General features: G+C 45.9%; 1 protein-coding gene across 1 annotated transcript; it reads right to left on the reverse strand.

Annotated features, from left to right (window-relative positions):
* Positions 1–16,709: 16,709 nt before the first annotated feature.
* HNRNPU (heterogeneous nuclear ribonucleoprotein U) lies at positions 16,710–60,033 on the reverse strand. Its single transcript, XM_086927345.1, has 14 exons — positions 59,185–60,033; positions 58,612–58,723; positions 58,452–58,525; positions 54,986–55,125; positions 54,069–54,168; positions 53,517–53,629; positions 52,958–53,221; positions 22,753–22,872; positions 22,433–22,561; positions 22,012–22,180; positions 21,395–21,679; positions 20,645–20,859; positions 17,456–17,530; positions 16,710–17,076 (listed from the first exon to the last, which is right to left on the reverse strand). Exons 1-14 carry the CDS (start codon positions 59,681–59,683, stop codon positions 17,023–17,025), a joined length of 2,349 nt encoding a protein of 782 aa, XP_086783471.1. The 5' UTR covers positions 59,684–60,033; the 3' UTR covers positions 16,710–17,022.
* Positions 60,034–144,179: the final 84,146 nt, after the last annotated feature.

The following is a 144,179-nucleotide window of genomic DNA, read 5'->3' on the forward strand; positions in this document are numbered from 1 at the left end:
GATCCCCTCGACGTCGATGATGTCTTGTCTCTAGACGGCGATCGGCGGTAACGCCTCGACGGCGAGCGCCGACGCCGGGCCCGCCGACGCCGAAGCTCGACGTCGACGAAGACAACGTCCCTGGGGTCGACGGCGGCCGATGCAAGTCCCTCGACGTCGACGGGCAACGTTTTCTCAACCCAGAGCCCTGGGGAGACGGGGAGCCGGCCTTGGACTTCCCTCTCGACGTCGAGGTGGGTGCCACAGACCCAGACGGAGAATGGGGACGTGTGCTGGACTTCCTGCCCCTGGGGAGCCCCCCAGAGGCCTCAGCATGGGCAGATGAAGCCCCTCCAGACCCACCTTGAGCCTTCAACCTTCTTTCTCCGAGTCCCTGAAGCCTGATTTTCATTCTGTCTTTCAGGGTCCTGCCAGAGAAGCCTTGGCAGATCTCACACTCCTCAGGGATGTGGGAAGAGGGAAGGCAGAGGATACAGACCTCATGGGGGTCTGACTTGGCCTTCTTCCTGGAGCACTCCGGGCATTTGTCAAATAATGCTGGCATTATGGACAACAAAAGGGGTGCAAAAAACCAAGAAGAAAGTCAGCAAAGTACTTTAAAGTACACAAAATCGAATTCTGTGAAAAAACACCAACAAACCCCTTGAAAAGGGAGAGCTCAATGCTCCAGGGTCCTGCTTGCAGGAGCCGGAAAAAAGAACTGAAAGTAAGAGAGACCTGCAGGGCATTCTGGGATACTGTGAAGTTCTGGAAAGTTCTCTTAAAGGAACAGTATCCTATTCTGAGCCACATAATGGCAGCCTATGGGGCTTGTCTGTCCATGTCTTCCTCTCTATCTTCCAGAGGGGTTTGTGCTGAAGGCAAGGGAAATCTGGACAGGCGTTTGCTGTTTTGTGGATTTTATGGTGGAATTTCTAGCTGAAGTACTGGACAGTGTAGCCTGTTGTAGGCTGCATTATATGTCTTTAAATTCGCTCTTAAGTGTCTGTGCAATTCTTCATTTTTTCGACACTTTAAGAGATTATTTTTGATTGCTCCAGGGTCCACGCACATGGGCGGGACTATTCACTAGATTATGACTATACACAGAGATCCCCCTACTACAGAATTTCTTTGTATTAACCCCTTGTGTGCTCATTACGAGACCAGGCTGTCATGAGTCACAGTTAAGCTGTGCTCATGATGACCTGATCTAGTTATAACGGAACAGCACGGCACCGCTCCGCCCACGCGCGGTTAATTCCCTGCCAGTGCGGGAGAACTAATCAGTGGACGGTGTTGTGACGAGACCAGGCCTTCATGAGCACAGCTCCACCGTGACTCATGACAACCTGGTCTTGTCACGAGCAGCACACTCACTTCCCGCGCACCGTGGGAGAATTAGCGCCGCAGGCAAGGGGTTAATAAAGGATCTGCCTCGGTAATGGTGGTTTGGAATTGCACGAAGGCATATGTCAGAGGAATAACATTACAGTTTGCTGTGAAGAACAGTGCTGCACACTATCAGACAAAGCAGTGGCGGGCAGAATGCCTGGAACTTGAGAACCTTCATGCTGTGGCAATTCTAACTCTTGGCTCAAGGGGACAGGAGGTTTATCATACTTTGATATAACCCGCATTGGCATAGCCAATAGGTCTCGCTTTTGGGACCTTATAAGTATTTAGTTATACAGCACAATATCCTTGGTGCAATATCATCAACAGTTGCATGGCTAAACACTTATAAGGTCCCAAAGGTGAGACCTATTGGCTATGGAAAAGCTTGCATTAAAATGGACCAGTACAGTATTTAAAATGTAGAAAGTGGAGTGATGGATCATCTGGTCCGTCAAACCGTGAGCAATTCCAGTTTGAAAAGGGATCGACTTTACATAAGTGGAACTAGTATGTTCAGAACTGTCACAAAAACACACTGAAAAGGCAGTAAGACATTTATCTGTTGCACCACCTGACTATACACAAAAGGTTTTTTAGTGGATAGGACCACAAACGCTGCCCACCTCACTAGTCCACTGCCACAGGACTAAACAATTATGAACAAATCAAAGAGCACACAGAGAGGCAGCAATAAAGATACATGTACAATGCTTAAATACACCCAAAGAGACACATGTCCTTTTGATATGAAGAGTCCTTATTTTTATTATCATTGTATCCAGTTGATAAAGAAATGTGCAGAACGACAGCCAATGTTCTTAATAAATGAAGACCAAGGAAATATCCAACGTGTTTCGCCCGTAGGCTTCTTCAGGGCTAACCTTCAAGGTGATTGGTGTCCACTTGAGTAACTAATCAAGAGCGTATCCGCTAATACTGGAGACGATAAGAATAAAGCGTGAGATCACAGGGAAGAAGCTTCCAATTTTATTGTGCCCCAATGATACTTCAGCGAGAAAGGATAATACCTTTCTAAATTCCCATTAATGTTGCGCCATTTCACAAGTATATCAGCATATTGTTCAATTGGTACTATGATATGTACCATTCCCGCAAGTCCAATTTGGCTTAGAACATCCCCGTGTGGTCCGTAGTCTCACAACGTCAGTAACCTTGATACAAAGTTCAGTACTGTGTAGACCTACCACAGGCAATGGATATTTCACATTAGGGGGGGGGAATCAGAAGTCAGGTAACACATCTCTGTTATGGCCGTCAGAGATTTGGGCCCTTGCTGTAGAAGACACTGCCACTGTACCCACACCGTGATTGCACTGAAAAGCAAACATTGGCAAAGCCAATAGGTCTTGCCTATGCCAGATTTATTGGCTTTGTCAGTGTTTTTAGCCATGGTGTACATGGTTGAAAGTAAGAAGAAAAAAAAGTGCTATGGCGTGGCCAGCGTTGGCCTATTATAGCACTTTCTTTTTACTTGCAGCTACGCTGCTATACAACATGGCTAAAAAAAATTGACAAACTGAGTAGAGTTTTGAGTAGAGCTTGCGTAGGAGAACTATTGGCTTTGTCAGTGCGTGTTAATTTTTGTGCCCATCCCTCTTTTCTGTTACATTCCAACTCTGGTGATGACTTGTAGCAACATCTCCGGAGTTCATCAAGCACTCCTTATAAATTGTAGAACAAACAATTGTCATAGTTTTGAGTCTGACGCATTACTATACTTAATAAGAACATCAATATGCTTTCATTTAATCACCTTGAAATTTTATGAGAAAAGTAATTGTAACTTTGCATAAACACAGGTACGCACTCCTCCAGACTTCTCGGCATTTGATTCATCAGCGAGATTATGCAGTACCGAAACGAACCTACTACTGTGTGCTGATATAACCGATTTAAAAGAAAACTTTTATCAGCTAATTGCTATCAGCTCCCAGCAGCCATCGCTAGAGATGGGAACGTGTATGCAAGGAAACCAGTTGCAGCCTTTGAAATTTCACATTAAGTGAGACGCACGGATTGCAAGCAAGAGCCTTTTGGCAATCTAAGCGACAGGCAGCCAGAACATAATATAAATATATAAATTCGCACTAAGGAAGGAATTTACAGCAGTTGAGTTGAGCAGCATCCTGGGAAAAAGAGTTAGACACGTAGCTGCCCCCTGCAGCGTGAGTTGAAGGATTAGAGGAGAACTCAATGGTCCAGCAGCCCCGATGAGGGTCAGTCTGGCGACCCATCCACCAGTTTATGCATACCCAGAGGAACTCCCCTATCTCGTTCGGGACAGGCACTGGCCACAAGAAACAGAGTAGAATGAAAGTCGCAGGCTCCAGTCCAGCTGCGTAACTTTATTGTATGAACACAACCTTAGTAATGAGAGAGGTGTGAGGTACAACATTAAATGCAAGCCTGAGACTGAATTTGGAAGGCAGTGCGTAACACACCAGGATGCACAAGGAATATAGTTAGGATATGGGAAACGATTAGCAGAAGATAATCTTTAGCTTTTTCTGTATTTCAGATGATCGATACACCCAGGAGAACGAGTAACAACCTGTGCGTGCTATTACAAAGCCAGCCCTCATTCAGGTGGTTTCATGGTGTGTTTGGTGCTGCAGATTTTTTAATTAAAGCCTTTTGCAGACTTAGAAGAATTTTTTTGAAAACGTAGTTTATTGGGTTTTATACAAACATCATACATGTTACATTCAATCCTTCAGTTGCATGCAACAGACCTACCATCTCTGTGTTGCATACGCCAGGACGATAGGAATGCATGGAAGAATGAATGTTGAATGATAGAATATTAGATAGATTAATTTGGAAATTTGTGAGTATGATTTGTTACTGGGTAGGCCCCAAAGTAGAATGAATTTCTCTTATTTTTATCCCTTCTTGCACCAATGTATGTCGTTTGATGTTCTAAAAAATATTTTGTGGATTTAAAATGTTATCTATTTTTGTACGATCTTTTTTACATCAATTTGAAGAGTATACAAAAAAATATATATATTTGCTAAATACTTGCTTTTGAGTATAATTGGATTGACTAATTTTTTTTATGTGCATTGCTAAACTCCTAGGCTAATCACCCCATATATATTGGGATCCTATTGTTAGGACCACCACATCATTAGGCGGGGTTACGTTCCTTGTTCTATTTTTCAACTGGCTCAGGCGAGACCTAAAAACGCCTAAAGCTTAATAGGGGCCTGAATGAGCAAGTAGGTGCTAGTTACCAGATGAATAGAATATATATTACTATGAATACGGTGACAAGGTTGGCCGTATTTTAGCTCATCAAATCCCTGACAAAAGGGCACAGAATTGCATTGAGCGTATAAGGGGCGATGATGTGTTTTTATGGATCCTCTTGATATAGTGGAACTATTTTGCCTGTTTTATCAAGAACTATACAGTCAGCCTTCTGGCTTTAATGCTGACCAATTGATTGAAGAAGCTATTAATGATCTTGCGGTAGGGAAGGCTCCAAGGGACAATGCGATACCACCCGAATTCTAGAAGGTGTTTAAAGCTATTCTAATACCGGAATTCAGTTATTTATGTAGCCTCTGGCTTCCTGGGGCTCGACAAACTTTGTAGAAGCTTTATAAAAAATCCTAGGGCTAAGGTTATTGTTGGGGACACAGCTTCTTCACATCTTTATATGCAGAGGCACACGTCAGGGATGCCCATCCTCCCCCATACTAGTTGCTTTATACATTGAACCTTATATCAGACACCTTCTAGGTAACCATAGTATACAACCAATAAAGTTGAAAGTGGAGCTAAAACTCAAGGCATACATTGACGACATTGCAATATTCACTACCAATCCGTTGGCATCACTACAGAGTATTGTGTTAACAACAAGGACCCCCTGATACGGATCAATATCCTGGGACAGGGTAAACAATATATGTGAAGTAACACTCCCAGGCATATACTTAAAGCAATTACACAATAGATTAAACAAACAAACTAGTTCAGAAAATATACATTTTTAATTTGGTTAAAAAAGAATAATAAAAATCAGTGCATTGATCAGAATTGATAAAATGACAATATAATGATACATGTGTATTCACAAAAGAGTTAAAAAGGTTAGATGGCATCCGGTCGACCGGATGGGAGTGTTACTTCACATATATCACTACAGAGTATATCATGGGAAGCAGAATCATTGCGCTCCTTCTCCGGATACAAGCTTAATCTATCTACAACACAAATTATATTAAACTTTCAAGCACCTTTTCAGTCGCCAAGACGACCAATTATTTAAGAATTTGTCTCAGTGGACTCATGGAAGAGATTATCCCACTTCACTATGAGCTACTGCTGAAACATTTAGCTGGGTAATGATGAGCCTGGCATCAATTACCTCTTAACATCTTGGTGCAGTGTAACATCATCAAGAGTAATCTATTACCAAAATGTTTATATCTATTTCGCACTATGCCTTTTCATGCCCAACACTTTTGTTAATAAGGCTCAAAGGCATAATCAGTAGTTTAATCTGGGGACGCAGGCAAGGTGTGCTATAAAGTTTCTTAAACTACAGTATAGGCAAGGGTACTTAAACCTACCGGACTTTAAATTATACTTTTGAGCTGCGTTCGCCGGTAGGGTACGGAGGCTTTTGACAAGAATTGGGGCTGGCATAACTATTCTTGAATATCAACTAGGACTTGCCCCAGACATCAGATACACACTCGACCGAAGGACAGACCTTAACTACTTCAAAAGTTTTTGGTTCAAGGATGTAGTTCTAAGTTGGTGGGAGATAAGCCTTAGGTACTCGCTTCCTATTCTACACGTGCATACTCCCTAATGTTTAAATCCTTTATTCCAATATATCTTCCATGATTCATTCATAAAGGCGTGGTTGCAAAAGGGGTTAAATAAGCTTGGTCAACTGTATGATTCGAAATTTTAACTCATCTATACTCTTTTATCTAATACAGTTAATCAGAAATAACTTTTGGATGCCTTGCATGATAGCCTGAGCACAGCTTCAAAGTGGACTCAATTCCTGACAATCGAAGTATCTGTCAGATTCAGGCTCTAGAGATAATAGATCAAGGAGTGGTATCAGTCAACCTCAAGTTAGATCATAAAAATAGTTTTAAATTGCTGTATTACACACCCAGTCGTATTTTTAAATGGACAAACTCAAGTTATGGATAAAGTATTCTGTCCGAAGTGTCATCTTCTAGCTGCTGATCTTACTCATATGCTTGTCGAGTGGCCTAAGATCACAATTTAATGGGATGAAGTGATTTGAACATGAACAGTTCGGCTTGGGTGAGATCTGACTAGAAGGAACATTTTTTTAAAATATGCTCTTGGGGTATAAAGGTCAGGAGAGACATCTTAGCGCCCTACTTACAATTAGAATTGTGTGTGCCAGATTATGCATCCTTCATGCTTGGATTGATTCGTATCCACCAGAGGTAAGCAACTGGTGGGCATCTCTACGATAAATACAGGAGTGTGAACAAGCGGTGCTTAAAGTTAGGGTCTGGCATTCAGAAATTGAGAATATCTGGACTCTATTCTAGTGACATGATGAAGTCCTGCTGTAATTCTAATTAGTACTGTCAAGGGCTCTATTCATTTAATAGTTATTCAGTTCACAATTTCAGTCAACTTTTCTCCTTTTCCTCCTTGGAAATGTGTCGTTTTCCTCTTCGATCATCATTTATGTATTCTGAATCAGACTGCTGTGTTGAGACAATAGGATATTCAGGGAAGCAGAGTCTGGACAACCCTAGGAAAAAATCCCATAAGATGGAGTAGTTTCTGTCCTGTAACTCTAGTTCTGTAGTAGGGGTATCTCCGTTATAGTCATAATCTACTGAATAGTCCCGCCCATGTGCGTGGACCCCGGAGCAATCAAAAATAATCTCTTAAGGTGTCGAAAAAATGCAGAACTGCACAGACACTTGAGAGAATTTAAAGACAGATAATGCAGCCTATAAAACAGGCTACACTGTCGAGTACTTCAACTAGAAATTCCACCAAAAATCCACAAACAGCAAAGCCTGTCCAGATTTCCCTTGCCTCAGCAGCAAAAACCCTCTGGAATGATAGAGAGGAAGACATGGACAGACAAGCCCCATAGGCTGCCATTATGTGGCTCAGAACAGGATACTGTTCCTTTAACCCTTTCCATGCTCATGACGAGCTGAGCTTGTCATGATGCACGGTTGAGCTGTGCTGATGACGAGCTGAGCTCGTCATGAAACACTGACATCCTGCATTCTTCAGCACAGGAGGGGAAAACACCTAGCAGCGAAGGTGTTAGAGAACTTTCCAGAACTTCACAGTATCCCAGAATGCACTGCAGGTCCCTTTTACTTTCAGTTCTTTTTGAAGGCGTAACACACCAGACCTGTAGCATTCCTTACATGAATATCTCTCTCCACCGGGGAGGAGGGCGGGCGCTTATGACTATAACAGAGATACCCCTACTACAGACCTGGAGTTACAGGACAGAAACTACTCCTTCTGTAGTAGGGGATCTCTGTGTATAGTCATAATCTAGTGAATAGAATGGCAAGCCCATCCCCACACCAAAGCGGCGGTGGAGAAACGAGAAATAACACCACTATTGTGCGAACAGATTTCGCAGCGAAGCCTGCCCAACCTGAGCGTCTGCCCTGGCATCAGTGTCCAGGCAGTAATGCTTAGCAAAGGTATGGACCGACTTCCAAGTGGAAAAACACAGAATCGCCCCCGAATCACGTTTTCACGGGGAAAGCGTGACTGACAGCCAATCTCTTCCAATGGCTAGCCTCCATTTATGGAGCTAGCCAATGGAAGACAGACGCAGGACCAAAGCCCCATATGTAGGATCATAAGATTTCGAAAACCTAAAAAGAGCAAGGTACATCTCAAAAGACCACATTTATGCAATCTTGAATATGAATCCCCCAACCAGAGGGAGCCAAGGATGTTCTTGGGAATAAATGCCTACTTACTGTTGTCAGTGAATTTCAAACTTTTGCCCGACTGATATCACTGCGAGTTAACCTTAAAGACTTCAATGATCCTGTGGCATTTCATGACAAATGTATGATGGCCTTCCATGAATTAAAGAGAAAATGTGTGTAACTGACCTGCCTGGTTCTATGTGTGGATGACACAATAGATTCAGGTTATTTTTTCATATGTTCTGTTGCAGTGCTCCTTGACAAAGGACTTGGTTAGTCCGAAATGCATCGGAGCCGTCCTAATGTGGATTAAATAGTTCATTTGATGATCATGTTTGAAAAGAAAATCACGAAATGAAAATTTTCCAATAAACTTCAGAACTTCATTTTTGAAACTTTATTGAAACCTTTTTGGAATCTATTGTGTCATCCACACATAGAACCTGAATAAGTGTGCCCACCACAGGGATGCGCCTACACTCCAGTAGCGCACTCAACTCTATTGATATCCATAGACACACCGGAACAGTTGCGTCACCTGTAGGAGCACCTTGAACTCCACCTCAACCACACCATCCCTGAAATTTACATTACAACTCTAGTAGTGCCTATTTCTTTTTCATTGTAACTGACCTGCCCTCAGAATGTCAAATTTTGAGTTTTTCCCCTTTTCTGCCATAAGAGATGGGGCATACTGTTTGTACTCAAAATCCTGAATGGGTTATGAGAACTGTTGCATATTTTTCTGCTGGGTGGATCTAGTAACACTAGTTCTTCTAGGTTGTCCGAAGGGATTAGCAGCACATTGCACTGCAACTGAACAAAGTAAAGGGATCGCGATTGGACATACGCTCACCGTTTGCTCCACATTCTGTCAAGATTTTGTTGACCAGCACCAGACCTCAGCACGACAGACAGGTGTCTCATGAGATGAGCAAATCAAAATTGTCAACTGAAAACACATTAATCAGGTGTAATTTTCTAAATCCACAAACGTTGCTACCAGTTTCAGACTGCAATGAAGACCAAAGCAATGACGATTGAGCCAGAACATGACTCGATTGCAGTTTATGCACCAAGACAAAGAAATTACTCTTGAAATGGATCTGACTTAGTGGATAGTATTTGTGGAACCATTGTGTAATACTGGCCTATTCCATTTGTGACATTATTGAAGAAGCATATCTGCCTAACAAATTCAGCAGTCAACTGCATTGACAAGCATGTTTTCTTGCAAACGAAATGAATGTAACAATTTACACAGAATGACAACATCAATTTGTAGTGGTACATTATTTAAGGGAGAAGTGGTCACAAAGGGGCTTTATGAAATTTTCTAGTACTTCCTTCAGGAATAGTTCTTGTATTCTTGATTTGTTTAAAGTAACAAAACAACCAAGAGATTGCAGGGGTCATGTGCGCATCCCAGAAGGCTATGCCAATGCATGGCTACTTAATCCGCAACAAAGTACCCATTGCCATTTAATTACCAGAGTGCAGGTACAGGCTGGCTATTGCTCTAGGATGCACTACGCCACAGCTACCATTTAATCACGTGTCAGGATGCAGTGCCTGAGCTGCAGTCCTAGGACACACAATCAGTGCTGCCTTCCAGTGGCATGCAACAAAGTCATTGTTCTAGAAACGCTGCTGCTGTACATGTGTGAACTCTAAAATACATTCCACTATCTAATGGTTGGGTCCGGAATTAGTCTTTTTTTCTCTTTCTTTCATGGCCCAGGTAGGCGTCAACATCCCACCATTTGGTGTCTTTCGTGACATTGGCGCACTACCTGCAGAAGCTCCCACCTTTGGTTGCAAGCTTCGGATTCTTTTTCCTGTTCTTGTGTTATTATTTATCCTCTCATTTCTGGTCTTGTCCATCTTTTAATCCCCTTCCTTATCTTTCTGGCAGAGGCGAGTGGGTTCACTAGTGAATCCAGAAAGTCTTCAAGCTGCAAAACTGCACTGACAGGTAAGAAACTATACGTTTTGCAGCATGCATCTTTCTGGATTCACTATGCCGTGCATAGACTTTGCAGCGGTTTGTCCTCATTGTGGTGGCCGGGTGGAAGATGAGCACTGGTTTCTGAAAATGAGCTGTAAGATGTTCTGTACTCCCTTGGTGTGCCTATTAGGAATATATAAATTGAAATTGGCCAAGCGATGCAAACTACTCGCAGTAGCACTTTTACTTGCAAAACGCCCAGTGGCCACTAAATGGGGTAGCAGACGCCCACCTAGATTCAAGGATTGGATCAATGATCTCCTGTACTGTAAAGAAACACTAAGTACTTATGAAGGCCTACCGCAAGCCTCTAGGCCCAAAGACTTTTGGCAACCATTAGTAGAATATCTGCGGCAAGGTGATGCAGGCTCTTGATCGTAACAAGGGGAAAGAGAAATAGATCTGCGACTGTAAATGATATCTCGTATACATTGTGTTAGACTTAAAACCATGTCTATTAAACATTGGTCGCTGTAGAACACCAAGACCTAAAGATTTAACTAGGAGACGAAAGAATCTTGTCACGAGTACTCTGTAATGGTACGTGGTCACTGTGTATAACGTTTTTTGTTATGTTATTTGGTAGATGTGGAGGGTGAGGAACTGGGAACTACTTAGGCTTCTCGTCAATATGTAATGTTTCATTTTCTGTATGCTGCTTGGTGGTGAAAAATAAAATTATTTTAAAAAAGTCCCACTAGCGCTTCCTTGTTCTTTGGAATATCCACACAGTATTGCTTCGTGAACGTGTGCACTGAAGACCATGTTGCAGCTTGGCAAATGTCTTGAACTGTTGGGTTCACTTGAAACGCAATTGTTGCCTTTCTTCTTCGTTGAGGGAGCATGAGCTGCTCTGTGCTGGGTGGGGGGGGGGATTAGGTATTTGGATTGGTTGGCTTATGCAGCACTCTGTGCTTGGTTGGGGGGGGGGGGGGACACTAGGTATTTGGATTGGTTGGCTGAAGTGGAACTGGGACACCGCCTTTTGCATGAAGTGTGGGTCTGTTCATTACAATCCTATTATTGTGTATCTGCAGGTAGGGCTCTTGCAGTGTTCGCACCAGCAACTCCCTCTCCGTAATGGGATAGCCACTAAGAAGGCAGTCTTTTGATTGAGCGGGTGCAGTGAGTGTAACCTTGTGCATGGTCTTGAATGGTTAATCAATTGTGTCAGTACTACGTCGAGGTTTGATGCTGGCATTCTGTTTGGCAGTTCGATCCTTTTGGCCCCTTCTAGAAATCTTTAAGACTTGGAGGTGAAGCTCTTTCCAGTTTCTCTTCTAGTATAAGCTACAATCGCTGCTAAGTGTACTCTTAGGGATGTGTAGCTTAGTTTGCTTTGCAGCATAAGTGTTCAGTATTTTAGCACTGTTGACACCCTTGTGACTCCTTTTCAAACTCTCCCCAATGCACCATTCTGAGGTTACATAGCATTTCCTTGTGGTAGGCCTTCTTGCCTCCCTGAGCACTGCCATTGTGCTCACCGGTAGCCTGAGATGTTCAAACTCTAGGTCCTCCGGAGCCAAACCACCAGGCTTTCTCTGGCACCGTTCCATTCTGCATGGTTAAGGGAGCCCTTTTGGGGAATTTGTGAGCTGGTGCCTGCACCATCTCCACAACTTGCGATAACAACTGCTCGGCCCACTGAGGTACTATTAGGATCAGAGACATGTTGCAGAGTACTCTGCATCAGTGGTGGGGGTCCATACAGCTGCTTCGAAAAAGCTTTCAGGGCTAGGAACACTGTCTTTAGTTCCAGGCAGATAGTTGTGCTTGACCACATCGTGTGAACATTGCTGCTGTATCCATTCCTGGAATGGCCACATGTGTAGTCGAATATTTTGTACTAGGTGACTGCAAGACACCATCAATCCCATCAGCTTGCTCACTGTCTTAACTTGCCCCTTGCGGTAATGAAGTGTTTCCTTCAGTATTGCCAAAGTTCTCTTCCTGCTGGAGAAACACTTTGGCCTGTATGGTGTCGATTTCTGTCCCTAAGAATATCTTGGCTTGCACTGTTGATATCTCCCAATGAATAATGAAGCCCAGCTCAGTCAGTATTGCAATGACCTGCTTGATGTGTAGTTTGCATTGATCATACAAGCTTGCCTTTACAAGCCAGTCATCGAGATAGGGGTATCTTCTGCCTTCGCAGGTGGGCTGCGACAGCGGCTAAGCATTTTGTAAACAGCCTTGGTGCGGATTTCAGGCCAAATGCCAGTACTGTGAACTGGTAGTGGCTTTGGTTGATCACAAAGCCTAGTAGGTGCTGGTTTGTGGATGATGGGTATGTGCAAGTATGTGTCCTTTAAATCTATAGTAACCATGAAGTCTCCTTGCTGTATGTATGTCATTACCTCTTGTAGGGAGGTTCTTGAATTTGAGTCCTCATGAATTTGTTCAAGAACCTCAGATCTAGGATAGATCTTAGTGTTTCGTCCACCTTTGGCACCAGTAAGTAGAGTAAACCCCCTTGTTACTTTGGTTTTGCAGTACCACTTCTATTGCTTCCTTGCTGAGCAATTCCTGTGCCTCTAGCTACAAAAGCTCCTTTGCAGAGTGTGCCTTTCTTCTTTTTTTTATTTGGAGGTGGTCTTTCTAACTATTCAGTATCCATATTGTATGACGTTTAGGATCCATTTTTCTGATCTGACCATCCTCCATTCCTGGATGAAGTCTCTTATTCTGACCCCTACCGATGTTGAGAGTTCGAGGTACCGTTTGTCGTTGAACGTTTGGCTGGAATTTTTTTTTGTTTTTTCCACCCACCCTGAAGTGTGGCTAGGGTGGGGACCGGATACATGGTGGAGTCACTTGGTTGAGGGTAGTTGTCCTCCCTTCTGTGTCTGCCTATGTCTCTACCTACACCCTTAAAAGGACTGTCCCCGGATTGGTACTGCCAGTTCTGCAGCTGCTGGCCTGGGTTCTTCCCTTGGTAGCCTTGCTGGAACGTAAGGCCTCTCTTCCCTGGTCCTGCACACTAGGGAGCATGGGCAGGAATTGGCTCTTGGTCTGTTGAGGCAGTAGTTTCCAGGAGGCAACATGTCTTGGGCTTCTCCTCCTCCATAAGTCTGTGCAGCTTTCTGCAAGACCATGTTGTATATCCCAAGGTCTAGAGGTGAAGGCCTCAAAGGGTGTCTACGCCTTCTTCCGGCATCGAGATCTTGCCATTCCACATCTTGTGCCTCAGACGACATCTAGCCCCGGTAGGATTGCAGAGCTTAGTCGCCCTCCCCCTCCCTGAAATAGTAGTCCTCTTCTCCCAGTTAAACTGGTTCGGGTGTTTTTGGTGGTTTTGCATCCCTTTCGACGTCAGGAAAGTGTATCGACTCATCTTCTCGGCCAAGTCCTTCTGCTATAGGATGCTCCCCATTTCAGGCTCGAGCCTCCTCTTCTTACTCTGCATCCCGCCGGCATGTTAGTCATTGAGGGCTGGAGCGCCTCTCTTAGAGGAAGTAGACGGCCTTTCTTTCCTCAGCGCCGAGGTGTCCCTTGAGGGCAACCTTTAACATCTGAGGTTTTTCACCGATTGGGAGTAAGGATCCACTCAGCTGACTGTCCCTTGAGGCGGTTGCTTTTGTCGAATGTTTTGGCGGAAGAGCTCCTTTTGAGGACTAAGCTTCCTCTACAAGTGTCACTCTGGGCTTTTGCCTCAATTTCGAGTGTTGCTTGGATGTTTATGGGTCAACAACTCCTTTCCTTTGAGGTTTTCTTATGGACCTAGACGACAGTGCAGTCCTCCGGTCCTTCAGAGATGTTGTCCTCTTCTCCACTGTAGAGGTCCAGATCTCGTAGAGATGGAGGTGGCCCCAGCATGTGGTGGTTTGCCCTGCTCTGCCTCTATCTTACTCTGAGGGTCTTGGGTGTAAACGCTGAGCACAATTTGCAGTCCTCACTTCTGTGGTAGAGCAGCAGGCAGAGGTTGCAGACTGGATGCTGGTCCTTCTGGGTGTACATGGTGGCAACTGGTGCAAAACTTGGAACAAGGTTTTGTCCATTCCCACGCTCAGAGAGCCCCCTGCGAGTGCATTCTCCGTCCAACGTCTGAGTTGTTTGTAAAACTTTTCCCTCGTCTCTCAGGGTACCGGACCTGTAGTCCAGTGTAGTTGAAAACTTGATTCGAACATCTTCGATTTTGCGTGAATTACTCTTCCAAAACTCTGGCACTCCTCTGCAACAATCCAGACCTAACGGCAGAAAAAAGAATCTGAAGATGCGACCAAAGGTGTGAGCTTCCGCCAGAAGCACGCAGACATCACGAAAAATCTGACTCATCAGGTGAATTGACAACAGCATAAGAAAAACCGTGCCAGCTAAGAGAGGAGATTGCATTCTGGTGAAAGAGCATCTCCAATAGAGTTGTTGTGGAACGTTTCAAGTGACCATATCAAGCTGTGCCAGTATTGTACTGTGAATTAAAGCAGCTCACTCAAGAAGAGTGAAAATAACTGATGAAGAGGTGCAGCATGTATCCAGAGAGATCAAGAAAACATTGCAACCGGTGAAGTTGCTTATGATCTTGGTGAAAGTACAAGTTATCAATTGCAATGAGGATCAGAGTAAATAACTTTTGCAAAGTCACGAGCACCTGCAAGTAGAACTAGTCTGATCCAACTAATAGAAAGCTCTAGCTGGAAATTCGACCCACAAGAACCCACACAGGTGACATCGGTGGGGTGACAGGAGTTGCAGATGCTCGGCAAAGTGCTAGTTTATCTGTGATTGAAGACAACTGCAGTAGTGCTAAGAAAGATATAAGAGTCATGCCTCATTAGGAGGTGGTAGATAAAACAAAAAAAATCAGAAGACCCAAAGCAGCTGAAATTATTTCAGACAATAAGGATAGTGAATTATGTTGCTCAAAGACTAAAAAGAAAGAATCCAGATCAGAAAGTTAACTTAACCTGAATGGGTTTCTTACTGAACCTATTGTGGATTCCTTTATAAGAACCACCTAGAAATCTTTTTATTTGAAAGTTTTTACAAGAAAGAATTCAGTTGACACAAGAGTTAACTCTAAGAACCGAAACTGTTAAAATAAAGGGAAGTTGATGTTTTAAAAAAAAATTGCGTAATAAAAAAAGGTTCTCTTTAAGACAATTTGGAGCCCTGAAATTTTGATCTTGTTCAATAGAAATGGCAACTCGCATACCTACTCACCCATACAATCACTCACACCCCACAAAACCTCTTCTGTACCCATTCATACACTAAATCACTCCACTCACCATACAGCCACTCTCCAATACAGATTAAAACCTGGTTTAAAAAAAGTAATAAATAAAAAGCGTGCCGTTTGGAATTCAAATGAACCAAGAAAAATTACTAATTCAGAACCAAAAGAAACCACTGCTCATCGAACGTACTAAATATGTATGTACTGCAGATTGATGTGCACTTCGTACATATTTTAAGGGGAGAAGTAGAATACTTTTGAGTGAAATAGATTGGCTTGCTGTTTTTGCGCCAGCTTCTGGAGCAGATGCCACCTGATTTGTACCAAGACCGTACAAATTAGTAATAAATCTGTTTGGTTACAGGACTTGCTCCACTAGAGTATCAGCTATTGAGAGAAGTGTCAAGCTCTGCTGGACAATAAACAAGCCCAACCACAGCAGGACAGAGCAAGACTAGGCTGTACAACTTTAAGCAATTATTTCGACCCTTCACACTCAAACTATGATTGTTACTTCCATTTGGGTTTTTCCATGCAACAGTAACTTTTGGAAAATGGTGAAAATTCCAAAATGGTGTGATAAAATTATTTTATTGGGAATGCCTAAACTGCTTGTTAAATAGTAGGCATGTACTGCAACATTAAAGAACCAACATGATTTTTTTAAAAAAAAACCTCGATAAATGGGTCACATTTTCATTATTACAACCAGGGTGTCAAGCTACAAGCACACAAGGTATACAACCATTTTGGGGATAAATACACAACTATGGTTTTAGATCCCATTAGACAACTCAATTTACAACAACTGTCATTTAATAAGAAACAGGCAGGCAGCCTTTTCTTTTCAGAATCAATAGCATACAAATTGAAAGAAAAAAAAATCCTTCACAAGTTAGAACTGCCACAGTGCACACACATCGCAACCAAGTATATTTAGAGTGCCTCAACATACACACCACCCTCACTATTAGCCTGCATTAGTGTTTAGACAGAGCCACTTTATTCTCTAAGCTTGCCATGTACTAAAGAGGGGATGGTGTGTATTACTAGTATAGTTCATTTACATTTTTAAAAGGGCCACTACACAATCGCCTACAATCTGGTGACTAGCATACTGTAATTTGCAACAGTAGCTCCCGCTGTTCGTTCTCAATAGATGGGAGTGCTAAATCTCTTAATAAATGACACCAGATACAAAGCAACATTTTTTTTACTTGTGGTAAAAAAATTACATTTTATACAGATAAAATGTAGAACCCTGAAATACTGACACATTCTCTTCCGTGCACAACGCTGAGTTTCTCTTACAAGTTACTTTAAAACAGCAATTAAAAAAATGTACAAAAAAAAATTTAAACTCTGAAGCATCTAAAAAAAAAAAAAATACACGAATAGGAACCCGCAGGCACTTCCTCATGGAATGTTCTTTAAAAAGGACTACTAAAGAAAAGTCGTTTTCTTGTGAAGGATTGTGACATAGGAATCAGTTCATTTTATTTGGGCATTTAGTAATATCCTTGGTGGTATTGCTGACTCCATGGCTTCTGACCCCAGAAATTCTGTATGGAAGAAAAAAAAATAATCAATACTCCGCTTTCTTTTGTAACCCAATAACCAGAACATGCACAAGTTTCTAATGGAAGTGTTGTCACTTCTACATTTTGACCTAAAGCCATTGAAGGGCAAAATTAAATATTAATTGAGAAACGTAACCAGCGATTAATACAGATGTTGCCTGGTGGAGAAGAATCCCTAGAGTGTAAAACTTTAGACCTGAAGCTGCATATAGTTAGATAAAGTATTTGGTGTGACATATGTATCATGCATTTACTGTACTATGCACCCGTAAACAAGCATTTTCAGTGAAACCAATATACTAGCACTATGTCGTGATAAATTAGCTATGATTTACAATAAAAACATATATACACAACTTACACCCTGCTGCTGCCACTGATTGTAACCCTGAGATGGATTTTTGTAACCACGGTTATTTCCTCTTCCTCTGTAGTTCTGAAATGAATAAAAATGTATCTGTGAATGTCAGCTGTACGAGTTACATAATTGATATTTTAACCCCCATGGCCTCAAACATGCTTACTACTAAACACATTCTTATATACCTACTCCAGTACTTTATGTTCAAGCTTTTGAAAACTGTCAGGTGATTCATAACAATTAAGCCTTCTCATGCAGAAACTGGTCCTTGTAATCTTTAGTAAAATATTACACAACCACTTCCACTAGACAGGTATATATAATAATAATGACATTTTAAATTAGAAACTACTGAAGCCCCCAAAAATGATAGCAATTAAAGTAGGACCTTTTTAACTTCAGAGTTGGGGGGTGCCAGAGCTGCAACGTGCGTCTTCAACTGGTTTTCAGACAATCTACCAGTGGTCATCCCAGACTTTAGATCACAGGATACCGGATTCTTATGACTGAAGGTGTATGTAGTTATCACCTACATGGGCAGCCCTATTACCCATATTCCTGAATCAGAGGCAAGGTAAAGACTAGAATCCTAACAAGAGTTCTAGTATATTCCATATAACAAACCACAAAAAATAATAATTGAATAGATGAAATAATCCCAAACAAATATACAAGACTTAGCTAGTGATACCCCTACACAAATTCAAGAAGATACAAAATGTAATAGGACAATAATATAAAAACAGAAGACAATGGCTCTCTAAGTTAAACAAACCCTAAAGACAAACAGTGTAAACAAACAGAGGCTGAGGAAAAGGATTACACAAACTATTAAACAAAACAAGAATAGCAAAGATGGAGTCCTCTTAAATCAAGGCTACATGTAGGAGTCGATGGCGTTTCGACCACATTAAACTGGAGTGGTCATCATCAGGACAAACAATATTTAATAACAAAGCGTCCAATTCAATACATTTTTCTATCTCCTAATCACGAGGAGTCCAAGATAAACATAGTAATAGACTCCAAAAGGAAAGTGGTCCATGAACAATTGCACAATGTAAGAGTAATATATCAATATACACTCGAACATAAAAGAGGAATCCAATCACTCGCCCAAATGGGCTGATTAATGCATAAACCGTCCCTTTAAAAAAGACAGCCGTAACTGCTTAGAACTATGAGCAAGCTATTACGACGTGAAACCAGAAGTGGAGTATGTAGACATGGAAGGAAACGATGAAGGTCACCATTTATGCTAGAGGGACTCAGTAGTTGACGCAATAGAGGAGATGTTTGTTGCAAGAACAAAATATATACAAATACATTTATGGGGTGGGTAAGGCGGCTTCATTCCGCCCACAGAATCAGCAGAATTTCATTTCAGCGTTGGTGCTACATTACAGCACGAACTGCATATTTTCTGCACATTGGCAGAACACCACATAATCATGCAGTTATAATGAAACACTACGGAATATACATATCTGTAAAGATCTATACACATCTACACCTATATCTCAATACTATAACACAAGCTTCTCCAAGTAGCTAAGAGCTACATGTAGCTGAATCAGATGCCCATAATAAGTAACTCTCCTGTAAGCAGCTCCGCCTACTAAAACAGACATTGGTTGTTTGAATTAATATATTTATACCAAAATTGAGATGCTTGATACACATTTTAGTATTTCAAGTAATCATGAGCTGGTGATTAGAGAGGCTTTCTACTTAAACTAACTTGGCGCCAGAGATTCCCCATTGACAAAGCAATTTTCCACTCTGCAAGGGAACCATGCCTGATGTACTGAGGAGACTACTGCTGGTAATCTAGCATATGGTGGGTACTAATTTAATATTGCAACTCTACAAATTAGTATTGCAGGATTTTCACTTAAAACTAGCACTCACTACAGAAAAGGTTGGGGAATGCTACTCTAATGAATAAACGTAAATGAGATTATATAGTTCAGGAGTTCAAATATTTTCGTTTTGTAATAGTAAAATTCTTGCAGAAGTGACTAATGTGTCACAACGAGAAAAAAGCGAACATGTAAAGCGATGACCCAGACCTACGCCAAGTTAAGCACAACCACCACCAGAAACTACTCAACCAGCTGCATGTCCGACGTTGCCAACTGGATGGGAAAGAACTGCCTCAAATGCAACATGGACAAAAACAGATCCCAATCCAGAACTCCCCGTGGGATGATTCTTGGTGACTACCCTACCAGAGTACCAGCCCTCAATAACTATCACTGGATTAACCACCAGCCTTAAATTCTGGAGTAGCTTGCTACTCGCTACAAAATACATTTAAAATACTAATACATACTTTAGTACATTAAGACAATTTGTACCTCAAAACCAGAGAACACTAGCTTTGCAGACCAATTTATACCTCAAAGCCGACTAACACTGGCTTTCCATTCAGAAGATTCTAAAGTAGGAGTAGCTATTCAAGCCTGGTTCAAAGTTCCTTAGCCACTCAGCCCTTTTTCAGTTAAAAAAAGCTGCAGAAATAACTGGCACCTACAGTCCAAATAACAAACTATGGGCATGGTGCAGGAGTCTACAGCAAATTCCACCATACTCCTAATACACATAGTAAAAATTAGAGGTCAAGGGTTACATACTGAATGCAAGTGATAGGAGATTCTAAACCAATAAAGCAAGCATGATCTACCACATTACTGAAAATTGTAAAACGCGGTACTGCCACCACTAGTAAAGCAGTGGACTCAAAGGCTTAATAAGCATTGTTGGTTTCCCAGCATTTAATGGTACCAAATTTAAATGCAGTTTACCCATTATGGGTATGGCACTATACAATTAACCAAAGTTCGGGAAAACAACAATCTATTGGAGGCCTTTGAACTAGGCATGGGAACGAAGCCTTACTGGCCACTGTTGTAATGTAGTAATTTTAACTAGGAGTGGCTTATGAGGCCGATCTATCAAGACGTGCAAGAGAAGCAAATATTTCTATCCCCGTTCCATCATCCATAAATTTATTGTAACATACCCCGTGCATTACCTAGCGACGAATGAGGCAATGATGGTCAGGTATATATTAAGTATAGTTCAGTCAGACAAATGTTTGTGCAGTCTTCAACCTCTAGTTTAAGAAACTTTGTGGACTGTAAACTGTAACGGGGCAGGACAATTTCAATTTTTTTAGTCCATTACCTGGTTGTAGTTCCCTCTGCTGGGCATTCCTCCGCCTCCTCGGTTGTAGTTTCCTCGACCAGAATATCCTCCACCACCTCCACCTCCACCACCTCGGCTAGGGTACACAGGTCCACGAGGGTAGGGATACCCAATAGATCCGCCGCCCCCACCACCACCACCTCGCTGTGGCAGATTTCCTCGCCGGTTATATCCGCCACCACGGTTACCTGGGACTGATTAATATGGCATTAGGTCAGCATTGCAGAAAGGTTACCAGTATCAATTTAAAACAACCGATCTAGCTATTAATGACAGTGTGTGCAAATTAAATTGTTCCATGAATTGCCAAAACAGTAACCCGCTAAAGAATGCATCAATTGCCAGGTATGGGAAAGTATGCACGTAGAACCCACCCCCAATCAATCCCGATCTGTATCTTCACCGATTTTAGGGTACGCACGAAAACAAACCGTAATCTGCTGTTTAACAGCTGCATCTCAAACACAGATTAAGTATACCCCTGGCTTCCAACATAAGGATCTTTACCTCTGCGCTCCCACATATCTGTTAACATGCTTTTTCTGTTGTGTTTTCTAACTTTGCTCTCAACACACCCCGAACAGAAACAGTTAGACCTTTGAGTACATCTTCTGATAAAAAATTACAAGTAGAAGACTAGGTCTCAAATGGATTACTTATATACATCCAATACTTTAGTGGGAGTATGTTTTACAACTATAAAATCACACTAACTGTTAAAGTACTTACCACCTCCTCTAAAGTTGCCGCGCATATTATACATTCCTCCACCACCTCGTCCTCTATGGCCTTGACCGCCATGACTAGGTCCACCTCCACCTCTGTTGAACGGAGATTTGCCGCCTTTGTTCTTGTTAGTTTTCTTGTTGCCAGTGTTTTGCTTTTTCTCTGGTGGGAGAGACTTCTTGCTTTCTTCTTTATATTCCTCCAAGAGTTTCTGTGCATCTTCCTTTGGCAATTCAACATATATTACTTCATCAAAGCAATCGCCAACTTCAGGAAGAGTGAAATTCCCTAATTGAATGAAGGACGGTAATATGGTTAGCTTATTAGAATCTCTCCACCACCCCAGTGCCTATAGAAGTCAAATTACTAGCTATGGCATTGCTACCTTTCTAGCAAGTACAAATAACCCAAGAGGTAAGACTTCCTTTTAGGCACGAATATAAACCATTGAAACTGCTTAGTGGGACTGCCACATGCGTGCTTACAACAGCTGAAATCGCTGGATCCCAATTCCATCACTGCTCTACCCAATGGCGAAGTTTCTGGTGGCACTTTACACTTCAGTGTATGAGCCAGGTTTAGCAGAATAATGGTTTGTACTTTAGTACAATTATGCACACCTTTCATTTTAAGAACGGCATGTTCAGGAAGATCTTTCCCCTCCACCTCTGCCTTCTTCTGTGTTCTCTGCTTATATTCTTCATCTGTTGGGCATACAACAACTGCTTTGCGTTTGAAGCCTGCAAAGAGGCACATTTTTCTCCTTTGAGCAGCTGCTGACACATTTGTCTGGGGAGGAAAAGAAAGCTTACTGCTTAGCCAGTGACAACAACTTAACACAACTTGTAAGATTTTCATAAACCTAACGTGGCCTTAGCTTACAGACCACATTAAGGCTATTCCCGTAGGGATATACCAGTTACTATTTATGTGTCAAACGCAACTTGCGTATGCTTAAAACCTCAAATTGCTTATTCTGGCTATAAAAGTACAATTAAAAATGTAATGTTTGCATTAAACATGTAAATTTTCAGAAAATACCTGGTCTAGTATGAAGTTCCGCTTCTTACGAGCTGCAATCTCTATAAATTTGCCAAGGCACTGCGGGGCCCTTTGCAGCAATGTATTGAGTTTTCCGGTGCCAGACATTTGTTTTTTGAATCCAGAAACCTGTAAAATTGCATTTTTTTGAAATACACATTATACAGGGTTACAAAAGCATCTGGTCAACACATTTACATAAGCAGCAGAAGCTCGTCCGAAGCCATTACAGACTGGTGGCAGAGTTCCAAGCGGGATGTATACGCATTAGCTCAGTAAGCAGAAAAGGACATAATTCATATTAGTGTTTGAAGCCTTACCATCATTTTATCCATTATAGTATTTGTTCCAAGGATGTTGTATTTTCCCAGATTCTCTGTCACATGCTTCGAGACCCATGTACTTTTTCCCGCTCCAGGTAATCCAACAAGCATAATCACCTATCAGAAGCAAACAGTACAATTTCACACAAGGAAACTTAAACGCTCCTTTAGACTTGCAGAGGATATTTTTTATGCACAATACTTTAGGTTTCGATGCCCCTTGGTCTGCAGTCTAGACGATATTCGGACCAACTACAATATACAGTGAAGAATCACTTTCCAGCCAATGCGGGCCAGGGTGATGTACTCGCCGCAAACCACAATTTAGGAGATCTTGGAAGGAAAGCCCAGTGGTATTTTAGGATTTAGTTGGCTGGGGGAGGCATAATCAATGAGGAGTAAGAACCAGACCTCGCCGGGGATCCACACCTTGCTTCAACACCCTATGGCATTTTTTTCAATGTATATTGATGCATGGTATGCCTCTTCTGAGGCCTTCCTATGCATCCCCACCCGGCATAATGATTAGACCGATTAATAACCGTTGCCCCGTTTTGTTTAAGCAAATTTTACTCTAAGGTTATTTTCTTAAGATGGCACCAAGGGTACCACCCCCCCCAATCCAAAGTGCAGGCATACAACCATTAACCTCTCGTAACTGGATGGGTTTAAAGAGTTAAAAACTCAACTTCTTGTAAAAGAACTAATCTCGAAGTTCAACATGAGTTTGGAACTTCAAATCAGTGGCAGGTCTCTCCACATGTCGGCCCATCAATCACCCGTGCTCTGGGGTGAGCGCTTCACAGCAGGGTGCATGTTCCAGTAAAAAAAAAAAAAAAAATTTGATTTTGCCACAATCCTCCCCCTCTTGTAATAAGTAGCCCTTTATTTTTTATTAAAAAGTAGTAAAAAGAAAACCTGAAATATGTTAATGTATTGAGACGTCGGAAATGGTTTGGCAGCATTACACTATTATAGAAATGGGGTCACCAGTATGTAAGAGTGGAACATCTAAAAGAAAGTATCTCAGGAGATGCTTTGGTAAGGATTTTTTCACTTAGGTACAGCCTTGTGTGTCATGCAGGCGATTTTCAGATGTATTCTGGCTTCAAAAGGTAGCCAGTTCAGAGATTTCAAGTCAGGGGAGATATGCGAGTTTTTTTGACCCAATGATGAGTCTCGCTGCAGCGTTTAGAGAAGCTCTTAGGGGTGCAGTAGTAGTTAGAGGGAGACCGCAGAGAGCGGTGCTGCCGTAGTCTATTCGAGGAATGACTAGTGCTTGTACTGCAGTTTGGAAGTCTTTGGCCTGGAGGAAGGGATTAAGTCTCCTCAAGGTATTGATTCGGTAGTTCGCTCCCTTAGTTGCCTTGCTGACATGTTGCTGCATGTTGAGATTGGTGTCGAGTGTTATGCCTAAAGATTTTGCTGAGTCCACGATGGTGGGTTGGACATTGAGTGCAGTTAGGTGTTAAAGCCAAAGTTATGTGGTAGCGATCTTCGCTGGAGGTGAGATCAGAAGGAACTCTGTTTTCAGAGCATTGAGTTTGAGATGATTATCGGCAAGCCAGGATTGGGTGCTTCTAATCGTTGAGTTCAGGAGTAAAATGTCTTTGGGGGATTGCAATTGGAGATATGGTTGGGTGTCATCGGTGTAGGAAGGTACATCCTGACTATGGTTGCCCCCAACTTTTTGCCCTGTGTTTTAGCTGGTTTTGGACATAGTCGACCTGGGACCCTGCCAATCAGGACCCCAGGCCTACTGCTCTCTCTTTAAAATGGATTCCATGTACCCTAGGTACATTTCCAATTGGTACTGGGCCACCCTATCAGACCCTGTAACTCAGGGCATAGGTGTACCCAGGGCTGCCAGGGGCTGCAGCATGTATTATGCCACCCCTGGCTGGCCTCCTAAATTTGACACAACTGGCTGCATGACAGCTGGGGCAAAGTCGTGTAATCACCCTTTGCTGTAGGTGTAGTATACCTATACCTAACCCTAAAATGGACACACAGATTCCTATCAGTCACTCCTATGGCAGGCCTTGACAATCCTGAAGGCAGAGTGCTTGGAATCGTGTGAGATGGTGCTCTGGCATGAGCTGAGCCTGTCTGCAGCTTGCGGAATCAAGTCCTAATAGCTGTTCCATGATATCGCATACCATATACTCTTAAGTGCATTATAATCCTCGCGGTTAAATGCTATCTTTGGTATTGCTTTATCAAAACATGTCGAGTAAGGTGTCATACGAATTGGAATACTAACCCCTCGCCAATTCTGGCGACGGGGTTAGCATTCCACCCTTCTAGAGGGACACGACATGTATGTAACTGTGAACCCCGGTTAAAGTTAACTGAAGCCTCAGCTCCACAAAATGGATGCTGCCACCACAGACACGAGTCTGACCCCCTACAGCTGGGAGTCCTTCCAGCGAGGGGAGCCTGGACAAAGGGTTTCCTGTCAGGGGCGGTGCTAGCACCGTCCCAGACATGGTTTTGTGTATCCTGGGTAGGCAGGGCTTTACAGGAAGGTGACTGCTGAGTGGCACCCCGGTGCTCACTACGCATAGGCCGGTCTGAACCAGTTCCAGGGGCACACCAGCCCCTGGCCTGGGGAAGTCCGGCATGGCTGAGGGGTGTAACCACCCCCCACCTAGTCCCACCCATAGGCAGGACCTAGTCACCGGGTCAGCCCCCTTTTTTAGTATAAAGATGGGAGCGGGCCCCCTGTTAAAATTAGATCATCTTTGGAATCAAGATACCACTTTCTTCGAAAGGACTTCACGATTTCTTCTTCAAGATTCTCCCTTGTGGCTAAGGAGTAGTCACCCTGCATCCGCAGGCACCATCCTAAAGAACACTGCGGCCCGCTGCAAGTCCTTCATCACGAATCCGACGACCCAGCACGACGAGACCCGGCTTCCCTGGCACCTCTGACCTCTACTCACCTCTACAGCCAAGCTGAGAACCGTGAGTGCGACGAGACCTCAAGGGACCGACGATCGCCAAGACTGCACGACATCTTTATTGCAAGCCCACCGAGTCTTCCACTGGTGAGTGCTTTGGGGTCCGAGAAGCCCCAACCCTGCGCAGCTCCAGCACCCAAGATCAGCCTCCCTGCATCTCCACGATCGGCGTGGGGCCCTTCTGCTGTTTGCTGTGCACCGCGTTGTTTGGCTACTAGCCGGCTGGCTTGTGGCCTTCTGAACGACGCCCGACGACAACTCTTCTGCTGGTCTGGTTGCTCCAGGCTGGCCCTTGCTTCCTTCTTCAAGAGAGGCACCCCGGACCCTCCTGGTCCACTCCAGACGCCATTTTAGGTCCACCGCGTGGGCTTGAATTTGCCAAGGCTTTGTTGCCCAATCCGGGGTCCAGCGACGCCGACAGCTTCTATCTTCGTGGGACAGCTCGATCCTCCATCCTGGTCGCCGACAACGCCTCCTGGTCCGTGAGATCTTCGAGTCAAGCGTCACCCACTCACCTTGTCGAGGTGGCTACCATCCGGTGCCCTCCTGGTGCCCACTGACTACTGGCTAGTAGTCTCGAACTTGGTCCCCTCTGCTTTCAGGTGTCATCTATCTTCAAGATCCAGGCTTGGATCCGACTGAACTTTCTTCACTGGTCACCGGCCAGCATCTTTTCTTCCGGCTCCTGGTCCGTCTACGAGGATTCCCGACGTCTTTTCAGACCTATGCAGCTGCAGCCCCTGGGCTAGGTAACTTCGGCATTTCGGTGCCCCAGCATAGCCTCACTATCCAAGGGTCAGAATCTACTTTCGTTTTCTCCCTACCAGGTCGGGTTCGCCCGAGAACACTAACTTTCTAATTCCTAGCTACCATAGACTTTTGTCCCGCATCTCGCGTGAGAGTGCACACACTGCACCCGAGTCCCCTAGGCCTCCTAGAAGTAATCTAACGATTCCCTAGTCAAGTCCTAGCGATTCCAAAAGCTATTAGTACTGTACTTACCTGCTAGGAATTTCGCATTCCACTTTCAGAGTATATGGTTTTCCGTGCCCCTCGGGCATTGGTATATACTGTGCTAACTTAAGTATTTTTGTAAGAGTTTTGGTTTGTGCTTAGTACCCTGTCCTCATAAAGAGTACAGGGCTGTTGTGATCTTTAAATAAATAACTGTTTATTTTCATAACACTTGTGTGGTGTCCTTTCACTTGGTATTCAAGGGGTATATGTGTGGTAAACAGCTGGCTTAACGCGCCCTCTCGAGTCTTTAGCCTTAGACTGCTCGTATCCACGCTACTAGGATAGCTGGTCTATAAGGTTGACTTACAACCAATCATCAATAAGGGTTGCTGGACTGATACATAGTGTTCACTAGAATAGTGAGCACTGCATATCAGGCCACCTTCTCACATTGGTGAGCAGCGGTTGGGATTTGAGCTTGCTGTTGTTTTACCACACGTATCCTAAGAATATCTTGTTGAAAGATCACATAAGTACTGTTAGGTACACATAACTAAAGCTTAGAATACTCTGAGTTCTACTGAACCAGCTGTTGTAGCTCCTCAAGGCTTAGCACACCTTGGCTGCAACTCTTAGCAAGGGATCAGTAGGTAAACACATAGTGTAGGTAGGTGCATCACTTACACCACACTAGAAGCAGCATGTCAGACAAAGGAGGAAACTCTGAGTATCCCCTTGTGTCAGTGGACCCTCCACAGGTCCCTTCTAAATATGCTGCTCTTAGCTTCCATGAGATGAGACAAGTGTGTACTCTCAGGAAACTAAAACAGGGGTCTAACCCCACCACTTCCTTTCTGATTGGTCTCCTAGAGGCTTATGATGCCAGTAGGGCTGGTAACCCAGACCCTTCTAATCCAGATGGAAGTTTGCCCTCCTTACAGGGTCCCTTTGATATCCATCCCCTCCTTGAGGCAGATGTTGCTGAGGATGAGGATGAGTTATCAGGGGATGAGGCAGATAAGGGACAGGTAGAAGTCAGCAGACTAAGCAGGTCCAACTTAAGCAGACATGAGCTTGGTACTGGGGGACCCCTGGGCCCACTCTCAGGTCAGCTTAACATTGGGAATGGACGAGTTAGGTCTCTATCAAGAGGCTCTAGCAGATCCTTTCGAACCAATGGCTCTCTCAACTCTTCTCACAGAGGAATGTCTTCCCCTAAGAGGAGAGTGTATGAAGCTGAAGAAAGGGCAGTCAAACTAAGGATTGAAAGGGAAGAACTTGCCCTGGCCAAAGAGAGACTTGCCTTTGCTAGAGAGCAACAATTGAGTGGGACAGTTCCCACTGGTGGCAGCAATAAACCTAGCAATAGGGAAAGGAGTTTTGATACAAAGCACCTGAATAAGATAGTGCCCCCCTTTAAAGAAGGGGATGACATCCACAAATGGATTACTGCTTTGGAGAGAGCCTGCACTGTGCAGGGTGTTCCCCAAAGTCAGTGGGCAGCTATCTTGTGGCTCTCCTTTGATGGTAAAGGTAGAGATAAGCTCCTCACCACAAGGGTGGAGGATGCTAACAATTACCAAGTCTTGAAGAATGTACTGGTTGATGGGTTTGGTTTAACCACTGAACAATACAGGATGCTGTTCAGAGACACCCAGAAAACTCAGTCTCAAGATTGGACTGACTTTGTTGATTGTGCCACTAAGGCTTTTGAAGGCTGGCTACTGGGTAGTAAGGTTACTGATTTTAAAGGATTGTATAATCTAATTATGAGGGAGCAAATCTTAAATAATTGTCAGAACCAGCTATTACATCAGCACCTGGTAGACTCTGAGTTGACCTCTCCACAGGAATTGGGTAAGAGGGCAGACAAATGGGTCAGAACCAGGGTTAGGCCTAAAAACCAGGGTGGTGACCAGAAAAAGGAATCAACCAAGCCTCAAGAGAAGGGTGGGGATAAATCCACAGAGAAGACTTCCCAAGGGCCCCAAAACTCCAACAAGGGTGGTGGGTCCCAGAACACTCCTTCTGAACAAAAGAAACCTTATTGCCATACCTGTAAACAGGTGGGCCATTACAAAAGTGATGCCAGTTGCCCTAAAAATGGTAATAAGGGAAATACACCCCCAGGTAATACTCCTAAACCTCCTGTTACCACTAGTGGTAATCCCCCAGGTGGTGGGAGTGCCCCCAAGAATGTGGTGGGCATTACTCTGGGCCAACAGGAGGACTATGGCTTAGCCAGGTTCCCTGACCACACTCTTGTCTGTGAGACTGGCATGGGGTTTGCCAACTTCACTACTGGACCCCACGTTTTGGGCAAGTATAGACAAGAAGTTTTAGTGAATGGTCAGAAAGTTGAGGCATTCAGAGACACAGGGGCCAGCCTCACCATGGTGAGTGACCATCTGGTCCCCTCTGCTCAACTGACCCCTGGTTTTACTTATCAGGTGACAGACATTCATGGAATGAAAAGAAGGCATCCCATGGCAGTAGTCAAGCTCAGCTGGGGTAATGTCACAGGGCCCATGAGAGTGGCAGTGACAGATAACCTACCTGTAGATTGCTTACTGGGGAATGACCTGGAACTCTCAGCATGGGCTGAGGTGGAACAAGAAACTCATTCCAGAATGATAGGCCTATCCAGACAGGTTAGTGGGGCAGTAATAGCTACAGCCCCAGTCCAAGCACCATTCCTCCCTGAAAAGGTTGGAAGGGCAGTGGTAGCCACTGCCCAGGCTCAGACAGACTTTTCAGAACAGGATAGGAGGGCTGTGACAGTCACAGCCCAAACACAGACTGAGTGCCCTCCTGAAAAGGTTGGCAAGGTTGAAATGGTCTCAGCCTCTACTCAGACAGATAGTGAGGTTGTGAAGCCTGAAACAATGGATCACTCCACTCAAACAGAGAGCATTGAGGAGGAAGAAGAGTCTTCCCCCTCCCAGACACTAGGTGAGAGCCAGCCTCCTCAGGGAACTGACTCTACCCCTGTTGAAGGAACTGCCCCAGAGGTAGTCAGGCCTAGCCTGGCAGAACCCCTGATGGCAGTGGACCCTTCCCAGGTGGGACCCAGTCTGGAGCAGGTAACCTGCACCTCTCTACCCTGCCTCAGTCAGCCCAGGGCTGAAGAGACCAGGGAGGCCAGTGGTGGACCCCAAAGGGCCCCCTGTCCAAAAGAACCCCCTAATCAGCAGATTAGGATCACTGAAGCTGGTAAACCTAGCCAAGTGAAAATAGAACAGACTCCTGAGGGATCCCCCTTAAAAGTAGTTAGGGAACTCCCACAGCTGGACACTGTTGGGCACAGCCAAACATGGGGCCTAAAAACCCCAGACCTGACCTGTCCCTCCAGTAAGCCAAACAGAGGGACTCAGCCTCCAGCTTTAGGTAGCCAGAGGCTGACCCTGAGAGCTCAGTGCATCTCAGCTAAAGAAAGAAAGGCACACATGATGAATGGTGATTGGAGGAAGTTGAGCCCAAAGGTAGAGGAGCCTCACTTCAGTACTCCATCCCAGCATCAGCCTTCTTCTTTCCCAAGACACACCAGAGACAGAGATTCCCTATGGTGGAGACCCTCAGATACCCTTAGGGTGAGGGGTTGCCTAGTGGACCATGACACAGGGGGAAACCAAGCCAGAGCTGGTCCTTCCTTATATGGCCACTTAGGTAATAGAGGCTTACCTGGACAAGGATAGCCTTATCTCCTTTCGTTTGGGGGGGGGTTGTGTAGGAAGGTACATCCTGACTATGGTTGCCCCCAACTTTTTGCCCTGTGTTTTAGCTGGTTTTGGACATAGTCGACCTGGGACCCTGCCAATCAGGACCCCAGGCCTACTGCTCTCTCTTTAAAATGGATTCCATGTACCCTAGGTACATTTCCAATTGGTACTGGGCCACCCTATCAGACCCTGTAACTCAGGGCATAGGTGTACCCAGGGCTGCCAGGGGCTGCAGCATGTATTATGCCACCCCTGGCTGGCCTCCTAAATTTGACACAACTGGCTGCATGACAGCTGGGGCAAAGTCGTGTAATCACCCTTTGCTGTAGGTGTAGTATACCTATACCTAACCCTAAAATGGACACACAGATTCCTATCAGTCACTCCTATGGCAGGCCTTGACAATCCTGAAGGCAGAGTGCTTGGAATCGTGTGAGATGGTGCTCTGGCATGAGCTGAGCCTGTCTGCAGCTTGCGGAATCAAGTCCTAATAGCTGTTCCATGATATCGCATACCATATACTCTTAAGTGCATTATAATCCTCGCGGTTAAATGCTATCTTTGGTATTGCTTTATCAAAACATGTCGAGTAAGGTGTCATACGAATTGGAATACTAACCCCTCGCCAATTCTGGCGACGGGGTTAGCATTCCACCCTTCTAGAGGGACACGACATGTATGTAACTGTGAACCCCGGTTAAAGTTAACTGAAGCCTCAGCTCCACAAAATGGATGCTGCCACCACAGACACGAGTCTGACCCCCTACAGCTGGGAGTCCTTCCAGCGAGGGGAGCCTGGACAAAGGGTTTCCTGTCAGGGGCGGTGCTAGCACCGTCCCAGACATGGTTTTGTGTATCCTGGGTAGGCAGGGCTTTACAGGAAGGTGACTGCTGAGTGGCACCCCGGTGCTCACTACGCATAGGCCGGTCTGAACCAGTTCCAGGGGCACACCAGCCCCTGGCCTGGGGAAGTCCGGCATGGCTGAGGGGTGTAACCACCCCCCACCTAGTCCCACCCATAGGCAGGACCTAGTCACCGGGTCAGCCCCCTTTTTTAGTATAAAGATGGGAGCGGGCCCCCTGTTAAAATTAGATCATCTTTGGAATCAAGATACCACTTTCTTCGAAAGGACTTCACGATTTCTTCTTCAAGATTCTCCCTTGTGGCTAAGGAGTAGTCACCCTGCATCCGCAGGCACCATCCTAAAGAACACTGCGGCCCGCTGCAAGTCCTTCATCACGAATCCGACGACCCAGCACGACGAGACCCGGCTTCCCTGGCACCTCTGACCTCTACTCACCTCTACAGCCAAGCTGAGAACCGTGAGTGCGACGAGACCTCAAGGGACCGACGATCGCCAAGACTGCACGACATCTTTATTGCAAGCCCACCGAGTCTTCCACTGGTGAGTGCTTTGGGGTCCGAGAAGCCCCAACCCTGCGCAGCTCCAGCACCCAAGATCAGCCTCCCTGCATCTCCACGATCGGCGTGGGGCCCTTCTGCTGTTTGCTGTGCACCGCGTTGTTTGGCTACTAGCCGGCTGGCTTGTGGCCTTCTGAACGACGCCCGACGACAACTCTTCTGCTGGTCTGGTTGCTCCAGGCTGGCCCTTGCTTCCTTCTTCAAGAGAGGCACCCCGGACCCTCCTGGTCCACTCCAGACGCCATTTTAGGTCCACCGCGTGGGCTTGAATTTGCCAAGGCTTTGTTGCCCAATCCGGGGTCCAGCGACGCCGACAGCTTCTATCTTCGTGGGACAGCTCGATCCTCCATCCTGGTCGCCGACAACGCCTCCTGGTCCGTGAGATCTTCGAGTCAAGCGTCACCCACTCACCTTGTCGAGGTGGCTACCATCCGGTGCCCTCCTGGTGCCCACTGACTACTGGCTAGTAGTCTCGAACTTGGTCCCCTCTGCTTTCAGGTGTCATCTATCTTCAAGATCCAGGCTTGGATCCGACTGAACTTTCTTCACTGGTCACCGGCCAGCATCTTTTCTTCCGGCTCCTGGTCCGTCTACGAGGATTCCCGACGTCTTTTCAGACCTATGCAGCTGCAGCCCCTGGGCTAGGTAACTTCGGCATTTCGGTGCCCCAGCATAGCCTCACTATCCAAGGGTCAGAATCTACTTTCGTTTTCTCCCTACCAGGTCGGGTTCGCCCGAGAACACTAACTTTCTAATTCCTAGCTACCATAGACTTTTGTCCCGCATCTCGCGTGAGAGTGCACACACTGCACCCGAGTCCCCTAGGCCTCCTAGAAGTAATCTAACGATTCCCTAGTCAAGTCCTAGCGATTCCAAAAGCTATTAGTACTGTACTTACCTGCTAGGAATTTCGCATTCCACTTTCAGAGTATATGGTTTTCCGTGCCCCTCGGGCATTGGTATATACTGTGCTAACTTAAGTATTTTTGTAAGAGTTTTGGTTTGTGCTTAGTACCCTGTCCTCATAAAGAGTACAGGGCTGTTGTGATCTTTAAATAAATAACTGTTTATTTTCATAACACTTGTGTGGTGTCCTTTCACTTGGTATTCAAGGGGTATATGTGTGGTAAACAGCTGGCTTAACGCGCCCTCTCGAGTCTTTAGCCTTAGACTGCTCGTATCCACGCTACTAGGATAGCTGGTCTATAAGGTTGACTTACAACCAATCATCAATAAGGGTTGCTGGACTGATACATAGTGTTCACTAGAATAGTGAGCACTGCATATCAGGCCACCTTCTCACAATCGGCATACATGTGAAAGTACATTGGATGCTTGTAGCAAGGTGGTGAGAGGTTCCATAACTAGGTTGAACAGAGTTGGGGATAGAGAGGATCCTTGGGGGGACGCCTAACGATACCAGAATAGGCGAGGACATCAGGTTGTTGCTCTTGAATTTCTGCGACCGGTTGTGAAGGAAAGAAGTGAACCACTTGAGAACAGTCCCAGATAGACCCATTCTTGTGTTTAAAAGTCTGAGTAAATTCTCATGTTTGACGGTGTCGAATGCTGAAGAGAGATCTAGAAGGATGAGGCAGGTATCATTTTGATCTAGGATTTGAAGGGCGTCGTCTATTATGTATCATAGCAGTTTCTGTACTGTGTCCTGCTCGGAAGCCTGATGAGGGTTGAGGAGATCAAACTGATCAATGTTTTTAGTCAATTGTAGTTGTACGCATTTTTCCAGGAGTTTAGCAAGAGTGGGAATATTGGTAATGGGCCGATAATTGTTTAGATCAGATTGGTCGTCTGTAGGTTTCTTTAGTAAAGGTGTGACTTGTCCAACTTTGAGCAAGTCAGGGATGGTTCCTTGTTTCAGTGAGCTGCTAATTTTAGTCCAGAGTGGAAGGAGCAGGGGGTGAAGTCTTTGACAGCGTTAGCAGGGAGGGGGTCCGTGAGGTGATTGGAAGGTTTCACGGTGCTGATCATTTTGCCAATTTCCTCTGCAGAGTATGTGTCAAAGGATGACCATGTAGCATTGTTTTTTGGATCATTGGGTGCTATGCAGTGTGGTTTGGAGTAAAGACTTGCGTCAATGAGGAGATCATTCTTTATGGGTTATTATTGCGCCGAGCGTCCTACTGCATCCTCTATGCGGTCTTCCAGCATATGGACTGTCAATCAGATCTTGGGGCGCTATGGTGTGGTGTGGTTTTGCACCACAGGGTGGATCTCCTGGAGGATCTGGTTTTGCAAGGCGAACGACTCCGCTAACTGGCGGTGATCAGCATGAAGGGTAAAGTCCGACCTGACTTTGTCGATCCTTGACTAAGGATTCCTTTGTTTGCTCCAGGCTGGTGCCAATCCGTTCCACCGCTGCCAGCAGTTTCCATTTTGGCTGCAAGAGTTGCCGCTTGGGGCTCCATGTTTCCACTCAGCGAAGGTCCCAAACTGTCAGCCCTCGACTGCCCATTTTGTGCTTTGTCCTGCAGCCTGCCCATGACTAGTTGCTGCGCCGTTGGCATCCGCAGGCGGTCGTTTATTCGGGCGAGCTTGATCAGCTGCAAGCCGCCAGAGCCCAGGCCCGTCCTAGTCTTCCGTGCCAAGATGGAGGTCTGTTGTGGCTGTCCTGCGGCAGCGCTGTCAGCAAAGGGGAACCCCCTCCTGGATGATCGCCGTCTGTCAGGAAGCCAACCGTGCCGTATTGCCCACCGGCTCTGGGGCTTGTTTAGCCTGCAGCGCACCTACCCTGTACAGCACCAGGGTATGACTCGGTCTTCTACGCCATGTGCCGTGCTGTCACTCGCGCCTCTCCCTCAAACACAACTCTACTCCACCAGGCGCTGTCTGCCAGCAGCTCCGCTGTGGGTGAGGCGCAGCACACCTATGACTCTCCTGGCCATAAGGCTCCCCCTACGTTCAGTGCAACTCCAGGGGCACACCGCCTCAGTCTCAGCCAAAATGGCTCAGCTCCCAAATCCCAAAGTGCTATTGACGTCAAGGAAAGACGTCGGTCTTTAAGTAGCTGCACCGATATGTATTATCTGGTCGATCCCTTCGATTATTTGTATTATTTGTGTTGTTGATTTACGTCGGTCTATGCTTTCACTTTTTGTACCACTTGCATTATTATTATTATTGACGTAACTGTTCTACTGTGCTTCCTCCTATGCCTACCCCACTTATTACCTACAATTACGCCATATCTTATTGCCGGTTATGTATGCTCTGTAAAGCGCTCTGATATCTGCAAAGATCTGGTTCGCGCTATATAAAAACGTAAGAAAAAATAAATAAAAAACAAAACAATGTCCGCGTGGTGGGTCTCCCGGAGGGCAGAAACCCAGAGCAGTACGTCTAGACATGGTTGCATGACCTTATGCCCCGGGGGATGCTATTGCCGCAGTTTGTCGTTGAGAGCGTGCATAGTGCCAGCGCAGAAGCCCAAGCCAGGAGCTAGAGACCATTCCCTTTCAAACTCCTTAACTATCGGGACAGACACGGTACTCCGCAAAACCAGGCGACCTCACTGTGGGAAATGGTCAGGTGATGTTCTTCCCAGACTACACAGCAGCAGTTCAGAGACCGAGGAGAACCTACATGGCAGTGAAGTGTCAACTGGGGGAGCTGCCTTACTCCCCGTTGTTCCAGTCTCGCCTCAGGGTTGTCTAGAAGGAGTGACTCCCTTCTTAGATGCCCCATTGGACGTTTGGGACTGGCTAGAGGAAACCAGGCAGTGGAAATGCCCAAGACCCTCCGGTCCGGAGGATGGTGGCTTGCAGGAGAGGAGATAAGACGGAGGGGTGCCAGTCAGGACGCAGGGCCAGGCACAGTTGCACCCAGCCCGGAGAAGATAAGACTGGAACGTCAGGAAGCTCTGGAGGCAGCGGCAACCCATGGGACAGCGAGTAGTCATGGGCGCATGGAGACTCACGGACGCAGTGACCCAGGAACCAGTGATCACCCCCTGCTCTCTGATGACCTGAGTATGCCAGTAGTGACACCCCAGACGGCTGACCAGATCATGTGATTTAACAGTGCTGAGTTGTACCTCTCCACGACTTACAAGCATGTGTATATTGTGCACTGTTCTTCCTTCCTCCTATCAACATACTGCCCTCCTTATATGTCCACATACATGCTATTGAAATGGGCTAGTGGCGCTTTGGTCATCCAATGTAATTCATGTGCATGACTGAGATGCCATGCTAGTCAGGGGCTAGGATGCGTGCGCAGGGATTGCCGTCGCCGGTTTATATCGCTGTGTCCCACACCGCTCCTGCATGATTGACCAAGCTATGACTCACACCTCTTGCGAGTACGGGAGGCTCCAGACAGGGGCGCTGAGCAGACTAAATGCTGACATAACACACCCTACTAGCCACTCCACTTGACTAGCGCTCTACCATAAATGTTCCACTCGAAGTTGGGGCTAATCCCCGAAAGGGCATACGTCCAATTAGTTGTATTGTTTTTGGTTACTACTATGTTTAAAGATACAGCACGCCGACACGATCGCCTTGAACCACGTCTCCGGCCCACCCAAAGTGACCCCATTGTTTTGCGCTGCGATGACTTACCCAGCCACATGAAGCACACTAATTTAGTGACCTGGAACATACGTTGCATGCACACCATTGAAACGCTACTGTCTTTTCCTACCTGCAGAGGCACGCTGTGGGGAACACCATTCTGCAAGAGATCCTCATGACCCAGACAGATTGACAAACTCCGTAGGCGCTGGAAGGGGCGCATTTATGGCACAATCTTCTCGGCACATGCGCACGGATCCCTGATCTGGGTGAGGGGGGCATCCCACTTATGTGAAGAAACAGGTGGATTCGTTATTCCTAGTGCTGGGGAAACTGAATGGTCAGGAAGTATTACTAGGATCACTATATGCCCCAAATGTAGATCACCAATCCTTCCTAGCGCAGATGACCCAGGTCCTCCACCCATATGTTGGACTACCTTGGCGGGGATTTTAACATGGTATTATACGTGCACCTGGACAGGTCATTTCCTCTCCCCTCCCTGCTGCAGCAGTAGCGCCCAATGCGCAGGTGTTCAGGGACTGGCTTTCACACTAGGCATTGCGGGACCTGTGGCGCACACTACACCCAGAAGACACTCTACTCTTATTACACAGTCCACAACGTGCATGTCCGGTTGAATAGGATAGTCTGTTCCCAATCCCTGCTCCCACTCATTGCACCGAGTACTTGGGGAGAGCACACTCCGATCATAATCCCCTGTGGATTCTGATCAGTTGGGAGGCACAACACCCACCTATCCCTATGTGGCGATTACAGCCTACTGCGCTAGAGGATTTAGAGTTTTGCTTGTCTCTGGGGACCTCCATCCTCACGCATTTGAGGTCAGAGGGGACAGCAAGCAATGCCATGGTAAAATGGGATGCACACAAAGTGGCTGTCTGGGGGCCACATGGAAAATACGCAAGACACTTTCTGCCTCCCTGACACGCTTGGAGGCTGAGCTTCTGCACTACGAGCGGGGAAGGGGGGGGGAAACGACGACACACCGACACAAGCTGGGAGATCAACACGCGGAGCTCCTGGAGAAGTTGGGGGAAGCAATCCAGTCCATGGCATCTGGGAAGACCCTGGGGATCACACGCGGAGCTCCTGGAGAAGTTGGGGAAGCAATCCAGTCCATGGCATCTGGGAAGACCCTGGGGCCAGATGGCCTGCCCACCGAATATTATAAAGCGTATAGGGAAATTCGGACGCCTTTGCTGCACAAATTATACACCACGGCAGCGGATCAATCACCGGCACCCTCTATGCTAGAGACGTTCCTGGTTTCCTTGCCTAAGCCAGACAGAGAATCCACGGCCCTGGGTTCATATAGGCCTCTGGCGATGCTCAAGATGTACTATAGGGTCCTTGCTAAGGTGCTAGAGAAAGACTGGCGCAGGCGGTCCTTCACTTAATCCACACAGATCAGAACGGGTTTGTCCCAGCAAAATCCAAGTCATTGAACCTCCGGAGATACTTTAGGGTGGCAGCTGAGGCCGCGCGGTAGTGGCCCAGGGCAGGATGCCTCATGCTAGATCTAGAGAAGATGTCTTATTGCCTAGAATGTGGCCCCATCGGCAGGGTTAGTAGATACTGGCCCCATCGGCAGGGTTAGTAGATACGGGCTAGACGTGAGAGATTCCTACACATCGATGGCTTACTATACAGGAATCCTGGTGCGATCGGGCCCTTACATTTCAGAATCTGTGGCAGGCAGAGGCACCCGGCAGGGGTCCCCCCTGTCCCAGCTACTGTTCGCGCTAGCGAACGAGCCCCTGGCTGTAGCTATACGCGAGGCCCTTGCGATGGTATCGGCGCAGTTGTAGGCCAGATGGGGTGATGTAGCTACGGAGCCCCGGCAACATTTAAAAATGCAGTACATCCAGGTCATGGGGAGGGGCAGACATCTGGGCCGCTGCTCCACTACAGGAGCACGTGGCAATTAGTTTGGATCCCCTTAGGAGGAAAGTGGGAGCTGGACCGGGGGCGGCCACTAACATAAGGGATGGAAAAAGGTGCTCAGCATGCGAGGTGCTCACCAGCAACATGCAAATTCACCAGATTCAGCTCTTCATTGTTCATAGGGCTTACCTCACACCAGAGTTGATCAACAAGTACTTCTGGCGTGCAGTTGCACTCTGCCCCAGGTGCCATGAGCAGGGGGTGGGATTCATACACGTTTGAGCTGCCCAGGGCTAGGGACCTATTGGCGAACAGTTGGCAAGCGGTTATGGAACTGCCCTGATCAAACCATACCCTTTGACTGGCCAGAGTACATACTACACCACTTCAAGAGATTCCCCCAAAGATAAGGCGACATCCCACTTTCCAGATCTGGTGGTGGCAAAGCGCCTCCTCACAAGGAGTTGGAAGGCGCATGACCCGCCATGGGCATGGAACTCCTCATTTTAGGCCTGGGCCAGACAGAGTGGACCGCCATATGCAGAGCGGAAACAATGGGGCTCAGGAAGGAACCCATAGCTGCACACTGGGTGCGAATGCTTGCTACATTACAACAGACAGGGAGGCACGAGCGATGTGGGGGGTGGAAATCAAACATGTGGGCTAGTGCATGCCACAAGCTGTTCTCCCGCCGAGATAGTCCAATATGTTCAACTCCTGCTCCTCTGAGACAAAGATAGACACCAGTGTAGACATAGTTGAGAAGCACACGCAAGGGTGGGCGGGGCAGAGGGTCTGGGCAGGGGAAGTGGGGGGGGGGGGAAGAGTCTTTGCGAGGTTTCTGCTGCCAAAGTGTGATAGATCCATCTCCATCTCTAAAAATAAAATTCATTCTGTTTGCAAGCTCAAGATGAAAGGTCAGCCCTGAACTGCACACACCATTGAGTGGCCAGCGGATGGTGTAGGAGTCTGCACCCAGGCAGACAAGCTATAGCTCAGACTATTTCAGACGAACATCTTATGTATTCAGTTCAAAGCAGGTATACTTGTAACATAATGTGTCATGTGCTAATGTACTTACGAAAGTTGTGTAAGTGCCATCAAATTTCTTTGAGTGACGTTTGTAATGTAATGAGCGACTCTTGAACAAAAAAACATTTGAACAAAAAACATTTGAAAAAAAAAATAACACATTTGAACAAACCCCCCCCCCCCCCCCCCCCCTCCCCCAAAAAGTGGGGATAGAGCGAGGAGAGTTCCGGCCAATCAAATTCCTGACAGGCAAAAGCCACTACTGAATCTATCAAAGGCATCAATAAGGTTTACTTACTCTCAACATCAAGCCATTATGGAGCTATTTAGTCTGGTTTGATGGAATATATCCGGAGCTTTAGGCTATCCTGTGCAATGGAGGGCCAGGTATCTGTGCTCCAAACAGCTCTTAATATAGATTGATTGGAGGACACCCTTACCGCCTGGCCTTCGGGCAAAGCAGCAGGCGATGATGATATCATACGGTGTTCAAGGAAATAAGACCAGAGCTATTCAGGGTGAATAAATGTTTAGTGGGTCCCTGCATCTTTGAGTATAACAAATATTGAAGTCTTTCTCAAGAAAGGAAAGCTGCCAGAGGTTAAGGGCTCATTTCGACCAATTTCTCGGATTAGTGCCGACACCAAGGTATTCACCAAAATCTGGACCCCCCAACTCTACTTCAATCGCAGCATTTCATAGGGCAGAAGGAATATGCGACATACCAGTATGCATCTGTTCTTAGCATGTAGGGATGCTGACATTCATATCTGTGCATAGATCGCCACCTAGTGTTGTGTCTAGATGATTGCACATTGTTGTCCTGGAATAGTCTAAGTATCACGAGATAGGTGGCTCCTCCCCTGGACTACAGTGCGCATGGGCATCCTCTCCATCCCTAGATTGTTTTTCGCCATTGTGGCAGAGATGGAGTGTAATACTGAAAGTGATGACCATGCCTGAAAATGATTCTGAGTGCTACAGCTGCGACAGGCACCGGGGAGGAGGGCGGGCGATATGAATGTCAGCAGCCCTACATGCCAAGAACAGATGCATACTGGTAAGTAGCATATTCCGTTCGAGGCATGTGAGCTGCTGAATTCATATCTGTGCATAGAATAAATAGCAGTTACCTCCTTAGCAGCGGTTGCCCATGCCAGCTGCAGCAGTCGAGAACAGCCTGTCCTACAGCAGCTTGCTGTTTGGAGTGTACATCTACGCAGTAGTGTTTGGTAAATGTATGTATGGTGGACCACGTGGCTGCTCTACATATATCCTCTAGAGGAATGTTACCTAGGAAACCCATGGATGCCCCTAGCTTGCGTGTGGAATGCGCTCTTGGGGGAACTGTTAGTGCGTTTAGCCTTTTGATAACAGATTTGTATGCATTTAACAATCCATCTGGCTATACCCGATTTGGAAATAGGGTTGCCTTTGTGTTGTGGAGAGAAGGCAACAAATAGTTGTTTAGTCTTTCTAAAGTCTTTTGTCCTATCGATGTAATACAGGAGAGCTCTTTTGACATCTATGGTGTGCAGTGCTCGGTCTGCCACTGAATCTGGGTTTGGAAAGAAAACTGGCAGTTCTATGGTTTGATTAATGTGGAACTGCGAGATGACCGTAGGCATGAATTTGGGGTTGGTGCGCAGCACTACCCTATTATCATGAATTTGTAGGAAGGGCTCTTGAATTGTCAGGGCTTGAAGCTCACTGACTCTTCGTAGCGATGTGATGGCTATCAGAAAAGCCACTTTCCATGTAAGAAACTATCTCACAAAAATGAAGAGGCTCAAAGGGTGGCCCCATGAGCCTGGTGAGAACGATGTTTAGATTCCAGACAGGCGAAGGAGGGTGTCTGGGAGGGATCACTGGCAGGCACTTTGAAGAGGGAAAGATGCTGCCTGTTTTGAAGATAAGCTGCCATGGCGGCCAAATGTATCCTAATGGAACTATACGCTAGATTGCATCGATATAGATGCAGCAAGTAACATGATGTTAAGTGTTTCCATTTGGCCGCATAGCACGCCCTAGTTGTAGGTCGCCTTGCCTCTTTGATGAGGTTCGTACAATCAGGGGGCAAGTTGAGGTAGCCAAACTCTATGACCTCAGGAGCCAAATTGCAAGGCTCAACTGTTGCGGATCTGGGTGCTGAATGTCTCCATGGCTCTGAGTGAGGAGACTGGGCGTGAGGCGCAGCCACTGAAAGTTCCAGGAACTTGGCCTGCCGTGCCCACATTGGAGCAGCCAGGATGAGAGTCATGGAGTGCTGCCGCAGTTTGCGCGCCACCAGCGTATGAATAGGGCTGGGGGAAAAGCGTACGCAAATCTGCCTGACCAGTTCATCCATATCGCATTGCCTTGAGACTGCGGGTGTGGGAACCTGGCGGCAAAGTTTTGGCATTTTGCGTTCTCTTTTGTGGCGAAGAGGTCGATCTCTGGATGACCCCACTGCTGGAAATATGGTTGGAGCACTGAGGGGTGACTCTCCCACTCGTGCATCTGATGACTGTGCCTGCTGAGCAGGTCCGCCATCTGGTTGTCCTTGCCTGGGAGATGTTTCGCCATGAGGAAAATGTTCCTTTGGATGGCCCACTTCCACATGCTCTGGGCTAGGTGAGATAGCTGCGGGAGTGTGTGCCTCCCTGTTTCTGGATGTAATACATGGCAGTCATGTTGTCCGTCCGGATCAACACGACCTTGTTGCACGGGTGCAACTTGAACTCTTTCAGTGCCATGAAGATTGATATGCATCTTTTGCTGCTGTGCAGTCCATAGTCCTTGCACAGTATAATGGAGGACATGCGCCCCCCCAGCCCTGGAGAGATGCGTCCGTCGTCAGCACTACTTGTGGGACAGGCTCGTGGAACGGTCGTCCCCTGCACATGTGTGTTCCACCAATGCAGAGAGTTGTATCCACGACCGGTCACCAACACTATGTCTTTTAGATGCCCATGAGCCTGGTTCCACTGTCGTGCTAAGTATTCTTGAAGGGGAAGCATGTGTAGCCTTGCGTGCGGGACTATGAATATGCAGGACGCCATCATACCGATCAGCTGCATGAATACTTGCGCTGGGAGCGATTGTTGGGGCCTGAATTTCTGAATTAGCAGCTGCATGCTGTCGACTCTGTCAGAGTTCAGCTGCGCTGTTGCCGTTAGAGTGTTTATTGTTGCCCCTAGGTACTGCTGCACATGAGCGGGCTGAAGGTGCGAGTTTTGGTAGAGAACCCTAGACTGTGTAGGAGGTGAATTGTGTGTGACATGTGGCTGGCACACTGCTGGGCTGACTTTGCTTGAACAAGCCAGTCGTCCAGGTAGGGATAGACATGGATGTGCTGTCTCCGAAGGTGCGCAGCCACAGTTGCTAAGCACTTGGTGAACACTCGGGGCAGTGGTGACCCCGAAAGTAAGGACCTTGAATTGGTAATGCTGATTGTTGATGGTGAATCTGAGGTATTTCCTGTGACTCGGTGAATGGGAATGTGGAAATATGCATCCTTGAGGTCCAGGGTTGCTAGGAAGTCGCCCTGACTGAGCAATGGTAGGACCTGCTGTAAAGTTAACAAATGAAAGTGTTCTGACAGTATGTGTTGGTTGGTTGGGGGGTCTGAGGTCTAGAATGGGCAGCAGGCAACAGTCCTTTTTTGGGATTAAGAAGTACAGAGAGTTCACCCCTGTACCTTGCTCTTTTGCAGGCACGAGTTAGATTGCTGCTTTTTGCAGCATGGAGATTACTTCTTGCTGCAATAAGTGCATGTGCTCTGCGGACATAGGACGGTGCCTTGGGGGTAGGTTGGGGAGAGTGGAGGTTAGTTCTAGACAATAGCCGTATTGGATAAGTTGTCTCACCCACCTGTCTGTGGTAATGCCTTCCCAGACTGGCAGGAACTGCTGGAGTCTTCCCCCGACAAGTGTTAAATGGTGGGGGTGGTGTAGTGACAAGGCGTCACTTTGTTGGGAGCGGAGGATCTGAAAGTTATTTCCACGTCCTCTGCCCTTGGCACTGTTCTCACGATATCCACCCATTATTTTTTGTATAGGTGGTTTGCGTGCTCCCTTTGCTGTACTGGGCTTGCTGTAAAGCTGGTCCTCTAGATGCTCCCCTATTACCGGAGCGACGAAAGGAACTGCCCCGAAAGTGCTGTGACTGCAGAGCCCCCATGGATTTTGCAGTCTGTGTCCTTTATAATTTGAGGGTTGTGTCTACCTCGAGACCAAAAAGGAAGTCCGGGTTAACTGGCTGGTTGAGCAAAGTTGTTTGAATCTCTGGTTTAAACCCAGAGATGCGGAGCCAGGCGTGACGTCTCAACATAACACTAGTGTTAATGGCCCTAGCTGCCGTGTCTGCCGCATCCAGTGCACATTTGATGGATGCATTAGAAATCAACTTCCCTCCTGTATGATTATTTCTGCTCCCTCTTTGTAAACAGGCAGGTGTTGCAACAGCTGTTCTAATGTGTCGTAGTGAGCCCTATCGTATCTAGCCAATAGGGCCTGTGTATTTGAAATCCTCCAAATATTAGCAGCCTGTGCTGCCACCCCTTTGTGGGTTCTTTGAAAATGTCCGCAGCATGCTTGAGGACTCCTTTCAGCATAGGCAATGTCATTGCAGATTTTTCAGAGGTGGAGAAAGTATCAAATAAGAAATCTTCCTCCACAGGTTCTGCGTGCATTTCCACGTCATGGTTGAGGGCTGCCCTTTCTATTACAGCGTTAAACGCCGCCGTGTCTTCAGTAGGCGAGGTTTTGACATTGTAAGACTGAATGTCTGGTGCAGCTTGTGGATCATCAGGGTCTGCAGCATCAGTCCATTGCTGAGGTTCCTCCTGATCAGTGTCAGTATGTTAAGTGAACGCTGTTTGACCGTATTCATCACCCACGTCCTCCTCGCTTTGCGCTGGAGAATATGCCACTTGTGAATAGCTCTCAACATGTTCAAAAAGAACTGGTGAGGTGGAGGAGTCCTTCCGTTTAAGAGGGATTTTGTACGCCTCCAAGGGATGTTCGGGTGCGATTTTCCGTTTGTGGATGGTGAGCCTGCCAGATTCAGAGTCGATGAAGAGTTGACTGGTTGTCATAAGAGGGCTCTTGGAACATTACCCCCTCAGGAGTGGACTTCGAAGGCGCGGACAGTCTTAAGGATGTGTCTGTGCCTTTGTGCTGCTAGAGATGCTTGGGTAGAGCCGTTGGCGGCAGACCGTATTTAATTGGAGGGTGACCTGTGGATGAGCTGACCTTTTTAAAGCTTGCCGTAGTGTTACGATCCGAGCTGCTTCGGTGGCTCACTAGCATGCTTGCGTCGACTCGAGCTCACGGTGCGTAGCATGTACGGCCTTGGGCATTGATGCAATCTGCTTTTTCGGGTCGGGTTTGTTCTTCGACTCGAGAGCTTTGCCCAGTAGCGGTTTGAATGCTGAAATCTTCGACTCAGCCTTTTTGGCCTGGAGACCTTTGGTGTTGTCGCCATGCTTGGGCGTCGACGCCGACTGAGTCGAGGTGACGTGCTCGACTGTAGAGCCTTGCTTTGGTGCCCTGATCTGCGAGGCGGCGCCCCCTTTCGACAGTCTTTGACTTGACTGGCGTGGACGTGTTTGATGGCATTGATCCGATGACCACTTAGTAGTTTCGGTTCTGTAGGTTTCGATTTTGAAAGATCGACCAATGGCTCAGTTGAAGCATTCTTAGCCGGGCCTGGACGCGGGGCTATAGAATGTTGAGTAAGATCTTGGCTAAGGCCTTCCGGCGATGCCTCGACCTGAGCAGTAGGGAGCGTATAATCAGTATTAGGCCCGCTACTGCGGTTATGTTATGTTAACATTTATACAGCGCACAGCTGCCCCAGCAAAGGGGCGTCCTGGCGCTTGGACAGATACTACAACATAACATGCAGGAAGAGAGAAAAAGGAGGGACGACTACCCAAGTACAGGAAACAAGAAAGTTTTAATAGCACGCCTGAAGGCGGACAGATTATTCAAAGCTTGAATGTGCACTGGGAGTGAGTTCCACAACCCCGCGGCAAGCACTCGGTAGGAGCGGCCACCCATTCTGCTGAGTTTAAAGCGGGGACAGACCGCAAGATGAAGAGCCTCCGATCTCAAAGACCTCGAAGGAATGTAGGGATGAGCAGGTTGGCAAGTGCAGGCGGCGAGGAGAGCTTCATGATTTTAAAGGCCAGACAGAGCGATTCAAACTTAATCCTTTGTCTGAACGGCAGCCAGTGAAGGGCAGAAATAGTGCTGGAAACAGAGCAATGCCTGGGAAGACCAATAATGGCCCGCGCCGCAGCATTCTGTACCCTTTGTAGCCTAGATGCCTCAGCCTGGTTTACCCCCAACATCGGCGCACTACCGTAGTCCAGCCGAGATAGAACCGAGGCTTGGACCACTAGCTGCCGGGTGGAAGGGTCAAAGAACTGGAGGACCGGTCTTAAGCCTCGCAGGGTGCCGTAGCAGGTGGCTGCAACCTTCTTCGTATGGCCAGTGAAGGTGAGCGCTGGATCCAGCCAGACCCCCAAGTTCTTTACTTCGGAAGCTGGGATGGGAGTGATGCCCAATTCTGGAGGCCACCACTGATTGGGCCAGGCTCATCACTGGAGTCGTCATAGACGGCCCGATGGCCTTTGCGTCTTCCCCTACCTCGACGACATCTTCATGGGCCTAGTCCTCATAGTCTTCGTCCACATCGAAGTTGGAGTCATGCTCAGACGCTGGGTCCGACTGCTTGTCAGGATCTTAGTCGGCGCCTTCTTCGTCACCGGCCTAAGATGTTTTCCGGCTCGGGCGCGGACTTCTGCGCTGGCGGTCTTGCTGCGCGTCGAACTCGAAGCGTCTTCGACCGGAACTTTGAGCAGGCCATACAGCTGGCCTGGTCATGGTCCGGGATAAACATTTATTGCACACTGGGTGCACATCAATGTGAGGGTATTTTGAGTTGCAGACGGGGCATCGTTTAAATTGACTTCGGTCCGTCGTCGTAGTTTGGGCCTCTGGTTTCGAAACTCAAAAGTGGCCTTCGACGTCCTGTTCGAAGAACTGGAGAAAGTAGGCACCGAACGAGATACCGACGCCCCGAAGGCCTTTGAAAAGAGTTAACAAGTTTCCGAACTGGAGTCTAGAAAGTACATCCGAACCCAATGGCGGAAAAAAACAATCTGGGGATGGAGAGGATACTTATGCGCATTGTAGTCCAGGGGAGGAGCCACCTATCTGGTGATACTTCGAAGACTCTTCCAGGACAACAATGTGCATTCATCCGGACCCAACACTAGGCGGCGATCTATGCACAGATATGAATTCAGCAGCCCACATGCCTCAAACAAATCTAATACTAGAATAGGTACAATACTATTGGACGCAGGGCAGGTGTTTTAATGCAGAGCATTGGAGTGTGCGGGCCATGCTAGGGGCTTTTGGTATCAGGGGAATCTGTTCTCACCAGAAGCATACAAAGAGGCGGCAAGATGGCGGCCGGTCACTCGGCTGTGTGAGCTGGCGCTGGGAGCTCGCCTGGCTAATTCCACCCATGCATGTGACCGCTATGATGGAATGAGAAGAAGGCAGCGTAAAGATTAAGTATATCCAAGGTTATATTTTGGCAATTGACCCAGCTACGGGGAGAATCAATCACAATACCTCTGCTTGATTGTTCCCAGCTTGTCTCGGCCTGTGTATATGGCGCAATGGCCCAAAGATCGGCCTGTGTATATGGCGCAATGGCCCAAAGATTCAGAAGACCTGCGCTGTTCCCAGCTTGGCTCGGCCTGTGTATATGGCGCAAAGGCCCAAAGATCGGCCTGTGTATATGGCGCAATGGCCCAAAGATTCAGAAGACCTGCGCTGTTACTGCACACAGAGGGCGAGCCCCGGGAAAGCCCTCAGCAGGGGAAAAGATCTGCAAGCTGCCCACAGAGCAGAGGAGATTGTCGCAGGAGCTTCGGGTCACATTCAGGCGGCCTCCCTCAACCTGCAAGCGGGGAAATCAAAGAAGTCTGAAACTTCAGTGAGCGGGGGTCCCGGTAAGCAGGAGCAGGCGGGGAAAGCGACAAGTCGTAACAAGCTCAACATGGAAAGTTTCTCTGTTCCTGCCCCCAAGCGGAATGGGTCCCCTCATGCTGAGCAGGCTGGAGGTGGTGTATCGGTCCAGATGGCGATCCGCCCAAGTAGTAATGTGTTACCTGGAGACATTCCAGAGATCGCTTCCAAAGAGATAAATTAATTTCATACCACAGCACCTCTCCTGACCAATGGAATTATGGGAGATGGGGGCCAGTTAAGTCAACAGAATCTGAAGTGCTCAGTAAGGACATTGGTATGGCAAGCGCAGAAGATATTTAGTTAACAGGTCCTTGCTGACGGCAGTGGATCGAGTAAAGAGACTGAAGGGGAAGATAAATTCTATTCTATGTCGGATCATACAGGGTCCTCAGAGGATGGAGATCCTAATAAAGGACGGACAATGATACCAGACCATCATGGCACATCGGGAAGAGAACCGTCAGGAGAGTTCGGACACAGGGGGAGTGTTGCAAGATGCAGAACTCAATCCAGAGAGTGGCCAAAACATGCTCCGATATAGCCTCTAGAATTGTGGAGGCCATTTCCGCCTTGAAGGACGACCTGGCAATACAGAAGGGTGTTGCAGATATGGTCAAGCACAAAAGGATGACATGATCTGGAAGTTAACAGACCTGGTAAACAGAGCCAAGAGGAACAATAAGAATCTTAGGAATTCCGGAAGGCAGTGAGGGGTCTGATGTTAGTTTGTTGTGGAACTTCTCTGAAGCATTTCCGGACTTAAAACAGTAGGATTGGCAGCGGAGGTCCAACGAGCACATAGCTTCCCTTTCAAGCCGAAGTCTGGTTCAGCCATGGACAAGCCCCGGGCTATATTGATCTGCCTAAATAACTATCTAGCGAGGGAGTTTACGACCTTGCAAGACCAGATAGGAAGAGTAGGGAAAGATTGTTGTGAGTTTGTCAGACCAGACTTTGTCAGGCAACAGTTGAGCAGAGGTGGCAGCTCCGCCATATCATAGCAGCATTTCAAGCGAAAGGGGTGCAAGCTTTTTCTATCAAACTCCATCTAGGTTCATTTTGTATGTTTGTGGCTAGTCATCACAGGGGTCACTATTTTTTCCCCAGGTATAGATGTGGGGGGAGGGGTTGTTTTTCATTAGGTTGCACTATTTCGATCCTCCCCCATTGGTTTTCTTTGGCTATAATCGAAGAAAGTATCCAGGGGAGAGCGGTGGGTAGCCAGCTCGTCTAACCATCACAAGGACCTAGGTCCTGATGCCTCGTAAGGGGGTGTAGGTGATGGGGAAGTTAGAGGGTATGAATAAAAATGGTGGTGCTTTCATAGCAGTATTTAGTGTGGTCAAGACCAAGACTTCTGTTATGTTTAAATGGTGCAGGGTAGGCTGCGTATAGTTACATGGAATATCTGTCGCCTAAATAATGGCAAGAAGCGGGCGCTCTTATCTAAAGTTTTAGAAACCATGCAACCTGATATTTTAGGTCTACAAGACATGTGCCATGGGAAAGCAGGAGTGTCTGAAATTGTTAGGGTTTGATCTAGTAGCGTGCACAAAACAGTCTTCAATGATCAGAGGTGTGGCCTTACTGCTACAGCACAGGGTTTTCAAGAGAGCAAAAGTGGATGGATCTGGAAGATGGTGTTAAGTCGAAATTCTGATTAATAGACCGGTCTCGATTTGCTCAATCTACGGATCAAATTTAGATGACCGGGAAATTCTGAAATGTCGAACTAGCATTGTGGCCGCACCCAATGATGGTTTGTGGGGACATGAATATTCATTTGCCAGGCAACTTTAATCTTTTAGGCAAAAGTATCATGGGAGGAAGCCAAGGGTCTTTCAGGCCCTTCAGTATTTAGTCTCCGAGCACGAACTCAATGTCTGGCATAGGCACAAAAAAAAAAAAAAAAGCGGAGGATGGGTATACGTATTACTCCACCCCTCACAATAAAATGGTTCAGCTGGTAGGGGAGGCTTCGGTCGAAGTTCCCCCGAGAACTTGATCAGACCATAATGCAGTGATTGTGGAGTATCCATGGGGGAGGTTGGTTAGAGCCCCTAAACCGTGTGGACTTTTGAAAGATAACTTTTTGGATCAGTCATCGCGGGATCATATGACTGATAGTGGAATTTCAGTTTTAATTTAAAGACTGCGTCAGATAGTACAGTGTGGGATACATTTAAAGCCGCGTGGAGAGACCAAGAGCTTCGCAGCCTATTGGTGTAAGACCATTCAGGAGCAGATTAAAGGCCATGTAGAGCAGTTATGGGTCGTAGAGCTGACGCAGATCATCAAGGACGGACATAATACGGATCAAAGTCAGATGGTGGCTATGGTGAAATCTAAGCCATTTGAATTTTTTGGGAAGGACTTGGCTGCAAAAAACTCAATATTGTGCGATGACTTACTAGTGTTTTGGATCAGCATGGCCAGGTTCAGGACACTCAGGAGGGGGTTATGGATGTTTTTGGAAGTTTTATACTCTGCTCTATAAGGAAGAGAGGTTATGACATCTAGGGAGTCTCCGGTCAAAGGATTCTTGCAGTGTATAGATACCTCCAAAGTTACAACAGACCAGAATGAAGTTCTCTCAGCCCCAATTGTATGGGAAGAGGTTGAATTGGCCATAAAATCTTTGGCTAACAGGAAGGCCGCTGGTCCGGATGCTATTCTGCTAGAATTGTATAGGGCCTTCGCCCAAGAAATTAGACCAGATATCCTAACAGTTTTAGGGACGCCTAGAAGGGTATTATGAATCGTGGAGGCAGACAACCATTGTGCTCTTTAAAAGGAAAGATAAGCCCAAGCTAAATCGGTCATCTTATCAGCTGCTCTCACTAACACAGATAGTAAAATATATTTGAAAATCTTAGCCTCTAGGCTCGCCGAAGTTATTACCCCATTAGCGTCTATACAGCAACACGGTTTCATCCCCGGAAGGGACACGGCTGATCATGTAAGGCGGGTCATTGCCCTGCTGGATTGGGCGCAGGCCAGTCTGCCCATGGGTAGCCGGTATTGGTCGCTGAGAAGATGTTCGATAGGGTCTCCTGTTGGTTTCTGTGGTCAGTGCTTCGCTGGAAGGGATTTAGCACAGAATTTATACGGGCACTGCAAGCATTGTATATCTCCCCAGTGGCAACAAATCGTATTTCATGGCAGGAACCTGGGCTATTCAACATGGTAGGGGCACTAGACACGGCTGTCAGTGTTCACTGTTGCCCATGGCTCTGTACATCAATGCCCGATCGGGATCGCCACGGAGGGGTTCAAGTAGCTTGGAATTTTTATCTCAAGGGGAGATGCGATCCGGTATGAGAAGAATCTTACCAACCCTCCAGAGATTCAAACAAGACACCGCCGTTTGGAAACCGCTCCTGCTGTCCCTACTGGGGCGGGCGGCTTTATTTAAGACGATGGCGCTTCCACGGTTTTTGTATGCACTCCAGAACTACCCTGACTTAGCTCCCCCTAACTTCCACTGGGGTCGTACGACGGGGGTATAGCACTCCCAGACTTCCGAAATTACTACTGGGCAGCATACCTCATGGCCATTAATCATGGCATTTACAGTGGTGGAGACTATTCCGGGAAGTGGGTGGCAATATGGTCAAAATGGAACGAATACCGTGGGAACTTGTGTGAACACCCCCCCCCCCCCGGAGATCCCCCTCCCTTGGCGAACCTCTAATGCCGTAATAATCTATGTACCACTACCACCTTATATTAGGATGTATAGGAAAGTATACTTGTATAGAAGTCTGAATGCAACACTGCAGGGATGTGGAATTACCCAGGACATTGTTTGGGGTCAACCCCCTGCAGCACAACCCCTTTGGCTGCCAGTTTGCAGTACCACATTATGGATCAGGGAAGGGCACTGTTTCCAGTTAAGGTAATATGTTTTTCCATATATCAATGCTGTTCAAACGTGTATTTATGGTTCATTAATGGAAAGCCTTAATTATTAGAGTGAGCGCTCCAAGTAAATGTTGTAAGCTCTGACTGCACGGACGGTAGTTCCAGTAAAAAAAGTGAACACGTTATCAAAGTCTAGCAATATAAGGCTCTGTATAATGCTCCCAGAATGCTCTTTGATTTGATGCAAATATGTGCTTGAAAGCAAAACTGATGCTTTGCTTTCAAAACAAAATGTTCATTAAAAAAATTTAAGTAGAAAAAAACATTTTGCTTAACTACTGTAAAATTCCAGGTACCATTTCTTTGCAGCGTCATTTAGTAACATATGACACATGCTAGTACTCCCCAAAATATTCCAAATGGAAAATCAGTGACACCAGTGTAAATAAGATTATGGGAAACAAGCATTGGCAAAGCCAGTAGGTCTGAACTTGGTCAGCTTTTTAGTTGTGTGACTTGTTTTGGCATGGTTTATACCATGGTGGGAGCTGCAAGATCCTCACCATTGTAACAAACATTGGCAAAAGCAAATGTTTTTGGTCTCAAAAAGCACACACTGCCACAGAAGTTAATGGCACTGAACAAAATGACTGAGTGTGCTGATATGCTCCTTGTGAAAGAGCAGAATACTGGCACTCAGTGAAGCCAGCCGATACAAAAAGAGAATTTTAATAAACACAAAAGGTCACGGTCAACGCCAGGGGCCCAATTATTAAAGAAAGCTTTAAAAGTGTACCCTAGGGATGTCCTTGCTTTAAGTGCAGCTCTGTGGCTTCGTGAATTACCAAGAAGTTACAGAAGTAGGACAAGAAATAGTACTAGTAGAAAATATTTGTGTACTGTATTTTAGAATGAGCAAATAAGCATGTGTAGATTTGCTCATGCGAAAATCTGAGTGTTTGCAAGTTCACTTTCCTTCCAACCACTTATTTCCCAACTCTGGCGGAGTAAATTGCCAACATCTCAGTATTGGAAAAGATTAGTTTCGAGATGGTGAAAACTCTTAAAACATGCAAGTTGGTAGGTTTGACCAGACTCTGAAGGCATTCTAACCCTGGAACTATTACTTACCACTACCTTCAGCACAAGTATGTAAATCTGCAGAAACGTGGCAACATAAGAGGATTGCAAGTAGACATACACTACTATGGTATGAGCCGTGGCATTGTCAGAGAGGCTGTATAAGAGCTCCTATGTAATGAGATTGCTGCCATAATTTGTCGCCTCACTACATGGCACCAAAAAAACAAGTGGATTTTGTTACAGGACAAGTAGATTTATGAAGTAACCTGCCCCATGGACTAGTAGATATTTTATTAAATTCCACACCCCTGCACTGTAATGACTGAATCTAGTTGTAATAACCAACTTTCTCTTTTTTGCAAATAGTGAAGGGAAAAAAAAGCAGATGTTTGAAGACAGCACAGCTCTAGTTTCTTGCGTCAATTCCCAGCACAGACCAATGACAATTTCAATTCTCTAGGTTAGCAAATATCAGAGTGAAATGCCTATAAAAAGCTAACACCACTTCACAACCATCAGCACAGAAATACCTGCACTGCTGCATAACGAGAATCTTGCAAAAATGCTGGGAAACAAACCAGGACACAAAAGGACCTCTAAACAAGGTTGATTTCTATTTCAGCTCATTTGTGCCATCCAGTGCCACAAGAATGTTAGTATGAAGATGTAGCAATTAAACACTTCTTACCTCACAGTCTTTCTTACTGTCTGGTCCAATGGGCCCGCGAGTGCGCTCTTCCAATGGAACATTCTGGATGAATGTGTATCCTTCAAGTATGGGGAAGTATGGTTCAGCCTTCTGTCCAAAGTTGAACTCAATTGCACAGTTGTGGCAAAGGACATGAGGGAAAAGTGGCTCTTGTATGACATCCTCACCAATTTTGAACGCCACACCCAGGTCCTTACCATTTCTGGTGTAAGAAAGCTCAATTCCGTCATCTCCATCAAAATTCTGTAAAACAGTTGTTTATACATGCTTAGACCATAGGTTATGCATTCAAGTAGAGACAGCTGCAAATATGTACTTGTCAGTATCAATTTGGAAGCAAAACAGCCGATTGTGACCAAAAATGTGCTATATAAATTCAACTAAAACGGAAAGGGGGGTCATTCTCATCCACTTTGGGTGGATGCTGAGCCCCCACATCGGTGATTCGAATAATAAAAGCGAGTTGGCTGAAAGCAACCCAACAAACCCAAAAAGTCGCAAGCTAATTTGAAAGAGACAATCGTTCACATTAACTTACAACAAAGCATCCAATCACGTCATTTTCATCATACTTCTCGCCATAGTCCTCAGTGGTGCAGTTGAGAGTCTTTAGGCCTTTCATTGAGTAACCATAAGAATACTCTTCTTCACCTGCCAAACAATAAAAAGTCACGACATTAGCAAATCAACTTACTTTACAGGTGTAAATTATTAACAAATGCTTGCTCACGAGGTAGCCCGACCCAAAAAAGTTAGATGGGAGAAGTTTATAAAATCTGGTAACAAATTAAGCACCTAAAAAAAGGTTAAGGCCCTTGATTATCTCCCTATCAAAGAGAACCAATTGTCTTTTAATGGAAGGAACAAATTTGAGTAAGAAATTACACAATCCCCCAGTACATAAGTTGGCTATCGTTCAGACGATCCATGTTAAGGCAGATTGCCAGAAGTAATGCTGCCCCCACCACACACAATAATATCAACAGAACACGGGTCTAAAATAAAGCCCTAGCTATGCGTCTGCGATGGCCATTGAGCGACATATGATCACTACATAGAAATATACAGAAATAAGTCACAATTAACTTACCTAGAAGCATTCCACATTTGTTTAAAGACCAGCCAACACGCACTTCGTGTATATCTATATCTTTAGTATACAAGTGTTTAACTGGGATCTTCTCAGTCACCTGGTCAAAAAATATAAGTCAAGCTTGCTTTAGTGCAGAATCTTGATTAAATTAAACACAGTTTTAAATGGCCTAATCAGCCCCTTAACACCATCCTGATCAGCATCACCCCCAATATAATTGCCTGCATTCCAGCTGCTGGTTACTCGCGGCAATGGCAAGATGCGAATGCTGGCAGCTCCAAAAGGCTTTAAAGCAAAGGTTAAATATCTCAGTGGAGCAAGCACGAAGGGCATTAAAGGATATGGAGAAAACGTGTATGATTGCAAACTGTATATCTAACCTACGCTACAAAGTCAAATCCTCTGGCATGAGTGAGCAATAAGACAAATAGACACACAAGTACAGGCCACTATTTGCCAGTTCAAACTTTGCTACTTCACTTCCTTACCACGCAAATACTTACCATGTATAAGTCCGAAAATGAATAAAGGCGAAAAGCACGCATGTCTCCTCAGAAAGGCGGTGATAAGAGGCCAACTTTAAAGTAGCAGAACTACAAGGTGTATTTTTTTATATTTGTCGGGTCCTTATACCATAATTGTTCCCAAAACACTAGGCAATTTTACATACCTTAAATGACAAGTATGGTAAGGGGTGCAGTAGCGGCACCGAGTGATCGCGTAATATCCCAGGTACAAAAAGTTGGACAAAACAAACCCGTTGAAATTGCTCCACTATGTGTTGTGCACTGCTCCAAAAGGCATGAAAAAAATGCTTCTACATTAATGCAGCAGACTCCACAGATCACTAACTCAGTCGCTGCGTAGAGCTCAGAGTTAAATATCATTCCACCCAATAAATAAATCAAACTAACCTTCATCTCAAAGCAGACTTTGCCTTTAGAAACTCCATAGGAAGCCCTCCCTCCAGCCCAAAGGAAGGCAAAGCTTTCCATGGTCAGAGAAGAAGCACTTAAGCGATCTCTTGAGATTTTGAAGTGAAGATCACTGTTATCTGTCAAGACAATAAACATGACAGATTATTTGGTCTTAAACCATTCAGATGCCTGGATTAGTTTACAGAAAGCATCATAAGTATTTGAAAAGTTAACATGTAACAAGCATATGTCCTAGTAGACTACTGCACAGATTAAGCATTACAGCAAGCAGTCAACAAGGACTGGAACAATCTGATGTTACGCCAACTATGGAATAAAGTAAGTTAGCACAATGTTGGTATTCATTGCAACGTTGCTTTTTGACATTATTGCAAGCGATGTAAAACTTGCAATGCAAATCGGCAAAGTCAGTACATTAAATCTCAAGTGCATTTGATTAAGTAATTTTAAACTGAGCGTATTGGCATTTTGGAAAACGCCTCAATGCAATTAATGGCACACAATGCAATGTGGATGTCAATGGAATATACAAAGCAAGGTCTGAAAAAGGTTGGGAAGGCACTGCAATGTATCCAAGCTTACCATCATATATCGTGTTATGAAAATGCACTTTTTAGTGCGGTCCCACGCGCAACAAAACTATTTTAACATCACCCAAAACGTGCTCCTGGGTGCAACAACGTTTCAGTTGGAACCAACACTATAGTAGATAAATGCACGCTTCAGTTTAAATCGCAAGACTCATTTGATATTCGTGTCACGGTTAATAAATGCCAACCAGAAATTAATGACCAAGGAAAGTAACCCTACTGTAGATTTAAGCGTTGGAAACGGACCAGGACCAATACCCTGTCCATATTTACTAATGGGAAAGGTCCCTATATTTTGCTTATTGGCTTTCCAAAAGAAGGACCCACATCTCACCAGCCAATTAAGTGCATTTAAGTGTATTAAAATTGTAAAGTGCTTTGGGTTTCTACTCTGCAATATGGGGTTGCTACCTCGTCTTTTACAGTATCTAATGCTGACAGATGGTCGCCCTAGAAGTTAAACAAAGTTTAGTTTTTACAAAATGGCATATATATGCACCAGTTGAAACAAAGTATGCTTCCCATAAACCCCAAAACATCATAGTTCCGACACCTTCCTCGAAACAGAAGCATGGCCCACACACTATACGCTAGTCTTTACAATATATTTGCCACTTCTTTGAGTAGGCGATACCGACCTTATCTTCAGAGCGCCTATCCAACACGCCCGCACACCCAACCATCCATTGTCCAAGTACATGTGCATTTACACACCACAAGCTATGAATATGTGAGTGAATGGTGCTGGCTACAAGTCAAATGGGCCTTGCACAACTCTTAACTAAGGACTGTTACGGCAACATTAAACGTCATCCTGGGAGTCTACAGTGCACGAAAGACGATATCGAAGCTGGCATGACATACTTCCACAATAATAGACACCGTGTGCAGCAGGTGTCAGCTTCCGACATGATTTAAACAGGCTAACAGGCCGTGATAAACCAGATACAGGTGTATTATGGTCGGATATCACAGGTCAATCAACAGCAGGTACTTGCATTTTTCTTCAACCCCCTGGGCCAAAAGATTTGGCTTCGAAAGCTAGGTGGCGTGAGGTACGTCGCCCTGTATTTGCAAGCAATCAGGAATCACATGGGTTTCCCTGCTGAACTGATGCGCCATGCAGCTATTTACTTGAATAAACCATAACATACAGAAATCTGGTAAGTTATTTACACGTTGATCACAATGAAATAGAACCCTCTTTAAAGACATGTTAAAATGGGATAGTCTTCAAAATCCAAGAATGAGTGTCAGTCACATACAGAAGTACATAAGATTATATCTCTGCCTCGAGGGACGTTCATTTTAAGGGATGGTTTTCATAACATTAATTTAGAAACATGCATGTCTCCCCTGAGATTACGCCATTATTGAACCAAGAGGGAAGTCCGTGATCATGCTTGCACTCATGCTAGTCTAGGTTATTATACACGGAGTTGGGAAGGCGGGACTGATCAACGTTTTTTGGTTCCACATTATACAATTCAGCTACAAGTTTGGTATCTCTTCGGTTCTCACTTTACATCACGAATAGTGCTTGTTCTTGGCACCACAATTTAAAATGTGGATGAAGGCATAGCCTCAGGACAGGACCAGGGATTCCAAGACAATTTCGAGCTAAACTAGATCCAGGCCCTTTGTCTTGAGCTTTCAGTGGCCTACGAGCTCACAAAGGCAAATCACAGGACAAAGGCACATAAAGTATCGCGTAATCTATTGTTTCAGGATTCATGCGACTGGGTGCGCTGTTTCACTGATTAATCAATGTCTTATCTTACAAAATACTAGTATTTAGTAATATTTTTCTTCCAACCTGAACAGAAAGTGTTTAACCAAGAGCACACAATTAGTCACAGGGTGAGGCCAAGATTAAGAGGTTCCATGGAGTTTATTACACATCTAGGGTACGAGCGGTCCCAATGACACCCCAAGTCTACTCCGACCAAACAAATGTCAATGTGCAATGGAACCGACAGAGACTACTTTGCAGACCTTTAAAAATAGCGACTTGAACAATCTACTCGACCTAACATGACCTGTAAAAAGTTCTCAAATTGTTCATATACAAGTTCAGCATTTATACTGTACAGAAAGCTTTAAACTAAACTGTTTCTCCATATATAAGAATCTATTCGCATGATGCCCGACTTCCATCTTAGGTAGCTTCTAGCAGTCATCAAGGCGTGAATGCTTCTCAGCACCGGTTTAAAAACTAACTTAACAAATATATTACTAAAGCATGATGAAATCCCACGAACATCCAGCTTTCCCTAAAGTCAGTCTCAGTTACAAACATGTGATTTCAAAACTACTGCAATATGTCGTTACATATTTTTACAGTTCAATTACAAGTCAATTAGATGTTAGAAACAAATTCTGGTTATCCTACAGCCCGTTCTTCGTCAACCCGCTAGAATGCAACAGTAGGCCCCAAAATTAGCTCCCACAGGTCAAACCTGACTCGCAAAATAAGCGAGTAGATTTCGCGAGGTCCTTTTCTGACAGCAATACACCAACGATCAATTCAAACTAAGTCTATTGCCACAACTAGAACCACAGACCTCGTGGCTGTGATTCCTTATAGTACTCCTGAGGTTTATAGAAGCGATCGAGAGCATAAGGAGATTGTGAGGCCGAAAATTCTATTTCACTCCAATTTAAAAAAGTTAATTCGTGCGGATACCGGCTAAGTATGCTACTTATTTAGAGGGCAGTGTAGAAAGAGACCCTTAAAGTACTTCTCCGGCTCACTGTTACCACATGAACCTAGCTATCTGCACCAGTGTATTCGTTTTGTGGTACTACTTCACCAAGAAACTCGGCTATTCGTAAACAAAAACAGGACTTACATGCATCGAGAGAAACTGCAGTGTCGTCTAGCTTTTCATCTTCCTCCTCTACTGGTGGCTGTGGTGATTTGGCCCTTAAGTGAAAGTACACAACATTTAAAATAAGACGCGCAAAAGTCAGGATAGGCGCTCGTGTTTTTTTATTTTTTATTATCCATACCGACTATACTTGTTTTCCTCGATATACTCATAATATCCACGGCCATGATCTTCACGTGGCCTCTTGACACCCCTCTTCTTGTCGCCCGCCTTAGCGTCGGATTTAGAGTCGCCTGTAAAAAAGTGGGGTAAAACACTGAGGAATGGTGGCGGAGAGGAACACAAAATATAGCCAAATCACTCGTTTCGACTGCGATTTCACGAGGGAGGGGAAAACTGAACTTCATTGTTAACGATCCCTTATAAGTGTCAATATCTCGATACGTTAGGACTGCAGAGGGAGTCCCTTAAATAAACGCAAGCATTGCCAGGTCAAGGATGGTCGTTTAAACTTGGCGGTAAGACGAGGAGCCATGTCCACCGCCATAAACACGCCTTCCAGAGACCATGTGCGATGCACAAAAGCGCGCATACAAAGAGCCCGCGCTGCCCCGCCCTCCATGGCAGCCATTTTCTGCAGCGCCGAGCTGGGCGCTTGACTGCAAATGGAGGCGCTGACAGCTGCGTCCCCTCCCCCACTACAGCACCATGCCTACCACCGGCTTATGCACACCATGTACACCGCCGTACTCACCCGCGGTTGCCTGCTCGCTGCCCGCCGCCTTCTTGGTAGTCTCTTTTTTAGCGTCCTTCCCGGAGGCAGAACCGTTTTCACCATCTTCATCATCGTCCTCGCCCACGGGGATGCCTTCGTCCTCCTCCTCTTCCTCGCCCTCCTGAAAGCCCTGGTCATCGCCATTCTCGTCCTCACCGGAGGCCTGAGCTGCGGCGGCATCCTCTCCTGCGTGTTCCCCTCCATCCTCCTCCTCCATCTCTTCTTCTTCTTCCTCCTCCTCTTCTTCCTCCTCTTCTTCCTCCTCCTCCTCCTCTTCTTCGTCCGCTCCAGGTTTAGAGCTACTCTTGGCCTCCGGCTTAGGCTCGCCCGAGCCTCCGCCGGCCTCCTCCTCGTCCAGAGCAGTTTGCAGGCGTTCCATCAGTTCAGCCTTCAGCCCTTTGTCTGAGAGGTTACGCTTTTTGAGCTCATCTTTAAGCTCGGACACCTTCAGCTTCTTTACGCTAATTGGTGAACTCATTGCACCGCTGAACTGCTGCACCGCGACTGCTCTACCTCTTCAGGTAGCGGCGTGGGAGCCCAAGATGGCGCCACAAAGCTGCTAAGCGCGCTCACTTGGGAGGGGCCGGGCGCGACCAGAGCGACAGACGGTAGCCGATGAAGCACAAAAAACACGCGAGCCCCCGAGAAAAGGTGCACGCGGACAATCGGGGCCACCTGTGGTTGTAACAGCGCGACAACTCCGAATGCGTCCGGCCCTTCCTGCCCGCGCACGATAAAGAGGAGAACCGTATCGCGAGCACGCAAGGAAAAGGGTAACCACTCCTAAAGGACGATGGTGCACGTCACTGCGCCGTTGCCACGTGACCTCTGTCTTGGCCCCGCCTCCCATCTGTCGTATTAATCTCCACTTTAGGGGACTTTGAGGAAGGCTGCTGGCATGGTGGGACTATCATGCAGTGCAGGGCAAAGAAATACGAGGGGGCTCTAATAGTAAATAATGTAGTGATGGCGAATTCATATTCCATTAGAAGTGTTTGTTGAACCAACCCCGAGACTGGAATCTGGTTCCCCAGTTTCAAAGTCAGCAACTATGTAGGTTTTAGGCATTCTGTGTTTAGAATGTTGCTTCCCTTGCTGCTCGCAGCTATAGAACATAAGTTGCCTCACACAGTAATTAAAATATAGCAATATTGTACACTTATACTATATTGTGCCCTTTTAAGATTTTAGAAAAAGATTGGAATCGGAGGAAGTTACACAAGTGTCACAATGGTGAAAAGAGGAGATTTTGCACAGCGACTTAAATTGGGCCAATGTGATTAGAATGAAATTGTGCACATTGTGTAAAAGCCTAAATATAAAATTTGACCAGGCGACACTGTCGGTTGAAGCTTCAAATGTGGAGCTTAGAACAGCAGGAAGAGAAATATCCAGGCAAAATGATATGATGTACCTGAGAAAGAAAGTGTCAGTCCATTATATGATGAATAGCTGGGAGAATGATATGTGGTACCCCTATTTGGATGCACTACCTAATGCTGGAATAAGAGCTGAAGTGCTCCGATGGAGAATAGGGGTTAACCGTTGGGTATCTCATGGAAATAGAAAAGCAGAATTGATACAACCGGATGGTAAATGCCGCTGTGGATTAGGTACCAAGTGCGACAATTTACATATTTTATTAGACTGTCAAAAATTTGTGTCACAGCGGAAACTGTTTTAACGACCTTTGTTTTTAAAATATGTCATAACTGAGCGCCTGCTAGCAATTAACCTATTTACTGATATGCCAAATCTTGATATAGCAATCGCCATGGCAAAATATATGAATGCGGTAAAAAGGGCTCTTTTGGAACCAAATATGATTGGATAGAAATTGGCATGGAGTTATAGTGGGACATGCTCCAAGTAAATTGTGTTTAGGTAGGAATACTATCCTTACGTTATAGCTTGTCTGTGTTGCTGACTGCAATTTTAGGAGTATTGCTGTACGAAATTTTTAAGATGCGGGAGGGAGGCAGGAATTGCCCCTGCAAGGCATTGTCCTTTTTAAAGTATCCGTTAAATTGTTTTGTATATGTTTTAAACTATTTATTGTAATATGTATTATGTTGTTCGGAGACCAATGGTCTAATAAACATAATTTTACTGACTATATTGTGGTATACATTTTGTGGATTTCACATAGGTTATGGAGTTCATTGGTAAAGTTCATTTGAGTAACATGCATGCCAACATTTTAGACAAGGAAAGTGGGAGATTTTGAAAAAATAATTGGACAATGTTTTTTCCCCATTGACACTTGCTAAAAAAAGCAATTTTCAGCATTAAAACATCGCAAGTCTCTCGCCTGAATTGCGTCTATTGGCAAGTATTCCTTAATCAACCTCAGTTGCTTACAGTCTCCAAAGACGAGCTGCAAAGTCACTTTGTTCAGTGGTTTGCAGGTTGTCTTCCCAGCCACCGTGTGATTTCGGCTCTTCACCTGGTGACCATGAGAAGGGAGCCAAAATCGTGTGACAAATGAGTTAGCAAGTTGTTGAAGATCATACGCCAAGCTCTTTATGTAAGTAGTGATCTTTTATTAAAGAGCACAGCAAACGAGGTCCCCACGCAAGCTGACCAAGTCTCCAACTGGCATTCAGAGAATCCTCAATAGAGAACCAAGAATGCGTACAAGCATTCTAGAATAATCAACAATGAAGAAAGAGAACATCTTTACAACATACCTTCCTCCATTAGGGAAAAATAGGAAACATATCAAATTAATAATGTACATTGACAACTTATAAGTAAAGAAGGTTAAAAAGTATTACTTGGTAAGAATATTTCAAAATGTAAGATAAGTGGGAAAAAACACTAGAAAATAAAACAATAATCATTTAAATATGCTGGTGGTCTGCGACACATCAGGATCCTGGAATCAATAGACAGAGGAACATACTGTTTGTTTTGTACATTACTAGAATCACAAGCATCGCCACCACCAACATTTTGTTTACTGGATGAACTCACAGACGAACTGGAATCTTCACATGTAGAATATATATAGCCACTATTCCCACTGTTAGAAAAAACAGGATGAATAACATCCTTAGGAACAGTAACATCCTTAGAAACAGTCGTTTTTTTTGGTATAAAGCCACACAACGAAGGTTCCATGTCTCACTATTAGCTAAAACAATGTAGTGAGCATATACTTCTTTTACACAAAATGGACCTTTGAATTTAGATAAACCTCTTGGAATTCTTCCTGACTTTATTTTCACAAAATCTCCCTTTGAGATGCGAGTGGAAACCATAACATTGGCATTAAATGTGTCTGAGGAATTGTAATGATTATAACTCCCATGAGAAACCTACTCTCTAATCCAAGAAGGAGTAAGTTTAGTGCCAGGAGATCTTCCTCGCATTATTTCAAAAGGTGACTTTTCATTAATACCATGTACAGTAGTGCGATAAGCTCAGACCATATTACAAACCATGCATTGATTAAAATTGCCACTGGAGCAAGACATTTGAATTATTCCTTTAACCAGTCTGTTAATTCTCTCACACATACCATTACTTTGTGGGTTGTATAGCGATGTGCGATGATGTTTGACACCACAATTTGACAAAAATGAACGCATGTTATGAGAAACCAATTGTGTGCCATTGTCTGTGACGAGTATGTTTGGGTAGCCTTCCTCCTGGAAAAGTGTTTTCAAAAAACGTATGGTTGTGTCCGTAGTAATATCTTCTACAAAATTTACGGTAAGCCATTTAGAAAATAGATCAATACATACAATAGCAAAGCGTTGGTTTAAACAAAGTTCTTCCATCGGTCCAATAAAATATAAAGAGATGCCAGGCCATGCTTTGCCAGGATTTGTTAAATGGCCAGAGGATGACCCAACAGCAATTTAAAGTCTCTTCTCACCTTCTTTGCTAGAGGAACACTTTTCAATCCAAGAAGAGACTTGATAATCCAATTCCAATTCCAAAAATTCTTTATTTCGGCCACATAGGCCATAAAAGATACAATAAAATACAGTACATATATTACACAGTATTTACATATGAAAAGATCTACTGGGTCTGCATGGGGTAAGGAATACATGGTAGTACCAGTTCAGGGGGACATTTTCTTCCTTATTATCCATGCTGCCATTAGGAATTTTGAAACAGCAAAGACAATATGGCCCAGGGTGTTAGTTTTCATGACCCTGTATGCCTGTAAGTACTCCCTAAAACCCAGGTTTCGACACAGCGGTGCTATCCAACGCTTCCTGGGACTCTGGTAGGCGTGGCAAACAAACATTATGTGTAAATCATCTTCATCCTGAGTTTTGCAACAAGGGCAAAGTTTATCACCCCCTGTGGACCATTTATGGGTGAATACTTTGGTGGGGAGTGTACCAAACCTTCATTGCAGAAACAGTTTCCTCGCCAAAAGAGGAAAGATAAAATCCATAAAAGGTTCGAAAAGATAAGAATTTTGGATTCCATAAAACGTCCCGTCAAGGTGCCGCTGTTATGAGCATTATCCATGTCAGCCAGGTTTTTGTTTTTGTAGAGCTGGGCGAGAGTTTTGCGCGTAATCCTTTGGCAGCCCTGAGCTGGATCATCCCATAGGTCTGGCAAGTTCAAACTGAGCAATTCCGTCTTGATAAAAGCCAGCCAGGGAATTTTGTTGCTACCATTCAGCCTCAATACATGAATAAGGTCCTGTCTGTAATGGTACAGTTCCTCGGTAGTCCATATCCGGTGCCAAAACTTCACGGGTTTCGACAGGAGATCTTCAGCAATGGAGTGTAAACCCAAGTCTAGTCTTAGGGGGAGGAGTGGCGTACCTTGCGGGAGAGCAAGTAGGCGTCTCAAGAAACTATTTTCCACCGCTGCCAGTGCCTTCCCTGCTTTGTGACCCCACAACTCGCTGCCATACATGGCTGCTGCCTTCGCTTGGGATCTATATGTTTCCAGGGCCGGGCTTACAGGCTTAAAGGTGGACTTGTTTGCCACCTTCAGGAGTGCGCCCGATAGCTGGGATAGTTTCAGCCTTGATCTCGCTATCTGGCAGTCCCAAGCTAAGTTTTCTTGTAGTGTTACCCCCAGATATATAAAGGTCGAGACCCTCTCAAGACTAACTTCCCCCAGTTTTGGATTGGGTCTGGTTTTGGTAGGGGGATTGAAGATCATGAACTTAGTTTTTTCTGTGTTCACCTCCAGCCCATGTTGACGACAGAAGAGGCCAAAACCATTCACAATCCTCTGGATTCCCATGGGGGATTTGGAAAGCAGGAGGGTATCGTCAGCAAACATAATTGCCGGGACCCTCCTGCCTGCCAAAAGCGGGGCGTCATTGTCCTTAACAGTGTCAAGATGTTGAATGACACTGTTAATGAAAAGACAGAACAGGGTCGGCGCCAAGACACAGCCCTGTCTGACTCCTCGACGGACCGGAAATTTGCCCGAGAGCTTGCCATCCCTCCCACACCTCACTTGTGCATAGTTGTTCTCATGCAACCTGATGATAATACTAAGGAGGTGGGGGGGTACTCCTAGCTTCTGCAGAACCTCCCATAGTTTCCCTCTAGGGACTAGGTCAAAGGCTGACCTCAGATCCACGAAGACCATGTACAGTCTTCCTCCCTCTAGTGTTACAGTCTTCCAATATAGAAGGAGAAGGCGGAAGATCTGGTCCATGGTCGACGTGTTCTTTCTGAAGCCAGCCTGTAGGGGGCTCATGATGTCATTGTCCTCCACCCAGTCCAGGAGGTGATTAAGGATAAGGCGCGCAAAAAGCTTTTGGGGTACATCTATTAGGCTAATGGGCCTATAGTTGGCGGGGAGCAGAGTAGATCCCTTCTTGTGGATCGGAACAATCTCTGCCCCCAGCCACGACCCGGGGATTGACATGCCTCCTAGAATGGCATTGAAAAGAATGAGAAGGTATGGACCCCAGATGTCCGAGTGATGCCTGAACAGATCCCCAGGTAGCCTATCCAGACCTGGCGCCTTCCCCGATGATAAATGCTTCAGGGCTGCCTCCACTTCCCCCAGGGATAGTTCCATGTCATGGTCCTGTGCGCCACAGGGCGCTAACAGGGCTATATCAGGGCAGGAGTTAGTGTCTTGGTAAAGCACCCCAAAATGGGCCTCCCAAACCTTGGGGCAATGTTGGGTTCCACTGCTTTTTTAAGTTCCCCTATCCCATTATTAACAAGGGCCCAGAATTTGCGGGAGTCCCTGACTTTTAGGGCATCATGAAGATCTTGCGAGTGATTCCAGTCCCACTCAGTCCTAGCAGTCGCCATCACTGCTTTATAGTGTTTCCTAAGGTCACGTACCTTGGCCTTATTTGACCCCTCTTTTATTGCAGCAATAAGCTCAGACTTTGCTGCCCTACAAGAGGAGGTATACCAGGTGGGAACATGGGTCTTTTTCTTTCGATTTGGTACCACCGGGTGAAATACCTCAGCCAAATCCCTCACAAGATCCTGGTGGATGCCACCCAGTTTCTCATTATATTCTGGGGTTCTTGGTGCATTTAGAAGTGCGTCCACCTCCATAAACCTTGGGAGTGCCAACTCGTATAGCTTACTGATGGCCTCTTCTGAACTCACAAGCTTTCCCCACTTAACCCGGCGCCTGTTAGTTGTAAGGACCAATTCCCCCGTGTCGCCCCCTGGATTTTCTACCAATAGGCCCGCTAAATGCAGGGGCCACTGGATGTTTAAACAAAGGGCATTGTGGTCACTATCTGGCCTGTTTATTACCCTAAAGTCGAGGACTTTGGGCCAGAGTGTAATATCTAACATGATATAATCTAGCCTCGACTCATGGCCCCTCCTATTGAAAGTACACACTGAGGGGGTATCGGAAGGGGTACGACCATTACAAGCCCTCAGTGCGTAGTTCAGGATAAGGGACATAAGTTGTATTGCAAGGGGGGACCAGGCTTTGGGATGAGGGGAAGACGAGGGTGGGACCCCCCAGTAGTCATCCTCGGCCGTGAGGGCACCCTCCAATATGCCCTCGAGAGGTTCAAAGTGGCAGTTGAAGTCTCCTCCAAGCACCACCTTGAAATCTCCCGGGAGTTGCCCCAGGAAGGAGGACAAGTCGTTTAGGGTTGGTGATTCATTTGGCGCGGCAACTGGTCGCGAGTAGACCATCACAATAGCCCATGGTGGTTTACCAGGCCATGTGAGCCGAACGCACTGGATGTCCTGCGAGAACGTGTGCACCTGTTCCGCCTGGCACCCAGTGTGACTCGCAATCCAGATTGCCAAGCCACCTGACGGCCTCCCCCTCCCACTCCATTTGGCAGGGATTTCAAATACTTCAAACCCTCTCCTAGTTTGGGTGTCCCTCGCCCATGTTTCCTGAAGAAGGAGGATGTCACTACTACCCACTAAATGGTCCCACTCCGGTGTGCCTTCCTTATTTGCAATGCCTGCCACATTCCATGAGACAATTCTCAAGCCCTGATCTGTTGGTAGAGGGCCTTGACCTACAATAGGAGGTTGCGCAAAGACTGTGGGTGGATGAGTTCCTGGCAAAGCAGTAATGCAATCCGCGATGGCGGATGGACCAGCCAACTCCGCCACCCCGGGTTGCAGGATACGGTCAGTCCCGGTGTTGGGTGGAGGCCCCTGTTGACCCAGACTGTCACCCGTGCTAAGTGATCGATCTTTAGCGTTATCCTGCGGGCCATGTTCAATTACAGGGGCTGCACTCACTCCCACCCGACTTTGCACCTCATCTTTAGCATTATCCTGCGGACCATGTTCAGTTACAAGGGCTGTACTTTCTCCCACCCGACTTTGCACCTCATCCGCCATCTTCCCAGGGCTGAGAGAAGTCACCCCGGTTTGTGGTCAGTCGACCTGATCTAGGCAGGAAAATCTATTATGATGTATGAAATTTGCCTGGGCAGGTGGTAAGTAATGCCTTGGTCTGTAACGTGAGCCATCTACAGCAAAGCCTACTCTAGTCCACCCCTTCTCCCCCCCAGCCTCTGTATTGCTAACATTTGGGTAGAAGTGTGAGAGGGGGACTAATTCAATATTGGACTTGTCAGGCCTTACAAGCCAGTTGCAGATGTAGTTAGCAACGTGGGGGCTTTTAAAACTTATAATAATACAATCCCCTGCCCTATTCTTTGGAGTAAGACCAATCCAAGGGATCCTCCTAACCATCAGGACCTCGCCTTTCAGGTTAGGAGGCAGCGGCCTATTGATACTAAGCCAGCTTATCACCTTATTGCGTAAAGAGTCTTGAGGCTCCCTCATATCACCAGTTAACTCAGTTACTCCCACCATGATTACCGTGCATGGGGCTGCTTCTGGGGGCAGATTAACCACCCTGCGCCTGTCAAAAGGGGGAGTGGTACCATCAGTAGGACCATTGGTAGAGTTCACTACTCCCCCTGTTTGTGGTGCAGGAAGTTGTTTAGATCTCCTTGGGGCCGGGACAGGGGGCCTAGGTGCTGAAGGTGGCAAAGGGTGCGTCTGGGGAACAGGCGCACCGTCCGTACTCAGCAGTACCGTATTGGAGCCCTGGGGCGGTGCAGAGGACAGCGGTCTATTCCCCGATGGAGCCCGCGGGGCTGGAGGGGCATTTATCACATTTATGGCTGACCCAGGACTTTACCTTAAGTGACTGTTTTCCAAGGCCTTCAGTCTAGTCTCTATGGCATCCAATTTAGCTGCGATGGGGATTAGCAAATTCTTCATGATATCTGTGAGTGAATTAATTATAGTGTCAGTGCTATTAGAAGTTGCCCCACCAAAAATAAAAGGGCCCGAGTGCAAGGGTAGGGCGGCGGGAGCTGGAGAGCCCATGTGATTCGACCTGGGCCCTGACAAATTAAGATCAGGGGAGGCGGAAATGTCTGTACTGTCAGCCGGATTTAGCTCTATTGTGTCGACTTTGGCCCTCTTTGCCTTCTTTGCTTTCCTGGACCTTTTCCTTTTTGGAGGCTGTTCCACGCCACTGCCTGCAGGGTCTGGAAGCAGGTCGACCTGGCCTGCATCTTGCAAGTCTATTCCCCTAATTTCCGGAATGGCAGGATGGTCAGAGATCCCAGATAACCGGGAGGAGTTCCTATCCCTTTGCGTCAAGGGAGTTCTTAACTGCTGAAGGACCGACTCAATCGTCTGATCAATACTGTCCATTAATGACATATGGGTGGCATCCAGTGGGATCGGTGTGCTAGCATCTGTAGAAAAAGTATCCCCCTGTTCCAAGAACACACTTTCCGAACCCATCTCGAGGTGCGCCTCTGTGATTGACGAGCATTTGCTAGCTTGGTTACTCGCCTTTGGGAAGAATTTTTCCAGAGTACTTAGACCTTGTTGGGCGGACTTACTTCGTGAAGTTCTGGTCGCCATTATGGAGTGTGTAGGGAGGCGCTACGGGGCAGGGAGCGTCAGAGGGGTGGCCCGGTCCGGTCTCTGCCGGCCTCTAACGGCCTAAAACGGCCCGCTCTTTGCCCGGTCTTCGCCCCGGTGACCGCCCCACGCGCGTCCCGCGATGCGCGTGAGCAGGTTCACCTAAGTATGACAAGGGGGCGTGGCACTGGGAGGGGGCGCGGGAAGAGGAACCAGCTGGCGATGTCAGATGGAATGCTGGTCCTCGCAGTCCCGCTCGCCTGCGCCTCTCACCTCCACTGCGGCCGGACTGAGCAAAGGACGTTCCCCCAGGTAGGCGTTGGCTCCCAACCACTCCAGTGGCGAGCAAAGCAGCAGGACAGACTTCTCAACTCGAGCGGCTCCCGCGAAGCGGGGGCCGCGAGGAGTAAAGTACACTTCCAGGCAGAGGGGCGTGGCACTGGGAGGGGGCGCGGCGGGAAGAGGAACCAGCTGGCGATGTCAGATGGAATGCTGGTCCTCGCAGTCCCGCTCGCCTGCGCCTCTCACCTCCACTGCGTCCGGACTGAGCAAAGGACGTTCCCCCAGGTAGGCGTTGGCTCCCAACCACTCCAGTGGCGAGCAAAGCAGCAGGACAGACTTCTCAACTCGAGCGGCTCCCGCGAAGCGGGGCCGCGAGGAGTAAAGTACACTTCCAGGCAGGGGGGCGTGGCACTGGCAGGGGGCGCGGCGCGGCGGGAAGAGGAACCAGCTGGCGATGTCAGATGGAATGCTGGTCCTCGCAGTCCCGCTCGCCTGCGCCTCTCATCTCCACTGCGGCCGGACTGAGCAAAGGACGTTCCCCCAGGTAGGCGTTGGCTCCCAACCACTCCAGTGGCGAGCAAAGCAGCAGGACAGACTTCTCAACTCGAGCGGCTCCCGCGAAGCGGGGCCGCGAGGAGTAAAGTACACTTCCAGGCAGGGGGGCGTGGCACTGGCAGGGGGCGCGGCGCGGCGGGAAGAGGAACCAGCTGGCGATGTCAGATGGAATGCTGGTCCTCGCAGTCCCGCTCGCCTGCGCCTCTCATCTCCACTGCGGCCGGACTGAGCAAAGGACGTTCCCCCAGGTAGGCGTTGGCTCCCAACCACTCCAGTGGCGAGCAAAGCAGCAGGACAGACTTCTCAACTCGAGCGGCTCCCGCGAAGCGGGGGCCGCGAGGAGTAAAGTACACTTCCAGGCAGGGGGGCGTGGCACTGGGAGGGGGCGCGGCGCGGCGGGAAGAGGAACCAGCTGGCGATGTCAGATGGAATGCTGGTCCTCGCAGTCCCGCTCGCCTGCGCCTCTCACCTCCACTGCGGCCGGACTGAGCAAAGGACGTTCCCCCAGGTAGGCGTTGGCTCCCAACCACTCCAGTGGCGAGCAAAGCAGCAGGACAGACTTCTCAACTCGAGTTTAATCTAAACCAGGCCTTCAGAAATTGGCTTTTTATCTGCGTTGAGTCAAAGTTTGACCTAAATGGCCTTCATTGGCAATATTAATTATTTTGGGTCTCAGGCTATCAGGAGGAATGAATTCATCACCGCGCAATAAAACATTTTCACCACATATAGATAATTCATCCAAGATTTTTAAGAAAGGACGACTAGAGATGTGTACGCAACTCTCTCTTCTAAAGCCCAATCGAATAAAGAGAATAACTTCTTTGAGAACGTGATCATTGGCCATGGCTTCACACCATTCTTCACGAGTGGAACTACATTCAATAACCTCTAGAACATTTTGAATAGAGGCATCAGATTCCTCATCATTCTCAATGCTAGTTGGAATATACTAGCATTGGATACAATACAATCTGTTGGATATAAAATTAAACATTCCAAATCCGAGATTTTGCTCTTTAATTGTTTGGACCATATTCTTCCATTTGATATGCGGAGTCAGGTGTGTACGACCTGCTCAATTAGATATTTAGGGGTATATGTATCACACGATTCTTCGCACTTACATCAGCTCAATTACGAATCCACACTCTCCAAGGCTAAAAATCTCTTAAAACAGTGGCAGGCCTTACCATTCTCTTTGATAGAGAGAATTGCTGTATATATGTCTTTTTGTCTTTATCTTTTCAAATGTATTAATTAAAGTTTCTTCCAAGTTTTTTTTACAAGTTAGACCACATATTATGTTTTTTTGTCTGGTCTGGCAAGAAACCTCGTACAAAACTTGAGACTTTACAGCTAACTATTCAAGAAGGTGGTCTTGTACTTCCCCACTTTAAAAAGTATTATCAGGCAGCATTTTTTGATTGGTGTACAAGATCAGTCACTAGATGTGACCTCAGAGGCAACTTCCACTTGAAGCAAATGCTTCTAGAACCTGACACCCAACTTGTTCCATGTATTAAAATTCCCATGGTCCTTGAGTTTAGCCGATATAAAACACCTCAGATTATTTCTGATAGATTTTTCCAGTTGAAAGATGAATATCAGTTTATCCCCTTCCATCCTGAAATTTTAATTGCACGTAGTGGCGGTATAGGTCTCCACATAAACCAAATAGATATAACAACTTGGAGAAAGGTGGGGATATATTGCTTTAAGGATTTCCTTATAGAAGGCACAATGAAATCCTGGCATCAAATTAAATTGACTAATCCAGGACCCCCTCTTCATTACCTTTTTCCTTTTTTCAATTCCAGAATTTCTAAAGCAAATATCAATTGACCCTAGATGCTCTGGTAAATTTGATTAGCTTTAACTATTATGTGAAAGAGACCCAAGGAGTAGGAAACTGGTAATATGTTTTTTTTTTTTGCAAGTGGCAACTTTATCATAGCCCATCTCGTCTTCATAAAATGTACCTGTTGGAACCTGGGATGTCAGGTCACCTAGGGTAGCCTGGCCTAGGGTAAGACATAAATTCTAGAGGCACAAGTGTGAAGGTTGCAAACCACCCAGCAGTAAATCCACGCAATAACACACAAAAAGGACACTACACCGATGTATGGAAAAATATGAGCTGCTTTATAAAAATATTATCTGTTCTCTTATTCTTAGTATTCACAGGTCAGTATTATACATTCTGTCAGGAAAAATAGCATTACTCTTATGTCTTTGGAAAAACTACAGCTCAGTACATGCAGATGTCATGAAACCAGAAGTATTATTTTCAGCAGTGCTAACTTGCATCAGTAATCAACATCATTAGTACATTTCATTACATTAGACTCAACTTCTGTGAAGTGCTCTATAACTCTCCCTCTCAGCCACTCTAACTACCACAATGGGACACTACCACAGGAAGGTTTCTGTTGTACAGGAAAGTGCATCAGCATCCCCTTTTAGACACCTACTCTCCTACTTAACTAGCAGGCACTCTTAGAACAGCATTATTGGCCACTGCTTAATCCCTCAGTGTCCACTTCCCAACCTAGACTGGCCCCTCTGGAGTAATGACCTGCTATAAGCAATGAACCAGTCTGGGTATTCCAGGTAACCAACTGTCAGTGTAGCACCTTTCAGAGATTCCTTATGGATGCTGTACACTTTAGTTTAGATTCTCAGCTATTGTGCTGACTATGTCTCACTTCCCCTCTTTAAACACCTCCTTACTTGAAGTACATTCGTGAGTTGCAAACTTGAGTCACCAGAGGCAAGGCAAAGGAGCTGAACGCTGAAGAGGCTCACCAACCTCCAGGGCCCCTCAGCTTCCCCCTCCTACTCGAGCCAGCTCCTTCGTGTGGCTTTCGAGCAAGGGAAAGGAGTTTTCCGCGATTCCTCTGAGCCGCTGCCGGGCTCCTCAACTCTCCCCTCCCGCTCGCGCCAGCTCCTTCGTGAGGCGCTCGAGCGGGGGAAAGACGATGCAACTCGCTTCAGCCGCTGCTGGGCTCTCTGCGCCTCCTCGCCTGGTCCCGCCTCCGCCTTCCTGAAGGGAAGCGGCGCGACCGGGCATGCGCGAGCGAGCGGCGGCTTCACTTGGACACTGCTCGGTTCTGCCTTCTCCGGCCCCGCCCACAAGCGCCGGCTTACTCGCTCTCTGTGCCGGGATAGCGCTGACAGGAGACAGCGCAGGAAAGACGATCCTCTTCAGCAGCGCCCGCCGCAGCCACCGGTCACAGAGCACACAGGCGGGTTGGACAAGCGACCAGTGCGCTATGTAGCGCCTCGTGAAAAACACGCTACCAGCCCCACTACAGTCACTGGGGAATCACTTAAGCCAGGGCAGCCCCAGGTAACAGGGAAAAGGGGGGGGTAAGCTTGGAATATATGGCGATTGACTCCACACCAGCTCACAATCCTTATAGCCACTGTAATAGTATCCTGGGGACACTTCCCTTAAGTTCCTTTACTGGGCAGAGGACTGCGCTCCGCAGCGCTGCAGTCTCCTTCTCCTTTTGACACCCCCTGTATGGTTACACTAGGGTAACTAGGCGCCCAGGGTCTCCAGTCATCCAACGCAGCAGGGCCAGGACTAATAACCCAAGGGAGGAAGGGTGGTGAATCAGTAAGGTAACCCTCTGACTATCCTACCCCCACCTTTAGCTACAGCCTGTCCTCCAGCTGACTCTCTCTGGCAAGACAAAATGGCTGTCCAGCATTCCGCCTTTTATAGGCTGACCCTCAGGAGTCCAGAAGGGACCAGAAGGTTCTGGAACGCCTTATACTACTCTATGGGACAGGTTCCAGGTGTGTCAGTTAGGGCAGTTGGTAGCCACCATTTTGTGACTCCAGCTATTCCTGTCAGAACAGGCCTCTAGGCCTGAGGTGAAAAACTATGAGGGGGGAAAAGAACACCTATCCCCTTCACCAACACCTAGAAAAAGCTAGTGGACACAAAAATTAATAAAGGGTTGAGGGGCAAAAAGGGGACAAAATAAATAATAAGTTGGAGAGACTACGCAAAAAGCCAGACAGGTCTAACACGCGTCCCCCCAGCTGAAAGTGGGGAGAACTACCCAACCCCTTGGGAGTCCTCATCACTAAGGCGGAAGTACCTGGAGAGACCGTCTGCATTGGCGAGGTCCACTCCAGGCCGATGTTCCACCCGGAAGTCCATTCCCTGTAGGGAGATGGACCACCTCAACAGCTTGGGATTTTCCCCCTTCATTTGCATCAGCCAACGAAGGGGTCGGTGGTCAGTCTGAACCAGGAAGTGCGAGCCAAACAGGTATGGCCGCAGCGTCTTCAGAGCCCACACCACCGCAAAAGCTTCCCTCTCAATTGCACTCCACCTCTGTTCCCGGGGAAGCAGTCTCCTGGATAAGAAGATCACAGGCTGATCAAGGGCCTCTTCATTTAGTTGCGATAACACTGCCCCAATGCCAAGTTCTGATGCATCTGTCTGGACAATGAATTCCTTGGAGAAGTCTGGGGCCCTCAGGACCGGTGTTGCACACATCGCCTGCTTTAGTTTCTCAAAAGCTTGCTGACAAGCTCCCGTCCAAACTAGCCATCGAGGTTGTTTCTTTGAGGTGAGCTCTGTGAGGGGCGCTACAATAGTGCCATACCCCTTCACAAAGCGACGGTAGTAGCCTGTGAGGCCCAGGAAAGCTCGGACCTCAGTCTGTGTCTTGGGGGGTTCCCAGGCCATGATTGCCTCAATCTTCGCCTGCAGGGGCTGCACAGTCCCCCTACCCACCAAGTGTCCAAGGTACACAACCGACCCCTGCCCAATCTGGCATTTGCTGGCCTTGATTGTCAATCCAGCTTGTTTCAGGGCCTGGAGAACTGCTTGCAAATGTTGCAAATGGTCCTCCCAACTGCTACTGAAGACAGCAATGTCATCCAGGTAAGCAGCAGAGAAACTCTCCATTCCAGAGAGGACCTGGTTCACCAGCCGCTGAAATGTGGCAGGGGCATTTTTGAGCCCAAAGGGCATCACGCAAAACTGGAAGTGTCCCTCAGGCGTGGAGAAGGCTGACCTTTCCTTTGCTCCATCTGTCAAGGAGATCTGCCAGTACCCCGAAGTGAGGTCAAAGGTACTCAGATATTGGGCAGCTCCTAGCCGGTCAATGAATTAATCCGCCCTAGGGATCGGATGAGCATCAGTCTTTGTCACTGAGTTCAGTCCCCGGTAATCCACACAGAACCTCAGTTCGGGTGTGGTGCCTGGTGGCGCGGCTTTTGGCACGAGCACCACCGGACTGGACCAAGGGCTGTTGGAAGGTTCGATAACTCCCAGCTCTAGCATCTTGGCAACCTCTCCATGGATGCTAGCCTTCACCTTGTCGGACAGCTGGTAGGTCTTTGACTTCACTGGTGGGCTGTCCCCTGTGTCCACATCATGGGTACACAGGTGAGTCCTTCCCGGGACAAGGGAGAACAACGTAGAGTACTGCTCCAGTATCTGGCGGCAGTCCTCCCGCTGCTCAGGAGTTAGAGTGGGAGAGAGAATCACTCCCTCCACTGACCCATCCTTCTCTTGAGACGAGAACAAGTCTGGGAGAGGTTCGCTTTCCGCTTCCTCTTCCCCATCAGTCACCATCATCAAAATGACCTCGGGCCTCTCATGGTGGGGTTTGAGATGGTTGGCATGTAGCACCCGTAGGGGCTGTCGAGGGGTCTTAAGGTCCACCAGGTATGTGGCCTTACCCTTCTTCTCCAACACTTCAAATGGGCCTGTCCAGCGATCCTGAAGGGCACTAAGCTCTCCAGGCTCCATCACCCACACTTTCTGGCCAGGCTCCAATTCCACCTGGTGAGCATTGTGGTCATACCACTCTTTCATAACTGCCTGGCTGGCCTCCAAGTTGTCAGAAGCCTGCTTCCACAACTTCGCCGTTTGGCTCCGGAAGGCCAGCATGTAGCTCACCACATCCTGGGGGGGTTTCCTGGGAGACTTCTCCCAACCATCCTTCACCAGGCTGAGAGGACCGCGTACAGGGTGCCCATACAGAAGTTCAAAGGGGCTGAAGCCCACTCCCTTCTGTGGCACTTCCCTGTAACAAAAGAGCAAACAGGGTAGGAGGACGTCCCATTTCCTCCGCAGGCTTTCGGGCAGACTTCTGATCATGCCCTTCAAGGTCTTGTTGAACCTCTCAACCAGTCCATTTGACTGGGGGTGATAAGGGGTGGTGAACCGGTAGGTCACTCCACACTCCTTCCACATCGCCCGCATGTAAGCTGACATGAAGTTGGTCCCCCTGTCAGACACAACTTCCTTGGGGAATCCCACTCTGGTAAAGATCATTAGGGCTCTAGCCACCACAGGTGCAGTGACTGTCCTCAGAGGTATTGCCTCTGGGTACCGTGTGGCATGAGCCACCAGAACCAGGATGAACCTGTGACCATCTGTTGTTGGTGGATCTAAAGGCCCTACAATGTTGATGCCCACCCTCTCAAAGGGGGTGCTAACGACTGGTAATGGTTCCAGGGGAGCCTTTAGCTTCACCCCTGTTTTCCCACTGGCCTGGCAGGATACACATGTCCGACAGTAAGTGTTGGACACCACTTTCATCTGAGGCCAGTAAAAGTGGATGACAAGCCGAGCAAAGGTCTTGTCCTGGCCTAAGTGTCCTGCCAAGGGTATAGCATGAGCCAATTCCAGCAGAAAGGCTCGGTATTGTTGCGGGACTACCAAGGCCCTTGATGAACCAGGTACGGGTACCTTGGGTTCACTGTAGAGGAGTCCATCCTCCCAGTAAATATGGTAGTGTCCCGTAACATCACCTGCTGCCTGGGCTTCAGCCTGTCGCCTCAGTCCCTCAAGGGTAGGGCACTCCCTCTGCCCCTTACAGAATTCCTCTCTGGTAGGACCTCCCTCCACATGCCACTCAGCAGGGATGGGTAAATCCTCCAGAGAGTCTACTTCCCCCTCCACGGACTCCTGGCCCACCACCGCAGGTGGCCGATCTGTCACATGGGGTGTGGAAGCCAGAGCAGGCTCTTCCTGTCTCCGGGTCTGTCCCTTTTTGGCAGCGGGTTGGGCCATTGTTCCAGGCTCCAACCCAGGCGAACTCCCTCTCCGGGCAGTCGCAGACCGTGTGCTTGCACAGGCCCAGTCAGGTGTACCCAACATCGCAGAGTGCGTCCGGTATTCCACCTCTCTCCAAGTGTTGTGCTCCATGTCATTCCCCAGCAGACAATCAACTGGCACGGCAGGGCTTACGGCAACTCGAAGTGAACCTGCAACCCCCTCCCACTCAAAGGGAACCTCAGCCACTGGATAGTGGCCCATTCTGCCGTCAGCCATCGCGGCGGGGTGGAGTACATGGGGAACCACCTGCTCTGGAGACACCAGTTGACTTCTCACCATAGTCATACTGGCTCCTGTATCTCTCAGAGCCTCCCCTCTCTGGCCATTGATGGTAACCCATTGCCCATACTTTGCAGTATTTGGGGGCACCTGGATCTTTGGAACCATCTCCCGTTCTCCCAGGGACACTAAGGTGACACCCGCCCACTCACCCCCCTTATCTAAGGGCAACTCCTCCCCGAGCGCTACACTAGCTACTCCCGGTGGTTTTCCTCCGATGGGAGGGGGTGGTCTCTTTGGGCATCTGACATCTCCCTTATAATGTCCAACACCACCACACTCAAAACAGTGGAGAACCCTTGGCTGCTGGCTTTGGCCAGGATTAGGGTTTGTGGGCGGGTTTGCCTTAGGGGTGAAACCTGTTCCCTTTCCTTGGAAATTATTTTGGGGACCTTTAGAGAACTCCCTCTTTTTCTCTCCCCCCTCCTTCTTCTGGGGGGCGCCCTGTCCGGCCTTTTGGGAATCCCCTCCAGTCCCCTTTGAGGACACCCAGGTACTTGCCCAGATGTCCGCCTCCTCTGCAAGCTTCCGGGGATTGGTCAGCTTGCTGTCCACCAGGTGTTGGCGCAGCTCGGGAAAACATTTCTCGAGGAGGTGCTCTTTCAAAAATAGATCATACAGCCCCTCATAGTCCTTCACCTCACTGCCCTTGACCCAACCCTCCAAGGCTTTCTTGGCGTAATCTAAGAAATCCACCCAATTCTGGGTACTCAGTTTGTGACTTCCCCTAAATTTCTGTCTGTATTTTTCAGGGGTAAGTTCAAACTTTTTCACCAGTGCCACTTTCATTGTAGGGTAGTGGGTTTGCTCATCCTGCTCCAGAGCCAACAAGGTATCCCTGCCAGCAGGTGGCATATACTTATATAGCCCACCCCCCCAGTGAGTTTCTGAGATCCCATGAGCCCTTAAAGAGACTTCATATGCGGCTAACCATTTGGCAATGTCATCGCCTGTAGTGTAACTAGCAATAACATCCTTGGGTAGATAGGGTCTGGGTTCCCTGGTATTTACTTTGTTTTCGCTGCCACCATTGTTTGGATTAGGAGACCTTAGGGTTAAGGCTTGAAGGTCTAGCTCCTGTATGGTTCGTTCGTGGGCCAACCTCCTGTCCTCCCTCTCCATCTCCATTCTAGCTAAATCCAATTTCAGTCTCCTCTCCTCCCTCCTGTCTTCCAACTCGGCGTCAGTTAAGCTCCTCACCGAGACGCTGCTGCCCTCCCTCGAAAGTGTCCTGGGACCTGTCAGCAGATTCCCCCTTCCAGCTTGGTATAGCATTGCAGTCTCAAGGACAGTGTCCCTATCACTCTCTTCTGTGTCCTGTTCCTCCACTATATGAGCTTCCACCCATGCCCTTATGCTTGTCAGTAACTCGCTTTTCTTGGCACCTTTTTTGAAGAATACCCCCTGTTGTTGACACCACTCTTTCAGTTGGGTCACATTGTAGGACTCTAGCTCTTCAAGGTTTAATTCCATTTTTCAAATATGGGATTAAATGAGTACTCAGGAGAGAACTAAGAAGTGTGATCTGAGGATAACCTCCACCCACCACCAGGAACAAATTTGGAAAAACAAAATTCAAATTAGGAGGGCCGCAAGGAGAAAACTCCTGGTGTAGGCCAGTGTATTGCGTTTAATTACTATTGAGTAGCTGCAACCAAGTCAGGATCCCACTGCTGGACACCAATTTGTTGGAACCTGGGATGTCAGGTCACCTAGGGTAGCCTGGCCTAGGGTAAGACATAAATTCTAGAGGCACAAGTGTGAAGGTTGCAAACCACCCAGCAGTAAATCCACGCAATAACACACAAAAAGGACACTACACCGATGTATGGAAAAATATGAGCTGCTTTATAAAAATATTATCTGTTCTCTTATTCTTAGTATTCACAGGTCAGTATTATACATTCTGTCAGGAAAAATAGCATTACTCTTATGTCTTTGGAAAAACTACAGCTCAGTACATGCAGATGTCATGAAACCAGAAGTATTATTTTCAGCAGTGCTAACTTGCATCAGTAATCAACATAATTAGTACATTTCATTACATTAGACTCAACTTCTGTGAAGTGCTCTATAACTCTCCCTCTCAGCCACTCTAACTACCACAATGGGACACTACCACAGAAAGGTTTCTGTTGTACAGGAAAGTGCATCAGCATCCCCTTTTAGACACCTACTCTCCTACTTAACTAGCAGGTACTCTTAGAACAGCATTATTGGCCACTGCTTAATCCCTCAGTGTCCACTTCCCAACCTAGACTGGCCCCTCTGGAGTAATGACCTGCTATAAGCAATGAACCAGTCTGGGTATTCCAGGTAACCAACTGTCAGTGTAGCTCCTTTCAGAGATTCCTTATGGATGCTGTACACTTTAGTTTAGATTCTCAGCTATTGTGCTGACTATGTCTCACTTCCCCTGTTTAAACACCTCCTTACTTGAAGTACATTCGTGAGTTGCAATCTTGAGTCACCAGAGGCAAGGCAAAGGAGCTGAACGCTGAAGAGGCGCACCAACCTCCAGGGCCCCTCAGCTTCCCCCTCCTACTCGAGCCAGCTCCTCCGTGTGGCTTTCGAGCAAGGGAAAGGAGTTTTCCGCGATTCCTCTGAGCCGCTGCCGGGCTCCTCAACTCTCCCCTCCCGCTCGCGCCAGCTCCTTCGTGAGGCGCTCGAGCGGGGGAAAGACGATGCAACTCGCTTCAGCCGCTGCTGGGCTCTCGGCGCCTCCTCGCCTGGTCCCGCCTCCGCCTTCCTGAAGGGAAGCGGCGCGGCCGGGCATGCGCGAGCGAGCGGCGGCTTCACTTGGAGACTGCTCGGTTCTGCCTTCTCCGGCCCCGCCCACAAGCGCCGGCTTACTCGCTCTCTGTGCCGGGATAGCGCTGACAGGAGACAGTGCAGGAAAGACGATCCTCTTCAGCAGTGCCCGCCGCAGCCACCGGTCACAGAGCACGCAGGCGGGTTGGACAAGCGACCAGTGCGCTATGTAGCGCCTCGTGAAAAACACGCTACCAGCCCCACTACAGTCACTGGGAATCACTTAAGCCAGGGCAGCCCCAGGTAACAGGGAAAAGGGGGGGTAAGCTTGGAATATATGGCGATTGACTCCACACCAGCTCACAATCCTTATAGCCACTGTAATAGTATCCTGGGGACACCTCCCTTAAGTTCCTTTACTGGGCAGAGGACTGCGCTCCGCAGCCCTGCAGTCTCCTTCTCCTTTTGACACCCCCTGTATGGTTACACTAGGGTAACTAGGCGCCCAGGGTCTCCAGTCATCCAACGCAGCAGGGCCAGGACAAATAACCCAAGGGAGGAAGGGTGGTGAATCAGTAAGGTAACCCTCTGACTATCGTACCCCCACCTTTAGCTACAGCCTGTCCTCCAGCTGACTCTCTCTGGCAAGACAAAATGGCTGTCCAGCATTCCGCCTTTTATAGGCTGACCCTCAGGAGTCCAGAAGGGACCAGAAGGTTCTGGAACGCCCTATACTACTCTATGGGACAGGTTCCAGGTGTGTCAGTTAGGGCAGTTGGTAGCCACCATTTTGTGACTCCAGCTATTCCTGTCAGAACAGGCCTCTAGGCCTGAGGTTAAAAACTATGAGGGGGGAAAAGAACACCTATCCCCTTCACCAACACCTAGAAAAAGCTAGTGGACACAAAAATTAATAAAGGGTTGAGGGGCAAAAAGGGGACAAAATAAATAATACGTTGGAGGGACTACGCAAAAAGCCAGACAGGTCTAACAGTACCCTTCTGTCTCGGAGCATGCTTTGGATGTAATTGTTACAATTGTTTCATATTTGCTTTTCATGTCCAGTTTTAATCGAATTTTGAAGCAACCCTTCTGTTGGCTTAGCAACAAGCTCCTAATAAACGTAGCCCCTGAACAGATTACTGTCCTTTTAGGAATTATCGATACACTTAGAATATCCATTCAACAACAACAGTACATTGTTATTGCATCACTTGTTCCTAAGTCTCTGATCCTGCAAAAATGGAAAATCTATGAATCCCCAACCTTTTCTCAATGGTCACTTAAGATGTCTTGAATTGAGGAGAAGGAAAAATTATATTCACAAAGAGAAGGAGCTTTAGGCAATTTTTTTTAAATTTGGGGTAGGATGTAAGTTTGTGCTTATTAATATTGTTGAAAAGGAAGCCCGGTACAATTAACTGCTAGCAAGGCTATGTTTATATAGGTTTTTTTTTAAGTAAAATAGATGGCTAGAAAAAGAGGGGTCCCCAAACCAACGGGAAATAAGAGGAAGCAACCCCCTCGCAATAAGAGCCAGCCAACACCTCAGAGTATGTGGTCCAAAGGGAACAAAGATTCCTCAAGGGGTGGCACTGACACAAGCGAGCCTATACCTCCTGATGACGTGATTCTATTTGTATCGCCAACAACCCTGGTAAATGAAGATCATATCTCTGTCTGCACGCAGACAGAGTCACTACTCGATAGCATCAGCCAACCAAAAACCAACTTGATTGAAACTATCGTAGACACTATTTTTAAACGGATGGAAAGTCAAATGATCAAGCAATTTAATACTATTTTTAAACGTTTAGATAGACTGGAAAATCTTGTCAAGAAAGATGACGTAAAAAGGAAGGGTCAAATTAGCCTTGATCTACTGAGGGGAGATCGTCTATTGAAAGACATAGAGTCTATTTGTAAGGTTAATTCAGGCAAAGGGCCAAACACTGCCAACAGTAGCACACTTACACCAACATCTGCACCCACTGCCACCCCGAAAAACAATATCACTGCTAAAATTCCATCTACCAAGAAACCACAGCAAACCATAGTCACGACAGCTGCACCTCTTAGCTCCACCTGCGTCACTAGCACGGCCAGCGGACCCCCAAAGGATATTCCCACCCCTGTGGTCCCTAAACCAGGGGCTACAACCACTACTGCCCCTGATAAAGGGCCTGCTGCCACACCAAGGCCTGTGAAGACTATGGGACCCACCCTGCATTTACCACCAGATGCTTGCCCATATGTCTTAGTCCTAGCCGGCGTTCCACCACTCAAAGAAGGGCAAGGCGAGTCTTGGGTCCAGCTAAACAATAAATGTATAGACTGGTTGCGTAAACACAAAGGGGTGGGTCATGACATTTCAAATGAAATCTTGTCAGCCCGCCGGGTAAGCTGGGTTGGTCGCTTATTTAAGGACATCAATGGCGACTGTATTGTGCTCAATTTTCGCCATCCGGCGACAGCAAAATACATACTGAATAACAACAATATTTACCCAGGTCCATCAACTGTCATAACCTTACTCCCATTAGGCTATTTTTATAGGCCCCCCCAGAGATCATTTAACCAAGCACCATCACCTTACACCTTGTTCAACAGATTTAGCGTCCTATCGGACATGAGTAGCTTTGAATGACCACCACCTACACTCACTTTGGAAACATCACAAATTGACCAACCACTCGTAACCGTTTCCACTGTCGAAATACCATGTTGTACCAAACCATTGGCGCCCAATGAACCAGAAACATCGGCCCTACCAATCACACCCTTAACATCTTCCCAGGGCACGCACACTCTACCATCCACTGACAACCTGACCATCCTGAGTTGGAACATCGCTGGTCTCCACGCCAAAACACAAATTAAAGAGTGGATAGACTGGGTCACCAATTTTGATGTTTTGATGTTGCAAGAGACATGGTGTACTAGCCCCTATTCCTGGAAGGGTACAGTTGTTACAATCAGAATGCATTCCCTTCAGCCATGGGCCGACCAAGCGGGGGTCTTACTATCTGGGCTAAAATCACGGCAGGAGTTAAAACTGAACTATTGAGCCTGCAGCCGAGATGGCCGCCTAGCTCCTCGGCTCCGTCGGCCCTGGCGCCCTTCGCTGATATCCTGCTCGAAATCCTGTGCCTCCTGGCAACACGTTTCCCGGCGCTGCTCTCCTGACCACGTTGCAGTGTCCCCGGTCCGAAACGGAGCTGCCAGGGCGGAGTTCCACCCCGGTCACCACTCCGGCCTTCAGCAGAGGGAGCGGCCGGGCCATTGTTAGTGGGGACGGCCGGAGACCATTGCGACAGCGGCGGCCGCTGCGGAGAGGGAGGAGCTGGGGCACCGGCCTCGGAGCTCGGCGCTGGTGTGATTTTCGTAGCAGCCTTCTCCTTGCCAGCAGCCCAGCGCGATTCGATCGCAACATTGTTGCCGGCTCCTGCTTCATGTATCCCGGCCCGGCTGTGAGGGTCCGGGATTGTTTCTTTGTTGCCGTTTGTAGCAGCGGTCGCCATCTTCTGCAACAGGCGCCCTGCTCCTGCCGGTGGGTCTCCCAGCGCCACAGTTGCTCCTAGCATTCCTGCCTCTTCATATTCGGCTGCCTTCACGTTTTCTGCACCGCCGGGATTTCACAGAGGTTTCATAGATTGCCTGATGTCGATGGCTGATGCCGGGGGCTTGATCCCGAGGGCGCTCCATGGCAGATTACCCAAGATGGCGGACACAGCAGCACCCTCCGTTCTCTGTCCTCCGCTGAGGCTCTGTGACATCCTGGCGGCACTGGGGGACCTGAGATTGGCCTTTCGTGCTTTTGCTACTGATTTGGGGGCCCAGCTCGATGGGGCCCTGTTGGCTGGCCAAGATGACTCTCCAGAGCGGTTCGTTAAGCCATATCCTGAGCCGACTGTCGGTGGATTGCCCGAATTGGGGTGCGGATCGGTGGCGGAGGGACGTGTCCCGGGACCCGCTGCGGTACTCCTCGGTCCTTTTCTGGAGGAGTCTGACGACGTTGCCTCTCTTGTGCTGCCGGGGCTCGGGTCCCCGTCGCCGCCTCGCCCATTTCTTTTGTTCACGGGTGCCATGTTGCCGAGCGCCCTCCTGGACTTGCTCTCTGTGCACCGGCCGGCTGCTATCTTGGAACCTATACACCGTTCTGCCCCCTGGAGCTTTAGCCGTGGATTAGCGATGGTACGTCCTCTGGTTCTTCGCAGTCAAGCAACGATCCAGTTTGCCTTGTCTCCTGCACCCCAACTTTCACGATGGTCTCCAAGGTGGTCCATTTCGTCCATACTGGCTGCGCTGCGACTAGTTTCGATCGGACTACGGATTCGAAGGGGACAAGGCTGAGGATGGGGACTTTCTTGCTGCACACCGGGACATATAAGACTGAGACTGGGACTTGTGATTGCTGGAGGTACAAGTTGTATGAGTGTTAGGTTGGGGCCGGGGGTTGGGTGGCCGCAGGTATCGATTATGTTTTGCTTCCATTAATCCTTGGCCCTCCTCCGATCAACCGTGACATTTTATTCTTTTCCTTATTTTTCTCTTTATCTTCGTCTATATTTCGGGTACTCTTTTGGGGCGACAGACACTCTGCTAGGGGGGGGGTAGGCCGTAGCCTCTGCATGTGTGTAGGGTGGGGGGTATATCTTCTTGTTGGTTTTTTCTTTCTATGGGCCTCATTTTCCTTTCTTTCTTCTTCCTTCCTCTCTTTTTTCTTCCTGCACTTATTCTTCTGGCTAGCTCTTTCATCACTTCTTTCTTGGGTCTGTGGGTGGAGTGGGTGCTTTTGGGTAGCGTTTTGAGATCGCCATTTGCTATGCTTTTAACTATCCTGGTTCCACTGAGTGCGATCGCTTGCCTATTGGATAATGTTTGCTAGTCCTCCTTGAGATTGCTGCCCTGTATAAGTCCTAACTGCATTGCCCTGATTCATCTCCTTCCGGACCTGTTGCTATGGACTCATTTTGGATCTTTATTTTAAAATTAAACCTCATCATCCTGTTACCTAGCGGCATGACTTTGTTGGACGTGACTTGACGTATATGTGGTTCTATCGCTTTGCCGCTGGGGGTTGCCATTACTTGCTGATGTGACCATTATTGTCGAGGCCGGCCTGAGGGTTGTAGGCCCGTATTTGTCTGCACATACTGTTCAATAAAGGTTTTCCAAAAAAAAAAAAAAAAAACTGAACTATTACCTGTTAATGGTAAGAGCTTTCAGGTGTTGGCATATACTAGCAAGATAAAGTTATGTATAATCAATTTTTATAACAATGATTTTGCAACTCATCCTAATCCGAATTTCACAAGATTACTTGATTTTATAGACGAAATTGTGGAAGGTCATAAATATGGCAACTTTGATGGTATCTGTATAGGGGGTGATTTTAATGCCCACATCCACTCAAGAACCTCTAGCTGTAAAAGAGGGATGGAACTACTTGACCACATAACCTCTCGCGACCTAGTTAACGTTATGGATGAGGTGAAAAGCAAAGGGACTGAAGAACCACAGGCCACCTATGTAGGGCGAGGGTGCTCAACCACCATAGATTATGTATTTCTATCCTCGATCTTAGGAGATCTCCTACTAAAGGCCAAGGTAGTTGAATTACCATATAGTGATCATTACCCGATACTAATAAACTTAAAATCTATCAAAAAACAGGGGATGATGAGAGAAATTGGCGCACAAAATTTAGCAGTCTCCACAGACAGACTTAGGGTGGTTTGGAGGGGGGTTGATAATAAGGACGTTTTGGCACGTATTATTAGGATATACCCCCAACTAGTGTCAGTCTGTCTTTCAACCGACAGCTCTGAGCACACGATCATAGAGGCCTTTATGGACCTCTGTAAGGCCATAAAAAATGAGATCTCGAAACCAACCCGAACCACCGACAATAAACAACCACAGTGGTTCGATTCCCAATGCTCCAAAGCCAATCGCGATCTTAGGGCAGCCCTTACAACGGTCCCACTTGACCAGTCTGCTGTGAGGAGACTGAGGGCCAGTTATAAAACTGTACTTAAAAGAAGGACAGAGAAGCTACTACAAGAACACTGGGATTCCCTTGTGCGTTTTGCGACACTGAGGGATGTAACTGGATTTTGGAGTGAGGTTAAGAGCTTAAGATCACTGGGAACTAACATCACCCCGATAAATTGTAATATACCAGGGGACGAGTGGCTGAAACATTTTTCGAAAATATATGAGGCCCCACTAAACGCCACGGGCCCCGTCCTACCCTTAACCCCTCTTAACATCACTCTAATGGAGGTGGAAGATGCCATCTCAGCTAGCGCAGGGAACAAAGCTCCTGGCCCTGATGGTCTATCCATCGACCAAATTAAATCGGAACCAGAATTTTGGGCGCCACTACTCTGTAACATCTTCAATCATCTATCCCATACCCCGCCGCCAGTACTTGGTCAAATAGCACCATGGTGCCCATCTTTAAAAAGGGCAATAGATTGGACCCTGCCTGTTATCAACCAATATCCTTGATCGATAACACTCTGAAGATCTTAGGCAGGGTCCTTTTTAGCAGGATTAGTATTTGGACAGAAGAAAATTCCATTTTACACCCATGCCAGCTAGGCTTTAGAAGCAACGTGGGCACCGTGGAACAATGCCTACATTTAAATTTAGTAATGGCAAAGTACACAATTGCAAAAAAATCCCCCCTTTATTTAGGTTTTATGGATTTAAGTTCTGCATTTGATTTTGTTAACTGTTCCCGTTTATGGACAGTTCTGTTGATTTATGGTTTAGATGAATCTTTAGTTCACTTCCTGGCTCATTTGCACAGTGACCTGAGAGCCCGCGTCCGTTTGAACACCCTAGGCGAGGTATCCAGCCATATTTTAATTGGCAGGGGGGTCAGACAGGGGTGTGTCTTGGCCCCCCTGCTTTTTATCTTGTACATAAATGAATTAAGCAACTGTGTGTGTAAATTGACATCTGATGTGCCGCAAGTGAATGGCAGACCACTTGCAGCTCTCCTCTACGCGGATGACACAGTACTTATGGCCCGCACACCCAATGCACTACAAATTTTAATTTCAGGATTTGTTGCCTACATGGCAGATCTGGGGCTCTGTACAAATTTTAACAAATCATTCATAATGTGTTGTGGTCCAAAAAAGCATAAGATCGACTGTATTTCAATAGGGGACAATGTTTTAAAGTACACTAACACTTTCCCTTACCTAGGCTTGTTGTTTTCTGACTCTGGCTCTTGGCAACCGCATGTAGCACAAGGAAGAAATAAACTGAGCAAAGCCATAAACTCTGTTACCTCTCTCCGCCAACCACAATGCGCTGAGGTCATTGCTTCAATGTTACATATTTACAAGACCCAATGCTTACCCACAGGAACTTATGGCGCTGAGGTATGAAGCTATACAAATTGTACCAACATACAAACAGAGGAGAACCGGTTTTGCAGGAAGATCTTGGGGGGGGTTATCTCTGCCCCAACTTACTTGTGCCACCAAGAACTGCGCATTAAATACACGGAGGACTTTATAAAAGCCAGACCTGCTTTGTTTGGCTGAAAATATGGAGGAATCAAGCCGCGTCCCGTACCCGTGACGTCATTAAGGACTGCTTGAAATGTGACCGAGCCACCCAGATCCCGTGGCTCGCGGCGGTGGAAAAAAGCCTACGGAGTGTGGAGCAGGGACATTTATTTACATCTCCCCACATAATAGACTGCTCACATAAGAACCTAGTAAAAAGGGCCTTGTATAGCCACTACAACTGTGAGAGAGAAAAGAAAGACCTCACTAAACCGGCCGTCATAAGGTATCTTTCATTTTTTACACCAAGTGACAGGCCCCTTAATTTACCCGAAAGTTACCTGTGCAGAAAGATGAGTAGATGGAACAGGAGTTTGCTGTTCCGGTTCAGGGTGGGAGTATTAAAAATCTATTATGCTTCCCAATAGGATTTAATAGGAAGCTGGAGCATCTAAATTGTCCTTGTAGCCATGGTGGCAAACAAAGCCTTTTGCACTTTACACTTTTTTGTGGTTTTTATGTTAAATATACCAAACATTTTTTAATGCCATATTTTCGTAATACTGACCAATTTGACTTTGAATTAGCTTTTGAAGATTTATTACGGTTAAGCTGTGAAAAAGTAATTTTTAGAGTCAGTTGCTTTCTTAAATCTGCAGTCCGCTCTAGAGTGTCACTGAACTTGCCTTCAAAAGTTTTGTACTGTGAATTGCTGATTTGCACATCACCTTATTCTGCACAAATAATTGCATTTTGCACACATTATAGAATTATTTTTTGTAGAGTCGCCAATCGTAGTTCTTTTTAAATATGAAGTCCGCTCAAGAGTGTCATTGAACTTGCCTTGAAACGTTTTGTAATGTGAATTGCTGATTTTGCACTTCGCTTTATTTTGCACAAATAATTGCATTTTGCACACATTATAGAATTACCTTTTGTAGAGTCGCCGATTGTAGCTCTCTTTAATAGGAACTCAAAACTCGATATTTCTAATTTTGAAGTTACTTGTACATACACACTATGATGAATTTGCTGATTTTATTACGTGATTTTAAATGTAAGTGTATTGGACTTGGTTTCATGTATGATATTCCATGATGTTGAGATTTTATGTACTTTTATGGATGTTGAATCCGAATAAAGATCTTTTGACTTGACTTGACTTGAGATGGCTATTTATTATTTATTATGCATATCAATGATAATAGTATTTTGATTAATTGTTTATTTATGTTTGTTTTTACTAGCTGCAATAATGAACTTTTAAAAATGCCACCTGGAAGTGTCACATTTAGGATCTCTGATTTATCCATATGAATCTTATACCAATAATCTTATAATTTCTGGAATTCTGGAGGCGGTTTACTAAGGTAGCAGGAAATGTTTTAGATCTCATGTAGTCAGGAGGGTATTGTCAGCAAAGTATATACCCCAAATATTCCTCTCTTTGCATAGATGACTGGTAAATGGCTCTATACTTAAATCAAATATGAGGTACAAGGGGCGGCCCTGTCTCACAGCTCTTTGCAGTGGTGAAACTACCAAGGTGAATCTGTTCAAGATAATTCTAGATGTGGGATTATGATGATGGGCTAATGTCATCTTAATGTATCTCTGTCCCATACCATAAGCCCTCAGAGTAAAGTGAAAAAAGACAAATCTGTGCAACATCAGGTGACAACAAGACTGACGGAATGTTTTCTTTCTGGCCTTCTCAACCAATTGGGTCACACTTCTCATGTTACCATCTATCCTTGACAATGACGAACTGGTCTGGGTCTATCAAATGTGGTAGCTAATGGTTTAACATAGTAGTTAAAATGTGTGTGTTTTATTTCGAATCAATATTTAATAAGGTAATAGGTTTATAGAAATAACACAGTAATTGATTTTTACCTAGTATGGAAAATTGGGTTGTTGGTTGAGGGGGGAATGAGCTCTTCTCAAGCAACAGCCACAGTCCTTGTCAGGGTGAAGCACAAAAGTCAATAATTAACCCGTTCTTAACGCTCTGCCGGCTTGGCAAAAAATCAGTCAGGCTTAACTTAGAGGCAATGTGTAAAGTATTTTTGCAGCACATAACCAGTTATAAAGTGAAAACACAACACAAGAAAAATCCCACAGCAATGTGTATGAAGTGCACATCTTGCATTGCCAGTCATCACTGGTGGTCGCTGTAGCACGAAGAGTTGTGTTCACTGGAACTTTGCGTTGGCAGTTGGTACAGACGACAAGATTATGGCACAAACATTCCCATTCGCCATCATAAATAGCCCAAAATGTCAGGATTTTTCCTTTGTCTTCAGAGGCGTGGACTCTGAGGCCAACCAGGAGCCCAAGAACCTGGGCGCGTCTTGGGGATCAGGGACTCACTCTTGCTTAGGCCATCAGGGCTCAGGCAGGTCCAGTTTGAAGTCCAGGCAGGTTCAGTGCGGCAATTCAGCTGGGTAGTCACAGAAAGGCCTCTGGAGCTTGCTTTGTCCCTGTAGCTCTTTAGTATCTACCCATCATGTGCCCTTGGGGTGAGAATAATGCCTCTGTAGGCTGCCCACTTCCTCCACACATTGGCATATTTCTGAAGGCAACCCAAGGCGCCTCATATACTGGGCCCTCTAGATGCATGTGTTGATCCAGCCCTTCGCGTCAGGACTCTACTGAGGGAGCTTGAGTATCCTTCCAGTGACGGGGAATGTCACGTTTTACACAGAGTAAGGCTACCCCCAGCAAAGCCATTGTATATCGATTACTGTCCAGGTCAATATACATACGCAGCTTGGGGTCCCTAGGGAACTCCCACCCTAAAACGCACCCCAACGTTGACGCAACCTCCTCTCAAAAAGGCTGAAGCACCCTACAATCCCAAACCAAGTGACATAATATCAGCTTAGACACAATGGGGATGTAATCAAGCCCCTCTTCCAGAGCCTAGATCTAGTAAAGTAAGTCCGATGTAGGTACTGAAGCTGGATATGACGGTATTGTAACTCAATGGCTGATGTTTTAGGCGCTGCCATTGAGTCCTGTCAGCCTGCATTCTGTAAAAGGCCCACATCTACCTCCCACACACCCCAAAGGTGTCAGGGGTATTAACCACCAGGGATTTGTAAATCCAGGATATTTTATGATCCGGCTGTTTGTCCACCAGCAGTTTTGCCTCAAGCGGACCATATTCCAGATGGTCCTTGAGGTTGCTAACATAAGGCAACAACGCATGCCGCAACTGCATATAGCTGAAAACTTTAGCATAATGTAGGTCAAACTCTGCCTAAAGATCCACTAAGGACTTTTTGTCTAGTCGTTCATCGTATCTACCAGGTCAAGATATGCCAATCAGATCCCACCAGCAGTAGCTGCTGGCGCTTTTAGAAATGGGTGGGGCATAAAGGTAAATATAAAGTTCAAGGGTGGGGGAGATTGGTGCAAAGAGGATGTGGCCAGGTTCAAGTCTCGGTGTTGGCTCAACATCCTGTGATTCTGGGAAAATCGCGTGGACTCCTAGAGACCACAAAATATGCCCCTTTGTAATGTAACTGCCAACTTGAACTGGTGCTAATGTAAAGTGCTCCAATACCTTCAGGTCGACTTTGCGCTCTATAAAACACAAAAGGTGCAAATAGGACATGAAGACTTCCTTCATTCTCAAACCTTTTGAAGAAAGACGTAAACCATTCCCGCTGCCAAGAGGAACCTTGCTCTTGACATGGAAAGCCTGCTGCGCGCAAGGAGGCATGCACCCTTCTCGATATTACACATTGCCTGCCGTCACGTCAAACACGAGTCACCAGAACCCCTCTACATCAGTACAAGTCCATAATGCACAGTTTTCCACTATGTAACCTTTACCTAATACCTGATATGTATGCAATAGGCACAGAACTGCTATTGGCAAAATTAATATCAGGTGTTATTATTACACACCTCACCGGCAGAGCTTTTTCACCAAGGTAGGAGGAAAAGAAGTCTGTGTCCGCCTTGCCAATTTTCAAATCTGTTAGCTGCAGCTGCCCCCCGCACAACAGATTGTCTAGTTTAGGCACCGAACCTACAGGACTATCTCACAAGCAGACACTGGGCAATGTCCCCTATATGTCTAATTCCTTGTCCGTAGAGGGTTACACTTGGCTGTATTTATGGCTCTATAGTGATGGTGTTTACTTTGGGAAACTGAAAATGCACATTTTTGGATGGAGATGTAACTTAATTCTAGGAGAGCCAGTATGGTGGGTGTGTGGCCTGGTTTAGGTGACATGAACAATATTCACAGCTTATCCCTGTAGTTTCCAAAGAAATTTGCCTTCATGGTTGGTTACAATAATAAATAAAGTACCAAGAAAGTTCGGTAACAAGAGTACCAGCACCGGGGTTAACTGGACCAAGACCTGTGTTTTCCCTGTGTCTATCACATGCAGCCCGCCGACGTTGCCGCCCGGCCTGGAATGGGAGCCTCGGTGCCTTCCCTATCTGGGAACGCGGGTATATCACACACAGGCGGATCTGTTTGAGGCAATATTGAGAAAGCAATGAGGGGCTTGAGGGATAGCATGCAGTTCTGGGGATCCTTGCCTTTATCGGTAATGGGACGTGTTGCGCTCCTGAAAATGGTGGCGCTTCCTCGACTATTGTATTTCTTTAGGACTTTGCCGATACGGATACCAGTTGCATTATTCCGGAAACTCCGCTCCGCAGTGAGTGGTTTTATATGGGGTACCGGAACGGGAGACCGTGCCGGATGTGCCGAGGCACGTCTTGTCCTTCATCATATTGCAGCAGACAGTAAGGTTAGCTGATTTGTCTATGGCGGAGAGTACCCTGCGATACTGTTGGAAGCGATATCATAGTAGGATTGGGGTGCCGAGACCCTATGCGCCCGAGATACCATTGGGTATGTGTACAGCGCTGCCGCATGGTGGCGACTGGACTGGCCTGGCAGACTGGGAGGAGCTGGGTCTGCAGATGGTGGGCGACCTGTATGCGGACGGAGCACTGCTGCCGTATAACGTGTTGCAGGAGTCCTTTGGGCTTCCGCGTGGACATTTCCTGTTGCATGCGGCTTTGAGTGCTGCTCTGCAGAAGTATTGGGGTGCTGGCCTTTCTGAACCCCCCACTAGCGAAACGTGTCAATATGTGGTGATGGCGGCGGGCACGCATAAGGCGATCACATGTTTGTACAAAAGGATGTCGAGTGATGAACTTGCCCCGCTGCAGAGATTGCGGGATCAGTGGACGGCGGATGTAGGGAAGGATATCTCAGATGTAGCTTGGTCCCAAATTCTTTGACGGGCATGGAAGGGAACTTGGTTCCAGCTGATTCAATTCTTCATGCTGCATAGGGCATATCTCACCCCTGCTAAGATTAATCAGTATTTCCGCGGTGCTGCAGCGGCCTGCCCCCAGAACTGAAGGGGCGGACCAGGTGCACATGCTCTGGACCTGCCCACAGTTGGGCGCCTACTGGTCGGAGGTGACCGGGACACTCTGTAGGATAACGGAGCGGCAGATTGATATAGACAAGGGGGTGTGCCTTTTACACTGGTTCCTACATACTAGCAAAAATAAAATATCTAGCAAATTCCTGGACTTAGGGCTTATTTTGGCCAAGAGAGAAATAACGTCGGATTGGAAAGCTATGGCTGGTCCTAGTTATATACAATGGAAGGCTGCTCTGCTGCTGTGGGCGGGTAGTGAGGGCACACTTAGATGCAACAGGCGCATTGGTCACATAGTGATAGAGCGTTAGAAGCGGCGAGGGAATGGGAGGTCCTGGTAGCGGAACTCCGGATGGCAGATGCAGATGCTGACTCGGATTCAGGAGCTTCAGTGGGGGGCATTTCCAGGGCTGATGGGAGTTAGAGGGGGGGGGGGGTCCCCGCAGCATGGAAGGTTATGGGGACATTTATTGTAGATAATCTGTTAACCCATATAATTAAGGCACAAGAGTAGTAGGATTGCGACATCCTTTATTTCTGTGATAGCAGCACCAGCAGCGGGGGGGGAGGGGGGAGTTGAAGCTCGTTAATGGGGACGTGAATGGAGTTTGATTGATATCAGAGTCAGACCTGTAGTTTGTTCATTGAGGACTGTGGGAGTGGGCGAGCAGATGTCTGGAAGGGGGGAGTCTCTGTGATGTAAGATTGGGTACCTAATTATTGCAAATAATTTGCTTAGGATTGTGGGAAGTACCATATTTATATGAGTCCCTTGTATGCTTTCGGTGTTTTGAAATAATAAAACGATTTACAAAAAAAAAGAGTACCAGCACCGGAAATACAGCCTTTCGTCCGTACACGTTAGGTAAAATGAGGACATTAATTTGGATACACTCACGCCTGGTATGGTGCGAAGTGGCAAAGCTGCACTTGAAGCAAGTATTATAAGTAAGGCTCCCTGTTTTCAGTTTTTGCTGATTTTTACAGATAAATACAGACAGAAAACATTCATTTTCTTGTTTGTATTTGTTTTAAAATGTGGATAAGAACGGAAATTGGGTTGCTTTTTGAGTAATTCTAAATACTGTCTGCCATGACTGCCAGGCCAATAGATGTGTGGATTGATAGCTAAGGGGGCTGAAAAATAAAGGAATGTTAGTAAAGAGGCTTTAACAGCATTAGATCTGCACATAGGTGATACTGAAATTTGAAATATCTTCATATAAGTGAACTGATATGTTCACAGCACTGAAACCTGGCAGACATTCAAGGATGAGTGCATATTTATTGGTTAAGTGGAAATATACTAATTTCAGCTTAATTTTTCAACAAAATCCAAAATAAATATGGATAAATGCAGATAAAATTAGCAACAAATAAAATGGATAAATACAGATGGAAATGGCAAAAAATGAAATACCATAAAACTGGGAGCCCTAGCCGGTGCCTCTCCAAACAATGCAGACCAGGCTGAGTTGGAGTCAATTTGACAGACCGCTCCAGCACTCCCGCCTTCTCAGATCGATGCTTGATGTATAACTGGATATATAGAAGTTTAAGGAGACACCCTTCTTGTCGAAAAGGGAATGGGTCTAAGGTCAGTTGAAAAAAGAAAAAAGTTTCCCTTTTCCTGGTTGTAGAGGATAGATCAGACTGTGGGAGCAGTCCTACTATCATGTAACCTGTTTGAGGTCTGGTTTAGTATGAGGCACCCCACATGGTAACAAATTTACAATTCAAACTAGAAAGTATCACATTATTTACACAGGCAACAAAATTTTCTAACACACAAAGTAAAAAAGTTCAAGAGTAAGAAAGTAAGAGGTCAAAAAATAATGTACTAGAATTAATCTTGGTTAAAATTTTCACATTTATTTTGATTGTATTTGAAAAGAGTTTTGTAAACATTCATTAACATTTGATAAAAATAAATCATTACATTCAAGTGATAAAAACATAATACATTTTTAAAAAATGATGAAAGGCACAATAACTGTCGACGCGGCGTTTCGGTGAACTGGCTTGAACACCTTCTTCAGGACAATGCTTTTTGTGCGATTAAAAACAATTTAGTTGTACTAAGAGCCTTTATTTTATTTAGTAAGGCTTGTCAGTGAGCTTCCTCAAGGTTGAAGGATCCTTGGGGGGCTCCTTATTGAATTAGTATTGTATTTAATTACTTTTGAGTTCTTTTTTTCGTATTCAGGTTGCTGTTTGTAGTCTCAATTAGGGTGAGCTCTGTTTTTATGTTAAATTGCTTGTACAGGACGGCTGGGTTGGGTTGGGCATCTGGTGGCTTTTTTTTAGTAGTATTGCAGACTGAAAACTTCTTTGTGGTTTATGTGCTTCTAAGGACTCCTGATATTTAAATTTCAGGCAGTTCTGCACCTTGTCTGCGCTGTATCCGAATCGTCCTGTGGCTCCACAGCAACTGTGTTAATAATGTGATACTTTCTAGTTTGAATTGTAAATTTGTTACCATGTGGGGTGCCTCATACTAAACCAGACCTCAAACAGGTTACATGATAGTATAACTGGATATGTCACAACTTTCTTGACTTTTTACATAGAGCCAAACTTGAGCCCACTCCAGCCCCACACATCCTGTTTTTTCAGAAAAGACTTAGGTCACAGCCACTTGAACTATGCGACAGGGGAGGACCGAACATATGGCTCGCTTGACTAAATTATGTAGCAACAAAAGGCACATTTTGCAGCTCAATGCAGCACATTTTGTGACTATATCACTGCATTAATTTATATTTTTTTACACATGAGCACTATCTAAGCACTGTCATGACTCACTATTTCAAGATCCAGCTTGCTTCATATAATCCAATAATATTCAAAACTAAAACTGCTTCTCACCACTGGTCACCAGGGCCTAGAACCACACTCTGGGCAGTGGAGACAACACTCAACATGTCACTTCACCACAGGCTGGACTCACTGCTATAAAAACACCCAATCCGTGCCTTGCTCTCATGCTGGTTTTTTTTAAAACCTTTATTTTTCAGTTTTACAAAAGAACACAAAATTAACAAGTCAGCAGACAGACGTTGATGTAAGGCACAGTACACGTGACACAATGTGATTGTAACACAAATAATTCCAGGGATACAGGACAATCAAAATGCCCAGCTGACAACTAGGTCTCCCACATGTGTGCCATGGAGCTCTGTTTTTGCTCATTGTGTTGGGACCACTGTCGGGGTATCAACACATCATCACCCATGTCATTGTCCGTTGACATCGTATCCAAGGCAGGGTCTAGGAGAGAGTCGATCAGGGCCCACCAGTCAGGGAGGTCATCATTCACCTTGTTGTCCCATCTATTGAGTGGGTCTACTCTGCTAAGGACCATTCCAAAACATTGTTAAGCCACAGCACACTTCAGAATCCTAAAGTATGCATGTCTGGTTTGCCACAGTAACAGACCTGTCTATCCCGACATGCGCACTAGGCTTTAGCTGCTGACAGCAAGATCGACCAAGCTGTGTCCTACCCAGACATGGGCAGACATGAAAAACACGCAGCGCCTGCAGTAAATAAATAATCTATGGCAATTTCTCACTTTCGATTTGCAATGCGACTGTGACTGCAACAGGGGTGGGTGGGCAATGCCCCCACGCCCTAATGAAGAAACCGCCACTGCCCACAGTTGGAAGTCTAAGAGGGCAGACACTTGAGAGAGGACGATACTGCCCACAGGGGCATCTCGGACAAAGGTCTGCCACCAATCCACTTTGTAGTATTCCACCACAAGGTAAGGACAACCTGAGCCGCAGGAAGGCCCCGTACAACAGGTGGAGCAACAAGGTTTCCCTAATCGCCACTTCTCCAGCACATAAGTCGAGTCACACTCCGGGTCGATCCACCACTCATTGACCACCACCAGATGGGCTGCACAGTAGCAATTTTGAATATGCTGGGTAGCAATGCCCCCATCATATGTGGATTTACAGCAATTCTGAAGGGATATACAAACGACTCCCCCATCCCACAAGCAACTACACTGTACAGAACTGCATTGACTTTCTGCCAAAAGTAGTTAGCGAAAGGGAAATTCTGCAGCTATAAAGCAGGCAGTGGCACCATTTTGATTATCGCCAATGTACCCAGCAGGAACAGTGGGAGGGCTGACCAGTAGTATTTCACATCAGCTGTCGCTCTATAGATTTAAGGCTCAACATTCATTGTCCATGCTCTCTGCGGATCTCGAGTGACATCCGCATGGAGTGTGCCTGCAAAGAATACAGTAGATTTATGTTAGTTGAGGTGAAGACCTGAAAGGTTACCGATAGTACGAAGGTTCAGTTTAAACCATGGCCCGACTTGGTGCAATCACTGAGGTAAATTAAAACATCATCCACTTTGATAGAAAATGATAAGTGAGTGTTTAAATCACAAAAAGATTCAGCTAATGTCCAAAGGGAATTTTTTGTTTGATATTTTACTGATTACCCCAGCCCCTTGTCATGATATTAGACAGGGCACGCCCCATTTGTGTTGTTTAACTTTCTAAAAGTGGTATTTTCAGAATCGTACCTTAAAATCTGTTTTTAACATTAAAGAAGGCTACCCTCAATGTTGATTAGCCGTGCTATACAATCCATCTGAATTAGCTTCTGGATTGGAGTTCGGGTTAAGAGATTGTATAACGGGTACAGCATCAAAGTCTGTCATGGGGGCACCCAACAGCTCAATGTGCATTGTGGGAGTTGGGAGAGGTTCACCGCTTCAAAATAATTTCTTTCATTCTGTGTGGAGCAAAGGTCCACAAAGTACAGCTCTACAGAAAATGTGTAAAACTCTTCTACCTTATCCTTTCTTCCAAAAAGTTTGTTGCTGTGCAAGATAAAAATTTCCTTGACCTACAGTATTTCTGTTTTTCGTCTAAGTCATCAGACCAGCTTGGGACGCTTTATTGCTGACCTCATAACATTGCCTTTCAAGGTGTAGGATGGGCTAATATTTCTTCGTTGTTGCAAATAGTTTTTAGTTGACCCTTCAGATGTCATCTGTCATTTGTCGAAGGTATTTGAGTGTTGCACACACGTGTAATCCTGTTCTACACTTTTATGCTTCCTCTCAAATGTATGTATTTTCAGGGTTTGCATCCTATCTAGCCCTGTCATCATGGCAAAAACGTCCCCATAGTACAGCTCTAAATGCATCCTATATTCCCTGTGGTCCATTTTCATTAAGTATAAATATTCTTTAATTTCCCCGGAGTAGGATTTTGGAGCAGTGTGGGATGGAGCTGCTATTTCCTCCGTTTTAGTTAATCCTGTTGCAGGTCCAGCTAAATCTTTGCTTGTTGTATTCATAGGATTGTTAGACCTGTAAGCTTTAGGGTGGTCTTCCTCCCAACTTTTTGCAGTCACTATCCTATTTTTCTTAATTTTACATGTTTGCCTGGGGGCTCAGTCCACCTTGCCACTGCTAAACAGTGCTAAAGTGACTGTGCTCACTCCCTAAATATGGCAACATTTACTTACACCTGATTGCCATATTTAACTTACTTATAAGTCCCTAGTTAAGTGGTTCAGGAAAGACCTGGCATGGCAGTTTGAGCTGGACTGTTCCCATGAGGCACAGGGTCAAGACTGATTTGCATATAGCTGGGTCTGAACTGAGGTGGCGATGTGAGCTAAAGCATGAGGATGGATTTAACCCAGATCTGTGACTGGGGGTGAGTGTCTCAAAGGTTTCAGAGCTCCGTCCATCATCTCCTTGGGTTTGCTTTGTTCGCCCTAAGTTGGCATGGTATGCCCAGACATGGATCCCTTGCTCACTTTGCCACTGGATTCAAGCTAGCCTGTCTGATGAAGGGTGTTACCCAGAAACTGGTCCAGGAGGCTTGTTTCCGGTTCAGGAAAGACCTGGCTTGGCAGTTCGGGCTGGACTGTTTCCATGAGGCACAGGGTCAAGACTGATTTGCATATAGTTGGGTCTGACCTGAGATGGCGAAGTGAGCTAAAGAATGATGATGGATTCAACCCAGATCTGTGACTGAGGGTGGCTGAAAAGTTTCAGCGCTCTGTCCATCATCTCCTTGTGTTTGCTTTGTTCACCCTAAGTTGGCAGGGTATGCCCAGACGTGGGTTGCTTGCTCACTTTGCCACTGGATTCAAGCTAGCCTGGCTGATGAAGGGTGCTACCCAGAAACTGATCTCAGGATGCTTGTTTCCAGTTCAGGAAAGACGTGGCTTTGCAGGTCAGGTCGGACTGTTCCCAGGAGGCACAGGGTCATGACGGATTTGCATATCGCTGGGTCTGAACTGAGGTGGCAAAGTGAGCTTAAGAATTATGATGGATTCAACCCAGATCTGTGAGTGTTTGAAAAGTTTCAGCGCTCCGTCCGTCAAGCCGCAACTACCTCAACGAGCACCTGTCAGATCTCTGACTATAAGTTTTATCTTCCAAGACTGATCCCTGCCGATCTGGACTGCTGGGCTGGAGCCCATGCCGTGGCTCCAGCCCCAAGCAAAACCGCTGCTCTGTCTCTTACCAGTAGATGCTTCTAAGAGACCCAACCACGGGAATGCCTGACATTTTCCCATGGCAGTGTGAGATGGTAGTGTGGCCTTGAATGAAAGACTGAACTAGACATGCAGGATGTATTCTGTTGCCTAAACGAACTCTTCAATTTAGGTATGAATTGTTGACCTGAACCACGAGCTACTCCGAGTAAGTAGATACCTAGTGTACTGCACTTATGCCTAAATTATGACTATGACTGCGTTAGAGTAGATGATCTATAAACATGATAGACACTCCTAGAATGAGGAGAGCATGCTATAGAAGGTGGACAGTTTAAATAGGTATAATAGTTGGATTTGCGACCTTGCGAATTGTGCCATATTACATTTTGCTACGGTAATAAAGTACTTTTTTTTTTTACTGAGATAAGCACTGGGCTGGACAATACATTTATTGTTTCTTCTATTTTACTGTTGAGTTCCAAGCTCCAACACTACACTACTTCCATGAGAAGCCTTTGATTGCTTGCTCTTACCATGAGAGTCAAGTGTGAAAAGGGTGTACTTTGCCCAGTTTGCAGGGCCATAGTGACACATAGCGCATGATACCAGTAGCAAATGACAGCAGCAACCACCATAGTTGGGGTTACATTATCCCTTATATACCCTGTATTCCCTTTAAATGGAGTTGGACAAAGATTGAAAATAAATCACTACAACTGAAACCTAACAAACATTACACGCTTCTTCGAAGTAACTCTGTAAATATAGTTTGAAGAGAAGACTTAGCTTTGGTCCGACTGTTCCTCCCTGTTCCTGGCACACAGCAGCAATTCCACATAGAATAACATGGGCTGCAGGGCTCAGTGTTAAACTAAATTATAGAGCTTAACCCTAAGGAGGTACATTAGTGTTTTCTGTAGTAACTCTGACTCAGAAGGCACTAAGTACTTCAGTGTTTCATGTTTAGTGTGCAATACATCATTGTTTTACTTACCTATAAGTGAAACCCTTGTCTATATAATTCAAGAACTGCCTTGGCATTGATTCTTTAACCCCTTCGAGGCTGATGACGAGCTGGGCTCGTCATGGTGTAGCCTCCTCAAACACTGATGACGAGCCCAGCTCGTCATGAACAATGGGTTTTTAAAAAAGTCAGCATACCAGAGTAATAAGTGCAGCGCGCATGTGGTTAAATCCTATTAACGGAGTCACTGTGTGTTCTTAGCTTCTAACCCATTCCACCTCATGGAGTAAGCTTTTCACTGCTCTACCTTGAGAGAGTTAAGTGATAAAAAGAATTAAGCAGTTATCTAGTTAGAGTGAAACATTATCCTGGCCCCAGGATATCAGTGATATACAACTTTAACTGTTACAATTGATACCTAGTGACCTCTGACTCCTCTGGAAACTCAAGAAAAGGCTTCACACCTGCCAATCAGGTATACCTTGTTAACATGTGGCCAATATTAGGATTTTCCGGCAAAGACTTCACTGCAGGATATTCTTTATGGTGGGTGTTTTTAATTTGTAACACATCAACATTTGTTTGACTTTTTGCTCTGACTTTCTTATTTGTACATGGTTATTTAGCTTATTTTATTTATTTTGATGTATTTTATATTAAGATTTACATTAATATATTACAATTGTTATAAAGTGTACGGGTCGCCCAAGGGCTCTTTCGCACTATGAAACTGAAGGTTACATGAGAACTTCACTAGCAAATCATGAGAACAGTCAGGTCTTCAAGACAACTGCATGTGATTCAGCTGCACTGAATGTAGAGTGGTAGATTGCTCCAACCACTAGCAGCTACATAAGAGAAGGAGCAATGTCATATCAATATCCGTCTTGATTGGATAAGCATGCCAGTTTAATCAAAACACTCTTCACAAACATGTTGCATTGGAAAAAGTGCCATCCTCTTGGCATTGTTTTATGGTCGAAGCACACGATCTTAAAATGAACTGGTTGCCCCCACAGGAAGGAAATGCAAGGTGTGAATTGTTGGGGACACATTGTTGCATTTATTCAGCCTTATAAGTAACTGTGCCACTGCTTAATGAATTATCTACAACCGACCACGTTCGGCTTTTGGAAGGCCCAGATGGATATTATTGCAATATTTAGATATGTGGAGACAAATGTACTCATCATGACCTTTTTGTGAGGAAAATCAATAATTAAAAGTGGTTCAGAAGCCTCAACTGAAAAAGCATGTCTTAGATACAGCTCTTACGTTGGTATGCAATGTTAAAATGGATCATTGTGTATGCCTAGATTGTATTACCTCGTCTGAGGAACTTGTTCACGGAACCAAAGAATTTGGACAAAAGGGAAGAGACCATAACTCAATTACTTGTTTAACTGATAGGAATCCTCTTTTTTGAGAAATGGACTTTAGCATGTTATGATTCATCCAATAAGTTGCATGCATACCTTAATTCATGTGGTAATTAATATGACCAAGATGGCCATTCACATGGATAAAGACCCGGGTGAGGTTGCAAACAGTTTAAAGGTCCAGCCATGTTGCCCAATATGATTGGTCTGCCTCCTCGTGAAACTGTCTAAATATTAAAGGGCAACCTGGGAACCCTGGGAATCTGGGTACATAGTTATGAAAAAACGAGTATTCTCTTAGCATAAGTGTTATGCCTATGCTTCTATGCCTGAATAAAGCTAATACTCAACTGTGTTTTTGTTTAACCATATACAGTGGAATTGGATGTGTCTGGCCATAGCAGCATAGACGGAACGCTTCTCCTAAGGGAATCATTGTTTTTTTGGGTCTCGCGTAGCATTGCAACGCAACGCGCTGTTCGCCTGCGAGACCTCTTGTGATCAAGGAGATTGCAGAAGGGGACTTGAAGCCCCGCCCATCATTTTAATTGGGTTGCGTCAGCGTTTATGCTAAACGCTGGTTTCCCATTGAAAATGATGCTTTTGGGACACTGCCCTATCTCCCTTTCGTACGGCCCATCCGGCCTCGCTCATCTGCTTCACGGCTGTTGTGAAGCAATTTCTTATCTCCTCATCAGCCGTGTGTTTATTTTTGCATCGCGCTTTCACTTAAAGTGAAAGCGTCATGCAAATATAAACAAGCGCCTGCCTTTTCGCAATGGCGAGCGCTTGTTTTTAATTCTCTGTTTCAGTATATATATTTTTCACATATTTTCACTGGGGTATTTTAATATTTAGGAGTCATTGTGTTTTCAAATTATTAAATATACATGAATGAAAACACATTTCTGGCATTTGACAAAGCATCTCGTTCTCTTACAAATAGGTAATCTACCTTCTGTTCATTACAGTGACTATCATAAATCACGTCACATGTTCTGTAATACCATATTGTGGTTAGGGTTTTTTGACTGATTCCTACCACCTGCCCCTCTTCACTGAATTTAAAGCGCCCTACTTCAGTGAAGCGCTGAGAAGAACGGAACATACATCGCAGTGTAGATTCACCGTCAAGGTGGTTATTGGTGCTGGATTATCTCTCCGCCTGGTCACAAAGGCAAACCTCTCTCAGATAACACACCTGTAACTCTTTAAATACTCGCTTTCCTGTTATTTTGGGGTTCACACAGTAAGGCTGCTCTGGGGTGAAGCGATGGTAAAAGAATACTCTAACAAAATGAAACAAAAAAGGTACCTGGGAGGCAGACGAGGCAGCCGGATCACCCTCGAGAGGAAAGAGAGCTCCGGAGCAGGCAGACACCCGGGGAGTGAGCAGGCCGGAGCAGAGACAGGTGTAGGCTGAACCTTCTCGGTGGTCTCTAGGTGCCGACATCAACCGTGATTACTTGAGACAGAAATTTTCACTAATTGAGGGACTTACGCAGCTAATTTAGGGGCTTAGCGGAGGTGTCTGCTCCGGTCAATCAGCGACCTCAAGCAAAGTGCGTGCACGCGGACTCTTGTGATCATTATCAGGCAGTGCCTTAGTCCGAAGGGACTCTCATGAAGGGAGGGGGGGCTTATCCATAACACCCATGTTTTATGCAACAAAGGGGGTCCTGATATACATAACTCGAAAGAACAAGAACAGAAAGGCTTACAAAAAAACGAGCACACAAGAGTTCAGTGACACACTAAAACTGCATGAAAAAATATAAAATTATATAGAATAATGACTATTTATTGGTTATATAGCGCTTCAAGCAGCACTCTCGTCATTCTAGGTGCTGTAAGATATGGAGTTTAACTATTCTGAAGAAAATGCCAGGCCACAAAGCCATTGTTAAAATGATGACACACACACACAAGCCACTCCTGTGAAAAGATACATAATTCTTTCATCACCAGCCAACCTGTCCATCTACAGGAGCGTTTCTCTGGGATTGGGGGACACGTTGCAGCACGGCCTGCTCTATATTCCTTGACCTGGCCTCTCAGCGGGTCGACGCATCTGGTGTTTGAAGGGTTGAGAAAAAGCAGAAGATAGCTGACAAATCCCCTCGGCCAGGAAATGGGAGTTTTATTATTTGTAGAGCGATTTTGGGGGCCGCGGAGGTGGGCGAGCTCTGGGGAAACAGAAACGGAGCGGAGCAAGGTGTGGGCACCAAACAGCTGCAGGTGATGGTCGGGGTGGAGGGCCTGCCCAGTGACCGGAGCCACGGCAGGGCTCGGACCCGGCCACACACCATTAAAGAGAGGGTATCTGGGGCACCACTGTAGGGTGACCGCTTTGGGGACTGAACCCAGTCATGGGCTCTTTCATACAGTTAATGTGTGTGAGGGGTTTGGGGGAGGCTCACCAAGACACTAAGTTTAACGAATCATCTACGAGGTCGGACTGCATCTTAACACGAACATATAAAATAAAAATAAAAATGTACTACATTTTGAAAATAATGCAGACGTCCAATGGAAAGAAAACCAGAGCGCCAGAAATATACTGCGTTGAGAAAATAAATGGCAAATTTACCAGGTAACAGTTATGACAATAATGGCTCCTTTTCTTAACATCAAGCCAATCAAGCCAGTAAGAGAGGCTAATTGCTATATATATAGTGTCTACAATACTAAGTTATTGACTCTGTGCAGGCCAACCCCAGAGGAGGGAATTGGGAGAAGCAGTTACGTAAACCGGAATCCAAATATATCATGCTTCTGGACACTAAGGCCCCCTCAGGCCATAACACAGGGGAGGACCTATACAATTACCTTCAAGGTCTCTCTTTGTTATGATAAGTTTTTAGAGCAGAATACTGGGCCTATTTTCAGCTAAGGGTCACAGTAGTGACCTAGAGTTATTTGTCACCTGCATCATTATGAAGAGGCGTGAGATGTTTTTACTCTTTCTAGGTACAAATACGTTTCACTAACAGTTCAAGGTATAGATTTAATTCATTTTTATTTTCACTGTAGTGTGTAGGATTCTGGTTGATCTCACTTATTTCATCTCACCAGTATTTACTGGTGGTCTTTATTAATCATGAATGAGGATAGGGAAGTTATATTTATATAGGGTCCTAATTAAACCCCTTATGAGTACGGTGGGTTTTAGGTGATTTTATTCCTGAAAAACACAACTTGAGTATCGATCAATAATTGAATTTTAGGATATTTAAAGTAATTATACTGGAAGTACACTAACATGGGTTCCCATTCCCCTAGTTTTAGGTCGTAATTGGTTTGTTCTGTTTTTTTAGCATTAACCTGTGACTTTTGGTTTCCTTTAGATGATGTAACAATATGTTTTAGGGGTAGAACTACGTTCTTCGCAAAGTGGCCATTTTCAACAAAATATGTTTGCACCAAGCAAGAAAGTACTGTAATGTTTGCGTATTTGCACAGCCATTTTTGTAGAACTTGTACACTATGTAATACTGAGTACTGTAGTATTAGCGTATTTGCACAGCTGTATTGTTTAAAGCATTTTTGCACATAATTACAAAATACCATAGTATTGTACCAATTAGCGTATTTGCACATACATAGGATGCTAATGTTAGTCGCAAAGGCTTTTTGGAATACTAGTGGATTTGCACATAATTGCATATTTAGTACTGTATTAGCTGTGTATTTGCAAATCCAAATTAATTGAAACAGGACTGTGTTTGCCTATGTAGACTATAATTGATTTATGTGGTCTGGCGTTATGAACAACTGTGGGAACGCTTCATATTTGTGGTATGCATAATCCTCTTTGAAAGGTACCCCCACATCTTCCAATATACTTTAAAAAATGTGGTGTTCCAGTGTGACATATATGCTGTGTTTTTAAAAATCACCTACATTATTAACGTTGCAAACTATTTGTTTACGAATTAACTTGATTTATGTACCTGTTGTATATTGCCACATACTCTTTAAGTATGCTTTCTTTTTTCATGACGACGTCTATGACCATGTGAGGCAATTGTTGGTATTAAATAATCGCAAAAGACGCAGCGTGATCATGTGATCAAGGCCATTGATTGGCCAAAACGCGTCATGGGCAGCACAAGCACAAAATAAACTTCAAAAATTTTGGCACAGCTTACTACTGAAGTCTGTTGCATCTGTCAGCGCTTCCATATGCGTTAGATGCGTGTTTGCGGATATATATATATATATATACCAGCAGCCCGTCCTGACGTTGTCCGGGTATGAATTGCTGCCGGACAGTAGTATATTGTTATTTAGGATTTCGTTTAGATAGCATTTCTTATCTGTGACAGGCCTGTGAAACGCTCCGATTCACAGTGCACTGCTGATGCACTTAAGAGTGTGCGTTCAGTAGTGTGTGAACTTGAGTTTCCCTACTTTATTTTTGCTTGCAATATTATATAGCGCGAACTCGACAACATGGCATGAGCACAATTTACATTACAGAAGAACACATTAATTTGTGGTAGGCACAAGGAGACAAAGCGATTTGCCTGGACTCACAGGATGTTGAGCTGATGCCGAGATTCGAACGTAGCTCCCCAGCTCTAAAGTTTACAATTCTAGAACTTGTGGCGGGAGGTGTGTCTAAAAGTGTATGTCGGTGCTGGCCATCAATGAGAGAGACCTGTGAATTTTTCAAATGGGCGGTGAAAAAATATGAGTATGTTGCCGGAGATGTGGGCCGCCGTGCCACCAATGTACTTACCGGGGGAGGGTAAACACCCATTATTCCGCAACTTTCTTTCCGCATACCATCACTCCGCATACTTTCATTACGAAAGTACCATGACTCTGCAATGCCATTATAACGCATGGCATTACATTTTATATGCTTTTACCACGCATACATTTACAACGAAATTTGTTGTAAATGCATGAATGGTAAAAGCATGTTTTCTTTTTTAATGTTTGGATACGGTAAGTATGGGTATAGGGGTATATCTTTTGGGGTACTGAGGTATATGTTTTGGGGTTTTTGCGTATTTTAAGGGTTCAGATATAGTTTTGGGTTATGGGGTATAGGGGTAGTTTTAAGGTTTAAGGATAGGTATGGGTTTTGGGGTACAGGGGTATTTTTAGGGTTCAGGGCTAGGTTTGGGTTTGGGGTATAGGGGTATTTTTAAGGTTCAGGGGAAGGTTTGGGTTTTGGGATACAGGGATATTTTAAGGGTTCAGGGCTAGGTTTGGGTTTTGGGGTACAGGGGTATTTTTAGGGTTCAGGGCACGTTTGGGTTTTGGGGTACAGGGGTATTTTAGGGTTCAGGAGTAGGTTTGGGTTTTGGGTACAGGGTTATTTTTAGGGTTCAGGGCTAGGTTTGGGTTTGGGGTACAGGGGTATTTTTAGGGTTCAGGGGTAGGTTTGGGTTTTGGGGTACAGGGGTATTTTAAGGGTTCAGGGCTAGGTTTGGGTTTTGGGGTACAGGGGTATTTTAGGGTTCCAGGGGTAGGTTTGGGTTTTGGGGTACAGTGGTAATTTTAGGGTTCAGGGCTAGGTTTGGGTTTTGGGGTACAGGGGTATTTTTAGAGTTATGGGGTAGGTTTGGGTTTTGAGGTATAGCGGTATTTATAGGTTTCAGGGCTAGGTTTGGGTTTTGGGGTACAGGGGTATTTTTAGGGTTTAGGGATAGGTTTGGGTTTTGGGGTACAGGTATATTTATAGGGATAAGATAGGTTAGTGTTTAAGGGTGTTGTGGTATTTTAAGGAGTAAGGGTGGGTTATGATTATGGGGTGCAGGGGTATTTAAAGGGAGCAGGGTGGGATTAGCACACGATATGAGACATGGCATGAAGGGCGGAACGTACCACACGCCCCCAGCGTTTGTCACGCCCCAGCACACGCCCAAAGCACAACGCAGACACGCCCACAAGGGACTACTTTGCTGGTGCGGTTCTTTTACCTTTTAAATGTATATGGTGGGCGTCTGCATAGCCTATGTCCTTCTGCTGCAACTGCCCTTTCCAACGCTGTATTGGGTGTTGTGATTGGAGCTGTGGTTCCTGAGATTACCCGCCTCAAAGGATTGGGCTCTCTCTTTATTATATTAGTATGGATATAGTAATTAGCCTCTCTTATTGGCTTGATGTGTCACTGTGTACACATGTACATGACAATACCTTGGTTTTTACAAAGTTGAACAAAGCTACATGAATATGTACGTTTTTAGGCTCTCTACTGTCATTTTGAATGTCCTGAAGTGCTTCTAGTTTTGTTAATGAATTCTAGCTGGAGTGTTTGCTATTTTTTCTTGTCGCCGACAGTCCCTTCAGAACTCATAACAAACCATCGCTGCAGGGCTCCAGATTAAATAGTATTTTCTGTGCCCACATATTAATGTACACAATGTTCTAAAAATATTTACGTTTGAGTACGTAAAGCATTTCTATTTATAAAGCGCTTAGTACAGGTATTTAGCTTACATCTAAGCACTTCTGATTTGGTCAGAAGTGATTATATAAAAAAAATATTTAATAGAATACATGTTTCTATTTATTATTGGTAATGAAAAAGGAGTAGGAAAAAATATATTTTTCTTATCACTGGAATGCTCCTTTAGGACTTTATATTACAATGTATGATTGACATTGTAGGTGTATGTTACATTTGGCTTGTTTCCAAGGGCTTCCAAATTTAACAGCGAATTAATTCAGCAATTTATACCTCTGAGCCTATTAAAATTATATTTTCCAACAATGTAGAACAGTGGTTCCCAAACTTTTGACTCCTGAGGACCCCCATTGAGTTACCACTGGAAGCCGGGGACCCCCAAGCAATTTGTATGAGTTAACTTTCAAACATCAAAACAGTAATTCGAAAAAAATACACACGTGTGCACACAAAACAAATACTCAATGTACTAAGGATTTTGGGGCCAGATGTACTACCATTTCATTTAGCGCCTCGCAATTGGCGACACATTGCGAGTGGCAAATTGCGAGTCGCTAAATGAAATGTACAACAGTGTTTTTAACACGGTTTGGGATTTCCAATGGGGTCGCAAATTGCGAGGTTCATTGATATTAATGAGCCTCCTGTAATTTGCAAGCCCATTGGGAATGCCAGCCCTCCCAGCGATGGTGGCCTGCTGGGCTCTGCAGACCACCATGTCTCGGAAGGCTTTTAAATAAAGCAGTTTAAAAAATAATGCAGCCTGTTTAGCATGCATTAAAAAATAAAGAAAATGAAACGTTTTCTTTTCATTTTCTAAGGGCAGGCAGAGGTCCCTGGGACCACTAACTGCCCTTAAAAAATAATTTTGCATGGACCCCTTCCCATTTGCGAATGCATTACCATATACTTGAAGTAGGTGGTAATTGTGACTGTTTTGCGACCGTAAACATTTGTACATGGTTTTGAGGCTCGTTATTTGGAAGGGAATGCCCCTTCCAAATGGCAAGTTGCAAAACCTATTTAGAGAGTCGCAAACAAATTGTGACTCGCGAAATAGGCTATGTACATGGAGCAAAAAAGAGGTTTTTGCATGCGCAAACGGGCTCGCAAACCCGTTCGCCCATATAAAAACAGATCGTATATCTGGCCCTTCGTATTTTATAAAGAAGTAATAGCCCCTCTGTCACATGTATTTCTTTTGTTTTATAGCATCTCTCATACCATTGTAGGATGTCAGAGCACTTTACATCACACACATATAGAGACATTGAATCATACATGTAAATCAGTGTGTATATAAAATGTTTAAAGACTGCTTGGTCTGGAAAAACACAAACTCAGGATTCAGAACATAACACAGTGGCTAGCATTGACTTTAACATTAAAATTGTATTTCAACCCAAATATATCTTTTTAGCAGCATCAGGATATTTAATAACTGGGACAAAATATAAGTTACTAACTGGTACCATGCAGTTTGCAAGCAGCTCTTTGATGACAGTTTATAGGTCCCTCTGCTAGATGTCGATTGTCACTTATGAAGTGCACAGTAACAAAATAATCTCTGTGACAAAAGCAGTAATTACGAACCTAGGCACATAAAATACTGCTTTTTAAGATGCATGTTACACGTTCTTTGCAGTAGGCACATTAACCCTCTGTGCTACATTAGTTACATCACAGCTGCCACTGAACAAAACTCTCCTCACTCTCCAGCAGGTACATTAATCACTGGCATTCTCTTGACACTTTTATTGTTGCTGGAAAGCTGCTAATTATACAAGAAACGTTTCTGTGCTTTTAAAACTGTTGCCCACGGACCCCCTGGGAATGTGTCACGGACCCCTGGGGGTCCGCGGACCACAGTTTGGGAAACACTGATGTAGAATAAAGGAAGGATGCGCCTCCGCACTGTATATTCAATTATTTTCTGGGTAAACTAATCAATAAAACACGCAAACACTTTAAACAGTACTTTGGGCATAAAATTACATGGGTTTATTTTAAGGTATTTACAATAGTTAAGACCATGTAGAAAGAGGTGCAATAAAAAAATAATTTTACGGAATGGTCAAGACAAAAAACCCATGACAAGTCGTAAATCAAAAAATAAACGTCTTAGGAGCCTATTACGATGGCGGGCGGACAAAATCCACCTGCCATCGCATTGGGTCACGGGACTGACTGCTCATGTTGCGGTGGCGGGCGCATGCTGCTTTTCTAACATTGCGGCGGGCGGTGCTGTACCATAGATACCCCCATGTGCACCTCCCACAAAACCCTAGGGGCCCGCAATGGGCCCCCAGAAGCAAAGACCGCATGCCTTTCCATGTCGGCAACGCCACCATGGAAAGGCTGATCTACGCCAACATTGTAATATGGATGGCGGTGTCTTGCAGACGCCGCCAGCATATTTAACATGCTTTCCGCCCGGTCGACGAGTCGACCAGCGGAAAAGCGGGGGACGGTCTTACCGTCCGCCGCAGACCCCCAGCCATCCTAATATGGCGGGGGGTCTTTCTGGTGTGAATGGCGGGTGGTTCTCCCCCGCCGGGCCGGCTGTGGCTACTGCTGGCCCAGCGGGGGCGAACCGCCCACCATCCTAATGGGGCCATACTTTCTTTTTCACAGACAAAAGCCAATAAGTAAGGTTCTCCTTTGGTAAAAAATCAATATATACATATATATATATATATTGTTGGAAAACGAGGCAGCATCTGTGAGGCCTGCACAAATAACATGACACATTTGTCCTTCACTGGGAACAAACACCCTAGGGCAGTGCCTGACTCCCAGAGGGTAGCTTGGCAGAGCAGTCTGAGGCTTACTCAAGGGAAGTGGTGTGGGCTAGTAATCGCCATTTGCAGGTGCGCAAAAATAACACTCAATAATAGATTGTCCAGTCTGTACTTTGCTTTATAAAAGTAAGAGTACATTTATTAAACACACACACCACTCAATCCTATACACCAATTTACAAATATACATAAGCTGATGGAATTACTTTGTGACGTTGCATAACATCTCAACCCCTCCCGCAGGGGGGGTGGGGTCTAGTACCACCACTCCCATCATCTTGCCCCCAATGCAGTGAATTGGTCTAAACCTGGAGCGAGGGCCCTGCGCACTGGCACCATCCCAGTGGCGACCCCCCCCCCCATTACCTCAACAAGCATTAAACAGGCTACACCTGCCTTGGTGACACATGACCCTGACCGAGCATCTCCTACTGACCATACAGTATGCACCTCTTCATCTTAATGGCTAACAGTCTGGGGTCTTCACCTAACCGCTGCAGCAAGAATACATGTTTACGCACTCTTTAGAATGACAGTACTCAGCATATTTGGATATCATTAAAAATGCAGTGCAATTACAGCCCCTACAGGCATCACAGATGATCACAGGATTAAGTAAATACAGTCAGACACCCTAGCAGGAGTGTCTAGCCACTTAAATCCACTTTGCTTATGACATCACCTTGAACCAGTATTTCAGATTGAACATCAGTCTCTTGAAAAGAAATAACCATTAATAAATGCATTTCAGTGTAATTACACTCTTCACCTCCAGGGGATGCCCTTTCCTCCTTGATGCAATTATCAAAACACCCTCAGCCGAAGAACAAAAGTTCCAGCCCAGAAGGTGTTAAATGCAGGTTGAGCCCTGGAGGGGTTATTCTTTTCAAATCCCCAAGACACCTAGGGTGACTTGTCTCTTCATGCTGGGGGGGAGACTGCACTTCGCCGGCAGCTCCCCCAGCACCTTTTCATCATTGAGAGTGACCCGCCCCTTTGGGGGACCACCAAGGATCAAAACGGCCTGCTTCCAAAAGCCTGGTAAGGCATTTTGGGGCGATTGTGCTCCTTCCTCGGAATAATAGATGAGCAGCTCTCCTGCTGTGCCGGGGAGAGCCACGCTGGTGCTTTGCCGCATTCTGGGGCCTCGGTGGGGGGCCCGGTCCCACCCGGACCCCCAGGTAAGTTATTCGGCTCGGGAAGCCCACCCCCGGCCGATCCACCGATTTTCTGGGACCCGGTCCCACCCGGGCCCCTGGCACCTCCTTTCACTCTTCTTGGGGGTCCCGGTCCCCTCCGGGACCCCCGCATGCCCAATCGTTGGAGGGCAGCCTGGGGAGCCCATCCCCGGCTGCCCCCGCCGGCTCCCCGCACGGCAAGCACCCTCGCGTGCTGCCGCGGGAGCCGGCCCTGCAGTTGTGGTCTGCCCGCTGGAGCGGGCAGACACGGAAGCTTGCGCCTACCTCGAGGGAGTGCAACAGCACTTACCCCTCCTCCAGCTGCACTTCAGGGCCCGGGGATGGGGTCCCGGGCCCTTAGGCCAACCTCACGGAGGTGGACCTGTAGTCCACTATATATCAGGGAATATATAAGGATTTCCACAAAGAAATAAAATCGTTCACAATCTAATTTTATTAAAAACCAATATCTGAGCAATAAAATACAAGACAAATTAATACAAAACAATTTAAAATCCAAGGAATGTTCCTCGAAACGAACGTACGCAATTGAAAAGAATGAGCACAATTAAAAAATACACAGCTAATATAGACATATATGTAACATTTCAGCAGTTAATAGACATAAAACAAAACAATATACTTTGACAAACCCCTCGTATCGCTGTGGCTCCAGAATGTCTCTGCCACTTTGTATTACTAGATCCACAGGCCTAAGGCACTTTAACTTAAGTAAACACTAGTGATAATGTTGGGTATCCATCTAGAGTTTACCAGGCCCTGATTGGATTCTTTATGTCAGAAAGAATCCAATCAGGGCTTTGTCAAAGTATATTGTTTTGTTTTATGTCTATTAACTGCTGAAATGTTACATATATGTCTATATTAGCTGTGTATTTTTTAATTGTGCTCATTGTTTTCAATTGCGTACGTTCGTTTCGAGGAACATTCCTTGGATTTTAAATTGTTTTGTATTAATTTGTCTTGTATTTTATTGCTCAGATATTGGTTTTTAATAAAATTAGATTGTGAACGATTTTATTTCTTTGTGGAAATCCTTATATATTCCCTGATATATAGTGGACTACAGGTCCTTCTCCCTGATGAGACAGGGGTGAGGTAAACAAGTTGACTCCAGGGATTCCCCTGTTGACTTACTGTCTTTCTACCCTGTTCCCTGGTGAAAGTGGGGTACCCTCTCTTTTGAAACCAACCTCACGGAGGGACGCAACGGTGCCGCCCCCGACTTCCGCGTTCTCGTTGGGGCCCGGAGTTGGGGTCCCGCGCACTGTCTCCTCTTCGCCGGGGGCCAGGGTGGGCTCCTGGCACCCCGTAGGGGTGAATCTTCACGCTCCCTGGCTTCGCTTCGGGGCCCGAGGATGGGGTCCCGGGCATCTTGGACCCATTTTCACGGGGGGGCGACGGCGCTCCCCCGCTTCCTCCTGCCTCTGTATCTTTTCTCGGGGAGCGCGACGGCGCTCCCCAGCCTCTTTTGCTTCTCCTTGGGGCAGCCCCTGGGACCTGACCCACTCCGGGGGCATCTGTGAGACCAGCGGTGGAGACCCACGCGCTTTGTCGTCGGTCTTTTCAGGGGTCAAAGGCCGCCTACCTTCCGGGGGCCATATATCAGCCCCTGGGGGCCCAATCTGCCCCATTTTCGCGTCTTCTTGCTCATGGTGGCGTCCACCAGCCACTGGGAGCACTCTACTTTGCTTTTCAGGTCTCCAAGAGGGTGCATTCTGCTGGAGCGGTCTTCTTTGGCTCCCTGCGCCAGCCTTTTGCTTGGCTCTCCTCCTGCGCCTCTCTTCTCCTTGCGCAGAGGCTACTGCTTCTGGGCACCGTTCCTGGGATCTTCTTCTGGCGCTGTTAGGGCCCTGGGGGGCAGTCAGGGGGTACCTCTTTCCAACTGCCCATTGCCAGGCTCCAGCACCTTTTGCCTCTGCAGACCACACCCAGAGAGAGCTTCTCTTCCTGTGCAAGTACTTTTTAAAAGTTGAGTAGGGGGCTGGCAGGAAGTCTCTGTGTGTCCTATCAAACAGCGACCCATCACTTCACTGCCCCTGCTCCATCCTCCTTGTCCAGCCCCTGGGTTTGTTCAAAATGGCGTCGTCCAGTGTCTCTGGCCACATGGCCTCTGAAACCCAACTCCTTCTCCCCTCACTGCCTTCACGTGGTGCCGCCTGGTGCCTGGCACCCAGCGACATCCGTTGATGGATTGGCTTTTAGCTCCACCTATCTTTTCTCCTTGGAGGGAAGATCTTCGCTCTGGGTAGAAAGGTCATTAATCTAACCTGCCATGGGCAAACCCCAGCCAGGGACTCAGAGAAATATGACATTTCCGGATGACCCAAAAGCAGTACAAATATGACTTTGAACTCTGCAGAATACTCATTTTCACATCTGCTACACTGGACATTAGTGCGTGTCTGGAATCTGTAGGCTTTGTGGAAGTCATTTTAGCCATGGGCCCCCCATCTCCATAGGGAAATAATGAAGTGAAAACACAGTAAGGCACATTGACTTTCCCTAGCATGTTCCTTTCCAGTGTATAAAGACTATTCCATGTCACCACCCAATTCTGCCTAAGTCCTGCCACACCATTCACTCTGTAGCTGCTCCTGGACTGGGCACGCTAGGAATCTCCTCTGTGCAGCCCCTACACGTGTGCACACGCATGTACACCCATGTCTGCATGTAACCAGCGCGTTGTCCCATACTCCAGCTGCTGCGCAGCGGCCTAGTCAAGCCAGGGGTACACCAGTAAAATCTCCATGCAGTCTCCTTCATTATGAGTTCACTGTGGGTGAGTCCCAGATTATGAGGCTCCCCCACAGTAAAAGCTCAACAATTAGGTGCTCAAAAAGCGAAAAATCCGGGCGGCTCAGTGTCAGAACCACCTGCATATATATATATATATATATATATAATATTTAATTGCATAGATGAAAAGATGGTATATGGTTGTCTGTAGAAAAAAAAAAGATCAGTTCTAAAGATTTGGCAAAAAGCTGATGGGCCTCTTACAAATAAAACAAGAGAGAATACCAGTGACCGCAACTTTAAATATTATATTAAATGGCTCCACACGTCGGGGCTCTATCCGCACCGTGCACGTTACAGCTATTATTATTATTATTATTATTATATTTGAGTTTGTAGAGCGCACAGATACCCTAGGGTTTCCCGGCGCTAACAGAGGAAAAGAAGCAGGGAGACAAAGGTGACGGAACGATTAGGCAGAGAAAAGCCAGGTTTTCAGGCCTTTCCTGAATTTCAGGTAACAAGTTTCAAAGCGCAAAGAGATGGGGAGTGTATTCCATAGTGATGGCGCCAGATAAGAAAAGGAGCGACCACCAACTCTGGTGCGTTTGAAACGGGGCACGGAGAAGGTGCCAAGAGAGGAAGATCTAAGGGTGCGCACTGGACAGTACGGGTGAACTAAACTGGAAAGATAGGGGGGGAATTGCCTGTTTTAATCCGGTGCATATAGCAGAGGGCTTTGAATTTTGCTCTTGATTCAATGCGCAGCCAATGAAGGCTGCGCAGGGAAACCGTGGCAGAGGCAGTTCTGGGCAGGTTGCAGAGCAGGCGAGCTGCCATGTTTTGCACCACCTGCAGTTTTCGTATTACCTCCTTGCTAGCCCCAAGGAGGAGTACGTTGCCGTAATCTAATCTGGAGATTACTAAAGCCTGGACCACAGTTCTTTGTGTGTCTGGCGGAAGCATCCATGCTATTTTTCTCAGCCACCGCATGATATTAGTACAGGTGGCTGAGACTTTCACAACATGCTGCTTCATGGACAGTTGGTTGTCAAACGTAACTCCCAGGTTACGAGCTTTGGTGGCTGGAATCGGCAGGGGACCCATTTGCTGAGGCCAGTGTTTAGGGCCCCACAGAGAACTGTCTGGACCGAATAAAAGGAGTTCGGTTTTGTCGCCGTTTAATTTTAGTTTATTGGTCTGCATCCAATTGACAATATTAGTGAGCCCAGATCGGAGAGATGAAATGGGGGCGTGTTTATTAGAGGAGAGAGAAAAAATGATTTGGGTGTCGTCCGCATATGAAAATATAGAGAGACCAGATTGTTCTGCCAAAGAGGCGAGAGGACTGACATAAATATTGAAGAAAAGGGGGATTAAGATAGAGCCCTGGGGTACACCGTGTGGGGATGGGAGGGCAGTGGAGGCAGAAGTGGAGGAAAAGACCTGAAAAGTGCGTGCAGACAGAAAACTAGCAATCCAGGCAAGAGCTGTGCCATGGATACCGGCAGCCTTTAGGGTGGAGAGGAGGATGTCATGGGAGACGGTGTCGAACGCAGCGCTTAAGTCCAACAGGATAAGCGCCACCGTCTCCCCTCTGTCCACCTGCTGTCTGATGGCCTCTGTGACGCCTAAAAGGGTGGATTCAGTGGAGAATCCAGCCCTGAAGCCAGACTGGGACGGGTGTAGGAATTTCGTATCCTCAATGTAAGAGGAAAGGCAGAGGTTAATATGTTTTTCTAATACCTTGGACAGGCAAGGGAGTAGGGATATGGGTCAGAAATTAGAAGGGTTATTGGGATCAGCGTTAGTTTTTTTGAGATGGGGAACCACCATGGCGTGTTTCCAAACTGCAGGAACAGTGGCTTCAGACAGAGATGCGTTCAAAAGGGCTAGGATGGGTGAAAGGACGGGAGTGTCAAGGGTGCTTAGAATTTGAGGGGGCATGGCATCCAGTGGGGAGCCAGATTTGATTTTTGCCATGAGTTCAAAAAAGAGTTCTAACGAGATCGGGTCCCATTTGTCAATGGGAGAGTGATGAGCAAAGGTAGTAGTATCCTGGAGGAAGGTGGTGTCAGGGTCTATACTGGGGGAATTGTCCAATGCTCGTGGAGGGGCATCGAAACCAGCATAGATACGATCTATTTTCTCCCTGAAAAATTCAGCAAGTGTGTTGCATTGATCTGAGTCCAAACAGGGGGCTTTTGGCAAGTTAGATTGTCCAGAAAGTTCTTGGACTGCTCTAAAAAGAGCTTTAGGGCGGTTTTGGGCTGATAGAATAGAGGTGTTAACATAGTTTGCTCTGGTATTTTTGCACAGGGAGTGGTAATGTCGAAGTTCCGTTTTATAAATTTCTTTAACATTAGGGGAGCTAGGGGAGAGGACTGTGGCAATCAGTGCACTGACATGGCCTTATCCTTGGTCCTTATACCTTACTTTCCAGGCGGTGGCCTCTGTCTCGCTGAGTTTGAGCTGTGTCTCCCTTTTCGAGTGAGTTCACAAACATTTCCAGGAAGGTGGATTCGCTCTGAGTTCAAGGCCTGCTCCAGTCTTTAAGGATTTAATTTCTTTGGATTCCCAGGAGTCCTCTAAAAAGTTTCTAAAAACTGAACATTGGAAAACAAGCATTGGCATAGCAATAGGTCTCGCATTTTCGAAACATTAACATATTAGTATTGTAAATGACAACGTATTTTATTATTGTAGGTTTTTTAAACAAATAAATAAAAGACATTGCCATTTACAATGCCAATAGCTCAAAATCTCGCAAGTATGAAACCTATTGGATTGCAAATGCTTGTGCACCCTTCCTCTTAGTGAAAGGACCAGTACCATTTACAATACCGATAACTCACACTAATACAAATGCAATGCTATAGATTCCGCAGTTACAAAAAAGTTAGCTATTGACATTTTGCATTAGAGCATTTTCTTTGTTTTTTACAAAGGAAAAAAATGTCATTTAGAATGCCAATAGCTAAACATAATGTCATTGCGAGACCTATTGCATTGAAAATGCTTGTTCATATCTATGGCTGTATAGCTTTTGGGCTCTGAGAGTGTTCTATGCCCACCATGAATGTTCTCACAAAAAGAGATCATCTACCCGCCTGCTGTCGTGCTACGGTCTTACAGGACCATCTTGAGGGCAGTGATCCTGTGGACAGCTTCCCTACCAGCGCCTTACTCTCCTTTAAAGCTCAACTGGAATCTTCCAGAACTCTTGCAGTTACTCGCTTCAGTGGACGAGCACTCCAAACCACTTCCTGCAGGCACAGATAATAATTTAATCTAGGCGTTGGCATCCATGCCCGGTTATCACATCTTTGCATTACTTCCATGATGACACACTGGTTGATCTTGAAGTTTCTATTAATATACAATGCAGGGGATTACTATTATCAAGTGATACTTTAACGTGGAACACAAGCCTCTCAAATGAAATACATGATTGGATAGGGTAATTAATTTGTAGGAGGCTAGATACAATTTCCACTTTCCCCATAGTACAGGCCAACTAGCTCTAAAATCTTTGAGAACGTTATTTATAGTTGCGTGGACCTGCGGCTTAAAGAGATGTTATGGCACCGACACGTACTTAGTCTCATGTAACCTTGGTGTTTTGGAACGTTTCCTGGTTAGAAGGCGCGAGGAGACGAACTTGCGCGCGCAGCCACCATATTCTATGTTTACACTCGGAGGCTGCGGCTTCCCTTCACCATAGCAACCCATTGCTTCTCCCAGCACACGGCCTCAAAAAACAAGCAACATGGCGGACGAGAAGGATGTGGCTGGTGAGTGGAAAGCCCCCAAGACAGACTAGTATACTGGGTCCGCTTCTGGGTGGGGTGCCAGGGTACTGGGCCTTTCTGGGAATTGGCATGCCTACTTTCTGTTTGAAATGATTAGGTTTCGGTCTGCAGCTACTTTCCGGTAGCTGGCGCGATCTACCCTATGGAGGGGTTGATCGGTGATTGGCGGCTTTTGGTTGCTTTTAGTTCTCGCTTCATCGTTTAAACTAAAGAAGAGTTGGTGTGTTGCGAGACCATAACACTGGCACTGGAGAAGTGCGAATAGTAAGCACTCCCAACGACTTTTCAGTTTAATTGCCGATATATATTTTGAATATGTAGATAGCAGCGTTGTCCGTTTGACGAGGGGCCGAAAACTCTAACTGAATGTTTTGGAGTGCAGTTTTATTTTATTTAATGTGATTTTATATAGCGCGAACTTTACCCGAAGATGTCAGAGCGCTTTACATAAGAACCAGGATGACATGCGTTACATAAAAGATACAAACAGAAACAATTGCACATGTACAAGATGTAAAGTCACACAAGGAAGGGATACAAAAAGAAAGAAACATTGCAAATGTACAAGTAGTAAAGTCACTAAAGGAAGAGATACAAATGGATATACTCTAAGAGTCACATTGGAATGGTAGAGAGTACAAAGTTCTACTGCATATACTAGTGAGTAGAGGTATCTCTATATACATATACACATAGTAGATTTTCTCAGGTCAAGACCCCCCCCCCTAAAAAAAAATCAGGAGAGCAGAGTTCCATTAAGTGGGGTCGGAGGGGGGACGCAGTCACAGCACCAAGGGAGGGTGGGAGGAATACAAAGGTAAGGAGAAAAGGCAAAAGAGAGAAGGGAAGAAACATTTGAGGATCGTCAAGGGGAAAACAAGGGAAAAGGGTAAAGGACGAGGGAATGGACAAGATGGCGGGTCCAGAGAAAAGCGGCCGAGAACAGCAGCAAAATGGCAGCCAGGACAAAAGAAAAAGTAAAGAAGTCCATGAGAGTCCGTGGCGGGACAGGCCGCTCAGATGAAGAGTGTTCTCTCGGGGCCTGGGGTGGGTATGTTCCGGAAGGGGCTGCGGCGTGCCAAGCAATATAGGTCGGGACTGGAGGGAAGACACGTCCAGGGCCAAATCGCAGGACCGCCATCACTCACTGCAGGCTCCGGTTTCCACAGGCTCCGGTTTCCAGCCATGGATTACACTGGAGCGGTTCCTCGCAGGCTACTCGCCGAAAGGAGGAACTTTCGCAGATCCAATTACCGGGGTCCCAGAGGGTGGAATAATTTTCAACCCCATATGGTATATCCGCAACAACCACAATTTGGTCCACAAGCCCCTTTTCAACACCCACAAGGCCCTTTTCCCGTATGGGGGTATCAACAACAGGATTATGGCTACTTCGACCAATCGGCGCCTTTTTTAGGGGGGCGCCAGGGACAGACGAGAGGAAGAAACCGGAGGGGTACCTCCGTACACTGGAACACAGGAGAGGAAGAAACCCCACGGGTAGCCACGAGAAGCATGACAGGCGCCAAAAAGAGCCAGAAGTAAGTCTGGTGGTAAACCTCTCTGACTGTGAACTCACGGAAGCACAGAAAGCAGTACTGGAGAAAGGCTTGGGGTATGTACCCACTGCTAACATGGATAAGTTTCATCTATGCAAGGAAGTCCAGGAGTTCATGCGACGTCTTAAGTTGCAAGTCTTTTTCAAAGACAAAAAAGATGAGATTGAACCTGGTGATACTAAACTTAGACCAAAATCTACGTTCACACCGATGAATAACACTCTACCAATCGAATTATTAACTTTCGAAAAGTCGGTGATGAGAGAACTTGAAGACATCAACCCACGAGAAAGGAGTACCTTCCAAAACACGACCAATGCAGAAAGACAGGCACTACGGGAGTTGAGCAACAACAAACGTATAGTGATCAAACCGGCTGATAAGGGCGGCGCAACTGTCATACAAAATGCAAGCCAGTACGATGCAGAATGCATGAGACTGTTGGAAGATGAAAGAAACTACGAAATTCTCCACACGGATCCAACACAGAGGATAGCAACAAAAATTAGCACAATGGTAGAGGAAGCTGTGACACACGGCTGGATCACCAAGAAGGAGGGAGAATTCTTGTGTCAAAAGAACCCCAGGACCCCGTATCTGTACACACTCCCTAAAATACACAAGAACTTACAGAACCCCCCAGGACGACCTATCGTATCTGGTATTGGGTCAGTGTTGGAACCTCTGTCGAGGTTTGCAGATGCTTTCCTCAGACCGATTGTTCAAAAAACGTCAACATATCTCAGGGACACGAAGGATGTCCTGAACTTATTAGAAAACATCACCTTTGATCCCGACAACCAATTACTGATCAGCTGTGACGTAGAGAGTCTCTACACCAGCCTGCCACATCATGCTACCCTAGAGATTGTGGAAGACGTCCTTTTTGAGGACTTCTGGGAATACCAAACACCACGTAACGTGGTGATGGAATGCTGTTCCCTAGCCCTTAGAGAGAACTTCTTTGAGCACAAAGGTACCCTCTATCTACAAAAACACGGTTGTAGTATGGGAAGCACATTTGCTCCCAGCATAGCTGGTTTATATGTGCACCACTTAGAAGTGACTAAAATACTTCATCCAAACAACCCTTTCAGAGACAATATCAAAGTATGGAAACGATACATCGACGACATCCTGATCATCTGGGATGGAGATGAGAGGACCTCTAAACAATTCTTGAGCTGGTTGAACTTGCAAGACAACTACTTAAAGTTCACCAGTACCACCTCCAACAGTAACTTGGTATTTTTAGATTTGAATATCTTCCCCAAAGAAGGCAGACTGAGGACGACAACTCATTTCAAGGACACCTCGAAGAACTGTTTACTTTTGTACAACAGCTTTCACCCGAGACATCTGCGGGATAATCTCCCGTATGGTCAGTTCCTGCGCCTTCGCAGGAACTGCACAGAAATTGGAGACTTCAAACTGCAGTCTAAGGATCTGAAGAAGAAGCTGGAAGCCAGAAGGTATCCTGATAAGATCATTGACCAGGCATACAAACGGGCAAAAAACAATTGCCGGGAGAGCCTTCTGGAAGAAAAAATACAGAAAGAGGAGGAGAAGAGACCGATCTGTGTCACCACCTATAATACCTGTTCGAATCAGGTGACCAAGATTATCAACAGGAATTGGAAAATTCTGAATAGCGGTGGGTTGCAAATACCAAAACCGTTGTTCTCTCACAGAAAAGCACAGAGCATAAGGGATGCCTTAGTCCACACCAGACCAAAAGCAAACAGCAATTCTGTACAGAAGAATCCCGACTTTGTACATGGCCATCATCCATGCGGAAACTGTAAAGTATGTTGTCTCACGAAGAAAAGCAATAATCTGACCTTTAGTGATGGAACAACCTGGGAGCAAAGGGGCTTCAGCAACTGCAATAGTACCAATGTGGTCTATCTAATCATATGCCCCTGCGGATTGGAGTATATAGGTATGACGAGCAGGGCAGTGAAAGTCAGGATAGGTGAACACAAGAGCACCATCAAATGCAAGAAGACCAGCACGAAACTCACGAATCACTACCTAGAGATGAACCACAAACCTGGCGAAATATCTTGGACTGTAGTTGAGCTAGTGAACAACGAGAGGTACCTCCTGGAAAAAGAACAGAGATGGGTGTTTCGCATTCAGTCCCATAAAAAGGGACTGAACGATGACATACCCTGGGGACAGCTGTGACCCCTGGTTTTTCTGAAGCCAGTATCCCAACCTGATGTAATCAATATACATGAACTCTGGAACAATGCCTTTCCTTGGGGATAGGTGTGAACCTCATCCATTTATCCTCATGCAATAGATACATAATGAATCTATCTGTCTTTTTGGGTAATCTGCGAGCTGAATCCTGTGACCCTTGGGCTACACCAATCTAGCAGGAATGCAATAACACTGGACCCTGCACTAAAAAAACCCACCAGCTGAATGACAAATTTGACCCATGATAATCAGAGTGACAACATTTTTGTTTCCTGAAACTGTGATTATTCACTACATTTTATTTTTTATTTTATTATTTTTTTGACCTAGGAACACCAATTAACAAGCATCAACAATGAGGTGTCCTGTGAATGTGATAATACATTACATTTAGTTTTTTATTTTTCTGTCTGACCTGTGAACATCAAAGAGTAAAACATTTAACAATGAGGCATAGTATTTAATAATGAGGCATAGCCCGAGTATACAATTTGTATTTAGTTGCATTAAGTTAATCCGGGTCCCTCACGCTGGCGACAAAAAGCGAGAAAAGACTATCGGTCATAATCCTCACATTGAGCCGTTTTGCGGCGGCCATCTTGGATTTGCCCATTCCAGTGTTCATTTTGGGCGTTTCTCCGTGTAACAATGAGCATGACGGAAGGCACAATATAACTCCACCGGCAGACGAGCGACTACCTATCCTCGGAGCTCGGACGGGAGGAATGCCAGGCGAATCGCTCGAGCCGGTAACGTAAGTGATAGACTCAGACCCCGAGTCTTTAATAAACGGGTTACTGGGCCATTTCACTGTCAGGAAACGAACGAACCACATCTAACAGTGGGGGCGGCCACTTCTATTTTTCAGTAGACCGCGCTAATCTCCCTCCTCCTGCCAGCTCATGGGGCACTGAGAGAACTACCAAAAAGTATGTATATAACGAGTGTATTTTGTGACCATCTACACTGGTATTATTTCTAGAATAATTATGCTGAGAAAATACGATATACTGTGTCTAGAATATCGATCTAGAAAAAATACGAAATATTGATGTCCTTTTTGATGCTTTTGGGATCGTTTGTATGAATGTGTTGAGCCACTAATGTATGTATGATGGGTTATGAATGAACCACGTCCATTTGGATGGTTCTGGTTAATATGACGTACACTCTGTCCAACAACAAGAGGTGCATTTTGATTAATATATTCAAACCTGCGGTGAAGGTAATTGTACCTAGCATTACGAATTCTACCAAACTGGCTATGGTTGTGAATATCAAAGCGTATCAACGATGCACATTTCATGACCAGCAGTAATGACATGAATATGTCTGTGCTTTCTCCCTCGTTTTCTTCCTTTTCCTTTACAGAGACCAAGGGTCACCGTTTTTTGGCACTTATTTTTTGATGCCTTGCTTCACCCGGGCCAGCTCATGCCCTGAGGCACAAATATCCAGCTTATTTTTGCCGGTATATTTGTAGGACAGTAGGCCTACTTCTTTAGAACTGAGCTATTCACAGTAGGGATCACGATTTGGTCCTGATGAGTAGGCAGCAGGGGACTGCCTATGAAACATGTCGACTTGGTAGTCAGTAATTGCTCTACCTACATCCCCTTTTTAACATTCCCAGCCAGAGACTCCAATAAAGTGTATTTGTTCTACTAGCCAGGGAATTTTTAATTTTTTATATTTTTTGCACTCACTAGTTAGATCCCTACACTCCACTTTTCATCACTACACCTACACATAGCTCTGTCACGATTTATAGTGCTCCCGCGTAGTCCGTCTGGTCGCAGCACGCCCCGCCCCGTTATAGGGACGGGAAGACCCCTATGATGAAGCATGACACTAACGGATTTTTTTAGTGTGTGAGGGGTATTTTAAACAAGCACATGTGCTCTCATCTTTCCATCTCTAAGAGAGAGTCTATCACTTCACTCCAATTAAATTTTTGTAAAAATCCTTAAAAATATCTTGCACCTCCACACATTGATAGAATCCTTATGTTTAGATGTACTCGCCGAAATCACCACTCCTCCCGGTCGGAGGGGGGAGAGACGCCAGCTCAGACTCCACAGCAGCGAGGCATCTCTGCCGAACCAGCAGCCATGTTGGTAAAAGCTCAGTGGGCGCTCCTCCCAGAAACTCGGAGGGTGCAAGCAGGCCATCCGGATTGCCCCTGGGGCTCGCAATGCGAGGCTAAATGGGCGAAATCCTTGAGTAGGGTGGCGGTTGGATGGGGAGAGCCGCCAGCCCAAACCCTACAGCAGCGAGGCATCTCAGCCGAATTAAGTTTTATAAAGGAGGGAATGTATTTGAATTTAAAATGTGTTGTAAAAAATCGAGTCTCTTGGAGAGGATGTGGAGTTAACGTCCAGAGCTGCTGACTTCGGACAAAGGGAACCAGTTTGACAGCAGTATTATTTATTTATAGGTAACTTATTTCGGTGAGGAATAAGTTAACGCTGACGTGAAAGTCTTTTTGTGTGTGGTCAGTGTAAAAAGAAGGGGGATTTTCTGTTTTGCACCCCATCGAAGTGGACTTGCAGTAGTGTAAACGTGCAGAGTCTGCTGAGGTCTGTAAGGTATTGGATTTTGTTTTCAAGTGATGGTTTTGGATTCAAGATCCTTTTGTTCTTCCCAGGATAATAAAATTGGTGTCGCTTACTTTTTTGCGTTTTGTTTTATACTTCTTTGGTAGAATGATACGCCGTTACCAGACAATAGTGAGTAGGTGAAGCAGGCCCATCAGCTTGCCTCCATGCAGTCCAGCAACAACCGTTCGGCCGAACCTTAGAATTAGAACGCATGTATGCAATCAGATGCTCAAACTCTCACAACATAACATTCTAATGACAATAGAATTGTAGTAATCAATGAGAAATGCATTCAAGATTACATCATCTCCTCTCCTAAAACTAATAAAATACACTTGTACCAAAAACAAACGTCCATTAATAAATGTACAAAACGTGCGCAAAAGCTATTAATAAATGCACTGCATACAGTAACTAATGACTAACGCACAAAGCATGCATACAAAAAGGATGCATCATCTCTTTTCCTAAAACAAAATATAGATATTTTTAGATATCAAATTCCTTTAAATATCCTAGTTTTTTGCACACACGACCTCATCTGTTAGTGATGACTACATCATTATGATCGTCAAGTTCCTCATCGTTCTGCTTATGTTTTAGAGACATGTCCTACTGATTAGGCTCAGCACTTGCAGGCACATCTGAAAAACCTAAGGAAGATAACAAATTTACCTCTTCTTGTTGAGACACAACACATAACATCAGTATCCTGTGAAACATCATTTTGCTGCAAAACACCAACAGGAAATAAACCATCACCTGGAATTCGCAGTTTCAGCATTATACCATCTTTTTGAAAATCACAAAGTAGAATTAAATTCCTCTTGGACCACTACCGGCCATCAACCAACTGTACAGATGTAGAAACGACCTTAACCACTTTTAATGGACCATTAAAATGAAATTCAACTTTAGATTTTCTTGAGCTCATATTTTTTAGCATTGCCCAAGTTCTGATAACAATCTTTTTGTTACTTAACAGTCGAGTCTGATCATTGTTCTTTTTCATTTTGATCTGTGAATCTTCAACTTTTAATCTGAGTTTATCCAGATCTACATGCTCCTGTACACTTTTAGAGGGTGCTTTTCCATCCAACCAAGTAGGCAATAAACCAGTAGGAAGAATCCTACCCCTCAGCAACGAGAAAGGAGTACCCCAGTGACCGTGTGAGAAGTATTATGATATGCTCACACTTTATTTCTCTGATATTCCTCAATATCCAGACCACAGGTCACAGCCGTTTGTATTCCCTCTTTGAGCAATCTATTAATCCTCTCAATAGCTCCATTGACACCAGGACGGTATAGTGCAACACAGGGGCGGCTCCTCCATTTGAGCGGAAGAGCATCGCCCCACTTAAAAATCATCACAAAGATGAAAAATAAAATGGTAATTAATTACCATTTTATTTTTCATCCCGAGCCGAGTGTCAGCATTATGGTTGGGCCTTTGCTGAGTGACAGAAGCATGTCACTCAGCAGGGAGGAGGGTGGGCTGGTATGGCATTGTTTAAAGTGCGCATGTCTTTTTGGCCAGCTGTCTTGCGATGGCCAGTCACACATGCGCACTGTAAACATCTCTAATCAAGCTGTCTTAAGACAGCTGGGTTAGAGAAAGCCAAAGCCTCCAGAGCGCTGTGGAGCGTTGAGTGAATTCGCTCCCACCAATCTTAGGGTTGCTCTCATTCTGTTGAGAGCAGCACTAGGATTGGCTGAGGGAGTTGCTGCTTCAGATCTGGAAAGAAGTCGTCGAGAGCGAGGACTTCGCCGAGTTCAGGTAAGCTTTATTTTTTTTAAATACTTTATTTTAAGTGCATGCCCCTTCTTCCCCAATAGATGCCAACTCCCGCTGGTGCCACAGTATAATGTTTTATACATTTGCCACTGAAAAAAGACTACATTTTTTATGAAACCAGTTGTACACCATTATCAGTTACCAATTCTAAGGGAAAACCTTTCAAAACAAATACTTTGCTCAAAAGTTCAATTGCTACTTTTGTGCTTATTTCATGTACACATTCATAATAGACCAACTTGGTAAAATAATCATTCAGTACTATCATATACTTAGACCCTTCCGATAATTTAGAAATGGGCCCAGAAAAATGTAATGCCAATTTACTCCATGGGCAGTCTGGAAAACCAGAAGGCACTAATAGAGATTCCTTCATCTTCCAGTGTGTGTTGGAAAGCAAACATTGGTTCTCCGGTGGAACAAATTTACTACACCTGAATAAAATAATAGATTCTATTATCAGCTGAGATGCCATTTGGCCAAAACAATATACATCTCTCCATAATTGCTTGAGTGGTGGCCAACCCTTGCTAACATAATCAAACACTTTCCACAATATACCATCCTCTGTATACACTTTGTTCCACTGCTCCTCACTAATAGTTCCCTGACATGCAGCAACTACATCGATCCCAGCTAATGAGCATTCAGAATCCAAATACACAGACCCTTTCATTTCTTTCCTCAGAGGTGATCTAGACAAACAGTCTGCACTGATATTTGTTCCCACTTGTATGTATCTGATCTCAAAGTTGTATTCTTGCAACTTTGAGAGAATACGTATCAGTCTGGAGGAGGCTGCAGTCCATCCCTTGTCACCTAGTAGATACATCAAGAGCTTATGGTCGGGAAACAAAATAAAATTTGTTCTGCAAACGTATGTCTTATACTTTTCAGTAGCCCATGCACATGCTAATGCTTCTCTCTCTATCGTACTGTGTCTTTTTTCCACCAATGAGAGTACTCTTGAAGCAAAAGCAATGATATGTTCCTCTGTACCCACCCTTTGGCAAATAACTTTCCCCAGTCCTAGCACTAGCATCAACAGATATAATACACATAGATCCATTGGGAATGGTTTTCAAAGCAGGTACACATGCAAGTATTTTTTTGATATCCTAAGACACTTTTTTTGATCACCTCCACAATTATTTTTTCTTAAAAGTTTTTTAAGGGCTCCATGAGAGTTGCATACCCATCATAAATCTAACGTAAAAGGCGCTTAAACCAATATATAATTTAAGCTCCTCCTTATTTTGAGGTCACTGTGCATTTCTCCTTAGTTCTTACCGCTTCTGATGTTATACAGTGACCTAAATATTCAACAGAAGTGGTTAGAAACATGCACTTATCACGTGATACTGTAATACTACGGTCACTTAGAAAAGACAGAACTTTATCTAATATACAACTGTGCTGAGCAATGGTTTCAGCAACATTTGAAATGTCATCTTGAAAGGTTTGTACCCTAGGAACATCCTTGAACAAGTAATAAATTAACTTCTGAAAGACGCTAGTGGCAGGAGCAAGGCCGAATGGTAAACGTAAATACTTAAATTCCCAGAATGGAATAATAAATGTAGTCAGTTAGTGAGATTCTTTCTTCAAAAGCACCTGATGATATGCTGCTTTGAAGTCGATATTACTAAAGTACTTTGCACCACCTGAAGTTGTCAAAACCTCATGTATTTTAGGTAGTGGGTGACAGTTCACAACTATGTTTTTATTAAACAAACGCAAATCATCACATAAACGATTATTGCCATCTTTTTTTTGTGCTATCACCACAGCACTTACCCAATCTGCTGCATTCACAGGTTCTATGGTCCAAATGTTTCCTCAACTCTTCCCTAATACATTAAGCCACATCACGTATTTGGCGCCACTGGTATAACATTCTCCTTCAAAACTATCCCATGCTCGAATCCTTTTATATGCAACACCTATTTTATCTGCAAAAACTTGGAGGTATTTGTTCAAAATCACATCCACATCACTCACTTTGTCATTCTCTCTTTCCACTAACACAATATTAACACTTGTGCCTGGTCCTAACACAATACCTAATCTGCCTTAATCAATCCACCCCATAATATCCTTGCCCTTCACAGCCTCATACATTTTGGCCTCAATCATTCTGCCACAAAAATGCAATTCATCCACAAAAAATCCCAATGTCTCAATTTCTGTGTCCCCATAAGCCACGGCTCAAAGTCAGCTTTCTTGAGATGCACATTTTTCCACAAAGATCTAAACATTATTTCAGACAACATTGTCACAGATGAAGCAGAATCCACCATTATTTTCAAATCAACCTTATCAATTTTCACAGGACAATATGGTCCATTCTTGCTAGCAACTTTACAAGCATTCTGGTTCACATCCACTGTTAGAATAGTAGTCGCTGAAATAGTGCCAATTTCCTGTTGCTCAGTATTGCCAGTTTCCTGTTGCTCAACCTCAGATATGCAACTTATTTTAACACCACTTCTAATACTCTTACAAACTTTCATAAAGTGTCCCCCTTTATTACATTTGTTGCATCTTTTTCCTTGCACTGAACATCTTACATTATTAACCAAATGGTTGCAATAGTCACATGTAAAAGAAGCACCGCTGCATAACTCTGCATTACTGCTTTTATCTGCATGGTGTACTTTCTATCCACACTTACATTAACACTCTGATTTTTCAGACACACAGCATTTTCCAATATTTTAACAGATTTAACTGAACGTGCAATACCATTTGCTATTTTTATTTTATCATCCAGCGTGATATTAGTACAGCATAATAAATGCTTTTTTACTGTCTTTATATGAAAGTTCAATACAAATTGATCCCTAATATATTGGTCCACAGAGTTTTCAAAATTGTTTGTACAAGCTAGAATTCTTATGGCAGGAACATATTTAAACACCTTCTCTAGGGTCTTGTTTACGAGAATAGAAATGGAAACACTCTAGTACATGGGTACTTACAAACTTTCTCTCGGGGGGCCAAATTTACAGTGTGGTTTGTGTCCTAGGGCCGCACAGGTGGGGGCGGGGCTAGAGCAACAAAAAAAACTGTGACCATGAGGTTTAACACAGGTCCCTGCAGCGGACGCCTTCGTCCACTGAGCTACCAGACCCGGCACACACATATCTCTCTCTCTCTCTCTCTCTCTCTCTCTCTATCTCTCTATCTCTCTATCTCTCTATCTCTCTATCTCTCTATCTCTCTATCTCTCTATCTCTCTATCTCTCTATCTCTCTATCTCCCTCTCTCTCTCTCGGTCTCCCTCCCTCTCTCTGTCTCTCTATCTCTGTCTCCCTTCCCTCTCCCTTCCCCCTCTCCCTCCCTTTCCCTTCCCTCATCCTTCCCTCACCTTTCCACTCCTTCTCTCCCTCACCCACACTCCCCTTCCCTCACCCTCACTCCCCTTCCCCCCACCCACACTCCCCTTCCCCCTCTCCCCTTCTCTCTCTCCTATTCCCTCTATCCCTCCCTCACTCCCCTTCCCTCACTCCCTCCCTCCCTCCCCTTCCCTCACTCCCTCCCTCCCCAACTCCCCTTCCCTCACTCCCTCCCTCACTCCCTCCCTCACTCCCCCCTCCCTCACCTTCCCTCATTCCCTCCCCCACTCCCCTTCCCTCACTCCCTCCCTCGCCCCCTTCCCTCCCTCCCTCCCGACACCCCCTTCCCTTCCTCCCTCCCTCCCCAACTCCCCTTCCCTCACTCCCTCCCTCACTCCCCTTCCCTCATTCCCTCCCCCACTCCCCTTCCCTCATTCCCTCCCCCACTCCCCTTCCCTCCCTCCCTCTCCCTTCCCTCCCTCTCCCTTCCCTCCCCCTTCCCTCACTCCCTACCTCCCCTTCCTTCACTCCCTCCCTCACTCCCTCCCTCACTCCCCTCCCTCACTCCCCTTCCCTCCTTCACTCCCCTTCCCTCACTCCCTTCCCTCACTCACTCCCCTTCCCTCACTCCCTACCCCACTCCCCTTCCCTCACTCACCTTCCCCTACCCTCAACCCCTCCCCTTCCTTCACTCCCCCCCTACTCACTCCCCTTCCCTCACTCACTTCCCTTCCCTCACTCACTCCCCTCACTCACTCCCCTTCCCTCACTCCCCTTCCCTCACTGACTCCCCTTCCCTCACTCCCCTTCCCTCACTCCCTTCCCTCCCTCACTTCCTTCCTTCCCTCACTCACCACCCTTCCCTCACTCCCCTTCCCTCACTCCCCCTCCCTACCCTTCCCTCACTCCCCCCTACTCCCCTTCCCTCACTCACTCCCCCACTCCCCTTCCCTCACTCCCCTCCATCACTCCCTCCCTCCCCTTCCCTCACTCCCTCCCTCCCCTTCCCTTATTCCCTCCCTCACTCCCCTTCCCTCCCTCACCTTCCCTCCCTCACTCCCCTTCCCTCACTCCCCTTACCTCACTCCTGTTCCCTCACTCCCTCCGTTTCCCACACCCCATCCCCTTCCCTCACTCCCTCCTTCACTCCCCTTGCCTCACTCACTCCCTCCCCTTACCTCACTCCCTCCCTCATTCCCCTTGCCTCACTCCCCTTCCCTCACTCCCCTTCCCTCACTCCCCTTCCCTCACTCCCCTTCCCTCACTCCCCCTCCCTCACTCCCCCTCCTTCACTCCCTTCTGTCACTCCCTTCCCTCACTCCGTCTTCCTCCCTCTGTCTCCTCCCTCTGTCGCCCTCCTCCCTCTGTCGCCCTCCTCCCTCTGTCGCCCTCCTCCCTCTGTCGCCCTCCTCCCTCTGTCGCCCTCCTCCCTCTGTCGCCCTCCTCCCTCTGTCGCCCTCCTTCCTCTGTCGCCCTCCTTCCTCTGTCGCCCTCCTTCCTCTGTCGCACTCCTTCCTCTGTCGCCCTCCTTCCTCTGTCGCCCTCCTTCCTCTGTCGCTCTCCTTCCTCTGTCGCCCTCCTCCCTCTGTCTGTCTCCCACCCTCTGTCTCCATTTCTCGGTCTCCCTTTCTCGGTCTCCCTTTCCCTCCCTCTGTCTCCCTCCCTTGTCACCCTCTGTCATCTCACCCTGCCTGTGTGTGCCTGGGCTGAGACAGCTTCCCGGGCACAGCCAGCCGCACCCGAGCACTTCACAGGTCTTTAAAAGGCAATTTGTATGTTAATGGGGCTTTGCTATATTTCACCTCCTCTTAGCGCCCCTGCACTCTGACTATCGTTGTAATGAATTGCCCGGCCCCCACAGAGCAGCAGAGTCTCTCAGAGTGTCTCTGCTGTAACCGCGGTGTTTGCAGACACTCTTTTAAAACAAATTATTTTCAAAACATGGGTACGATGTCTCCGGGTCGGCGGGCCGCCATGGAAGGTTTGCCGGGCCGTACTATGAGTACTAGTGGCGTAACAAAACTTGAGGGGGCCCCCCTGCAAAGCACATGGAGGGGGCCCCCGCGATCCGGCTCACCACCTACCACTTTGCGATACGACCCAGAAATCTTGTATATTTTGACTTGAAACCGCCAAAATTTAAATGAAGTGCCTCTATATTGTCTCTCTAAGTTCTAATGAGAAAGTGGGAAACACTCTTAACATATAAGCTACGCAATTTGTAACAATACTGTCAAAAGCAGATTATTTAACTAAGGCCGCAATCAGAACAATGCCTAGGAGCGATCCTATTGTCTCAGGAATTGCCTCTGGCTGAAGAAAATAGAACTTTGAAGAAACTGAAATAGAATTGACATTATGGACAATAACTTGAAACTTTGAAAGACAACCCCAAACCTGCAGTTCCATAAATACTCGACTAACAGTATACATGAGAAGTACACAAGATATAACTCAGTATCCTGCGAGACATGTTTTTAAATATTAACTTTGATACAGTTTCGCAGTTTTGCAATGATTTTAAGTAATTATGCATTAAATTCATTCATTCAAACAGGCATTACTTAATGTGGGCCCCTGGTCGACACTAGCGTTCATTTTTGGGTACCGTGATTTATTTTTGACTAATAGATTTTGAACAAAAACAGAGAAAGGAACGCAGAAAATGGAGAAAATGGAGGCAAACTGACAAAAGGAGAAAGCAAAGCCTCCCTACAACCGAGAGGAATGAGGAAAACCTGTAAGAGTGACACAAAGAGAGAGGTGGTGTAGGGTGATGAAAGAAAGAAGCAAGATGTGGAATCAAGATGAGACTGCCTTGGTATGTGGCAACCCGAGCATTCAGAAGCATCGGGCTCCTAGGAAAAACTTTGGATGCTTGCACTTATCTTTTCACAAATTAAGCACTGCACGCAGCGGCAGATACACACATAAAATGACACACAAACACATGGAAACACAGTGACACACTTATACAAATAAACTGCTCTGTCTGCATATATGGATACAGGCAGGGCTGGCTACACTGCAGAGCTCCCAATGTCTGCAGGGACAGCTGTTGCTGTGTTCTCTACTGGTCGTCACACACAGACATTTAAACAACGGCGTACACAGACCCAGTGGGGTTCCAAAGAAGTCAAAAGTTGAAGAACCACTGATTTAGAAACTTTAGTACGTTAATCAAATTTACAAATATATATATATATATATATATATATATATATATATATATATATATATATATATATATATATATATATATATATATATATATATATATATATATATATATATATATAATATATATATAATATATATTGTACTAGAAAGGGTCAGCAGATACAACCTTGAATTCAAAGTGCTGGTAATCAAGAGTAGAAATGTGGAGTAATCTTACATAAGTGTATGAAGAAGGCTGCTAGCCAAAAGGTGAGGTAAAAGCTTTCAGATGACATCACATTATTTGAGAGGTTCTCCGGACATGGCCAATGGGCACAAGAACGGACACCCAAACTGTCAAATCCTGTGCACCTTTAGGCTGTAATACACGGTCAGGATTTCTCAGCACATGGCCTAATGTTGCGGCATATGAGCAATGTTAAAGTTGAACAAGGTGTTTCTTTAAGGTTGACTTCTGTGGTGCAAAAATCACAAACGATACTTTTCTAATCAGCTGGTGCTACATATAGATATAAAACATTGCACATAGTCCAGGGCAGTCTTACTGAGTGAGGATCTTCAAAGGCGTGATCTGAGATCCCAGAAGTCAGAAAGATAGGAGGGTTGGAGAATACTTTTTGATCTTTACAGTCTCCTTCCAGAAATCACTGCCTGTGAATATTCACCTCAGTGACAATTATCTGGGATGGAGGAATGTGATCAGTACGTGGCTGAAGCAGACCTTTGTCTTCTCCCTCATCCTACTTGACTTTGGGAATTGGCTATAAAATCTGCAGCAGGGAGATCCACAAACATGACGCTTAAACTGAACAAGAGCTGCAATGACGAGCAATAGTCACTAGCTACAGACTGAGCCCCCGACATCAACCCTAGCTCTGAAAAAGAGGCAAGACTCAAAAATTGCTTTAGTAGAGCCACAGTCACAAGGCCAGCTCTGACAGCAATGGTCATATCCAAACAAAATTAGGTCTATCATTGAAACCAACATACCACTTGAACTGCACTGAAAACTCTAAACCAAATGTCAACCCTGACACAGAGCCTCAGAATCAACCCATCATATCCAAAACAAAGCCACAACGCCCATCTCAAAAACTTTTCAGACAGAAACCACCTGGCTCCAATGGGCCCACTAATAAGCTACCTTTCTCTTCTGAGATTGATTGAATTCCTAAACAACCAACCCCGCCCTCCCACCCCCCACAAAGCACAAAATGCATCCTCCATGGTGAGCACCAAACAAATCTCCAATACCCAATGAAGCTGCTACTGAGAACTAGTAAGATACAGAAACCTTTGATATTGATGTCCATACATATAACCCAAAAGCTGTAAGGTAGAGCCATACCTCTATCCCTACTGGCTCCAAGAGAACCTTACCCAATTTACCAATCCATTGCACCAAAACCATGTATATTCATTTTTAGCTGGGAGTGCACTGTAACACCATATTCCAAATAAACTGCAGTAGCACACTGAACACGAGTTAATGTTTTAAAAGACCATCATACTAGCCTCTTGTTCACGTAACTATATTTTATTTGATCAAATACTCTTGATGAAGAACTTTAAAAGGCATGGGGACGTTAGTTAACTTATTCCATGGAATGTTGAACCTGTTAGTTGTCATAATATTACCCAACGAGCAGCTGACAAGTTTGTGCCAGAGTCCACAGGCAGAGTAACAATGCCTGTATTTTATGTAGATTACTTTCTCACTGTAGATTTGACAGGAAGAATATTCACCCAATCCGAGCACTACAATGCAACAGATGCTCTATAGATTCTCACCAGTAACTGCAGTCATTTTATGACTTGGGGTCAAAACTTGAAAAATCGATACCAGACTTGCTGCAGTGTTAGTTCATGGCAAAACCTGTGATGGCCCCTCAAGCACAGCTAGAGGAGAAAGTAACAAAGGCAGATCTAGAAGCTGGCAGTGTGCCAGCGAGGAATGTTAAATAGATCAGACGTCCTGCTGTCCGCAGTATTGGCCATTACCCCAGAAATTTTTTAATTTTGGAAAGAGGGTACTAGTCCAATTATGCTCATACTTTAGTTAAAGATCGGGGAAAAGACAAGCACAAGGTATGTTTCAGTGTCCCCTCTGTTGCCAAATTTGCCGCTCCCCCTTCACACAGGGAGAATTAATGATTAGAGTGTCCCACAATCTGATCCTCTTCACAAAGTCAAGAAGTCACTCAATCTATCCACTCCCCCAAGACTACCCCGAGTCATGCATCCGAGCCACCATCCATGAAAGAGGTTTGTCAACCATCACATCTATGGAAATGCGGCAAGTGTTGTACTTCATGGCAGCAAAGAAGTTGAGAGAAACTTCAAAGAATAGATGGCATGAAGCACACCAGGGGCCAGGGACCCTGACATAGTGAATGGTTGCCGAGAGCTGCAATAAGAGTCAAACAGTTAGGATAAATCTGCCTTCAAGATTGGCGCTATGAGGCACTCCTGGCCTGATGACACTGCCCCTTAAATTGATGGTGAGCATCAGGAGTCGCCTCCTAACTAGCTGCCCTCTCTGTCTCTGCTGACTGCCAGATGCTGACACTAGAGTCACCATCCATATGAAAGTGGTATTAAGCGAAACTGCTAGGTCCGAATTCTGCTCATCTACATTATAGGAGGGTGTCAGGATTTACACGCCAAAGCAAGCCATTAGATCTGACCCACCCATGTATCAGGTATCACACCGAAGCTCCATTCCGGATCCCCCTTCCTCTCTCCAGTCCGATGTCCAGTCAGATGTCTAACAACCCCAAACCCCTTCCAGCATTGCCTCCAGTCAAACTCACTGCCTCTATTATTCCCACCCCAAGGGGTACGATTTACTAGCCACATTCGGCTGTCAGAACCAATTTTCCTAGGTCCAACTTTCTAGAGTATTTCCTAGGTCGGCGCCTTAAAACTCACCCGAATTTTACAGCTTATTGCCCTACTCTCACCACACACTCCACTTCCACGTGTTCAAGACACCAGATTAGGGATCAGAGTTAACAATTTTACTGAGTACGGTCTCACAGGTCATCCACTGTTCGTAGTGACACCTAACCCAGCTCAAAGTCAGCGTCAGTCACCATCGAATCACCCACTGAGACTCCTCGCCACCACGGACCACTCCTGCCTCGGCTCGAACATACTCACCTGAGGATTGGCCTGCAGCTTCAGTGGCAGGCGCAAGCGGGCAGCAGAAGAGGGCAAGGGCAAGGCTAGCCAGGCAGGGGCTAGTAATAATTAAATTATGGCCGGCAGTGCCGCACGATGACAGTCTTTCTCAGTAGTCTGGCTGGGTCCTGGGATGCCTCATCTCACTTGTCACTCTCATGCGCACTTTTAATTAAGCTGCTACGCAATGCGCATGACTGTATGGGATTGGTCACCAGCCCCACGCTATGCCCCACCCTGAAGACGCGCAGACGCGGGGACACACAGTGCACCATAATTAATAAGGAGCCTCAAACATAGCTGCCAAGGTTTCAGATTGCGAAGTGTGACATTTTCACAATTTTAGTGTAGTTATGAGTGACATTTTAACGACTATGAGTGACACTTTCTCACAAGAGTAATAAGCAATTTAGACATACAAATAATATCAGAAATTATACCCAGTTGAGCAACGAGAAACTAAGAAGTCATTGAACTAAAGTGTACTAACGGCAGGCAGCTGAAAACTGACCAGAGCAGTGTCAGGCTGCATGACTATAACGTTTTCAGACCCAGTACACCACAGGACAGGGGGGAAGGTAACTCAGATTTATTGAAACATCAATGTTATTTATCAAGAGCATCCATAGCAAGTTAGCTTAACTACTAAAGCACAGATGCCCTAGCAGCCTTGCAAACACTGGTCCCCCCGGGTCCTCCTTACTACTGGCAATCAATAAAGCAAGTCAGCATGCAGAGAATTAGTGTAGATTCCAGGGCCTCTCTGTCGCACATGGGTCCCAGGCCACAACAGAAGGACGAAAACCAGCGTGAAGTATTAGCCATTGCAGAGTGCAGCAGTTTGGAAACCAGCAGCTGCATACATTGAGCAGCGAACTGACCCCATTCAACTACATACTTTAAACAAATAATAACAGCTCTCTCATAGCTGCCAAGGTTTCCGATTGCTATGTGTGACATTTTAATAATTTTAGAGCAATTATGAGTGACATTTCAATGACTATGAGTGACGCCTTCTCACGAGCAAAATTAAGCAATGAGGACGAGGGAAACAATAATATGAGAAATTGCACACATTTGAGGAACGATAAACTGAGTTAACTGCTGCAAAACGTAAGAAATATAAACGACTTTCAATTATTAGACTCTAGCTAAAATTGCAGAAATGAGAAAAGCAGCTTCCAAGAGGTTCAACATGTCATTATACTCAGCTGTGACTCGCAGTCTCACTCAAATGCCACCAGACACCTGAGCACTAACGCAACAGTAAAACAAAGCAGACATACTGTGTGACTGAGAGGGGCACAGGCAAACTCAGAATAAGTCTAGGATGGATTGCATTCGTTAGTAGGCATCTCTCTGTGAAGGCATCTGATTGATATGATACACACTTTACACATTGAACTGTTTAAGCTGTCAGCTATTGTTTGCACTGTCTGTTTTTATTTGTTTAAATGGTTGACGATCTCTGCAGTTCACCACTTTGCGCCAGACGCCTTAACATCGCCTGCACCCCTTTATCTGAAGCCACAGCTAAAAGCACAATCACAGAGAAGCATTATTTTCAGGGAACCAGCACGTCCGCTCAAGACACAGGAGAAAAGTCGTAATCCTAATGAGATCTGTGGCTGGCAGGCAGTCAATGAGCTGCCCCCAGTGCACCCTCAACCCCATTAACAGCAGATCACGTCACTCTGAAATCATGACCTACCAGTAGCCGCTTTTACAAATTGAAATAAAGTTTGTTTCTTACATTCTTGCAGCGCTCGAAGGCACAAGGCAGTGATGTCACGCGTTTCTCCAGGCTGGTTATGTGCACCGAGTTGCTCCAGTTTACAGTTGTCTCTGGAGTCTAGATTACTGGAAAAGTTGTTAACTGCAGAGGTACAGTTTTAAAATGAACGGGGTGACTTTTTATTCTGTGCTCCACGCACTTGCAGCACTGGTATAAATTAAATATATTTTACCAAGGTGAGGAGGCTGGGCGTGCGGCCTTGCGCACCATTTTCCGCTGAAGTGAGGGGGCCCCCTTGGTCCCTGGAGCATGAGGGCCCCTGCCCCCTGGGGGCGGGGGGGGGTGGCCTGTGTTACGCCCCTGTCTTCCCCTCTTAGACGAGCAGTGGAAGACGCTTTCTGTGAAGAGGAGTGGGAGGGGGGAATCTGCTCTTGTAAGGGGCCTGGCAGGCCTGCTCGGAGTGAAAGAGAAACAAAGTTATGTTTTTTTCTCTTCACTTCTGAGTCAGCCCGCAGAGCAGCTCAAAGCAGGCTGAAAATATAATCTGCTTTACAGGAGACACTGTGTCTGACACACACTTTGGAAGAACAAGCTGAGGGGCCCCCCCTTCATATATAGAAGAGCGGGGCCCCCCCGCACTGCGGGGGCTGCGGGGGTGTCCGTTACGCCCCTGATGAGTACCCGTGCTCTAGTACAATACTCGGTTCTTTTGAGAAATGCCGTGATTGTCTATTTTCAGCTTCAATGAAGACATTCCAGTCACCCGAATCCCCTGAATCCTCACTAGGCGGTTGTATCTCTGGTAAATGGTCAAATATTCTCTGTCCTTCATTCCTTAAACAATTGAACAGAAGGGCTAATTTCCTAACCGCTAAATAACCACCAGCGTCTATGGCTGTCAAATAGATTTGAAAAACCGGAACCATCTTTCCCATTCCAACACAGGTTTCCCAGGATTCATTAAAGAATGTGGAGGTTGTTGTACATGTTCTCTACAAGCCATAATGACTTTAATGTGTTTTACGATGAGTACATGAGAAAAAAACGATAAAAAGAATAATAGTGCAGTCAAAAATAATTCTGTACCTGTTTCCCAAGTTTACTAGAATCAATAACCTATCAAAGACAGCTACTAAAATTCAACGCAGCCAAGGATGCAGTTACTGCACACAGTCAACAGCCAATAACTGTTCGCAAGCTTTATCTTACCAATGAAGCACACACTGCTGCCAAAATCAGTCCACTCACTCATGCGCTCGTGATAAGCGCTTGCACTTCACAGATTGAGCTTAATGTTGTTGCACAGTGAAGCCCGTCAAATGATGTGTAATCAAACGCTAACGTGCACCTAACCAAAGGCCAACAATACTTCTAAATAGCCTCCAAAGTGTTGCGTGCACCTCTCCGTCACTCAAACACTGGGCCGTGGCTGCAGACAGCCAGAGCAGCTGCTCCCAAGATGGCCGCCTGCCAGATGATGTTGCCTGACGTGTCCCAGGCATTGCCTGGTGCCGGGATCATTGCGCTCCCCCCAAAACAGAAATAAAAAGTCTAGGAATAGGGCTGGACCAGAACCTCTCCTTTAAAACCCAGGCAAGAAAGACGGCTGCCGCGTGCTACGGCCTTCTCAGAATTATTCTGGAGGTCCTCCCCCTCTTACCCCCTCTCGCTAAAAGATTAGTCACCCAGGCCCTCATCCTATCTAGATTGAACTATGGCAATGCCCTCTACTTAGGAGCCCCTAAAGAGGTCATCTCAAAACTGCAGGTCATACAGAACTGTGCTGCAAGATTGCTCACTGATAACACCACTCGTTGCTCAGCAAGACCGGCACTTCGCTCGCTCCACTGGCTCCGTGTAGAGCAGAGAGTAAATTTCAAAGCCCTTTACATAGCACACAAGTCCATCAACGATTATGGGCCACCAATCAACAGGGCAATGATTCGACTGTACAGAGCAAATAGGGCACTCCGCTCGAACGAACGCCATCTAGCGGCTATTCCCAGGACTAAGCAGGCCAGAAGAGGTGGCAGGCTCTTCTCACTCAACGCTTCCAGGCTCTGGAATGCCCTCCCACTGCATCTACGGAGTGAACCTAACTACCTGAAAAGCCGTAAACAACTGAAGACCTGGCTGTTCATCTAGAGCCCTTGCTCCTCCCACTCGTATCCACACAGCGCTGGGATGCCTCCGGGTGGCCATGCGCTATACAAATAACAATAACCATAACAATCACAATAACAATGTCTTGTTTCCACACACGCCAACGGCCTGACGTGTAATGCAGATTGCCAGGGCCAGATATGTCACAGCAGTGTCTGTAATGAGGAAGCCCAAATCTGCAGCAATCTAGACATGAAACTCCTCCAGAGAGCTCCGCGGGAACTCCTCTTAAGTATTCCTACAGGTAGTAAAGCTTACCGCAACTGTGATTCGAAAGACTGCTTACTCCAGTGAGCCGATGGGCCACTTCTACCACTCACAACTATCATCGTCATTATGTGGTAGAATGATATGCTATTACCAGATAGTAGTGAGTTAATAAAGCAAAATTTATTATCAGCTTGCATCCAAGCCGTCCAGCTCTAACCGTCAACTGCTGTTTGTCCGAATCTTAGAGTTAAAACTCATGTATGCAATCGGATGCCAGTATGCTCACAACATAACATTCTATTGACAAGACAAAAGTAGTATTCAATGACAAATGCATTCAAGGTTACAACAACTTCGCATACTTTGCCCAAAAACACTAGAGTGCTTTACAAGAGAGCTTGAAGTAAGTTCTGGTCATCATAAAACAACTTATCAGCTCAGGAAAGCAAGGAACAAACAGTACTATCAGGGACATTATAGTAAGAGAAGTAACTAAGTATCATAGTAAATCAGCAGCAAATAATCAAGAGAGCAGAGAGAACAAACATTTTGTAACAGAAAAGGCGGGTCAAGTCAATGTAGGAAAAGTGAGAAACAATCCCATCCCCACTTTAACCAAAGTGTCTCTGAAATAGGTTGATTTTGAGTTCCCTTTCGAATGTGAGCAGCCTTGGTGTACTCCCTGAGAATGTCATCTCATGCAGTATCCTTGCCTGAAAGTTCAGTTCGATCTGGAGGGACCCAGTGTTTTTTGATCTTTGTTGAGTTCAAAAAGTTTCAGTTTTCCAACCAGGTAGGTGCGAGTGGAGTTGTGGAGGTAGGCGCAAGTGGAGTCATGGAGGACTTTATGAATAATGCATACATTCTTAAATTGGAATCTTGCATCTATCTAGAGACTGATTCTAGCCACTCTTGCATATGTAGGTTGGAGATTAGTAAACATTTCGTTTTAGTTGGATTGAGTTTTAAGTGGTGGTTGGTGGAAGTGTGTTCCAGGGCAGATATCATTAGGTAGATCCGGATTTCATCTGCATATTGATGATTTAAAATGTCAGATTTTTTCAAACTCTCACCAAGAGGTTCAAGATATAAAGTAAACAGGGTTGTGGAGAAGGTAGAACCCTGTGGGACCCTTGTTGTTGTAGGTTGGTTTTGTCTAATACAGATCTTCCTATTTTCACAATTTGTCAACAGTTCGACAAATAGGAGTCAAATTCCTTTAGGACTTTTGCATCCCTGTCCATCCTTTTATTGAGGATGCTAACAAGCGCGTGGTGGTTGAGTGTAATGAAGGCAGCCAAAAGGTACAGGAGCAAGAGTAGAGGGCATTCCCTGAGTCCAGGAGATAGAGAGAGTCATCCACAATTTGCAGAAGAGCTGTTTCGGTACTACAACACTTCCTGAAGCCTGATCCGAAAACACCAAGGCGGTTTTTGGACTGGATGTGGAGTGATAGATGAGAAGCTTTGTTGCTTTTTAGTACTTTCCCTAAAAAGGAAAGTATTGAAATTAGGCAAAAGGTGTTCTGGTCATTGATGTGGGCATTGGGCTTTTTCAGGATGGGTATGACCTGGTTGATTTTCAGACTGTTGGGAAAAACATGTTGTTTCAGTGAATTCATTTGGGAGATCCAGTATGGTAGCAGCATCTTGGCCATTTCCTTGCTGAGTAAGATAGGCAAATCATCAGAAAGGTGATTTACAGGTTTTACCTTTAGTTATAGTTTCAAGTAACTCTGACTCAGAGATTGTGTCAGAATGGGTATTCAGACAGAATATCGAGTTAGAAATGTCGACTTACACAAATATCGAGTTGGAACATCATGACACCGAAATATCAACAGCAAGAATATCGAGGTCAAGAATATCGAATTTAAGGTAAGAAATATTGTTTAAAAAAATATTTTAAAAATGAATATCGTTTGCAAAAATATAGTTTTTACTTAGTGTTATGTATTTTAGTGTATATTTTTAATATGTGTGGTGTATATTCTTTTGTATAAGTATTGTTTGTTTTTTAATGTATGTATTACATTTTTAGTAGTTAACAATTTTATTTTAATTTAATGTAGCATTTTTTTAGTTCCGTTGTGGGTTCATAGGGGAATAGGCTGGGAAGTAATTTAATTATAATAAATTAAAGATGATTTTCTATTTATTAATATGTATTTCATTGAGAATTTATAGTGTTAATTGTGGGAAGTAATTTATGAGGAATTAATTATTCATTAATTGTTATTAATTAATTGGTAATTAATTATGGTAATTGTGTAATTTCTTTGCGATGCGGGTTGTGGGGTTTATAGGGTTAAAGGGTGGGAAGTGATTTATGTTTAATTACTTAATAACTAGTTGATCATTAATATTAATTAATTATTTGATATTTATTTAGGATAATTGTTTATATTTTGTGTGTGGGTTTTCCTTTTTTAGGGTTAAAGGGTGAGCAGTAAATTAATTTTACTTACTTTATAATTAGTTGTTCAATACTATTAGGTTGTTTTTAAAAAAAAAAATTTTAAACCTTTATTGACATTTCAACCAAATACGAGTATGGGCCTACAACCCTCGGGGCTGGCCGCTAAGCAGTTAGATGAGCAGAAATCAAATTTTGAATCACGTGCAGCACCTCAGGGAGCAGAATCACCATGCTAGCGTAATCTTAGTCACTGAATAGCACAATTATAAAAACAGGATATAAAAGGTTCTCATTTTGTAGTATAAGATGGAAGGATCAGGTGCCGAACAATTTCCCAGCAGCGAAAAATGGCAGGCAGAATAGTAAACATGTCAACAGTAAACAGTAATTGGTCAAATCAATGGCGCTAAAACAGGCGGTTCAGGATATGAAGAAACATTACGATCAGTTCGCGCCTGCTAGTCACCTGCCCTAAGACCCAGAGATCACCACGAAAATTGAGGCACAGATGAAAAAGCAGTGGTTGATACCAAAGGAAACCCACTGCACTGACCCAGAGAAAGAAAAAGACAAAGGAAGATAAGAGAAGAGAACAAAGGCCATAGAAACAAAATAAAAACAAAAAATCCCCTCCCCCACTACCCCCACCCTGCACCCCTACAGATGACTATGGCCCCCCCCCAGCAGTGTGCCTGTCGCCCGAGAACCAAACCCGAAATATAGAAGAACAGAGAAAAAGGAGAAAGAAAGGAACCCCACCCAACGGGGAAATGGAGGAGGGCGATAGTCTCTGCGCTCCCGGTCTCTCCCCCCGCCCTAACAAAGGGGGCCCTCCTAAGCCAGCACGAATAAAGTTGTCCACCGTACAAAAATACCCCGGGGGGAACCACAAACCCCCGCCCCGGAATCCGTCTGTTAATGAAGCAGTCCCGTTACCAATAGATCCATCGTGAACAAGTCAACCCACAATCTCAGCCTTGGCCCCGTCTATCAAAGTTGCCGAGTCCCTCGGATAAGTAAAGCCCCATCCCCGGAAAGTCAAAAGTCACACAGTAGCAGCCGAAGATTGGGCCAGCAAATGGGAGAGGAATAGCAGATCCCAAAGCGCACGGCTTGCACAAACAATGTCCCTCCCCGTCTCCGAAGCCATGCATCTTTACATCCGCCATGTTGGGAGACCGATTGGGGAGGGGGTGCGACTTGTTCCAATACAAGTTATAGTGTGGGCCATCAGTGTCCAGGATGGGGGAAGCAGTAGAATGTTCCGATGACTGTAGGACCGATGTTTCCGAGAACGTAAGAGAGTCACCAATCTCAGCATACACGATGAGTTCCATTTCCTCGGGGGCAGGCACAGCTTCCAGCACCGGGTCCAAACGCGCCTCTAGGGCGCCCAACAGGAGGCAAGTCGGCTGCCGGGTCTCAAAAATCAAGTCAGGGCTTGCTCCCGGTCCAATGATCCCATCTGCTGCCGACAGCAAACGATTGACCTGGGCCCTCATCGTCGCGCGAAGCGC

Source organism: Lissotriton vulgaris, chromosome 6, assembly GCF_964263255.1.
Source record: "Lissotriton vulgaris chromosome 6, aLisVul1.2, whole genome shotgun sequence".
NCBI lineage: Eukaryota > Metazoa > Chordata > Amphibia > Caudata > Salamandridae > Lissotriton > Lissotriton vulgaris.

Coding starts and splice junctions, on each gene's coding strand:
- HNRNPU (XM_086927345.1), bottom strand. CDS start 59,683: ATGAGTTCACCAATTAGCGTAAAGAAGCTGAAGGTGTCCGAGCTTAAA. Junction 22,181..22,432: donor GGAACTTCATACTAGACCAG/GTATTTTCTGAA, acceptor TTTCCTCCCCAG/ACAAATGTGTCAGCAGCTGC. Junction 17,077..17,455: donor ATCAGTGGCAGCAGCAGGGT/GTAAGTTGTGTA, acceptor TCTTCCATACAG/AATTTCTGGGGTCAGAAGCC.